Source organism: Cupressus sempervirens, chromosome 11, assembly GCF_028749045.1.
Source record: "Cupressus sempervirens isolate cs-2001-9-10 chromosome 11, ASM2874904v1, whole genome shotgun sequence".
Lineage (NCBI taxonomy): Eukaryota > Viridiplantae > Streptophyta > Pinopsida > Cupressales > Cupressaceae > Cupressus > Cupressus sempervirens.
The window spans coordinates 293,823,475-293,967,653 of record NC_143128.1 but is presented as its reverse complement, the minus strand read 5'-3'; the positions used below and the strand labels follow the sequence as shown (position 1 = coordinate 293,967,653).

The 144,179-nt window shown below is 34.7% G+C and overlaps 1 protein-coding gene across 3 annotated transcripts; it reads right to left on the bottom strand.

Annotated features, from left to right (window-relative positions):
• Positions 1-73,758: 73,758 nt before the first annotated feature.
• Positions 73,759-126,492, bottom strand: LOC149529273 (U-box domain-containing protein 4-like). Of its 3 annotated transcripts, XR_016358315.1 has the most exons (7): positions 125,756-126,318; positions 104,739-105,019; positions 77,501-77,617; positions 75,365-77,398; positions 75,027-75,239; positions 74,621-74,690; positions 73,759-74,120 (listed from the first exon to the last, which is right to left on the bottom strand). XR_016358315.1 is itself a non-coding variant. In XM_089807918.1 (5 exons), the coding sequence occupies exons 2-5, from the start codon at positions 105,006-105,008 to the stop codon at positions 75,141-75,143; spliced, it is 2,520 nt and encodes an 839-aa protein (XP_089664044.1). In that variant the 5' UTR covers positions 105,009-105,019; positions 125,756-126,429; the 3' UTR covers positions 74,684-75,140. The 3 variants fall into 3 exon arrangements, 1 of the variants encoding a protein (XP_089664044.1); XR_016358314.1 differs by lacking the exon at positions 73,759-74,120 and having other exon boundaries at positions 74,309-74,690; positions 125,756-126,492; XM_089807918.1 differs by lacking the exon at positions 73,759-74,120 and having other exon boundaries at positions 74,684-75,239; positions 125,756-126,429.
• Positions 126,493-144,179: the final 17,687 nt, after the last annotated feature.

Here is a 144,179-nt window from a genome sequence, read left to right as displayed (position 1 = left end):
CACATTGTTTCCAACTCTAACAATTCCTCCATCACAATTGTTGAACTCAAAAAATTTATTCATATCACTACTCATATGATGTGAAAAACCATAGTCTATGATCCAATCAAATTTATTCTTTTCAACTTGTGACACTAATTCCTTTTCTTCTCTAACTTCTTTATTTTTTGGGACTTTCTTCTTTAGTTACAATAGATCATATTTCATCACTATCGCTATCACTTTCACTCCAGCATCTTTCTACACAAGCTTCCAAATCTTCATCATTTGCATAAAGATATCCTCTAGATCTCCTAGGCTTGAATTCCTCTTATACTTGTTTACTCTCTTAGGACATTTAGAAAAATAATGACCAAATTTATTAAAATTTCAACATTTAAATATTTTCTTACCTTCAAGTTCTCTTTTCACAGGGTGATACAATACCTTCTTCAATATTTATCTCTTCTTCAATTTTTTCTTTGATGTTGCTAGCATAATCTCCACTAGTGCTTGCACTCTTTGTCAATGTAGGTCTAACACTCAATGCATTGAATATTTTCTCAATTCTAGCCAAGCCTTCACTCCATCTCATATGTATCTCTACTACTTCCAATCTTCCAAGAATATTCTCTTGTGAACTTACCTAAGTAGGGTATAACTTGTTCAATCCTCTGTGTTATTTGTTTATCTGTAGGTGTCAATGTTTTCAAGATCTTCCACACAATTTCATATGTATAAGTCTTCCCATCACATGCCTTAATTCATACAATAATCTCTGATATCCTACAAAAATAGCTTCTTAGAGATTCATATTCCATCATTTTAGCTTCTTGATAAAAACATATCCAATTTTGTAATTGAAGCTTCTTAGCACACTCGTCACCTTCATAAGTAGATTCCAAAGATTTCCAAAATTCATTTGATGATATAAAATATTTTACCTGACTATACTCAATTTCAAGAAGGGCTAACAAAAATTCTTCCATGGAAATTATATTACACATGAATTACCCTCTCTATCTTTTAGTACAATCTTTAAGATTTTCTTCATCAATCACTTATTTCTTTCCCTTGGCTATCAAGCAATAACCTAGACCCATGCATTAAAAAAAAATTCATCATCTTGTCCTTCCAACTTTGATAGTTGGTTCTATCAAACTTTAGACTATCCTTTATAAAATGGCTCGCCATAGATCTCCTTAAGTTGTTAAGTCTTTCCTTTAAGGAATTGATGCTCTGATACCAATTGTTAGAAAGTAAAGTCTACCAAGATATTGAGTGGAGGGTGAATTAGTTGTACAATCAAAACAACTATCCTTATTAAATCTAAAATATGTAATCAGCAAGTTCAATCACCACAAGAAGATAGCCAAACACAATAACACTACATTTGTTAACTAGGGAAACCCTTGATCAGAGAGAAAACCCTGGTGGGGATGGTACCCACAAAATGTTGCACTAATATACAAATTCCTTGTAAGAGGATATGAGAAAATCAAATACATTTAGTACATATTAGTTCATTTTTAGAGACTTTGAATCCCTATGAGGAGATTTCAACCCTTTTAGGAGTTGTGGAAGGTAGAACGACTCACTATCCTAACAACTTTAGGCGAAAGACCACCAAACTCACTGTCTAATTGGCCTTTGTATTATTTCTTTTAGAACAATACCAAATGGTCAATTTTTCAATAGCACTATCTTCCAAATTTAATCATCATGCTCATTCATGGTGCCTCTACTATGTTGAATACTTCTTCGATCTCAATACCAGATCTACAAACTCACATCACATTAATCCCTTAGATCGCTTGCTCACATGTAATTTGCAATTACAATTTTCTTTCTATTTTAAAAGCATTTCATACATTCTTATTAATCTAAAGAAAAATAAATTTCCTTTATTCCAAATCCTCAATTTGATTTATTAAGTTAGCCTTGATGTTTTCCCAATTTATAATTACAATAGGACCATATTAAGATAAAACAATACACGTTAATTTACATCTTTTCATTATTACATAACATTGTCAGCTCACAATCTTTACAAATATTTCACATGTGCAACATTAGACTTTGCACACTCACTAAAATCATCATCATCGTGTCTTTTATCTATGTACAATTGTGCATAACCAGATTCTATCCCTATTAGGAGATATAATCTGATTACTATAAACTACTTCTTAGGAATTCTATTTTTACATTGTCTTCTATAAATATTGAATAACTATTACCAGTCTTTGACTTTCTACATGTGCTCTTAACCATAGCATTAGGACAATATAGAAAAATTCCTCAACTATGATTGCCCTCATCTTTAATCCTCAAATCATGCGGTCTTGATATGTGTCTGATGCTCTTTTAGTCTTCATTATGTTGACATCAATGAAAATCATTACCATGAATGCAATAAATGATCACACTAACAATCTCTCAAATGCTTCCAATAATGCTAGGATACTTCCCCATAGGAATATCATTAACATTCATTCTAACATATGCATCTTAGAGTGCAAATCATAATGAGTTGTATGGATAGAGATATTGGCGATTTACCAGTTATAGTCATGTACAGGTAGGATAGAATAGATGAAAGTAAATTGTAAATTGTATTAAGGAACCAAAATAATTTCTTAGCTATTATAGGATGACATCCTAGATGTTAATGTTGGGTGATGTGACGCGCTCCCCTACCCACAGGTGGTTAATTATGTGGTGTTCCATGTTCGTTTATTTAATATGAAAATGGTAGAAGGTGGATCTGTTGCAGATCATTTAAATGAGTTTAATACTATTACTAGTCAATTATCTTCTGTGGGTATCAATTTTGATGAATAAATTAGGGCTCTCTTGATTTTGTGTTCTTTGCCTGAAAGTTGGAATGGCTTGGTAATGGCGGTGAGTAATTTTGTTCCTGGATCTAGTACCCTAAAATATGATGATGTGATCGGTGTTATTTTAAGTGAGGAAACTCGTAGAAAATCCTCAGGTGGATCTACATCAGGAAGTGCTTTAAATGCACAAAGTAGGGGCAGAATGACTGAAAGAGGAAGTAACTCTAAAAATCATGGGAAATCAAAAGGGAAGTCAAAGGGGAGGAGGTCTCAAACGAGAGGACCAAATGATTGCTGGTATTGTGGGAAACCAGGGCACAAAAAGAAAGATTGTTGGAATCGAAAGAAAAATGAAGGAGATAAATCAGATGGAGACAAGGAGGAAAATGTGGTAAGTAACAAATTCGAAGAGGATGCTTTGCTTCTATCTTTAGAGATTGTTGATGATTCATGGGTTTTAGATTCTGGTGCTTCATTTCATGCTAAACCTCATAGAGGTTATTTCATTGATTATGTCCAAGGGGATTTTGGGCTTGTTTATTTGGGGGATAATGAACCCTGTCAGATTGTTGGAAAGGGAAAAATTAAGATTAAGTTGCAGAATGGGAATCATTGGCTACTACATGAGGTAAGACATGTTCCAAAACTAAGTAGGAATTTAATTTCAGCAAGGCAACTCAGTGATGAGGGTTGTGTAGTTACTTTTAATGATAAAAATTAGAAGGTTTCAAAAGGTTCCCTTGTAGTAGCAAAAGGTGTGAAAGTAGGCACCTTATATCTTTGTATAGGTCATATTGTTCCTTTTACTTTGATTGTTTCCGAAAAAAATGAATGTTCAGGAACAATTGTTGCAGTTGAGCAGGGAGAACAAATAGCTACTGTAGATTCTGATACAGTGTTGTGGCACAATAGACTTGGGCACATGAGTGAGAAAGGTATGAAAGTACTTCATTCAAAGAAAGTTTTACCAGGTCTGAAATGTGTGAATATGGATTTTTGTGAAAGTTGTGTGTATGAAAAACAAAAGAGAGTGAGTTTTGTAAAGACTGGGAAGGAAAACAAAAAGGAGAAATTAGAGCTTGTGCATACAGATGTATGGGGACCAGCTCAAGTATCTTCCCTTGGTGGCTCTCATTATTATGTTACATTTATTGATGACACAACTAGAAAAGTATGGGTTTATTTCCTTAGATAGAAATCTAATGTATTTCAAACTTTTAAGAAATGGAAATGCTTGGTTGAAAATGAGACTGGTAAAAAATTAAAATGTCTTAGATCTGATAATGGTGGTGAGTATTGCAGTCATGAATTTGAAGATTATTGCTCCACTAATGGTATTCGTAGATAGAAAACTGTTCCAAGGACTCCACAGGAAAATGGAGTGGCTGAACGCATGAACAGGACTATAATGGAGCGTGCAAGGAGCATGAGGTTGCATGTTGGGTTGCCCTTACACATGTGGGTGGAGGCTATCAATACTGTAGTATATTTGATTAATAGAGGTCCCTCTACTCCTTTGGGTTGTGGTATTCCAGAGGAAGCATGGACTGGTAAGAAGGTGAGTTATTATTTTCTCAAGACCTTCGGTTGTGAAGCTTTTGCTCATATAGACTCTGAAAATAAAACCAAGCTAGAAGCTAAATCAAAGAAATGTGTCTTTGTTGGATATGGCATTAATGAATTTGGTTATAGGCTTTGGGATTTTGAAAATTTTAAAATTGTTATAAGTTGGGATGTCATATTCAATGAGAAAGTGTTGTACAAAGATCTGTTGCAACAACATGAGAAGAAAGAAGATGATTATGTAGTGTTGGATGATACTTCAAAAGCTGATGTTCCATCCATTCCTCATGATGTGCAACAACTGCAACAACAAATACCACACACACCGGTGAATGTTAGATGGTCAACAAGGCTAATTATACCTCCACAAAGGTTTTCTCCCTCTTTGTATTCTATTTTACTTACTGATGCTGGTGAACCTGAAAGTTATGATGAAGCTGTGTAGGTGGATACTAAGATTCAGTGGGAGTCTGCAATGAAAGATGAAATGGACTCTTTGCTGAAAAATAAGACATGGGATTTGTGCAAGTTGCCTGCAGGTAAAAAGGCTTTACAAAATAAGTGGGTTTACAGGTTGAAAGAAGAGGAAGGAGGTAATAAAATATTTAAGGCCAGGTTAGTTGTAAAAGGATTTGCACAGAAAAAGGGAATTGATTTTGATGAGATATTTTCTCCTATTGTTAAAATGACTTCTATTCGTACTATTTTAAGTCTTGTGGCTACTGAAGATTTGCATTTAGAGCAGATGGATGTTAAAATAGCCTTTCTTCATGGTGAGTTGGATGAAGAAATATATATGGCTCAGCCATAGGGTTTTGAGGTCAAAGGTAAGGAGAACTTAGTGTGCAAATTGAAGAAAAGTTTATATGGCTTGAAGCAAGCACCTCGGCAATGGTATCTGAAATTTGACAGTTTTATGCATGAGCATGGATATAACAGGTGTCATTTAGATTATTGTGTTTATTTTAAGAGGTTGGATGATGATAGCTACATTATTTTATGTTTATATGTTGATGATATGCTTGTAGCTGGGTCTAACATGGATCATATTAAGGGGCTGAAACGCCAATTAGCACATGCATTTTCCATGAAGGATTTGGGGGTAGTAAAACAAATCCTTGGTATGAAGATTTGCACAAATAGGAAGAACAGAACATTGATGCTATCTCAAACTGATTATGTTGAGAAGGTGTTGCAACGTTTCTCTATGGAGAATGCTAAAGTTGTCGACACACCTTTACCCAGTCATTTGAAATTGACTAAGGAAATGTGTCCCAAGACACAGGAAGAGGAGGATAAGATATCCAAGGTACCCTATGCTTCAACTGTAGGAAGCTTGATGTATGCTATGGTATGCACTAGGCCAGATATTGCACATGCAGTGGGAGTTGTTAGTAGGTATATGATTCATCTAGGATTTGAGCATTGGAATGATGTTAAGTGGATTCTCAGATATTTGAGAGGAACATCCAATAAGTGTTTACACTTTGGGGGCTCTACTACTGATTTACAAGGCTATGTTGACTCAGATTTGGCTGGGGATATTGATACCAGGTGGAGTACTACAGGTAATGTCTTTACTATTGGTGGGGTAGCCGTGAGCTGGGTTTCTAGGTTACAGAAGATTAATGCTCTCTCCACTACAGAGGCAGAGTATGTTGCTACTACAGAGGCAGCCAAGGAGATGATATGGCTTCAGTTCTTCTTGGAAGAATTGGGACATCCTCAGAAGGATAATTATTTTTTCACAGATAGTCAGAGTGCCATTCATCTTGCTAAGAATTCAACTCTGCATTCTAAGACCAAACACATACAGTTGCAGTACCATTTCATTCGATCAGTTTTGGAGGATGGATAGTTAAAGCTGGAGAAGATACATACCAATGACAATCCAACAGATATGTTGACAAAGGTTGTAACAAGGGAGAAGCTGAACTCCTCTTCAATTTCGGTTGGTCTTTTAGACTGAACATGAATAAAAGAACAGTAGAGTCCAGGGTGGTTTGATCTAGTGGGAGCCCCATGTGGTAGTGGTATTGCTACAGGATCAGTCTCCAAGTGGGAGATTGTTGTTTAGTGTGGAGCCTGATCAGTCCTCAAGTGGGAGATTTTTAGATTGTGGTGACTAATCAGGAAAGTACTGTACATACTTCATAAATAGTGGGGTTTGGGGCATCACCCCAAAAAAAAAAATTTGGGCCGTGGCCAACATGGTAGCCGATATATTATGGCTGACATATGGTCGACATGTTATAACCCTAAAGCGGTTTTATACTTGTATAAAAGGGCTTAGGGTTGGGTATTTTTCATTATGTTGTGATGCAAAATTGGTTCTTGCGGCAGTATTGAGTTGTAAGGGATTACGGATTGTAATCAGGGTGTAATCACTGGATTGTAATAAGATCGGACTTGCTGTTTGGTGGATGTAGCCCAGGGATTGGGTGAACCATGTTAAATCTTGGTGCCTTGTGTTCATTTTCTGTGTGATCTATTATTTTTCAGTTATTGGTTATATTTGCATGTCATTTTTTATTTATGTCTGTGGTTTATCCTAACAAGTGGTATCAGAGCCTGGCTTTGGCTTAGTCATGGGTTCAAATCTCCCCGGTGCCTTCTCGACCTGCGTAAGCACCTGGTATGCACGTCGAGGGGGAGATTGTTGGGTGATGCGACGTGCTCCCCTGCCCACAGGTGGTTAATTATGTGGTGTTCCATGTTCACTAACAGTCATGGCTTTTGGTGCAATGGCAAATGGGCCCTACAGTTAACCCTAAGTGGGAAAAAGTCAATTTTGTATTTTAAAATATGTATGAAGACTTGAAGGTCAACTTGATAGAACAAAAGGGTATAAAGGAAATATTTCTATGCGTGGAGTTATGAGATGTCCCTTTTTGAAATGCAATTTTTATATGATGCAAAATTTATGTTAGAGTAGATAAAGGGCTGTATATCCAAAGTTTTATGAAGAGAGCTACAAAGGACAAATCACATATTGAAGATATTGGCATTGTCAAGAGGTTTTTGTATGTATACCTTTTGTATACATAATATATTGTTGTATATGTATTTTTTAGAAGTGGGCTTATCTTGCTATTTTTTAACTATAATACCAACTCCTAATAGGGTTGAGGCTTCTAACAAGGACACAAACACTATATTGATGTACTAGACTCCTAACAAGGTCTATATCTTTTACAAGATACTTTTCATTAGTGGACCATTTTGTGGGTACCATCCCCACCAGGGTTTTCCTTTGGCCAAGGTTTCCCTGTTTAACAAATAATGGTGTTATAAGTAGCATTATATTACTGTTATGTTTACTTTTTAGTTTGATTACATATGCATATATAAATATTGTTAAAAAGATCCATATTTGGGAAAATAATTGTGAAATATTGATTCACCACCACCCCCCCTCTTAGTATTTCCTATTTCTAACATGATTATCTTCCATTTGTAATTTCTTAATTATAATGTTTTAACAATTTATATACATCATAAATTTCTTAATGATGAGATCATGATAATGGTTTATTAATGTTGATCATTCTTATATAGGAGAAGCACCCTAAACCAAATGATATGGACTACCAAAACCTTGAGAATATGGTAGTCCAAGTGGTGGAACATAAAGGTGTAAATATCGAAGATGAAGATAATGATCCTATGGAAGAAGATAATCATGCACCAAAAAATACAATTGAAGATGATGGTACAAATATATTTATCCATGCCACATTTAGTACTAGTGCAATTTATCATTATCATCAAGATTAATTTGATGTTTCTCATGATTTACCTCTACTTGAGAAGGCATAGAAGCCCCTTTATGAAGGCTCTTAAACAACTCTTCTCTCCATTATATTAATGTCAGTGAACTTGAAGGTTATGAATGGTTTATCTAGAATAATTATTTCACATATGTTAAGGTATATCATATATATGTCATATTATTTCATATATTTTTGTTGTTATTTAATCATATTAAATAAAGGGTAAAATACGTACCATTAATATTCTTTGTATTAATAAATTATATTTTTATTCTAAATTGATAGGTGAGTTTTTGTTACCACCATAAAATATGTTACCTTGCTCATACTAAGAATTATCTATCATTATGAAAGATATTAGAATGGAGTATCAAGCAATAAATTCATATCCCACTTATCATATTATATATGTTAAAAACATGAATTTTTAATAGAAATTATTGAATGTCATATAAATATATATCAATTAGATCAACTAACAAAAAGGTTCCTTGCAAGGTTGTTTTTTATATCATTATTTCACATTTGCAACAATTATTTAGGTGTAAAAGATTGGTGTAAATTATAAATTACCATACACATAATATAAGTAGTGATGATATTGTTTGAATTCCTATGGATGGTTTTGTGTTTATGGATGCTAAAAAAAAGTGGCCACACTTTAAAGAAAAGCATCGTAATCATAAGCTTCCATTAGTAGCAGATGGCATCAATTTGTTTAAAGAATCAAGATCTGTTTATTTGGTGTAGCCAATTTTTTTTATCAATAATAACATTCCCCTATGGATGTCAATAAAGAGGGAGCACATAATATTAGCAATGATTGTTCTAGATTTTTTTAATTGAATAGTCATCTACATTAATATTGCAATAAAATGGTTAACATAATTATGTAAATTTTTTTTTCATTCAATTAGCTAAGTACAAAGTTAAAGATATGAACATATATATTGAGCCTCTTATCGACATGTTGGAGTTACGGAATGACATCACTATGTATGATGTCTATACCATAGGATAAAGATGATTTTAGTTCCATGCAATGCTTGTATGGTCAATTCATGATATTCCAGGGCTAACACATTTTTGTCATATGTTATAATGTTTAACTTGCACATAATTATAATCATAAAAATTAGCATATTTAATCCAATTATACATGATCTTGTAGTTCTTCACACAAAGAGAAGATTTTCATATCCATTTTTTGGTCCAAAGATGAAATCTTATCATTCAAAAAGTTTTGGAAAATAGGTATTTGATGAGTATAGGAACTTCCTCCACAAAATCAAAATTATTGAAAACTAAAAAACATCCTTTCAATGCGAAAGAAGAGACTATAGAAGAATGACATCTAACCTATGGAAGTTTAAATATAATATAATTAATAGTCAAGGTACATCATTACATCTAATTGTTTGTGTTTGGAATTTATATTTTTATATTGTAATTTTTTTACTCATGAAGTAATTGGTGATGATTTTCATTGTTAACAAGTTAAACTTAGATACCTCTTGAAATTCATCCAGGCATTAATGATCACCTTCCAAAGGGATTAAAAAGTTATCCCAAACTATTTAGTAGGTTGTCCTACAATGAGAAGCTAGAAATTTTACATTTGTTTGATAATATGCATATTAGAAAGAATATAATGGAGACAATATGGAAAAAAAACTAATGGAATGCATGACAAAGGAAAAATTTCAAAATTTGTAGTGGCATTTAAGAATCCAACCATGAAATAAAAAAGTCATTCAATTAAATAATGGTGGAGACAAGATTAATATAAGTGTTCTTCTTTGATTATTAATGGAGCGTCAAAACAAAAGCTATAAAAAAAGTCATATGAGAAATTCAATTATCCATAACATTTATTGAGAATATTAACAATCTCATAACAAAGAAAAGAAAATTTGGACCACATATGAAAATAAATGATTGGTATACCTTCATTAAGGTAATTCATAGTCTTGTACATATTTACTATGTATTTGTATACTACGTGTACTTTTCATTGTATTATGCTTACTATAAAATAATAATCAAATAATTTTATAATTTTTACAATATGTTCTACCTTTGTCTCTCTTAGACCACTTTGACAATAATGTCAAGAAAGTTATATATGATCTTGAAAAATACATGAAGTAGTAATATTTGTTCAATTTTTTATATACATATCAAATTTGCAATTATTTTCCTATCATGTAATATATTACAAATTATTCTATTAAGTCTTGTTACTATATTTTCATCTTCAATCACTTATAGGTGGTTGTCATCCAAAGAAATCAAGAAATAATATAAAAAATATTGTAAGAGAAACAATTCTTATCTAATGTGTAAAATATAAAAGTGTCTACCTTCAACTTTTTTCAATGCACAAAAACACTACCTCATATGCCAATTTGAGGAGATTGAATTGTGTGGACATGTACACACAGGTGAATGTTGATGGTTGAGAAACACTTAAAATTTTTGAAGGCTTTGGTTTGACAAAGAGCACATTTTTAGGTTTTTATGGTGAAGGGATATATGGTATACCACATTATGATCTATATTTACTTTCCTAAGGTTTTTCCTCTATTCAAGGGTTTCCCTAGTTAACATATCTAGTATTATTATGTATGAGTATCTTCTTATGGTTATTGATTGCATTTATCACATGCTTAAGGATAAATAAGGTTGATAAATTTTTTAATAGTTGGATAATAGATTCACCCTCCCTTGCCCCCTCTCTTAGTTATCTTGGTGGACTTTACCTTCTAATAATTGGTATCAGAGCATTCAGTCCTTGAAGGAAAGGTTAAACAACTTTGGGAGATCAATGGCAAGTCATTTCAAAAAAGAAAGTCCTAAATTTTATGGAGTTAACTATAATATCTTGAAGGAGAATATGAAGACTCATTTACTATGTATGGGTCTAGGATATTGGTTGATGACAAATACTAAAAAGAAGATTGTGGAAGAAAGAAGACTTGAGGAATGTAGTGAAGCTGAAAGAGATCTATTCATGTGCAACATGCTTGCCAGAGAAGCATTATTGTCATCTCTTCTTGAGAATGAATATAGTCAAGTAAAATCCTTAGATACATCTCATGAGATTTGGGAAGCCTTATAATATATTTTTGAAGGTGATAAGCATGCTAAAAGAGTCAAACTACAAAATTGGATATGTTTGTTTCAAGATGCTAAAATGATGGAAGATGAATATGTAAGAAGCTATAATGGTAAAATATCTGAGATTGATAAAGGAATTAAGTATTGTGAAGGATCTAAAGATTAAGATGGGATTATCTGGAATATTTTAAAAACATTGGCAGCACCATTTAGACAAATAGCACAAATGATTGAGCAAGTGATACCTTACACTAAGAAGTTTATGAGAGAGACTTTACTTAGAAGGTTGGAAGTAGAAAAAGTGAGCATAACCTACTAAGTGTTGGAGAACTAGTTGATAAAGGATATTAGATGCAATTCACAAAGAAGACATGGATTATCAAAGACAAAGATGGTAAGTTGATTGAAACTGGCACTAGATCCATAGGTAATGTGTTTCAACTGAACCCTATAGAGATAATTTGTTTTTTTGCAAAGGTGAATACAGTTGGTTATGACATAGAAGGTTTTGTCACATAAACTTTGATAATATTGTGAAGGCTAGTAGTACATCTACAGTCATAGATTCACCTAGAATCATGAAGCCTACTAATGTTATTTGCAAAGAATGTATTTGTTGTGATGTGGAGCCTAGTCAGACTTGGAGATTTATTTGGCATGGTTTTCTCCCCATATTATTTCTATGAGGGTTTAGGGGCAGCACCCCCAAGAAAGGGTCAAGGGGCAGTGCCCCTGCAAGGTCCTGGGGCAGTGCCATAAGTGCACTCCCTATCAAAGTACAGGGTGGGATCAAGGGACAACACCCCCACGAGGTTTTGGGGGGATAGCACCCCCTAAGAAAAAAATGACCTTATATTGTAAAAGGCATCAACTACTATTTTTCTTATTGGACAACTTATTCTAGCCCTAATTTTGTAAGTAGAAATAACTTGTACAAAAAAGGCTTAGGGTTAGGGATTTCATAATGTAATGGTGATATTGTAGCTTCTTGTAGTGGTATTGAGTTGTAAGCGATTGTGGATTGTAATCATTGGATAATAATAATATTGGACTTGCTATTGGTGGATGTAGCCTAGGGATTGGGTGAACTATGTTAAATCTTGGTGTCTTGTGTTCTCTTTTGTGTGATCTATTATTTTTTGATATTGGTTATATTTGCATGTAATTGTTATTTCTATCTGAGGTTAAATCCTAACAAGTGGTATCAAAACCAAGTTAGTTGGAAAAGGATTTGCACAGAAAAAAGTCATTGATTTTGATGAGATATTCTATCTTGTTGTTAAAATGACTTCTATTCGCACTATTTTAAGTATTGTGGCTATTGAAGATTTACATTTGGAGTAGCTTGATATTAAAACAACCTTTCTTCATGGTGGTTTAGATGAAGTGATATATATGGCATAGCCATAGGGATTTGAGGTCAATGGTAAGGAGAACTTTATGTACAGATTGAAGAAAAGTTTATATGGCTTGAAGCAAGCACCTCAGCAATGGTATCTAAAATTTGACAAGTTTATGCATGAGCATGGATATAGTAGGTGTCACTCAGAAAATTGTGCTTATTTTAAGAGCTTGGATGATAACATGTACATTATTTTATGTTTATATGTTAATGATATGCTTGTAGTTAGGTCTAACAAGGATCGCATTAAAGGGTTAAAAGAGAAGTTAGCACATTCATTTGTTATGAAGGATTTGTTACAAGCTAGAGTTGTCATTGCACCAAAAGATCAACATGTTAATGCCCGATACAACCAATAGACTTATAGAAAATAGGAGGTGGTTAAGATATGTCATGAATCCTAAAGAGGAATGTTGGTAGTTAGTCCAACAATACCCCCTTAGTGTTACCCGAGGAGATTCAAACCTGTGACCAAGCTCTAATACCACTTGCTACAAGCTAGAGTTTTTGTTGGACCAAAAGATCGACCTATTAATTCTCAATACAATCACTAGACTTATAGAACATAGGAGGTGGTTAGGCCATGTCACAAATCCTAAAGGGAAACATTGGTGGTTAGTCCAACAAGATTTGGGGATAGAAAAAAAATCCTTGATATGAAGATTTGCAGAGATAGGAAGAATAGGAAATTCACATTATCTTAGGCTGATTATATTGAGAAGGTGTTGCAACATTTCTCTATGGAGAATGCTAAAGCTGTCAGCACACCTTCACCTAGTCATCTAAAGTTGACTAAGGAGATGTGTCGCAAGACACAAGAAGAGGAGGATAAGATGTCTAAGGTAGCTTATGCTTCAATTGTAGGAAGTTTGATGTATGTTATGGTATGTAATAGGCTCAATATTGCACATGCAGTGGGAGTCATGAGCAGGTATATGAGGGTGAACCCACAATAATGGATTCCACTATTGTGGGACAAAGAAAATCCAAAAAAATTACAAAATGCACTAATCACATTTATCATTTGTTTGCACGAACATATTAAGCATGTTCGTTGCAAACATATATTACAATAGTGTTCGCTGCGAACATATTTTACATTTATTAGGTATGTTCGTTGTGAACATACCTCATTAATATGTTCACAATGAACATATTTTAACAATCAATAATATGCGGCAAGATTCTCTATGTAACATGGGTGGGTGGGAACTATAGGTCGACATCTATCGGGTTGGGTGGCCCCCTGAACTTTCTATAGTCATGCAAAGGTATGCCCCTATTCTATTATTGACGATTGGCGACTGGGATATTTTTAAACGTCATTTTCTTAATTTCATTGTTCATTTTTACAGCGTTGATTTTGACTTATACGTTGGAGCAAACGTGCTTGACTAGTTAGCGTGCCCCATCATTCTCCTCCCAATTCTTGTCATTGCACTATTTTAGGTATGTCTTTATGTTATTATTTAAATTTTTTTATGTTTTCAAAGCATATTTTAATGTTAATTTAATATTTTTATTGTTTATTTATGTTACTTAATTCTATTAATTTAACATTTATAATTTTTTTAGTATATGTTCATTATATATTAGAAAAAGATTAATATAGCATTAAAAAATAAATTTAGAAAAAAATTAGTGTTAAATTAGATAAATATTAGAAAAATAATAGTTTAGAATATTAGAAAAACATTAGAAAATATTAAAAAAATATTAATTTCTAGAATATCAGAGCATTAGAAAAAACATTACATAAAAAAAATTAGAAAAAACATTACATTCAAATATTAGTTTTTATAGAAAAACATTAGAAAAAGATTACATTTAAATATAAGAAAAACATGTTAGAAAATATATTTATAAAACATTAGTTTGGAAAATATTAGAAAACTATGAGAAAATATTAGGAAAAACATTAGAAAATATAAGAAAATTATTAGAAAAAAAATTAGAAAATTATTTTTTAAACGTTAGTCTTGAAAATTATAAAATATTAAAATAAAAATAGTGTAGAATATTAGAAAATATAATTTAGAAAAGTATTAGTTTTATTAGAAAAACAAATTAGTTTAATTAGAAACAATTTTTTTAGAAAAATATTAGTTTTATTATAAAAACGTTAGAAAAAACAAATTTAGAAAAATATTAATTTTATTAGAAAAACATTAGGCAAAACATTACATTTTTAAATATTAGAAAAACGTTAGGAAATATATTTAAAAATATTAGTCTGAAAAATATTTTAAAACTATAACAAAATATTAGAAAAAACATTAGAAAATATTAGAAAAATATTAGGAAAAATTTAGAAAATCTTAGAAAATATTTTTTTAAATATTAGTCTTGAAAATTAGAAAATATTAGAAAAACATTATAAAAATATTTAAGAACAACATTGTAAAATTATTAGGAAAATATTACTAAGTTAAATATTAAAAAAAGTTAATTTCTTGTACAATATTAGAAAAATAAATTAGTATTATAACATTAGGAAATATTAGTATTTAACATTAAAGAAAATAAATTAGTATATATAACATTACAAAATATTAGAAAAAGTATTTTATATTAGAAAAACATTATAAAATATTTGAAAAAAAATTATAAAATATTAGAAAAAATATTAAACTTGAGTTATTAGAAAAACATTAGAAAAAATAGAAATAAAAAAATTAGCGTAGAAAATTTAAAAATATTAGAACAAGCTAGATTTGGACATAACCCTAAAACTAACTATAACCCTTAAAAAAAACACTAACCATAACCCTAACCCTAACTCTAACTCTAACCCTAATTTCTAACCCCAACTCAAACTCTAACCCTAATTTGAAAACTCTTTAACCCTAATCTTTAACCCTAGAGTTTTGTAACTGAAACGAGCTAATGTAACCCTAGGTTTAATTGTAACCCTAATCTAATCCGAACCAAATTTAACTAAAACCCTTAGATCTCTATCTCAAACCCTAATCTAAATCAAACCCTTAGATCTAATTTCCTAACTGAAAACTCAAACACTAATATTTACTCAAACCTTAGAATTTCTTTTTAAATCAAAGGCTAACCAAACCATAATCTTTAACTCAAACCCTAAATTATTAATCTAAATTGAAAGTTCCCTTTAAATCAAACCCTAACTCGAACCAAGTTTAAGTAAACAATGTACAGTTGTAACCCCAACCAAACCCTTTAAAATCTAGTTCACTCAAACCCTAATCTAGAAATCATTTGAACCCTTTAGATCAAACCCTAATCTTTAACTCAAATCCTAATCTTAATAGATAAGTAGATAACCCTAGAGCCTAACCCTAACCGTAATTGAAATCCTAATTTTTAAACCCTAACTCAAATTGAAATCCTAATCTAACTCAAGTTACCCTAGCTCAAACCCTAGAATGAAATCCTAATCAAATCTAAATCTAACACAAACCCTATTAATATAACCATAAGTTCCCTATAAATCAAACCAGGTAACCAAACCCTTAGATAGATCTCTATTTATCAAACCCTAGAATCACGGTAATCTTTAACTTTCAAAAAACCCTTTAATCTAAACCATTTGAACTATAATCAAACCCTTTATCTAAGTAATTTTACCACTAAGTATACTTGCTAAATCCTTTATAATGTTAACAAGTGAAGATTAGACCTCTTCATACAGTGGTTGTAAGAGAAGGTGACAAGCTATCTTTTCTACAACCCTAAGATTAACTGAAATTTCACTTTCAAGTGTACAAAAAAAAATTAATTTAAAATGTAAGATATAAATGAACAAAAAAAATATTCAAATAGATTCATGTTTCATGACATTCCAAAAATATATTTGTCATTAACCATGGTAATCTAATGGATTCCAAAATATTTTTCCTGCTCCCTCCAAACAATAGAATAGCTTTAAAAGACAAATAATGTAAGAAGGAAGAAGGAAAATATCTATCCTTAACACCTTTCAAGTCACTATGAGATCTTTCATAATATTGACTCCCCTAAATTTTTTCTCTATCAAGACAAATGTAGAAGTAGTTAACACTCAAAACTATTCACACTCAAAGGTCTTTGCAAGGATTTTGATGTCTTACAGAAATTTATTATTTATATGAAAGATATTATTTCTCATCATTTCACTTGGAAATATAAAAGAGAGCTCAAGGAGTAATATATATGTTTCCAAGTGATCACTCTTTTTATACCAATAAATTATCATCACCTATATAAAGATACTTAAATATTGATGTGAAACTCTTACACATACACAAGTTGCAATTCTTTCAATACTCTTGATGTGTCAAGTATAACTTTGATATCTTTTGATATCAAGTATTTTTTATCTTCGAGGACTTTCATTTTTTGTAGATTTTATAATTGTTTTGGTTATTACTTAGCTAATAAGATCTTATTTTCTATGTTTTTATATAGAACAAGTTTGACAATAGTATTTCTTTGTTTTGTTCTTAGCCTGGGATTCTTCAAAAGACATTGACCATCCTTCCTTAAATTTCACTTTCATTCCCCCTATATGTTGATGATGGAACTATAAGGAAAATTAGGATCTTACCTAGGCTAAGGCCTATAATTCTTCTAGCATTTTTCTAATATTGACCACTCTTCCTAAAAAATTAATCTCAGTTCAATAAGAACAATAAAAACTCTCTTATTAATTTAAATATTAATAGGATTACAATAAAAAAATTTATTAAGTTATCTATATATACATATATTTAAATTATGTTCATAATTTGTTCCCTGGCTTCCACTAGAAACTTGAGTGGTCTAGTATGAACTTATAAGACATGTATATGAGATACAAGTGTCAAATTATTCAAATGACTTATATTTAAGGACCTGTATTATAGACAACAACAAATTATAATTGTATATATATTTTTGATAACTTTACTTTATGTTAATTCTACACTTTTTTAGTTCTGAGTCTTAAATTGTATTTATAAATCATTGTCAAACCCTAATAAATATTATATCCTAACTTCAAACTCAAACCATAATCTAAGTTCTCAAACTAGATCTAATGTTACAGTCCTAACTAAAAACTCAAACTCTTATCTATCTTGAAATGCCACCCTTTAATCTAACTCTAACTCTAACATTAAGATTCTAGGTAATTAAGAACTCAAACAATAATTTCTTTGACTCAAACTCTAATGTAATCTAGAACTGAAAACTCAAACTCTTTTTAATCTAAATGAAATCCTAATCTAACTTATTGAACCCTTTAAGTCAAACCTAGGTACTAATCTTTAATTGGACTAAAGTTCTAAAAACTCAAGTTTCCTTTAACTCTAACTCTAACTCTCATATGTATGTGATCATATAAATTTTATTGATATGTACATGTTATAGATTATCTAGACATGTGATGTACATGATTACATATATCTTTTAATTTAAATAAAAAATTATTTGTGCTAGACTTAGAAAGACATTTGTACATGCTATAACGTATGTATTATATGTACAATTTACAAATTTTATATAAAGTAGCTCCATCAAATGTTGTATAGATATGACTTCACATGATCAGCTTGCTCATCATCTTGTTGCAGGTCCTATTGTGGATCATGTTGCAGCTCCTACTACAACTCCTATTGTGGTTCCTACTACAGCACCTAATTCAGTTCCTATTGTAGCACCTAATGCAGTTCCTGTTCTAGCTCCTCATGTAGTTCATCGTGTTTCTTGTGGTTGGGCTCATGATGTGGCTTGCGATGGGACTCCTATTATGCCTCATTGTAGGGCTCATGTTGCAACTCCTAGTGTGGCTCTAGGTGGTGTAGGTCCTAGCGTAGCTCTTGGTGTGGCTCCTATTGGAGTTCCTACACCTGCAGCTCCTACTAGAGGTCTTGTTGGAGGTCCTGCTACACCACCTCCATGCATTGATATCAATGCATTATTTGCATTTTCAAAGTAGGAGGTTGCTAGATTACAACAGTCTATATTGTCCTCCAATTATGGTTTATACAGAGACATATGTGCTACTATATGTAGGAGTTTACAGGATTTGACTCCTAGATTTAGAGGTCACCATTCATTTACCCCTGACATATTAGCTTCCATATCTAGGGAGCTTAGGGCTGAGATTTTAGGAGACGCATCTTTTGATGATGTCAAGAGGGTGGCCCCCAAAGACTTCATCAAACAAGATCTCTTTCCATCGTATGAGGGTGCACAGGGTAGGGTGAGAGGCTACCAAGTCACATGATGCAAAGATCCCATTATTGCTAGCATGATCTATCCTTGTTTTTTAGCTGGATATGGTTGTTATCCTAATAACGACTAAATACCTCTTTATTTTGTACAGCAGTTGTATGTTGAGTTCTACATAGGGCTCAACATCAACTACTTAGACATTCTAGATTATTGTAGATAGGGACATGGTCAAATTGCAGATCGTGACCAATATCGCAATGCACAGCGTCTGCCACCTCTAGATGTGAGATAATTCATTGGATAGAGACTACCTCCAGTGACTCTAGCACATGCACCTATTACAAATAGATTTTTCATTGCTTCCCAGAGGGGAGAAATTGACAGTATTGGACACATTGCATCTATAGCTACTAGTATCACATCTAATTATCTTGGTCGTTAGATTCACAATTGACAGAGTCATCCAGGTTGACCATCTTTAGAGGCATCTAGTAGCACTTCAAGCACCTCCTCTGATGATGCATATAGATCTGTTGGATTACTAGTACCAGGCGATGTTTGTGCTCTTTCATGATAACATACGCATATGGATTTAGCACTTTATTTTTTGGAGGATCTATTGCACACTATCAGTTATATTTTTGATACACAGGGGATGCCAGTTCACTTAGTGATGAATGCCATTAGACACCATCAAAGCCTCGTAGTTCCATAGGCACAGACCATACCAGTGACAGTTGATACACCTGTGCATAGCTCATAGCATTCTACACCAGGCTCATGACACTCTACAAATGGCTTGGGAATACGAGTTGGAGATGTTAGGATCACAACTAAGGGCCTTGATGATTTTGGTGAGTAGTTATGAGTGCTTTTTGAGATTGATACTAGTTCGAGCATGCGATTATCATCATACATGGACATGTTATTCGAACCCAACACTGATTCTACACCATTACCCAGCCAGTTACATAGTCTACTTCACTCATCACTACTAGCAGTTGGAGATTGTGGTGCTGAGGGTGGTTCAGTACATGTTGTAGTTTCAGGAGATGATGCTAGAGTATTAGGACACACTGATGTTTCAAGCAATAGAGGTGCATCGATAGATGATACGATGGAGTCTTCTTCAGATCATCCTCCACCTCTGAAGACCTAGGTACACACACAGATATATATATATATATATATATATAATTTATTTTTGAATTTAAATATATGAAATTAAAAAATTCAGCTCAGATAGATATTTAATTTAAGAACTATAATAAATCATGTAGGCACAGGTCACCAAGCACATGATTACATCTAGTGTTGGGTCAGGGCATGTACATCAAAGAAATGATTCCATCGAGGCACCCAGTAGTGCTTAGGTATAAGTTTTAAATAGTTTGTAAAGTTATTTATGTTCAAAACTAGATATATATGCACTTTTATTTAATTTGAACATGTACACACATGTGTATATATATGTTTCTAGATAGTTCTAATGTGTTTGTGTGTGTGTGTGTGTGTGTGTGTGTGTGTGTGTGTGTATTTGCAAGGCTCGATTGATGTGCCTCAGCCACAAGATGTACAGGAGACTCAATCAAAGGATCGTTCTATTCGTATGCATCTTGAGGGGTCCCTCTAGTAGTAATAGATTTATATATTAGATGCATGCATTTATATATTGGAGACTTTGTATAAATTTTAGAGACTTACATACACATGTATTTTAGTACCTCGATGGCATACATACATGTTTCACTATTTATTTGACTATTTAGTACCTTAGTAGTTGGATGGTCACATGTATATGACCTTTTATATTTTGTTACATGTATACATTTTTATTAAAGACTTATAGTTTGCATATGTATGCATTTTAGTATCTAGTCTATATTAGATGTAGATGTTTATTCTTGAGACGTACATGTATGTGTATTTTTTTAAAAAAATTAGCAGAACATTCTTCATCAATTAGATTATAGATTTTAAACTTTAGAATTTATTACATGATTATTATAAAACTTTATTGTGAAGATATTTAAACTTTAGATTTTAGATTTTATTATGATCATTATAAAATAATCAAATTTGTTAAATCAATTAGTATGAAGTTAGAAGGATACATATTTGTTAAATTAAATTATCAAATAGTAGGGCTGAAGATAAATATTAGGTTTATGTGGATAAAAATATGCTCTAGAATTAGGTAAGCCAATACATTATTTAAAAAAAATTTACAAAATATAATATTTAAAAACACATTAATAAACTAATTTAAACTAAGAGTATGACCCTATAGTAAACTAACATTAATATATAGTTTTTTAATAAAATAATGATAACTAAGAACTTATGATCATACAATTTTAAAAACACATTTAATTCAAGATGAAATTCAATAGTTTGAAAAGAAGTTGATAAAAGAATTTTAAAAAACATATTAAATTGTCTTTGATACATATCTATCTAATGATTGTGTAAGTTCTGGACAACTAACTTACATAGACCAAGCCTATTTAGATTAAGTTATTATTAAATTCATCCATGGTATGTAATTAATATTATTAATTTATATAGTTTTTTAATAAGCTAATAATAACTAAGAGTATGATCATACAATTAAAAACACATTTAATTCAAGATGAAATTCAACAGTTTGAAAAGAAGTTGATATTTAAGAATTCGAACATATTAAATTATCTTTGATACATATCTATCTAATGATTGTGTAAGTTCCAACTAACTTGTATTGTCTATTTATATTAAGTTGTTATTATTAAATTCATCCATGGTAATTAATATTATTAAAATGCATGTACATTTAAAAACACATTAATAAACTAATAAACTAAGAGTTATAACCATGTACAGTAGACTAACAACTTTAAATTAATTCAAATTATTATAAAATAAATCTCAAAGGTCAATTCAACTATGATGTACATTTATAAAATGTAATCTCTTCTCATGATCTTCACTATCTAGTCTCCACTTGCAACGTACACGCTTAAGTTTGACTAGATGTAGACAAAGCTCGGTAGCAACAACCAGGTGGTTGTATTGTAAAACCTTTCTATCAGGTTGTTAATCAACAAAGTGTATTCCATGTTGGACTATTTTGTCTTGCTTCAAATATGTTCTCTCTATCACAATAGAACCTGCACCACAAATTTAAATATTGTAAAATTTGATAGATATAAAGTTACCTAGATATATATATTTATTTATATATGTATGTGCACACATGTATGTATAATACCTATAGGGAACAACATTCCATCACTTTCTTCTGGATCGTATAACTTTGTCCTCTCTGCAGTACATCACAATAAATAATAACTGACACCTTCATGATTTCCAAGCTTAGCAATCACTGCAAAGACATCTCCTGCATAACAATTATACATACATGTGTATAGTATATAAAAGATAGTTCAAATTGATAATTAAATAACAAGTTGAAATTAATTGACAAGTTGAGATTAATTTTTATGATACTTACCCACTTTTACCAATTTAGAGATATGATTATAATCATCATAAATCAATGGAATATCATCAAATTTTCATCATCTTTATCAAATGTATCGGTAACATCAAGTGGTACCAAAATCCATGCACCTGTATATCCACGTGTTTGATTGATGCATTCTTGATAGTCTTCATTAATGCAACTGTCATAAAAAGATGAGTATTCTCTTGTCTTCAATGTCCAAATGCAATTATCTGTACTCATGATTGAATGTAAGGAATGGGTCTTTTCTATCCTCTTACAACCATGCATTTTTTTTCTATTAACACCTGAAAGTTCATTAAATTGAAAATATGGACAAATTAAATTTAAACTTCAACGAATTGAAAGATAAAACTTAACAATAAAATTTTATAACTTCATTTCATAAAATTTAAACAGATGTACACATCCATACCTATTATCTCCCAAAAAAATCTATATGGTACTTGTCGACTCGTTGTTGATGATGTCCCAACGTCGTCTAATGAAAAATGTGTCTTACACCATTCAACAACATCATGTGCATCATTTACACGAACTCCCTGATAATTCACTTGATACTTTAGCAGAGCACGTTTGATGCAAGCTCTAGCACCATCATGTTCACCTTTTCCATGGCCACTCTAGAAGAAATTCCATATTTGTTTTATATTCTCATTGTGATGATATCTACATAATGCATAAAATGATCTAGATGATTTGAACTATGCAGCACATCCATCAGACCAAACATAATGTTTATCAATGTTTATGTCTCTTTCTTTCAAATAAGAAAAGAGCATATTAAAGCAATGTTCTACATAGTGAATGTCATTTTCTTTATCATCACTTATATAAAAATGATATTCCTTTTTAATTACTCATGCTTGAATTGTACTCTAAACACCATCCAAATCTAACTAGGCATGTCTATAACAAACATGTACCATAATAGTTACCTGCTTAGAAAAGAAATAATCTGATTGAATTACTTTCTAATGAAAAAGGAATAGAACTCTGTAAAATCAACAACTGATTCAATCATTCCAAGTGAGAAATTATTTCTCAAAGGTTAAAACTATTGTGCTTGCCACTTTGCAAAAAATGTGTGATAAATATAAGGTTGAATCAAATTCTTAAAGCTGTCCATAAATGTTAGAATGGGTAACTCCTCTTCAACATATTCCAACCTTTTTGTCTCTTTCCCCAACTTTTTTTCATTCTTCACATACTTGTAACTTTTGCAATTCAATTTTTTTGTTACATCAATATTTTCAATTTTCAAAGGAAATAGAGCCAATTCACCACATGTTTCACATAGTCCTTTGATACAATTTATTTGACCAGCTGGATCATCTATTTTGTCACATAGAATGGATGATATAAACTCACTTCTCCTACTAGGAGGAGGAGCATGAAAACCATATGTGTCTTCTACAAACTTTCGAAATACCTGATAGTGGAGATCAAACTCAATATGATGATGATTACAACATGTTTCAAAACTTTGTTTGACCTCACAAAGTATGGCTTCAATTTTTCAAACAACATTTTCCCAACTTTTACATTAGGATTTTTACTACAAGATGATGCATATAACTCATGTTGTGTTGTGTCCAACCAATGTTTTGTATGATGTTCATATCGACCAGATGTAATCCTATGCCTGATAACATCTCTACTATTTGATGAAGGATGAGTATTATCAATCCAAAATGATATGACTAAATTTTTAATAACTCTTCAATCCTATCATAATGATGTGCTCTACACATGATTTCCTAATTGCCCTCCATAGTACTGTCATCCATAATTAATCTTCTCTTAACATATTCTCTTATTGTTTTCCTACTAAAACTCATTTCAGATGAAATTAAAGATATTTTTCTATTTTGGATCATATTCTTATTTACAATAGACATCAACATCACTTTGCTTGCCATGAACTTATCTTTAGTTCAAGAGTGTTTTCCTATGTTTCTCAAACCTTGTTTAACATTTTCAAACACATCAATTTGCATGTTAGAATTACACCTAACAATTCCAATGCCTCTTACAACTTCTTTTGTGTAAGAAAAAGTGAAAGCAACTAAGCTTCTTCAAGTGTTTTAGTGTTATCATATTTAGTCATAATTTCTCTTATCTTCTTATTCATTGACCTTTTCTTAGACAAATTTAAGGGTTGAACAATAACTGCAAGTCTTCTCAATTTATCTACATCCATTTTAAGTAAATGATCCAAATTTTCATGAGAAATACCATTCTTTATAGATTGGGCAATATTTAGGATTTTTTCGATACCAATTCCTACACCTAATCCTGACCCTTCTCTAACTTCTATTACTGGAATTTCTATAGGAAGGGATCTTGAGACTTCTCCAACATTCATTGTTTAAAATTTTGTAGGGAAAGATTCTACCATTCTCTAACTTCTGTTATTTGAACCTCTATAGGGAGTGATCTTGAACCTTCTTCAACATTCATTATTGTAGATACTGTAGGGAGTGTTCATGGCCTTTCTCCCATATACACTTCTTCTACTTCTATTGAGCCTTCTTCAACATTTCCTTCACCTTGTTGATTGTCTACAAAAAATTTATAAATAAATCAAATTAGATAAAAAAATAAGATTGAAACATAATTAAATTTAAGACCATACAAAAATTAATATACAAAATTACATACCTTTTTTAATTCGATGATAACATGCAACAATCTTCTAAATATTTCTTTGTTCTGCTTTGTTAGATCTCTTCCTTGCATTTTTTTTTGCCTCCCTTTCTTGTTTCCCATTATAAAATCATAAAAGAAAAAATTTACCCTTGCCTCAAGATAAATTTCATGCAATAACTATATAAAAATGTCACAGGTACGGCTTCACAATATGGCTTCATATTATTTTAAAAATGACCTGTCTACTAGTGACATCAACATTTTTTTGAATGTTCACGCAAACATCAACAATGTGACATGTTTAAGCAAAAATGTTAAATTGAATTTTTGACTGTTAGAGAACATAGGGGTGTATGTTCGTTGTGAACACATGTTCACAGCGAACCCATAAAATATGTTCTCTGTGAACACTATGTTCGTAGCGAACATGTCAAATTACAAATTTTTTACCCTCTTTTCTGGAAAAAAATAAAATTGGCTCTTTTGACACCCAAAATTGAAAATGATTGAAATCCTACTATAAAATTAAAAATGTCAATTTTTGCTTCTCGGAGCAAGCTTTCCAACGACTATAATTGTAATATATATTATATTCATTAAGACTTTCAAATATGAGTTTAACTCATTATAGGTTCATTACCGATTGAACATCAACTGACTTCGACACCTCATGAAAATTAGTAAATTAGGTCAAAAAAATTTGAAAAATATCTAGGAAATAGGTTATTGAGATAGCTTTATATTCAAAAAAAAAAAAAATTAGATTTACAATAAACTGAATTCAAGTTATCTGTGTCAAAATGAACGTATGTCTAAATTATGATTGGTGTCACTTCAAAACTTCATAAACTATACAATATTTAACCAAATTGAATCAAATCAAATGCAGCCTCTAGATATTGATGTTAAAAATCCAACGCCAAAAGAATTACCTCGTTATCTTCTAGAAAAAAATTTGTGTGTCAAACAGACTGTCACTCTTTAAAAATATTGAATTTTAACATGTACCACTTTTTGGAGGAGGAAAAATTGACATAAATAATTTTTTTTTAAATTATAAAATATGGTTACAAAGTAGGAATAGAGTACTACAAATCATTAGTTTATGTCATCTTGAAATTATTCATAGTTTTAGAGATATAGTCACTCAAACATGAGATTTGTTTCAAAAATATTGATTTCAGTGTCAAATTTGGTCAAAAAGTGGAACCCATTATTGTGGGATCACCCATGAGTCATCTAGGAATTGCACTTTGGAATAAAGTTAAATGGATTCTCAAATATTTCAAAGGAACATCCAGTAAGTGTTTACACTTTGGGGGCTCTACTACTGATTTATAGGGATATGTTAACTTGAATTTGGCAAGGGATATTGATACTAGGTAGAGTACTATAGGTTATGTATTTATTGTTGATGGGGCAATAGTGAGTTGGGTTTCTCGATTCTAGAAGGTTAATGCTTTATCCACTACTGAGGCAAAGTATGTTTCTACTACAGAGGCAACCAAGGAGATGATATGACTTTAGTTCTTCTTAGAAGAATTAGGAAAACCTCAGAAGGATAATTATTTGTTTATAGATAGTTAGAGTGTCATTCATCTTGTGAGGAATTCAGCTCTACATTCAAAGATAAAATACATACAGTTGCGGTACCATTTCATTCAATAAATTTTGGATGATGGACAGTTAAAGCTAGACAAGATAGATACAAATGACAATCCAGCAAATATGTTTAAAAAGGTAGTGACAAGGGAGAGATGAACTCCGCTTTAGCTCTGTTTGGTCTTTTAAACTGAACAGAATAAAAGAATAGTGGACTCTAGGGTGGTTTGATATTCCAGTGGGAGCTAGAGGTTTAGCAATGCTAAGATCAGTCTCCAAGTGGGAGGTTATTATTATGGAGCATGATCAATCTCCAAGTGGGAGATTGTTGTGATATGGAGCCTAATTAGACTTGGAGGTTTATTTGGTGTAGTTTTCTCCCCATATTATTTCTCCAAGGGTTTGGGGGCAATGCCCCCAAGATGGGGTCAAGGGGCAGTACCACTGCGGGGTCTTAGGACAGTGCCCCAAGTGTGCTCCTTGTCACAATACAAGGTGGGTTTGAGGGGCAACACCCTTGTAGAGGTTTTTGTGAGCAGTGGCCTCGAAGCCAAAAATGACTTTATAGTGTAAAAGGCATTAGCTACTATTTTTCTTATTAGACAGCTTATTCTAGCCCTAATTTTTTAAGTGGAAAAAGCTTCTATAAAAAATGCTTAAGGTTAGGGATTTCATAATGTGATGGTGATATTGTAGCTTCTTGTGGCAGTATTGAGTTATAAGGGATTGCAGATTGTAATCACTAGATAATAATATTAGACTTTTTGTTGGTGGATGTAGCCCAAGGATTGGGTGAACCATGTTAAATGTTGGTGTTTTGCATTCTCTTTTGTGTGATCTGTTATTTTTTGATATTGATTATAATTGCATATAATTGTTATTTCTATCTACAGTTAATCCTAACAGTATTATGGCTCAGCAAAAGAAGGTTTGTTTTCCCAGCAAGAAGTTCACTACCACAGAGAAATTGGAGATTATTCATATAAACTTGAGTGGTCCTACCAAAACAAGGGGATTCTATGGAGAAAGGTACTTTATGATTTTTATTGATGATTTCACTAGAATGATGTGGGTAGCATTTCTTAAAGAAAAGTATGAAGCATTTAAAAAGTGTAAGGTGTTTAAGAATAGAGTTGAGAGTGAATCTGGTGTAAAGAATAAATGTTTGAGATCAGATAGAGGTGGAGAATTTATTTCTAGAGATTTTAACATATTTTGTGAAGAAAATGGAATTAAGACACAGTTTTCATCACCCAAGACTCCTAAGAAAAAAGGGATTGCGTAAAGAAGGAATAGGATTGTATCAGATGCAATAAGAGTAATGATGCTTGAGAATGATGTCTACAAGACATTTTGGAGAGAAGCAGTAAACACAATAGTATATACCATGAATAAAGTACATATTAGAAAAGGTACAACAAGACTCCTTATAAACTATGGTTTGGACATGCACAATGATTAAAGTATTTTGAAATGTTTGGAAGTAAGTGTTACATAAAGAGAGATGGTGATATTGGTAAGTTTGATTCAAGAAGCAATGAAGGTATGTTCCTCAGTTATTCATTGAATAGAAAAGCTTATAGATATTTCAATCAAAGAACTAAAACATTTTTGAGTGTGCAAATGTGAAAGTAGATTAAAATTTTGGAGTTAAAGAAAGAATGTTGGATTACATTTCTAATGAAGAAGAAGAAAATCCTAAATCTATTAAAGAAAATATTGAAGTTTTGTTTGATATTAACAATGATTTTCAAAATGATGTTCAAATTGTTGAACAAAGATAAGAACAGATATCATAACTAAGAGAAGAAATAAGAATTGAAATAGAAACTCCTACACCAAATAGGAATTTGACAAAGAACCACCCTAATGATCAGATCATTGGAAGTAAAGACAACAGAGTGATGGCAAGAAACAAAGTATATGAGGAATTATGTTTGATTTCTCAAGTTGAACCAAAAAGCATAGATGAGGAATTCAAGGATGATCATTGGATTCAAGAAATTAAGGAAGAAATAGATTAGATTGTGAAGAATGAGACATGGAAATTGGTTCCTAGACCTAAAGACAAAAATGTTATAAGAACTAAATGGGTATTCAAAATTAAGATGAATGAACAAGGTGAAGTTGTGAGGTACAAGGAAAGATTAGTATGCAAAGGATATTCATAGCAAGAAGGTATAGATTATGAAGAGACATTTTTCCTTGTTTCCAAAATTGAAGTAGTAAGAATGTTCATGGATTATGCAGCAAGGAAGAAGTTTAAAGTTTATCAAATGGATATAAAGTTGATACTTCTGAATGGAGAACTTGAAGAAGAAGTTTACATTGAATAGCTTGAAGGATTTCCTTTGATAGAAGAAAAGGACATGGTATGTAGATTGAAGAAATGTTGTATAGTCTATAGAAAGCACCCAGAACTTGGTATGCAAGGTTGGACAAATATTTTGAAATTTTGGGATTTTCTAAAGGTGTGGAAAATAGTAACTTATATTTAAAGAAATTGAAAATGGATTACTAATCATTATAATATTTGTTGATGACATAATCTTTAGAGGCAATAATGAAGCAACTAATAAGTTTTTTGATGAAATGAAGAATGGGTTTGAGATGAGTATGATTGGTGAGATGAAGTTTTTCTTGGGTTTATAGATTACACAAAAAAGTGATAATATTTTCATATCATAAGATAAGTATTTAAATGACTCATTGAAAATATTTGGTTTGAAAAATTTTAAGTCTCTTGGTACACCTATGATAATTGGTCATAAGTTATCTAGCAAAGATGAGACACCTACATTTGAGCAGAAGAAGTATAGATCTATGATTGGAGGTTTTCAATATTTGACTCGCACTAGACCAAATATAGAAAATGCAATTGGAATAGTAGCAAGATTTAAAGATGATCCTAAGGAATCTCATTATGCACCAGTAAAGAGGATATTTAGATATCTAAAGGGTACACCTAATTTTGGACTATGGTATGATAGATCAAGTGATTTCACTTTGTGTGCTTGTATTGATGTAGATTGGGTAGGTAGTATGGATGATAGAAAGAGCACTAGTCATGCAGCATTTTTCCTTGGAGGAAGATTGGTCTCTTGGCTAAGAAAGAAACATGATTGTATTTCATAGAGCACAGTATAGGTAGAGTATGTAGCAGCAAAAAATAATTTTAATCAGATCATGTGGATGCTTTCTTTAGGTTCTAGGTCCTTTTTAACCTAGTTTATTTTATGTTTGGTTTAAACTTGTGATTTTAGGTCCTTGTAAAACCTAGTTTTTGTGTATTATTTACTTTAACTTTAGGTTTCAGGTCCTTGTAAAACTTGGTGGTGCTTAATTCTTACTTCTAGATTTTGTTAAAGGGTTTTGAGTCCCTTCAAAACCTATTTTTACCCTAATCTAAAAAATATTTTTAATCAAATCATGTGGTTGAAGTAAATGTTGAAGGACATTGGAATAGAATTTTTAGAACCTATTATCATACATTATGATAATAAAAGTACAAGGACTATGACTAAGAATCTTGTGTTGCATTCTAAGACAAAGCATATATCTATTAAGTATCATTTTTTAAGAGAGAAGGTTGGAGAGAAGAAATCAAATTAGAGCATGTACGTACAAAAGATCTGTTTATAGATATTTTTATAAAGCCCTTTAGAAAAGATACATTTGAGTACTTGTGAGGTATACTTGGGGTTACACCCCTACCTACTTTTGAGTAAATGATGTAGAGAGTGCATCAATCCAGTGGTATAGAGCACTATTATTTGTCTAGAGTAAATGTTAATGCTTCTTGTATGGGGGAGTATCTGAGATGAGCAGAGTCATCAAGGACTCTTGGTAGCTAGTGTCTTTAGACACTTGAGTTGGTTGAATACTTGGAGCAAATGATTGACATAATGAATATTTTTATTGATGTCAATGGCCGAGAAGTACACATCAAAAAATCTCCTATGCATGGGGAATAAGTGTTATAATGGATGAGTGTGATTAATGTCAATGGCAAGAAACATTGAATGGGGGATAACTTGCGAACAATCAATTTTCGTCCATGTAAGACTGCAAAAAAAAAGATGAAGTTGTGAAAATTGATGACCATCCATGGAAGAATGAGAGTTATTCCTAAGAGTCAAAGTGTGAACAACTGATTTCAATCCTAAGAATGATTAAGCACAAATAGAATAGTATTCTTGTGATTTTTAGATATGATTGATGAAGACAATTTGAAAAGAAGAGAACAGCAATAGTAGCAGTAGAGTTTAATTTGGTATTTTTGGAACTTAGATATTTTTCATCTATGTTACAATCAATGCCAAAAGGGGAGATTCCTAGCATGAATATTTATGGTATTCCTTTGGAGATTTAAGGCCCACACTATCATCCTATTCTAGATCTTGATGAAAGAAATATGATTAGGAGTTAATTAGGTCATGATGGAAATTTTTGTTACTAATAATGAGGTATGGGACCCTATTAGAGGTTAATGTAGATTTTCTTTAATATAAGATTGATATCCTATCCAATAACATGAGGACAATAAGATAACACCACATGAAAATGAAACTCAAAACGCTCAAGCTAAGAACCTGGTCACAAGATACAAGGGCAACCCACCAGGTGAATAGGAAAGATAAATAGCATTCATTCTACTAAGAACAACTATGAGCATAGATTAAGATGACATTAAGACATATGGATATGTTTGGAAACTTTGTTTTAAAATATTATGACATAATTAGTGAAACATGCTAATAGTTTGAGAAATTAACCCTAGGGGCACACAGCTCATAATGGGATAAAAGAACCTTGTTAGAATTACTACTTTAGTCGGTTGATTTGTAAGGATGCTAGTAAAAAATTTGCAAATAACGATGTTCACTTAAGACATATATAGTAAGAATTCATTTTACATGTTATAGTGATTTAATGGATATGACTTGATGTTTCATTATTAAGATGGACAAGGATTGTGATGAAATTTAGGACGGTAATTTGTTATGATTAGAAAGATTAATGTGATGCATACCTTGATGTTTCAATGTTTTGAATATTTCAAGGAAATAATTAGATGGAAGCTAATTGTATATGTTAATGCAAATTATGTGATAGAGGATCATTCTACATTTATCTGTACATATTTTTATATTATTTCACTGAGCTACTGATGTTTAAGTTGAGTGTGCACGAAAGTTGAACCATGGAGATTAATGGGGAAACAAGGTTCAATCTTATGTGAACACAATAAAGCCAAGGTGAATCTTTGGAAGATTCTAAACCTCATTGTATTGTGTTTCTTTCGTAATGTGATTGTGCATGAGTGTTATAGTCAAAGAGCATGATTAATTAGAGACATGTCATCATGATGTGTAAAGTGTTTTAACATGTGCATGTGTGTGTGTGTGTGTGTGTGTGTCATTTGACACTTGTATTGTTTATGTGTAAATGACATGTCAAATAGGATTCTTTGGAATGAAGTCACTTAACCTAAGCCTAATCCTCATTATGAAACCAATTAACCCACCTTGGAGAGTGTTAGGAAAAGTCACCGTCTTAATGGAATTCAAGTTATATTTTGATAGGAACCTTAGAGAGCCTAAAGTGATTTCCAAGTGTTAATTTTGTGAAAATAAGTTACCCACATGGTAATAGTATGGGTTAGGGGTTTAAAAATAATCATAAGTGGATCTAGGGGACCTAGGGGACCCTCAAAAATAGTCATTTCCAAGCCAATTCGAAAATCATATTGTCACATGACTTCTTCCCTCATTACACCCCTTGGTTAAGTTCTCATTGGTGGAAAGATAAAAAGGTAAGAGGGGTAGGTGAGGATGAAAGTGAAGGTCTTTATAAGGAGCTTGGTCCAACCTTGGTGATCATTTACCCACTCTCTAATTTTGGAGATAGATAGAGATTGGAAAGGAGAAGTTTGGAAACCAAGCACGAAGAGGTCTTCATTCCATTGCCATAGCTTGTAAGCAGGTTAGTCCTTCATGCCATGCTTTCTTTATATCTTATAGCTGAAATGGAAAATTGTAAGAGTGCCTTTTGTAGGATTGTTCTTGGGATTCTTGTGTTGTGTTGTATTCTGAAGGTGTGTTTTATTCATGAAATCTCTTGGGGTTCCTTTAAAATTGTCTTGTGTTGTTTGATTGTTGAAATTTGTTCATGGGTGTGAAGGCTTCACTCACCATTGTGAGGGAAGAGAAAGTCTTGGGTGAAGGGGTTAGTTGGGCTTGAGATATAGTTGAGAACCTTGGAGTGATGGTGTAGTATGCCATATGTTTTCATAATTGTTATGGACAGTAAGGAGAGTGATGGTGTAGTAAGAAGGTTGATGAAGTACGGAAATTTAAGAATGCTTTGGTTGATGGTAGTATGATTGGAGGATGGTTATGAAAGCCCCGAAAGGGCATGAAAACTTGTTTGTGAAAGCCTCGAAAGGGCATGAAAACTTGTTACTTTGTGAAAGCCTTGAAAGGGCATGAAAATTGTTGTTATAGCTTTGGTATGTTATGGCAAGTCTCCTAATCGAAAGCCCACCTTCACCCAATGTTATGATTCCATTTGTGGATCATTGTGCAAACCTTGGTTGGGGTTGTAAATGTGTTATGTAATGTTGTGATCTTGTAAACTCTTGTTGATGTGATGTTGTTTGAATGCATCCCGGTTGAGCCTTGTTCCCCTAGTGCGGGGTTGGTCTCCTAGAGGCCTAGGTTGGGTGGTGAGCCTCCATGGTTCTTCATGTTGTCTCTTATTATAGGTACTTGTTTGGAGTCTTGGACAGTTGGAAGATGTGGAGACATGCCTTTGCATAGTAGAGAGAATACTATTGTGTAGTATTGAAATGGTGGTTAACTTTATCTTATTATGTGAATTCCATTTAGTTGGGGAAGTGATATTATCACTCTCATGCATATTCCAATATGAGAGAGACTATTAAGCATCAAGTCTATAAAGGTCTTACATTATGTATCCTGTTAAGATGATATCACCACCCTAGTTGATGTTAGTGTTTGTGTTGAGTGTGTGATTGAGAGGAACATTCAAAAAAAAATGTATTGCTTAAATGTTACCAAACCACATGGTTAAACTTATTGAAGGAATAGAAAATTTGTATAAGAATATACATTGCATGAAGAATAGGAGGTCTCATTTGTTATATTTACATTTCCACAAGTTCTTATGAATGATTCAAATACATTTGAGTTCATCTTGAAATTATATCAAGTGTAGTGTATGTTGAAAAGATAATGATTTAGTGATCCTCATTGAAATATCAACAATAAATTAGAGTATTTGAGGCTTCTAGATTTGCATGCAAAAGTTGTATTGCCTTACAAATAAAAGCATTGTATTATAAGTGTAAGAGTAATTAGGATAGTTGTTATTTCCAATGATAAATTCCAATATGGAATAATCCATGAGATTTATGAAGTAATGGTCAATCATGTTAGTCTTCAAATAAGCATATAGATAGAAAATGAAATTGAAAAAAAAACAAACAAAAAAAAATTTAAGAATCTCAAACATAAGAGAAAATCCTGTAGGTGCACATTTTATTGTCTGGAAAATGTATGGAAGGGTAAAATGAATCTCCTTTCTTGATACAGACATTAAAATAATCAAAAGTATTCATTAGGATCCTAGAACCCTATAATCTATGAAACATTTTTTAACATGAAAAATTCATTATCATATTTAAAGCATTAGAGGGGGCCTCATAGGGAATACGTAACCCAAGTCAATATCCCATCAGATCAAAAAAAGCTTGTGTAAATATATACACACTTGTCTAAGCTAGACCATCCTACAACTAGCATCAAGTCATAAATAAGGGTTAGCATCACAAAACTAATTATTACCTAAACCCACGAGGCGACCACCCATGATGACTCAGCACATTAAAGTTTATCATGCAAAGAGGGAGAAAAGTGGATGGAGGACCCCACTAGGCAAGTTGACCAAGGTATTTAATTTCTCTAACATGACCAAGACTTATTTCATCCACCTATTCCCTAGGCACTTTGTGCCTTAGAATTTATATTGAAATATCTCGCAAGTTTATGACATAGTTCTGACAAGAAGGGATGACTTCCATTTTGTCCTTGATGCCTTGATTGCCTTGGAAGAAGTTATGGAATTTTATATGTCTTTCTTCACCCACCTAATTAAGACTAGGATAAACTCCATGCTGCCAACAATATGGGACCAAGGAGCAAGTCAATTTAACATGGGAATTCGAAATGCATATCTTCTAGCTCAAAATTAATAGGATTTGACTCATGGAAAAGGCGCCTATGCTTGTCTTGGTCAAAACATTGTTAAGTGATTTCACCATGGAGAGCAACCCAAGGAATTCGCATGGTCTATGGGTAAGTGAAGAAGATTATGGGGTAGTGACATGTGGGTAGTAGGGTGATTTGGAATTTTGCTAGAGAAAAAGTAATTTCATCTTCTTAAAAAAAAATGTGAGTGGGGTCAAGTTAGTGGACTATGACTAATAGGGTATTTTAGACAGATGGATAATTAATATGTTAATATGCATTCATTTTGTTACCTTATTATTAGTAAGGATTTTTATTGATAACTAATTCTTTGTGATTAGCAAATTGTGAAGAGGGTGATACTAATAATAATAAAATAATAGGATAAAATAAATTAAAGGTTATGAAACAATTATGTTGGAGTAAATACTCAAGAGATAGTCTATGTAATGTTAATACTACGTTCACAAAACTAATACATGGTAGAAGTAAATTAAAAGATATTCTTATATTCCAACAGTTTCTCGAGTTGGATACTTGGGTTCAGAGATCTTTAAGAAAGTGATGTGATTATGATATTTTAGTCAAAAGGACTCATAAAAAAATTCAATAGATTGCATGAAAATATATATTAGGATTTTTATGCTATTTAGCAAATATATATTAGGTTTTTTATGCTATATTGAGAGAAGATAATAAAGGGGTGGATAAATAATATATAATAGATTTGAATAAATATACGTGCATAGGAACCGTTATAATGACTACAATCACATCGGATATATATCAAGATACTAAAATTGACATATCTACAATATAAATGAGATACTCCACTTAGAAATTTGTAGGTAGGTACTACCTCGTCCCTTAATGAAGCTAAGTCTTGGTGAGTGACTTCATACATGAACCTTCCACTGATAAGGTCGCACCCTTCAACTAACTACTCCGACTAATTAGGGAGTATCCATGAAATCCTAACTCAGCTCATGAACATCTAGTTCTATGTTATACTTAACAATGCTACCTAGAGCTTAGTTGATTTAGTGGATGATAGTGTGACAACAAACTAGACTAGGTGTGTTTGAACTTATTTAGTGCAACTTGTCTATATTCAATGTAATCTCTTTTCACTAATGATTTGTCATATCAATGTTGTGTTAACTAGGTTATTTTTCCAAAAAAAAAAATTGAGGTGTTTTTTATTGCCTTGTAATAAACATCAGGGCATGATAGGAGAAGTATCCTAAGAATTACTAGAGCACTTGGGGATATTTTTAGCATGATTGACATGTTACATTCATGATTGTTTTTGTCCTTAATGTCAACATAGCATTTTTTGTGAAGAATGAAAGAGTCACATATAGAGAATGAGGTCATATGGGCTGAGCATTGATGATTAGGTAAAGTTCATTTAAGGATGTGTTCTACATTATTTCCTAATGAAGTGGTTAAGCCTACATATAGGGAGTCAATGACATGTAGAAGATATGCTTAATTTATAGAAGATAGTATACAAACAAAGTACCTAAGAAGCAGTGTCTAATTTTTAGGTCGTATATCTTAACAAAGATAGAATATTGATATGTGAAGTCAAACAATGATAGTAGATAGCCCGATGATGTCATTGGTGAGTGTACAAGGTTAGAGATCAAATGTGTGAGAAATTATAAAGACTATGAGCCAACAGTGTTGTGTAATTGTAAAATAAGTGATTATCTTAAAGAGGTCCTATTATAATTATTTGGGAAAGACCCAATGCTGACTCAAGGAAATATTTTGAGGATATGGTATAACGGAAGGATATTTTACTTGTTGTGAGAAAGGAAATCAAGTGTATGATATGTGAAATATTTCATAAATGTGAGTAAGTGATCCAAGGGATTATTGGATGCAAAATTTGTGATCTAGAATCAAAATCAAAAGAGGATTGATCCAGTCAAAGGATAGAGAAGGAGCTATACATTTATATTATTCTATAAGGAATAATATGAAGACTGGTTGGATGGTGAGTTCATTGGCCTTGATCCTAAAGTTGTTCAAGTATAGTGGGTCCATCTGCCTTCTATAACTCCTAACAGGGTTTAAATAACTTATTAATAAGGTTGGAATATCCTAACAGGGACTCAAAGTCTCCTTAGAGACTGATACGTACTTAATGTATTTTATTGGCTCCTAATAGAATCCATCCTCTAACAAGAAACTTTTGTATTTGTACATCATTTTGTGGGTACCATCCCCACCAAGGTTTTCCCTCTATTCAAGGGTTTCCCTAGTTAACATATCTAGTGTTTTGTGTATGAGTATCTTCTTATGGTTATTGATTATATTGAGAACATTCTTAAAGATAAATAAGTTTGATAAAAAAAATTAATAGTTAGATAATTGATTACCCCTCCCAGCACCCCCCCCCCCCTTTGCCTCTCAGTTATCTTTGTGGACTTTACTTTCTAACACAATGTGAAGTTTATTGCCACCCATGGTTTCTAGTTTGAAATGCTTAGAGTGCACAGGAGTACTAGATGATTAGGTAATGGGACTATTTGTACATGTGAAAAGTCATGGATTCACATAAATAGTTAGCCCCAACTTTCCTTTGTAATTAAAACTATTTAAGGTGGCATTAGAAATATAAATTCCCAAATATTTTTGTAATGATGTGAAATCATTAAAATTTTGTGCCTAAGCTTCTTTGAATCAACCCAAAAATTGTCTTTCCAAATCATAATTAATATGTGCCGAGTGTCATTTTAGAGAAAAGAAATCCTTAAAATAAGGAAAAGGTAACCCTTAGTACCCTTAAACAATTGCCATGTATCCAACCAAATGGTGTTAATCATGGTTACCTAATCCCAAATGCTCCTCCCTCTTGATGAGGTTCCTTTATCTTGTGGAAGAAGATTCACCTCCCTCCAGCATCTTGACCCTTATATTTGTAGCTCTGACATAGCCATGGAGTCTTCATCAACATTTCCCTCCCTGTATATATGCCTAAACTCATTTAATTGGAATCTAAGCACCTGGGTAGTTGCATCATCGATAATGGTACTAACTCTCCACCCTGCAATGACCTTAATTTGGATGGCCTATATAATAAATTTAGAGTCACCCTCAACTTCAATGTTAGTTTTTGATTAAGTAAAACATGTTTTTTACAAGGGTTTCTAGAACCCACCAATTAATAACAACATAAAAAAATTAACAATTCAAGTCTAGCTACTAAGCAACAGAAAAAAAGTAGGCCAAACCCAGCCAACAAACGAAAGAAAATTCCTAAAGGCCAAAAGCTAGGGAACAAGCAAAAACTAGGAACTACTATTAGTGAATGGGATATTTAGCTAGCTCTTGTTTCTTTAACTCCACCTCTTCTTTGGCCTCTGCCTCATTGGTCTTTGAGTGACTATCATCCTAAGAGGCCAACTCATCCCTCTTCCTCTTTTTCACCTTGCTCTTTCTGCTCAGGCTCTCCTTTTGCTCGGCCACTTCAATGTTAGTTATCCTCAAGGCCAAGGCAATATTAAGACCATAGAGGAGCACCATGGCCTTAGCCTAATTAATTATATGATCTTTTAGTGGTCTCATATAGGCAACCATATATTTACCTTCATAGTCCCTTATTATGCCTCCATCTATCTATTTTTCTCCTCTAACGATCACCCCATCAAACTTAAGTTTACATCCTCCTGTTGAAAGGGGGAGCCCGTTTGGTATTATCTCTAGCCACTTTTTTTGTACTATCAATTATGTTAAACCCTTGGAAAAGGTTCCATTCCATAGCAATTTTAATATCCATAGGGGAGGAGGGTGAGTCTGGACTTTTCTAACTACTATTATTCACATTCTCTAACAACATTCAAAGACCCAAAAGTCAAGTAACCTATGTTAGATTGTGGTGACTGATTAGGGAAGTACTATAAATACTCCATAATTCCTCGGTAGGGTTCGGGGCCAGGTCAAGCCCTGAGAAGGGATTTGGGGGTGGCATTTTATGGCCAAGATGTTGTAACTAATTTTAACCCTGAAGTGTTAAAAATACTTGTATAAAAGGGCTTAGGGTTAGGGATTGTTTCATAAGGTGTGATTTGAAAGTTTCTTCTTGCAAAAATATTAAGTTGTAAGGGATTGTGGATTGTAATTAGGTTGTAATCATTGGATCATAATAATATTGGACTTATTGTTTGGTTGACATAGCCCAGGGATTGGGTGAACCACGTTAAATCTTGGTGTCTTGTGTTCTCTTCTATGTGATTTAATATTTTCTAATATTCTTAATGTTTTCATATAATTGCTATTTATGTATGGGGTTAATCCTAACAAGTGGTATCAAAGCGAGGTTTTTTTTCAATTATCCTCTATAGGAAAGTCTCACAATTGAGTGGGAGTGATGTCAAATGAGGGTAAGCTGAGGGTTGACAAGTTTAATGAGAAAAACTTTTAGTTATGGAAGATGCAAATGCAGGACTATCTTTATTAGAAGGATTTATGAAAGCCATTGGAAGGATAAACTAAGAACTAGGGAACTATGACAAATGAGGACTGGGAGATTTTAAATAGAAAGGCACTTGGAAGCATTCGGTTATGCATGGCATCATCGGTGACATTCAACATTACAAAAGAAGAGATGATGGAAGATTTGATGGAAACCCTAGAAAAAATATATAAAAATCCCTCTACTTCAAATAAGGTATTTCTCATGAAGCATTTATTTAATATGAAAATAGTAGAAGGTGGATCTATTGTGGATCATTAAATGAGTTTAATATTATTGCTAGTCAGTTATCTTCTGTGGGTATTAATTTTGATGAAGAAATTAGGGCTCTCTTGATTTTGTGTTTTTTATCGAAAAGTTAGAATGGCTTGGTAATGGTTGTGAGTAATTCCATTTCTGGATCTAATACGCTAAAATGTGATGATGTTATCAGTACTATTTTGAATGAGGAAACTCGTAGAAAACCTCAAGTGGATCTACATTAGTAATTTCTTTGAATGCACAAAATAGAGGCAGAATGACTGAGAGAAGAAATAATTCCAGAAATCATGAGAAATCAAGAGGAAAGTCAAAGGGGAAAAGGTCTCAATTGAGAGGACCAAACGACTATTGGTACTATGGGAACCAGGGCATAAGAAGAAATAAATTGGACTCCAAAGAAAAATGAAGGAGATAAATAAGAAGGGAACAAGGAGGCAAATGTGGTAACAAATCTGAAGAGGATGTTTTTCTTCTTTCTTTAGAAAGTGTTGATGATTTATGGGTTTTAGCTTCTGGTGCTTCATTTCATGCTACACCTCATAAAGGTTATTTCATTGATTATGTCTAAGAGGATTGTGGGGTTGTTTCTTTGGGGGATAATGAACCCTGTTAGATTGTCGAAAAGGGAAAATTTAAGATTAAGTTGTTGAATGGGAATCATTGGCTACTACATGAGGTAAGACATGTTCCAAGGCTGAGTAGGAATTTAATTTCAGCAAGGCAACTCGGTGATGAGGGTTGTGTAAATATTTTTAATGATAAAACTTGGAAGGTTTCAAAAGGTTCCCTTGTAGTAGAAAAAGGTGTGAAAGTAGGCACCTTATATCTTTGTACAAGTCATATTGTTCCTTCTACTTTGATCGTTCTAGAGAAAAATGAATGTTCAGGAGTAGCTGTTGCAGTTGAGCAGGGAGAACAAATCACTCCTATAGATTCTAATATAGCTATGTGGTAGAATAGACTTGGGCACATGAGTGAGAAAGGTATGAAAGTACTTCATTCAAAGAAAGTTTTACCAAGTTTGAAATGTTTTAATATGAATTTTTGTAAAAGTTGTGTATATGGAAAACAAAAGAGAGTGAGTTTTGTGAAGACTAGGAAAGAAAATAAAAGTGAGAAATTAGAGCTTGTGCATGCAGATGTATGGGGACTAGCTTAAGTATCTTCCCTTGGTGGTTCTCATTATTATATTACATTTATTGATGATGCAACTAGAAAAGTATGGATTTATTTTCTTAGATAGAAATCTGATGTATTTCAAAATTTTAAGAAATGGAAATGCTTTGTTGAAAATGAGACTAGTAAGAAATTAAAACGTCTCAGATATAATAATGGTGGTGAGTATTGTAGGCATAAATTTGAAGATTATTGCTCCACTAATGGTATTTGTAGACAAAAAAATTGTTCCAAGGACTCCATAGGAAAATGGAGTGGTTGAAAGCATGAACATGATTATAATGGACCTTGTAAGAAGCATGAGGTTGCATGTTGGGTTTCCCTTAAACATGTGGGTGGAGGCTATCAATACTATTGTATATTTGATTAATAAGGGTCCATCTACTCATTTGGGTTGTGGTATTCTAGAGGAAGCATGGACTGGTAAGTAGGTGAGTTACTCTTTTCTCAAAACCTTCGATTGTGAAGCATTTGATCATATAGATTATGAAAATAGAACCAAGTTGGAAGCTAAGTCAAATAAATGTGTTATTTTTGGATATGGCATTAATGAATTTGGTTATAGGCTTTAGGATTTTGAAAATCATAAAATTGTAAGAAGCAGGGATGTCATATTCAATGAGAAAGTGTTGGACAAAGATTTGTTACAACAACATGAGAAGAAAGAATATGATTACATATTATTAGATGATACTCCAAAATATGATGTTCCAGCAATTCCTCATGTTGTGTAACAACCGCAACAACAAATACCACACATACCAATGAATGTTAGACTGTCAACAAGGCTAAGTAGACCTCCAGAAAGATTTTCTCCTTCTTTGTAATCTATTTTAATAATAGATGTTGGTGAACCTAAATGTTATGATGAATTTGTGAAGGTGGATACTAAGATTCAATGGGAGTCTGCTATGAAAGACAAAATGGACTATTTGCTAAAAAATAAGACATGGGATTTATGCAAGTTACCTGTGGGTAAAAGGGCTTTACAGAATAAATGGGTTTACAAGTTGAAAGAAGAGGATGGAGGTAAGAAAATATTTAAAGCTAGGTTACTGGTAAAAGGATTTACATAGAAAAAGGCATTGATTTTGATGAGATATTCTCTCATGTTGTTAAAATAACTTCTATTTGCACTATTTTAAGTATTGTATTTACTGAAGATTTGCATTAAGAGTAGCTTGATGTTAAAATGAAATTTCTTCATGGTGATTTGGATGAAGAGATATATATGGCATAGCCACGGGGATTTGAGGTCAAATGTAAGGAGAACTTAGTGTGTAGATTAAAGAAAAGTTTATATGGCTTGAAGCAAGCACATTGGCAATGGTATCTAAAATTTGACAGTTTTATGCATAAGCATGGATATAGTAGGTGTCATTCAAATCATTGTGTTTACTTTAAGAGGTTGGATGATGACAGCTACATTATTTTATGTGTTATGTTGATGATATTCTTGTAGCTAGGTCCAACATGGATCATATTAAGGGGTTGAAATGCCAGTTAGCACATGCATTTGCTATGAAGGATTTGGGGCTAGAAAAAAAAATCCTTGGTATGAAGATTTGCAAAGATAGGAAGAACAGGAAATTGACATTATCTCAAGTTGATTATATTGTGAAGGTGTTGTAATGTTTCTCTATGGAGACTGTTAAAGTTGTTAGCACACCTTTACTTGGTCATTTGAAGTTGACTAAGGAGATATTTCCCAAGACACAAGAAGAGGAGGATAAGATGTCTAAGGTACCTTATGCTTCAATTGTAGGAAGCTTGATGTATGTTATTGTATGTACAAGGCCAAATATTGCACCTTCAGTGGGAGTTATTAGTAGGTATATGAGTCATCTAGGAATTGAGCATTGAAATGCGGTCAAATGGATTCTCAAATATTTGAGAGGAACATCCAGTAAGTATTTACACTTTGGGGGCTCTACTATTGATTTATAGGGATATGTTGACTCAAATTTGGCAGGGGATATTGATACCAGGTGGAGTACTACATGTTATGTATTTACTATTGGTGGGGTAGCCATGAGCTAGGCTTCTCAATTACAAAAGGTTAATGATTTATCCACTATAGAGGTAGAGTATGTTGTTGCTACAGAGGCAGCCAAGAAGATGATATGGCTTCAGTTCTTCTTGAAAGAATCAGGATACCCTTAGAGGGATAATTATTTGTTTACAGATAGCCAAAGCATCATTCATCTTGAGAAGAATTCTTCTCTAGATTCAAAGACAAAACACATATAGTTGCGGTACCATTTCACTCGAACAATTTTGGATGATGGACAGTTAAATCTGGACAAGATACATATAGATGACAATCTAGCATATATGTTTACAAAGGTAGTAATAAGGGAGAAGTTGAACTTCTCTTCAGCTTTGATTGGTCTTCTAGACTAAATAAGAATAAAAGAATAGCAGAGTCTAGGGTGGTTTGATCCAATGGAGCCTCATGGAGTGGTGGCATACATACGAGATCAGTCTCCAAATGGGAAATTATTGTTTAGTGTGGAGCCTAATCAATCCCCAACTGGGAGATTGTTAGATTGTGATGATTGATCAAGGATGTATTATACATACTCCATAACTCCTCAGTAGGGTTTGAGTTTGGGCTAGGCCCTAAGTAGGGGTTTGGTGGTGGCAGCCCCCAATATAGTTGGGGTCATTAGGCCACAATTGTTAAGGGTTCAAGGACAGAGCCCCTGAGAAAAAAAATTGGGGCTATTTTATCAGCATTTTATGGGCAACATGTTGTAACTAATTTTAACTCTAAAATGGTAAAAATACTTTTATAAAAGGGCTTAGGATTAGGGATTATTTCATAAGCTATGCTGCAAAAATTGCTTCTTGCGATGGTGTTGAGCTGTAAGGGATTACAAATTGTAATCAGGATGTAATCACAGGATCGTAATAATATTGGACTTGTTGTTTGGTGGATGTAGCCTAGGGATTGGTGAACCACATTAAATCTTGGTGTCTTGTATACTCTTTTGTGCGATCTATTATTTTCTATTATTGGTTATATTTGCATGTAATTATTATTATTTTTATGATTTTATCCTAACAACCTGAGAGTATTTCTCTCTTTCTAGAATATCATGTTATCTATCTCCTTCCAAATACACCAATAGATGTGTGGGGGGATTAGTTTTCATAACATACACATGAGTGAGAAATTAGAGAGGCTAACCTAGTGAAAAAATTGTTTTAGCTCCACATCCATACTCCAATGGAGCCTTATTTTATTGAGAATTTTGATGCCATGTGAAAGTAGCAATTGCAAAATGAAAAAAGAGGTGATTAATGGTCTCCTATTCATTTTTTCACATGACACATCTATTAGCTAAGATAAACCCCCTTTTAACAAGGTTATCCTAATTGAGATCCTTCCCATATAGAAGATTCCACCAAAAAAAAATTATTTTGGGGATGAGGTGCTTATCCCAAACTTTGTCGCATTCAAGACTACCACAAGGTAAAACTAGAGTAAGATGATAGGTTGAATTTGTGGAAAAGCCTGCTAAGGCCATAGGGGCCTAGATAATTATGTCTTCAATGTTAGTCTAAGGGATTCTCATGTGCTTTAGATTGTCAGACAACTCCTAAGCAATGACCTACAACCTCTAGTTGTTAGTCAAAATTTGACTCAAGTTAATCCACCTTCCATTACTAATGTACCTCCCCCCCCCCCAATTTTTTTCCCATTCTATGTGTTTTCAGGGTACTCAAATTAAGATTCTTAGTAGTGTTCAATTAGGTAGTAGTATCCATTTGTCCTTCCAAGAGTTAATTTTCTAGCCATTTCCAAGTTTCCATTTTAGACCTTTCTAGAGAAGAGCTTTATATTTAGTAATATTGTCCCATATTTTGCAGCCTTATGGAAAATTCTCATCTTTGACTTTATCCTTAAAATTTCCCTCTTGCATATACTTGGCTCTCATAATGTTGCACCAATCCTCTTCTTCTATCATTAGTTTCCAGGCCGTTTTACAATTGAGAGCTTTATTAATATTCCTAACTTTTCTTAAACCTAGGCCTCCAAAATTTTTAGGAGCACAAATTGTGTCCTTGCTAAATAGTGAATCTTTTTTTCTCCTTTGTTCCATACCATAGAAAATTGCAATGTATTCTTTCTAGTTTTTCATCCATCACACCTAAGATCTTGAAGATGGTAAGGAGTTTTCTTTTATGTCCCAAAAACATTTTTTGATTTCTCTCCAAGATGGATTCCCAAAACTAGAACTTGACTTCCTTGATTGTGAGAGGGAGGCCAAGATAAGTAGAGGGAAGGACACCAGGTTGGCAACCAAGAATTTTGATGATATTGTATTGAATATCTCGGTTCATATTAAAGAAGAAGATTCTTCTCTTTTGAAGGTTAATTTTCTAACCAAAAGCAATAGCATATTGATCCAATTGGCCTTTTGATTATTTGTCTTCCACCACTAAGGACATACCAAAGAAAAGGGTGGCATCAATAAACTATTGTAAATAGAAGGGGGGTTTGAGGTTGGTTTAGTCTCTTTCACTTTTTGTTCAACCACCAGTCTTTGCATATACCTTCCTAAGACCTCAACAACCATAATAAAGAGGTGGGGTGATAGGGGGTCTCCCTATTTGAGGCCTTTACTAGGACCAAAAAATACCCCTAGAGTGTCATTAACAATAACATAGTAGTTAAACGTTTCCACACATTCTTTGATTAAAGTGAAATTTTTGTTATTGAAACCAAAGCAAGAAAGAATTTTGTAAAGAAAGGACCAGTTAACATTATCATAAGCCTAGGAAATATCAAGTTTAAGAGCCATACCTACATGCTTACTTTTTTCCATAAAGTGGATGATTTCATGTGTAGAGATGGTAGCATCTAGTATTTGTCTTCCAGGGATAAACCCATGTTGATTGACACTAATAAGTTTATTCAATATAGTCTTAATTTTGTTAATCATGATTTTGGAAAGAATTTTGTAAAATTTGGTGCAAAGGATTATAGTTTAGTCATTAATGTCAACAAGAGTACTATGTTTAGGAATCAACACAAATTTGGTTTTATTGTGTTGTATTAACATTTTACCAGTCCTGAAGATGTGGCTAGTAACTCTGGACACATCCAATCTGACAATATCCCAAAACTCCTAGTAGAAGGCTGGTGGGAAGCCATCTGAGAGAGGGGCCTTGAAAGAATTCATAGAAAACACATATTTTTAAGATTAACAAGATAGAAATAACAATTACATGCAAATGTAATCAATATCATAAAATAATAATTCACATAGAAGAGAACACAAGACACAAAGATTTAATGTGGTTCACCTAATCCTTGTCTACATCCACCAATAGTGAGTCTATTATTTTTATTATCCAGTAATTACAACCTAATTACAATATGTAATCCCTTACAAGTCAATATCATTGTAGGAAGCTATTATTGCATCGCACATTATGAAATCTCTAACCCTAAGCTATTTTATATAAGATTTTTACTGCTTTAGGTTTATAATTAGTTACAACATGTTGGCCCAAATATTATCGATAAAATAGCCCCAAAAAATTCCCTCACTTGGGGCTTGAACCCCACTAAGGAATTGTGGAGAGTGTATAGTACTTTCCTAATCAGTCATCATAAACAAACAATCTCCCACTTGGGGATTGATTAGGCTCCACCCTAGACAACAATCTCCCACTTAGAGACTGGTCCTATAGCAATATTGCTACTTCATGAGGCTCCTACTAGATCGAACCACCCAGAACTCAATTGTTTGTTTAATTTGTTTAGTCTAGAAGACCAACTGAAGCTGAAGAGGATTTTAGCTTTTCCCTTGTTACTATCTTTGTAAACATATATGTTAGATTATCATCTATATATATCTTGTCCAACTTTAACTGTCCATCATCCAAAATAGACCAAATGAAATGTTACTGCAATTGTATGTGTTTTGTCTTTGAATGCAGAGAAAATTTCTTAGCAAGATAAATGGCACTTTGACTATCTATATACATATAATTATCCCTCTATGGGTGTCCCAATTCTTCCAATAAGAAATAAATCCATGGCATCTCCTAGTTGCCTCTATAGTACCAACATACTCTACCTCTATAATGGATAAATCATTCACCTTCTATAACCAAGAAACCCAGCTCATTGTTGCCCCACCAATAATAAATACATAACCTCTAGTACTATGTTTGGTATCAAGATCCCCTACCAAATCTAATTCAACTTAGCCTTGTAAATCAAAAGTAGAGCCCCAAAAATATAAACACTTACTAGATGTTCCTCTCAAATACCTAAGAATCCATTCCAATGCTCAATCCTAGGATGACTCACATAGGTCTGCTAACAACTCCCAATGCATGTGCACTATCTGGCCTAGTACATACCATGACATACATTAAGTTCCCTAAAACTGAAGCATAAGGTACCTTGGACATGTTATCCTCCTATTCTAGTGGTTTTGGACACATCTCCTTAGTCAATTTCAAATGATGATGCAAAGGTGTGATAACAGCTTTGGCATTCTCCATAGAGAAACATTGTAACACCTTCTCAATATAATCAATTTGAGATAATATCATTTTTGTGTTCTTCCTATCTCTATAAATTTTCATACTAGGGATTTTTTTTGTTGCCCCCAAATCTATTGTAGCAAAAAAAAGTGCTAATTGTTATTTTATCCCCTTAATGTGATATGTGTTAGACCCACTTACAAGCATATCATCAACATATAAACATAAAATATTGTAGCTATTATCATTAAACCTCTTAAAATAAACACAATGGCTTGAATGACATCGAGTATGACCATACTCATTCATAAAACTATTAAGTTTAAGATGCCATTGTTAAGGTGCTTGCTTCAAGCCATATAAACTTTTCTTCAATCTACACACTAAATTCTCCTTACCTTTGACCTCAAATCCATGTGGTTGTGACATACATATCTCTTCATCCATATCATCATAAAGAAAGGTGGTTTTAACATCAAATTGCTCCAAATAAAAATCTTTAGTTGCCACAATACTTAGAACAATGTGAATAGAAGTTGTTTTAACAATAGGAGAAAACATATCATCAAAATCAATACCCGTTTCCTATACAAATCCTTTTACAACTAACCTGGCTTTAAATTTTTTCTTACCTTCATCCTCTTCTTTCAACGTGTAAACCCATTTATTATGTAAAGCCCTTTTACTTGTAGGCAATGTACATAATTTTCAAGTCTAATTTTTTAGCAAGGAGTCTATTTCTTTTGTCATTGCTGACTCCTCTTGAATCTTTGTATTCACTTACACAGCTTCATCATAAAATTTAGGTTCACTAGCATCTGTTAATAAAATAGAATACAAAGATGGAAAAAATCTTTCTACAGGTCTACTTAGCCTTGTTGATCATCTAACATTCACTAGGATATATGGTATTAGTTGTTGCAATTATTGTGGATCATAATGAACTATTGGAACATCATCCTTTTGAGTATCATCTAGCACTACATAATCATTTTCTTTCTTCTCATGCAACTACAACAGATCTTTGTACAACACTTTCTCATTGAATATGACATTCATTCTTCTTACAACTTTATGATTTTCAAAATCCCAAACCCTATAACCAAATTCATCAATGTAATATCCAAAAAATACACATTTCTTTGACTTAGCTTTGAGCTTGGTTCTATCTTCAAAAAATATATGTGCAAATGCTTCACAAACAAAGGTTTTGAGAAAAAAATAACTCACCTTCTTACTGGTCCATGCTTCCTCTATAATACCACAACACAAAGGATTAGAGGGACCTCTATTAATCAAATACACAATAATATTGATAGCCTCTTCCCACATATTTAAGGGTAGCCCAGCATGCAACCTCATACTCCTTGCACGCTCCATTATTGTCATGTTCATGCATTCAACCACTCCATTTTCTTGTGGAGTCCTTATAATAGTTGTTTGTCTTTGAATACCATTAGTGGAATAATAATCTTCAAATTCCTTGATGCAATACTTACCACCATTATCAAGTCTAAGACATTGTAATCTTTTACTAGTCTCATTTTCAACCAAGCATTTCCATTTCTTAAAAGTTACAAATACATTAGATTTTTATCTAAGGAAATAAACCCATACTTTTCTAATTACATCATCAATAAATATAACATAATAATGAGAGCCACCAAAGGAAGATATTAGAGTTTTTCCCCATACATCTGTATGCACAAGCTCTAATTTCTCATTTTATTTTCCTTCTCACTCTTCACAAAACTAACTCTCTTTTGTTTTTCATACACACAACTTTCATAGAAATCCATTTTCACACAATTTAGACCTAGTAAAACTTTATTTCAATGAATTAATTTCATACCTTTCTCACTCATGCGCCCAAGTCTTTTGTGTCATACTGTTGTATCAAAATCTATAGCAAAATTTTTTTCTCCCTACTCAGTTGTAACAATTGTTCTTAAACATTCATTTTACTCTGAAACAATTAAAGTAGAAGGAACAATATGACTTGTACAAAGATATAATTTTCCTACTTTCACGCCTTTTTCTACTACAAGGAAACCTTTTGAAACCTTCCAACTTTTATCATTAAAAGTAATTGTGCAACCCTCATCACCCAGATGCCCTATTGAAATTAAATTCCTCCTCAGGCTTGGAACATGTCTTACCTCTTGTAGTAGCCAGTAATTCCTGTTCTATAACTTAAGATTAATTTTTCTCTTTCCAATAATCTAACAAGGTTCATTATCCCACAAATAAACAAGCCCAAAATCTCCTTAGATATAATCAAGAAAATAACCTCTATGTGGAGTAGCATGAAATGAAGCCCTTGAATCTAAAACCCATGAATCATCAACACTCTCTAAGAAAAGAAGCAAAGCGTCATCTTTGGATTTATCACTTACCACACTTACCTCATTGTTTTCATCTTATTTTTATCCTTAATTGTTCTTTTGAGTCTAGCAATATTTCTTCTTGTGCCCTAGTTTTCCACAATATAGCAATCTCTTGGTCCTCTTGATTGAGACCTGTTAGTATAAATAATTAATTATTATTAAACTTTAATTAAATTTACTTAGGTCAAATGCATTATCGTATAGACACCTAGGAGTATGCATAGTTACATGAGTTGTCTTGTTGTCAATACAGGAGTTTGCATATTCATCTAAGTTGTCATGTAGACAACATAGTTGTTTTTACTCCAATTGAACACATGGTGTCTACAACATCTCTTTACAAGATAAACTTATGTAATTTTATCCTCTCATCATCACACAAACTCCTATGCTCAATGGAGGGTAATCCACTCTTGGTGGACATGTGCTTAGTTGTGAGGCTTGTCACTTTGCTAACTCCTAGTCATTCTAGATGCCTTTATATACAAGCACTTCTAGTGTGTATTTACATGATATTCATTCTCATTATTGTTATTATTATCATACATTATTGGTCCATATTGTGCTAGTGCTTGAGCTTCTTGATCTTGGTGTCATTTTTCCCTAAGGAAACTTCTTACATGGTATTAGAGCTATACCAAATTCTTACAAGACCTCTTCCCCTTTGATTTTCCTATTGATTTCCCATGATTTCCAAAATTATTTCCTCTCTTAGTCAACCTACCTCTGCTTTGTGAGTTCAAAACACTTCCTGATGTAGATCTAGCTAAAAAAATTCTACAAGTTTCCTCACATAGAATAACACCAATTGCATCACCAAATTTTAGGGTATTAGATCCAGATACAAAATTACTCACTACCATTACCAAGTCATTCTAGCTTTCAGACAAAGAACACAAAATCAATAGAGCTTTAATTTTTTCATTAAAATGAACACTTACAGAAGATAACTTACTAGTAATCGTATTAAACTCATTTAAATGATCTACAACATATCAACATTTTGCTATCTCATATTAAAAAAATGCTTCATGCAAAATACCTTGCTTGAAGTGGGGGGCTTTTCATACAACCTTGCTAGGGTTTGCATCAACTCTTATGTCATCTTTTCTTTTGTATTATTAAATACTATTGATTATGCCAAGCATAAAAAAATACGTCCAAGTGTCTTTATGTCCAAAATATTTCAGTCCTCATCTATCATAGTGGTTGGTTTCTTGGATTTTTCTCTCATTGGCCACCATAAATCCTTATGATAAAGACATCCTCCCTTTTCATTTTCCATAGCTAAAAATTAATCCCCTTAAACTTCTCAACCTTCAACTTACCCCCACCTGCCATTTCTTCCACTCAATAGTGAGACTTCCCTATAGAGAATAACTGAAAAAACTAGGCTTTGATACCACTTGTTAAGATTTACAAGACAGAAATAACAATTACATGCAGTTATAACCAATATTGGAAAATAATAATGCACACAAAAGAGAACATAAGACACATATTTAACGTGATTCACCCAATCCCTAGGCTATGTCTACCAACATCAAGTCCAATATTTTTATTACCTAGTGATTACAACCTGATTACGATATGTAATCCCTTACAGTTCAATACCACTACAAGAAGCTATTATTACATCACACATTATGAAATCACTAACCCTAAGCCATTTTATACAAAAAAAATTCTCACTTTAGGGTTGTAATTAGTTACAGCATGTCGGCCCAAAAATTGTTGATAAAATAGCACCAAAAATATTCTCAGGAGTTGTCACCCCCAAACCCCCACTCAGGGCCCAGCATGGCCCCAAACCTTGTTGAGGAATTGTGGAGAATATACAATACTTCTCTAGATAGTCACCACAAACTAACACTAATGTCTTCATCTGAAACCCTATCAAGAAGATGCTCATTGTCCTTTGCAATAACCACATTTGGGATGTTTAGAAGGAGATGTTAATTTTCAACATAAAGTGACTATATTTATTTTGAATAATCAAGCAATGATAACAATGCACATGGCATTAGAATGCAACCTACTAAGGGTTGAACACAACATGTGCATGATGAAGATTGTGATGTAACATTTTTTTATGTAAATATTAATATGATTAAACATCTTTAGTTGAAATTGGTATAGTAATTAATGTAACTTTTTTTTCAATTCTAAAGCATGTAGAATGGAGTGATCAAGTTAAGCATGATTTGCATAGACAACATCAAGAATGTGATGTGCCCCCATTAGGTAAAGATGACCACTATCATTTCCTTAAATGAATTTAATTTCAATTGGTGTATTGATTAATATAACCTCTCATATTTAAACTTTAGATGATGTACTAGAGGGTGTTCAACATGATGAGATTGAGGCTAGATAAAATTATCAGGAAGATGATGTGGCCCCATTAAATAAAGAGCACCCTTTTAATGCTCTTTTATATAATGAGAATAATCATAACAATAATAAAAAATATTATGAATGTAACCCATTTATTTGTTATTGCAATGATCCCCCTTTGCATAGGCATCCTCATCCTAAGTACAAGACTAAGTATACATTAAGATCGTGAGTAGAGGGCACAAGAACTAAAGAGGGGGTAAGTGATGAAGAAAACAATGATCCGCTTAATCTTTACCTAGCTTCAAAAAAAGTGATTGTAATTTAATTATTTGATAATGAATGGATTTTATGTGTTAATAAATGTGAGTGAGTTATATAAGTTAATGAATATTGATCGATTTTACGTGTTAATGAATGCTAATGAATGATGTGTTAATGAATATTGATGAAGGTTACATGTTAATGAATGAATGTAATTTTTTATTAATAATTGAAATAATAAATAAATTTTAGATGTTAATGGAGAATTTAGAATGATACTAGGGGGAGAGGCAAATAGGCTTCCACATTCATGTGGTTGGCCTTATTAAGTAGAGAATATTATACTATTCTTGAGTCAAAGAGAAGCTCAACATAGTAACGCACTTTTAAATATTTCATTATACTCCATTATTAATATTATTGGATAATGTGTATTGAATCTTAATTGTTGTGTCCAACAGATTGCTAATTCGTGAGGTATATCATGCAAGTTAGTCTTGTGTCCATCAAGAATTGATTTATTTAATTTAAAGTTAAATATTTTGATTTCTTCTTTTTTTCGTATGCACATATTCATTTCATTTTAAATCGGACAAATAGAATTTAACAACATATTTACAATCTCTTATCATCAAAAGAATCTACCATGATTTGTGTAGCTGAAGGTATTGGACAAGTACGCAATATTTTATGTTGAAGGGTTAATTTTGTTCAATACAATAATTATTGTATGACTATTTTTAGTTATGTCATTATATTATAAATGTTTAGTTTAGCAACTTGTGTAAGTAGTCTAATATTACCTTGTGTTATAACAAGTTCAACATCTTATTTTAATATTTCTTATTTAATAAAAAATATCATTGGGTCTAGATAACTAGAATGCTTATCCAAGATCAAATTTGTGAATTCCTTCATTATGATTTGAATGCAAGAAAATAGATTCTTCCAAAAGACATTAAGTTCAACATCCAATCTAATATAATCAACTCTTAACTTCTAACAACCTAATGATATCAATCTTGTGAAACATGAAACTAATTAACCTATTATATCCAAGATGGTCTAAGATAATCCCTTCACATTCCAATATCTTGACCTCCAAAAAATAGAAGCTCAACTAACATTCTAGATTAAAATTCAATTGGAAGAGAGATTCTAAGAATGCCATACCTAACAAAAAGGTAAATTCTCAATAATTTTCATGGAAAAGCCATGTTTTTATTAAAAATATAGATTTAGATAGAATGTTATATAATCACATGGAAATTTTGGCTCTATAAGATCACTAGGAAATATAGCATTGATAAATCTATGGCTTGATACATATGTGGAAGAGGACATAAAGTTGGTTATAAATGCTAGAAAAGACAAACAAACTTACTACAATGAGTGAATAGACTATTCTCTTCTAGAGCCTATTTAAATAGCACCTTATTCTTCCATCATTGAATCAATGGAAACAAGGTTGGGGAGGAACTCATCCTTATTGAAAGAATTTATTATTAAATATTAAATGAACACTTTATTTTATATGAAATAACATTAAAAAATCATTTAAATTAGGCTATGAATATTTATTGGATGACAATGCAAGAACACCAAAATCCCTTGAAATCCATTGAAGAACAATTTGGTCAAACAATGTAATAAGCCCATTTGGAGGCTATATCTTTTATTTCCAATTTAAACCTTGTTATTGCATGCATTACATAGTACTTAGAAGGCCATTTGAGCCATTTTTATAAACCTAGATGCAATTTGGACCTAGTAGGTCAATCATGGTAAAAGTGATCAACTATGGTAGAGTAGCATGTGAATGGTGTTTCGAGTAATTTAAGCCATTTTGGGTACAATAATGAAGTAGTAAGGTGCATTAAAAGGTCAAAATGCTAAAAGTTTCAATAATGTTGCAAAATTTGGTTAATAAATTGTGTAAACAAAATGTTTATTAGTTCTAACCAATTAATTAATTAGCTAGTCGATCAAAAGATAATTGCAAATGGTTAAGAATACTATAAATACTCTGTGTAAGTGAAAGATAAAGTATTGGAGAAGGTAGAATAAAGAATTTTATGATGTGATATATCTATGGTTTGTTGGTATTTCTTTTATAGTGTGTTATGAAATTTATGACTTCACATATTACTCCTTGTTATAATGTTTGATGCTTGTACCAAAAATTTAAATATTTTATTGTGTTGTACAATAAATTTATAAATTGGATGTGTGTGTGTTGTTTCAAACATTGAATTTTTTTTGGCTTTTGTATGCAATTAAAGGTTGTTGTTAAAGATTGTTTGAGTGGGGATATTAGATCAAGAAAAAAAAGTGAATTGAGTTCATTAAGTTCATCCACAGAACTGGCCTCTAGCAACTTTGATGATCTTGTCCTGAGAAGAAAAGATATGTGGCTTATTGAATTTTATGCCTCTTGGTAAAAAAAAAAAATCTCCTTATGATATATGAGCATTAGGTTTAGTTAATTCTTATTTATAGTGGTATTGTTCATTTACTGTTTTCATAGGAAGCTATTGAGAGTGGAGCTTTGTCTTGATGCGCACATGTATAAGATACCAAACATGAAAGTTTATCTCTCCTTGAATAGTTGAGTGCAATTTATTTCATGCTAATACTAAGGTTTTATCAAAAAGGATGTTTCTTGTTGTTTGTATAGATAGCATTAACATGTACATTGGACAAATTTATTTTTTCTTTGAAAATTGTTTGCAAACATCACATTCCACTATCATGGTTGATAAACTACTTTTGGCTTTGAGATTTTAGATTTATGCTTGTCTCTAATTTTTTTTATCTTTTTAGTTTTTTAGATCTTCATCGCAACTTTTTATTTCAATTATAACGTCCAACGAAATATAGTTAAATAATATTTAAATTGAAACGTTATCTTAGGTGTGGTCACTACAAAACAATTCCCTAGAAGGGAAGAAAGTTCCAAACAACTTGAAAGGTGGTGAATTTTGGTCACATGAAATGTGATTCTAAAAAGTTGTGAGTTATATTCCCACTATTCATGAGAATCATCACTAAATCACCTACATGAATCTCTAAATTAGTCATGATTAGTGGGTGATTAAGCATGGACGGTATTTTGCATACTCTTTTCTAAACTTTTTCATTAATTGCATACCTTTAAATCATGAGTAATTCTTGATTAATTTGAAAAGGAAACAAGATGATGGGATCTAATATCTTTTTTATTGAAAAAGAATCACATGTTCTACAGGGTAAATGACAATTTCATGTTTCTAGAACCATTTTTACTTCCACTCATGAATGATTCTTTATTAACTTAAAAAGGAAACAAGACAATGGGATCTGATCTTTTTAATTGAAAATGAAGCACATGTTTTATAGGGTAAATGACAATTACATGTTACTAGAATCATTTTTTCTTCCACTCATATATATATGAAATAGGACCATGCAAATACAGTATCTTTCCTTGTTCGTGAAATATTGAGCTCATTTGATTTCAAGAAATTGTCACATTCTTTTGATATTAATGCTTCATAGTATCTGCCTTTTATTTGCAATAATAGATTTGGAAATCTTATTCTTTCATGGAAAGTTAATTGTTATGTATTTGATAGGTTTATTAGTATAGACCTATTGATTGTACAATTGGGAATCAATTAATTAAATCCTACTTGAAAATTGAATGATTGTTCATATTTGATGACTTTTGTTGACCTGTGATTTTAATCCAGCCATCATTAATTTTTCTTCTTCAGCATGTAATTGGTGATATAATTGGGTTTGAATCAAGTCCACCTTCCTTCCATTCTATTTTTGGACCTTTTTATTGCCATTGGGCCCTAATTTCCATGTGTCACCATCTCACATTGCCTCCTTTGAGTTGTTGGGCTCCACATGTGATGTATTCAGTAATTCACCCTCCAAATGACCTTGAAGGCCTAATCTGATTGCATTCAGTAATCATATATACTCCCAAAAGAATTCAGATCTTGTTAGAATTTCGTTGAACCCTCTCAAAGCATCGACTACACTGTTGTACCTATGAGGCTTTGTTTTGTCCAAGGAACAACACTCTCATTGGTGCTTGTGTTGGGTGAATACATCTAAGTTTTGAAAAGCACTCTCAAAGCACTAATGACAGTTTTGTACCTATAATATTTTTTCATCGTGGGCACAACATTTCTGTCAGTCGTTAGTGCGTGTACTAGTTGATTTTGTCACAAAAATGACAAACACCAGTAAGATTTTGCCACTCTTCAAATGATCTGAAGGCCCCATTACAAAACTCATATCGGATAAAGCAATCATCGAAATTATGACAATTATGTGTTTGTCAAAAATTCTAACAAAAATTTAAGGACAAATAACTTAATTGACATTTGTTAGAGTTCTGAGATTTTCTCATTGCAATTTTGACAAGCGATCGTTGCAAATCTACTTAGAAATGTGTTAATGAGTTTAAGGAGTTTTTTTTAATTTGATTAGGTTGAAGGTTATAATTCAATTTAGTTTGTTCAATCAATTTTAGGTTTAGAGATATAGCTCAATTTAATTTATTATTTAATTAAATTCTAAAAAATATTTATTTATTTCTAATTATTTTTTAATTCTAATTAATTAATATAATACATTAACTATTATAATATAAAATCTAAATTTTAATTTTAAAATTTCTAAATAAAATAAATCTTCACTATTATATGGAAATTAGGGATATATTTGAAATTTTCATCACCTTGTTGATTTCCTCGTTATTTTTCTTGTCCTTGGCTATATGGGAGAGGTACAATTGACTATCTATCTTTTTCTATTTCTTCAAGGGGGCACTAAAATTTGAAATTACACTCTCACATTGGAGCATCTTAGACAATGAACTATAACATTCTCATAAACAAGCATTTGGGTTCTATTACCCAAATTGTAATATAATAAAATATGGGAGATTTGTGTTTATGGCTATGTTTATACAAAATACTAATTTGAACTTCTTTTTTTGTCACTTCATCTGTAGACATGTAGTGTCTAAACTCTCTACTGATCCATTTGAAAGAAAATTCATCTTGCAACTCAAGTGGTAGTCCAAATGACCTGATGCACATAGGTGTAGTCTTATTAAGATTAGCATCAATGTAGAGCCTTGGTTTCCACCTACATAAGGATAAATGATTTTTTCCATATGTCCAAGAACCAACAAAATTTGAAGCTAAGTCCACCTTAGTAGTGTACTTGAACCAGAAAAGGCCTCTAGGAATAGAACTCAAAGTCACACTCTCCTTTAGTTTCCATATTTTCTATACTTGTCTTCTAACTATATTAATCATTGACCTCAATGAGGAAAATTTCCCAACTAATAGATTGTTCATTATAGGAGTCAATACAGTCAACTACTAAGTCTGGGAGTCTAATCTCAATTCTCTCATGGTGTAATATTTTGGACCATTGGTTCTTGATTCTTATTAACTGGTGCATTCTTCCATCTATTTAGGCTTGGTATTTTTTATTGGAAAAACTCCTTGTATATTTTCTCTTTAACACTATCAGCATTGATAGGGAATGAATCCACTACCTCTATCTAAACACCTAGTAACTCCATAATAGAGTCCCCCAAAATGCTACCATTCTTATAAGAGTGGTTTTGTAGGTGGAGGGGCATGGTGTAGTGCCTCCCACGGTTGCATTTTGTTCCATGTTATTTAGATCTCAAATGGACTCTTTTTATTATGTTGTAATTATCTTCATGATGAGATGCATTCGATAATAGTACATTATTTTGGTTTCCAATATAGTTGTTGAATTAGAGGATTAGATTGTGTATTTCTTTGTCATTTTGATCATATTTCAATGATGATGTCTAATGTCCAGCATGATGTGTTGATGATGTTGGGTGTGTTTTACATTTGATAAGTTTGGATTTATATATTGTGATGATTACATATATTATTGATTATATCAATATCTTATATGTCATTGGATATTTCATTGCTAACTTTCACTTATATGTGCACATATTGTCATAAATCAATATTTTATTGCTTTATATTTAGATGAAATGGTTAATTTATATGCACTATCTGTGATGTATATTGAGGATTAGATTATGGAATGACTAGTGTTATGACATTCTATATTGTACCTAATTGTGTCACTAGAAAGTTAGTGTCCCATTAGGCATATTATTATTACATGTGCTTCAACTATTTATGTTGTGAGCAGTTCCATAGTTCCATCTGATGTTTGTGTGTTTCATTAAACTTGTACCAAACATCATTATACCTATGTTGCAGGAATTGAGTGTCTTTATCCATGGTAGTGGCATAGAATATGGTTTCACATGTCATTCATTATTTGCAAGAATTGAGTGTCTTTATCCATGGTAGTGACATAGAATATGGTTTCACATGTCATTCATTATTAAGTTAATTCAACTTTATAGGGGCAATGTGTCTATGATTATTGTCCCTCTAGTACGTGATGGTAAATCCATATTTTATATGCATTTGTGGTGGACCAGTTATGTGTTCATGTATTTAGAGTTCCCATAGTTAATTGTCAAAGTTGAGGTAGAATTAAATGACTTTTTAATTATTTGGGGATTTAATTTTATCACCGACTAATTTGTCATAGTGAACTCGGTTTAATTGGAATCAATTTAATTTAATTTGGAAAGTCTTTAATATTTTAGTTATTTAAAGTCCTTTGAAATTTTGATTTTATATTGAAGGGAAAAAGGAATTTGTTCCTCATTCTTTCTTTGTAGAGTTTTGGGGCTTTTCTATGAAATTATGTGGGGAAAATTAGTCTCTTTCTTGTTAGGTGTCATCCCCTTGTTGGATTTTTGTGGGCAGTAGCTCGTTGGTTTCATGTTGCCATTTCTTAGCTTCTTATAGTCATTTGCATTCTCATGGAAAATTTATTTTCTTCTCTTCATTTTTGTATTTTTCATATTGTAAAAAGTAATGCATCTCGTGGCTTTTGAGTTACTTTTTAAATTCGTTTGAAATAAGTTGCACTAGATTTGTGGATCGAGAATTAACATTCTTACATATTTTTATGGTTATGCATTTCTTGTTCGAGATTTTATATATACTTATTTGTAAATTTGAAACTTAAGGTTTTAGTGAGATACACTTGAATGACTTGGATAACATTGCTATAAATTGTAGTTCTCTTGATAGGATAAGTTTGTGGGACAATAAGAGTTATCATACAATAAAGACAAAGTTTAGAGACAATGAATAAATCAAACAAAAGATTTTAATGCTCTAGTTGCTATTGTTGAGAAGAATATTGTTTGTCATAGCTCTTTAGATAATGTTTAGAGGTCGAATGAAAATATATGTACTAGGCTAAATCTTGTTGGAGATATGTTTCATTATCTAATCAAAATTCCTTCACGTTTCTTCACTAAGTGGTGTTGTTGTCCCTCTTTCGTCTTCGTGCATCAAGTTGGTGGATATTTTCAAGGGGGGGTTCTATCTTATTTTCATTTTGGATTGATGTTGGTTTTCCAAGGGGAGCTTCTATCTTATTTTTATTTTGGATTGATGTTGGTTCTTGATTATCAAAATTGTGCAATCGTAAAAATATTCCTAACCTTTTTTCCTTGATGGCAAAGGTCGGGGGGTTGTGTGGGGTGGTCTATAACTTAATGCATCAAGTTGGTGGATATGTCCAAGAGGAGTGTCTATCTTGTTTTTATTTTTGCTTGATGTTGGTTCTTGATTATCAAAATTTTGCAGTCGTAAAAATGTTCATGGTCTTTTTCCTTGATGGCAAAGGGTGGGAGAGGGTGGCTAGCATTGTGAAGAGAAGGAAAATGGAGAGTTCAGATTGATTATCATTGGTGGTTGTTTCCCATCAATGAAAAAGGTGTGTGTGTGTGTGTGTGTGTGTGTGTGTGTGTGTGTGTGTGTGTGTGTGTGTGTGTGTGTGTGTGTGTGTGTGTGTGTGTGTGTGTGTGTGTGTGTGTGTGTGTGTAGTTGTCCGTTGTCATTGATGTTAGACATTGTGTTCAGTAGGTCTTTGTGGTCGTTCAAATATTGTGGTCAATAAGTTTTTTATTCTTGTATTCCATGTTATTATTATTACATGTGCTTCAACTATTTATGCTATGAGCAGTTCCATCTTATGTTTTTGTGTTTCATTAAACTTGTACCAAACATCATTATACCTATGTTGCAAGAATTGAGTGTCTTTATCCATGGTAGTGGCATAGAAGGTGATTTCACATGTCATTCATTAGTAAGTTCATTCATCTTTGTAGGGGCAATGTGTCTGTGATTATTGTCCCTCTAGTATGTGATGGTAAATCCAAATTTTATATGCAGTTGTGGACCATTTATGTGCTTATGTATTTAGAGTTCCCATAGTTAATTGTTAGAGTTGAGGTAGAATTAAATGACTTTTTAATTATTTGGGGATTTAATTTTATCACCAAGTTGTCATAGTGAACTTCATTTAATTGGAATTGATTTAATTTAATTTGGAAAGTCTTTAATATCTAGTTATTAAAACTCCTTCTAAAATTTTGATTTTTTATTGGAGAGAAAAAGGAGTTTGTTCCTCATTCTTTTTTTGGTGAATTTTGGGGATTTTCTATGAAATTATGTGGGGAAAATTAGTCTCTTGTTTGTTATGTGTCATCATCTTATTGGACTTTTGTGGGCAGTAGTCGCTACTTTCATGTTGTCATTTCTTAGCTTCTTATAGAATTATTTTCATTCTAATTGCAATTTTATTTTCTTCTCTTCATTTCCGTATTTTCCATATTGTAAAAGGTAAGGCATCTCATGACTTTTGAGTTACTTTTCAAATTTGTTTGAAATAAGTTGCACTAGATCTATGGAATCGGGAATTAACATTCCTACATATTTTTATGGTTATACATTTCTTGTTTGGGTTTTATATGTACTTGTTTGTAAATTTGAAACTTAAGGTTTTAGTGAGATACACTTGAATGACTTGGATAACAGTGCTATAAATTGTAGTTCTATTGATAGGATAAGTTTGTGGGACAATAAGAGTTGACATACAATAAAGATAAATTTTAGAGACAATGAATAAATTAAACAAAATATGTTAATGCTCTAGTTGCTATTGTTGAGACGAATTACTTTTTCATAGCTCTTTAGATAATGTTTACAGGTCAAATGAAAATATATCTACTAGGCTAAAGCTTGTTGGAGATATGTTTCATTATCTAATCAAAATTCCTTCAAGTTTCTTCACTAAGCAGTTGGTGTTGTTGTCCCTCTTTTGTCTTATCTAGTGCATCAAGTTGGTGGATATTTCCATGGGGAGCTTCTATCTTATTTTTATTTTGGATTGATGTTGGTTCTTGATTATCAAAATTGTGTAGTCGTAAGAATATTCCTGACATTTTTCCTTGATGGCAAAGGCCGAGGGGGGGGTGGGGGGGGGGGGGGGGGGGGGGGTCTAACTTAGTGCATCAGGTTGGTGGATATGCCTAAGGGAAGCGTCTATCTTGTTTTTATTTTTGCTTGATGTTGGTTCTTGATTATTAAAATTGTGCAGTCAAAAATTTTCTTGACCTTTTTCCTTGAGGGCAAAGGGCAAGAGAGGGTGGGGGGAATTGTGAAGAGAAGGAAAATGGAGAGTTGAGATTCATTGTCATTGGTGGTTGTTTCTCATCAATGAAAAAGGAAAATATTATTGGAAATATATATATGGTTTTGTCTATTGTCATTGATGTTAGACATTGTGTTCAGTAGGTCTTTGTGGTCATTCAAATATTGTGGTCAATAAGTTTTTTATTCTTGTAATCCATGTTATTCTTAGAGTACCAAGTTTTTGTGATGAACCTTTCAAACAATGGAAGACACATTGTATGTATTCAATGCTACAATATATTATATATTCGAAATAGTGCTACAATATGGTTGGAGACAATCAGAACAATGGAAGATGGTTATGTATTAGGCTTTCTTGTGTGTAATGCTTTGGTGTTTTACTCTTATATATGAAAGCCTATATGGTCCAATTATTTGTGGTTTAGTAAGCATAGAAATACAATTTTTTAGTTGCAATTAACAATGCTTCATTGCATACTTTCTAGAAGGTTTTTGGTTTGGAAATTAGGCTTGAAGGTGTGTTGATACTTATGAAGATGGATTCAATTTTTGGTCTTTGTTGTGGCATTTTTTTGTGCTCTAGAATTTTTTTTGGGTGTGGTAGAAATTGTATTATCCAATGTTGCAATTCTATTCAATAATGGTTATGATTTGAAGATATGTTGTGATAACTTTTGACGTGGATTGTTGGCATGTGCTACAGTCTAACATGGTGTATAGATCTAATTGTGATGCATAGAGGTTTGGATTTAATTTCCAAGTCAAGTGGTTCTTTGGCCAATGTGTCTCTATGCATTTAATATTACTCTCTCTCTCTCTCTCTCTCTCTCTCTCTCTCTCTCTCTCTCTCTCTCTCTCTCTCTCTCTCTCTCTCTCACACACACACACACACACACACACACTCAATGGATCATGCTTCTTGATTTAGTTTTGGAGTATTGCATTTAATGGTTCTCTCTTATCCATATGAGTTCATGTTATGTGTGATATGTGTACTTAATGTGTATTTCTTATCTATTTGGGTCCACTCTATGTTTTAGTTTGGATGCTTATGAGATAAAACCTTATTTCATTTTTGCATTGCCTTGATCGGCTTGTAATTTGTAATGTCCCTTTAGCATGGCTAACCTTATTGTAATCTCCAATGAACTATCTTGTATAAAAGTATAGTTTGTGCTTTGGCAAAATGTAAAAAGTAAAGTTAGTGAATATAATGTAAACTAGTAAAGATTGGCAATAGTAGAATAGAGTTCAGTGATACTAACAATGCAGAAAAGGCAGTAACCATGTGTTGCTAAGTTTAACCTTGTGAAGAGTTTTATGTTCCTAAGATAATCTCGAGTTAAGTGTTTTTTTTATCTTGTTAGTTTTGCAGTGAACCTTCATTTACAAGTCGAAAGTAGCGAGATCCTATTTGATTTCATTGTGGTATTAGTAGTTAGCATTTCATTACTAATTCCAAATACTTAAGTCCTACCATATATTATAATCTGGTATATACGTCAATGAATTATCCTCTTTATCATTTTTTTTATCAATTTTAATTCTCCACATGTAAAATTTGTTCATTACTTATTTTATTTTATGTGGTTATTATTAAATTGTGGAAGTTTGTTTTGGTTGATGATAATTGACCTACCCTCACTCCTCCCCACCACACCAGCCCACTCCCCCCACCCCCCCTCTGTACGTCCAAGTATGTTCAACAATAGTGGAGGAGACATTTGTATCTTCAAAGGCTTTGTGGACTTTTCTAAAGAAAAGCATAAGTCTGCTGGTTATAATTCGACCAACCGTACACGATCACTAATGGTGAGTTGTATAAGTACTACCTCCAATGGCCCAGCTTGCTAAAATCTCTCAAGATATAAATGGAGCATTTGGAGGTGAGTATATCATAAAATTTGGAATGATATGATGTCATGAAAGATTTGAATGCTGCTGAAAGAGTGAACATAGAAAATATGCTTCACCAATGCCAACAGCGCTAGGATCAACTAGAGAAAGCAAAGAAGAAATCTTGTAGCTAAGGGAATTTGTTAGTCTATGATTGGGCCACATAACCGAAACGATAAATAATTCACAGACCTTCGTCTGGAATATGCGAAATACTGGATTACTTACAAGTGCAAAGAATCAACTATCAAACATACACGTCCTCATCTACCAGTTGAAGAAAACCAAGAAATTAATGATCTGTTTTAGACCGTGTAGGTAATCTAAAAGGACATTTTAACATAAAATAGTTGACTTGAGGACAAGTCAAATATTAATTGAAGGGATGATGTTGATCGAAAAACAGGATACAGACATTGGTCTGAAGATACAAGGGTGTAATCCGGAAACAAAGTACCAGAATAAATAAATACGAAGAAAGGATGTTAGCTAGGGATATTTGAAGGTTGCACCCTTATCCAAAGATATGAAGTATAGGAATCAAATCCATTGAGATAGAAAATGTGAAGAAAGGAATAGATAGAAGACGAGATAATAAGGAACCTGGAAAAAATTAAAGATATAAGGAATGTTCTTTGATATATTGATATGGAATATAAATATATTTGATTGTGGGTCTTATGTGCTTGTACAGTTGTACAATTTCTTTTGAATTAATTATTAAAATATTATCTTGACTATTTTGGTTATCACTCCCATAGGACTAAGTCTGGGGTCCTCTGACTTCAACAATAAAAATTCTTTGGGAACATATTCCCTGTTTCCTTCAAATTTCTTGGTAACAATATCATTTTCATTGGAAAAAAAGTGATGTTAAACAATTGTCTTTTGAAAGAACTATGTTTTTATCAAATGTTTAAGAGAACTTAAACTTTATCAAATGTTTGAGAGTACAGGAAAATGAAGGGCCAATAATATAGTAGAGGCCTCCAACTATAAAAGGTCTAGAATTGCTAATAAAATAATAGGGACCTCCACGAATTATATTAAGTTGGGGGCATAGGGGAGGGAGGTAGTAATGCAGAGGTGGTAGATCTCTACTATTCTAAAAGGTGGGGGACATAGTATGGCAGCCTTACCATTCTATAGGTAGTCGGTAAATAGTTGGAGGTGTCCTGATGCAGGGTGGTCCTATTCTACAATGGGCATTCTAGAAAGAAGAGAAAAACCTCTTATATAACAATTAAGGTTGGCCATGACCAACTTGACATTCTTTATGACTTGGATCAGATAATTACCACGATTTTATTTACATGTATAATTAACAAGTTTTTACTAATTAAAACTGAATGTCCAACAAAATATTTATGAATAATAATTTTAAAGAATCGGTGTAAATGTTAAAGTTGAATATCTTACTCAAAAGGTCAACCATATGAATCAAAAGTATCAGCAAATAGAAATTATCTATCTCACATTATTTTGTCTACATCTACTGAATATGTGAATGATATCTCATTTTATTTTGTCTACCTATACACAAGATGGGAATGTGTACATATTTATGGATATATACAAGACTACTATTAGTGTATCAGACTGTATGTGTAATACTATTCTGATTTGTTCTTCAAGATAAGAATCTGATCATATGACTGTATGATGATCAGAGAATGCAAAAATATGTTTAAGTTATCAATGTTGATATGCACTGGAAGACTGAATAATATATGTGTTCATTGTGTCTAATAATCAGCAGAGATAGTGTATTAATAGATGGGAGGGTTGACCATGAGTCATGACTGATAGGCGTGACTCATACTTGAGTCACGTTTATCAGGCGTGACTCAATAGTCACCCTTGATAACCTTTCCAATATCAACGGGAGGAATATGAACATAGTTTAATAAGATGGTTAATATCATAGGAAAGAACTTCATTAATTTATTCATATACATTTTGTAATGTGTGTGTGTGTGTGTGTGTGTGTGTGTGTGTGTGTGTGTGTGTGTGTGTGTGTGTGTGTGTGTGTGTAAATATCCTAAACATATAAGAATAACATAAATATGAACACAAAAGTTATTATTAAATCTTCATAATTTATGTTCAACTAATCTAAACATTAACATTCTCTCTTAGATTAGTAGTATAAACACGCAGAGGAAGTCTTTGATCAGAAGACTTCTTTATACAATGTCAAATAAGTGTTGATTCATCAATGATAGGATATTCATCAACTTATATTTGACATTATGTAAAATGAGTGTTGGCCTATTAGACTATCAATCACATGATATTCACCAAGCACTCTGGAGTAATGACCTATCAAAACATCAATTGAATGATGTTTACCAAGTACTCAGTGTCGTATTAGCCTATCAAAATATTAGTGCAAGATATTCACCAAGTACTGAAAATATATCTAAACAAGCAACTTGTAGATAATTAATTTTAATGATATCTAACACCTAGTTGTTGATTTATAAAATAAAGCTTTTACATGAAACAATTACACAAAATGAAATGAGCTACAAGATATTGTAAGGATGTCACTTTACAACAACTTCTCCCAATACAAGTGAAATCATTTTGAAGTCATCACTTCTTAATGATTAACACAGGTTTCGTAAATTTATATAATATATGTAATGTACAATAATCAATTTTTCTGAGACATTTTCTCAGATTTTACAATCATACCAAGTTCTTTACAAAAATGTTCCACCTTTGTCTTAGCAAGTGGTTTGGTAAGAGTGTCTGCAATTTGATCCTCTGTACTAATGTATTTCAACTTGATTATATCCTTCTCAACCACATCTCAAACATAGTGGTATGGTATCTTAATGTGTTTTGATTTGTTATGAAACACTGGATTAAGAGATAGTTTAATGCAACTCGGGTTATCACAATAAATAGTAGTAAGTGGAAGCAACTTTCCAAATAATCCAAATAGAAGCTTTCTCAACCATACAGCTTCTCTTGCTCCCATAGATGCAGCTATGTACTTAGCTTCTGTAGAACTTTGCGCTACTAAAGACTGCTTCCAACTAAACCAAGATTCCATTGTTGAACCCAAGGAAAAACAACATCTTGAAGTGCTTTACAATTCTCTGAATTTCTTACCTAGTCAAAATATGTATATCCGCTTAGATTTAGTTCAGTTTTAGTGTACTTGAGACCATATCCAATTGTACCACTGAGATACCTAAGAATGTGTTTCACTATTACTAAATGAGCTTGTTTAGGTTCATACATGAACTGACAAAGAACATTTACAACATAATAGATGTCAGGTCTTCTGTTTACCAAATACATTAAAGAACCAATTATCTGTCGATATAAAGTAGGATCAACATTCTCAGAATCTTTTGTTGCTTCTTTTAGTTTCTTGAAATTTGTTTCCATGGAAGTCTTCATTGCCTTGTTGTCCAACATGCCAAATCTTTTGAGTAGGTGTAGGGTATACTTCCCTTGATTTAAGAAGATTCCATTTGAATGATGTCATACTTCTAGTCCCAAGAAATAGTGCAATTTTCCTAAGTCCTTCATTTCAAATTCAGATATAAGATCTTATTTACATTTGTCAATAAGAGGATCTTCTCTTATAATCAAAAGATCATCAACATATAAAACCATAATTAACATATCCCCCTATATTACCTTGTAATATAAATTAGGATCTGCAATGTTTTTAGAGAAACCAAGTTTAGTTAGGTGATGATCTATCTGTTCATACCAAGATCAAGGAACTTGTCTCAATCCATATAAAAACTTTTTTAATTTGCATACATGAGATTGTTTATTGTCTACTTCAGGTCCTTCAGGTTGTTCAAGATAAACTTCCTCTTCTATAATGTCATTCAAAATTGCAGTCTTTACATCCATTTGATGAATTTTCCATCACTTGGATGTAGTAATGGCTAAAATAATTTTGATGGAGGTATATCTGGCTACTAGAGCAAAAGTTTCCTCATAGTGTATTTCTTCTTTTTCAAAAAATCCTCTTGCTACAAACCTTGTTTTGTACTTGTCGATACTTCCATCAGCAGCATGTTTAATTTTAAATAGCCATGTTGAGAAGACAATTTATTTTTGGGTATAGGAACAATTTCCCAAACATCATTTTTAAGTATGAAATTATATTCTATCGTCATGGCATCTTTCCAATTTTGATCTTTAATTGCTTCTTTTACATCTAATGGTTCAGATTTGGAGATTTCACTCATTAATACAATGTAACTAGAGTATATGTTAGGACGTCTTCTTTCCCTCATGAAATTTGAGGGAATGAAATTGTTCTCTTCAATTAGCTTTTTGGCCCATAGTGGTCTTTTCTTTTCCTCAGAAGTGTGAGTAATGTCCATAAGTTCAATAGAGTTATCTTCATTAGAAACTCCCTCTCATTATCAGAGTTCTGTTCTTCTAGTGTTTCCTCTTAATTTGATTTAGTTTCATTCTGAGATATTTTCAAAGCCAAATCTTCATCAAATATTATGTCTCGACTTAGTTCAATATTTCTTTGTCCAGGGATATAGATACGATAAGCTTTGGAAGTTTCACTGTATCCTACAAAGATTCCCTTCTTTCCTGAGGAATCTAGTTTTGTTCTCTTCTCCTTAGGAATGTGCACATATACAGGGCAACCAAAAATACTTAGGTATTTAAGATCAAGTTTCTTCTCAAAAAATGCCTCTTCAGGGGTCTTGTATTCAAGATGAGACTGTGGACATCTATTTTGAAGGAAAACGGTAGTATTTGAGGCTTCCCCCCAAAGAAAAGTTTCAAGATTTTGATCATGAAGCATTGCTTTAGCAGCTTCAACTATAGTTCTATTCTTTCTCTCAACTATTATGTTTTGTTGAGGATTATAGGGAACAGAACACTCCCTCTTGATCCCAACAGTTTTAACTCCCTCTTGATCCCAACAGTTTTACAATAATTTATAAAGATCTCAGATATGTACTCTTTACCATTGTTTGTTCTCAAAACTTTTATTTTCTTTCCAAATAGATTTTCTACAAAGGCTTTATACTCCTTAAATTTTGTCAAGATTTCTTCACTCTTTACTTTTAAGAAAATAGATCCAAGTCTTCATAGAGAAATCATCCACAAATATGATATAGTATAGGAAACCCCCTAGTGAAGGAACCAGCATAGGACCACATAAATCTGAGTGAATAAGTTCTAGAACTTCTCTAAATTTGCTTTGGCTATTTAGAAATGTAGTTTTAATATTCTTCCCCAGAGCACAACCTTTACAGGTTCCTTCACTATACGAATGAAGTTTAGGTAGACCCATTACCATTTTCCCTAGAGAAGGTAATCCTCAAAAATGAAGATGACCTAGTCTCCTGTGCCAGATTTCATTTTCATTGACAGAATCATGAAGTAGAGTTGAATGAGTGTGAGTTTATTTGATAAAGACATCCATGTCTAGAGCTAATTTTGTATGCATTTTTTATGTTAGAATTCTTAGGCCAAGCTAAGACCTTTCCTTCCATAAATGTAACTATAAATCTTTCATCTTCAAGAGTAGAGATGGAAAGCGAGTTTTCTTTAATACCAGGTACATATAATACCTTAGTAAGTTCAATTGTTTTCTCTGATTTCAGATGAATAGTGCATGTCCCTATTCCCATTATGAGATAGCTTGTATCATCTCCAATAGTTAATTCATCAACATTGTATTCCTTGATAGAGTCCAACTGTTCTTTAAAACTTGTAATATGTCGAGAGGCTCCACTATCAATTACCCAAGTACTTGCTCTGGTTGATGCTTCACTGGAGAGAGCTGAATAGAAAGCATTACGTTCAAAATTTCCATTTGAGTTTTGAATGGTTGCAAATGAAGTTTTTGCTTAATTCTATCAAGACATCTAAATGTTGGACACCCAATTTTATCACATGTAAAACATTGCATTTTGGAGAAGTCGGGTTGCTTTCTCTTCCCTTTGAATTTTTTTTTTTCTATTTACTTGAGTAGAGAGAACTTGTAAATCTTCTTTTGAGGAGACATTTTGGCCTCAAGCTACTTGCAAACACTCTTCTTGTATGCAGTCAACTTTAAGCCTTTCAAATTTAGGAAGTTTAGAACGAGAGCATACCCCTTGTCTGAATGTATCCCATGATGATGGAAGGCCTTTTAGAACCATTATTGTTAACTCCTTTCCATCACAAATGTGTCCTATTGAAGAGAGTTGATTTCGAAGTTCAATTATTCTTATAAATATGAAAAAATTCTCTCCCTTATTCATTTTAATATTTGACACTTTGTCCCTTAATGTGATAGTCCGAACAACATTATTTATCTCAAACATATTTCCAAGAGCACTGTACATCTCATGTGCAATGTCTATTTCTGAGATTACAAGAAGTAGATGAGTTTTCACACCATCCACAATGAGCTTCATGGCTTTATTGTTGTCATTCTCTAATTTTTTCAGTTCATCATTTCCTTTGGTTGGTGGGTCAAAATTTTCAATTAACTTATTTAGGCCATGTTCTTTTAGTATGAGTTTTAGTCATAGTTTCCAACCTGCAAAATCTTAATCACCTTCTAATCTATCTTCTAGCCTCATGTCGTTCACCATTTTAGAATAATATTTGAATAAAGTTTGGTTTTAGATCGCTTCTTTAAACCTGCTCGGATACCATGCTAGTGTATCAGACTATGTGTAATACTATTCCGATTTGCTCTCCAAGATAAGAATCTGATTATATGAATATATGATGATCAGAGAATGTAGAAATATGTTTAAGTTATCAATGTTGATATGCATTTGAAGACACAATAACATGTGTTTGTTGTGTCTAATAATCAGTAGAGAGTGTATTAATAGATGGGAGGGTTGACCATGAGTCACGACCGATAGGCGTGACTCATACTTGAGTCACGACCATTGGGTGCGACTCAATAGTCACCCTCGATAACCTTTCCAATATTGACGGGAGGAATATGAATACGGTTTAATAAGACAATGAATAACATAGGAAAGAACTTCATTAATTTATTCATATACATATATATATATATATATATATATATATATATATATATATATATATATATATCCTTAACATAAAAGAATGACATAAATATCAACACAAGAATTATTAATAAATCTTCATAATTTATGTTCAACTAATCTATACATTAACAACTACGAAGCTTTATTGATAGATTTATTTAATCAGTATTAAAGAGTTTAATGTGAACGAATTGTAAAATAAAGGAAACCAACTATTACATCCAAAAGTTTCTCTAGAAAATAAGGAAGATAAAAAACAGTATTAAAAGAATTTGTAGAATACGTGACTCAAGAAATACAAGATTACTGAGTCATTGTTTCCACTGATAAAAGATATATATTGTTGAAATTTCCATGCATAGTTTTCATCTTCCCCACCATGAGCGGACAAAACCCATAGCTAAGGGGCATATTAACTCAATCATTTATATTGAGATCTTCAAAGATCATTGAGCATCTGAGCAAAGATGTATTTGATCAATCTATAAAGACAGGCATCCATACACTCGAGCGCAGCACTTATTTCGGGATGTCTCCACAACCCAAGTGTAGCACATGCCAAGGAAACAAAGCCAATTAAATGGTACAGAAACATTTTATATTGATTCATCAACAATATGTAGTCAATGAGACATTCTCGTCTTGCCAAAATATGTTGCACAGCATAGACCAAGGTAACAACCAAGTAAATGGTACACAAATAATTTAATATCGATTCATCAATATAATGTAGTCAATGAAACATTCATGTCTTCCAACTATAGGTTAAGTTTCATGTGCATGCAACTATACGTTATGTTTCATGTGCATGCAACAAGAGCTTGAAAAAGAGAAACGCATAACATAGTTTTTGTATGCATCACCAAGAAAACTATTCAACCACCAAAGAAAAATTGGAAGAATCATACAATGCTTAGAGTAATGTCCAAACCGAAATTTGCAATATTATATATAAGATGATATTGTTCTATATATTTCCACATTGTCTGCAACATATATTTTAATAACATAGAATATGGCACCTCTTAATCATTTTGTCATAGTTATTCATGTAGTTCCCACGTGTTATCAATCTCATTGTTTCTCAAATTATTAAATAACAGCAGCATAATTCTACCCGTGTAATCTTTTTATAGCTTCTAATTCCAAAAACAATATCTAAATTGCTTTAAAGTAAAACCATTGCATTATGTTCATCAACTTGGATCAGCTCGAGTAGCAAATCATCAAGGCTATCATAGTGGAGTCAAGTTCAAATTCAATGAGACACGTTCAAGCTTGAATGCACAAACGTTTGAATCAAATAAGCACCACATTCAATCTGAGTGTGAAATATCCCAAAAATTGAAGCCACATACAAGCCCTAGGTATTGAGAAAGACCATAGCATCTAATGTCAAAGACATCCCACAAGCAGAAGATGCCAATCGCACAGAAAAGCATTGCGTTATGCTCCCAAAATGTACCATATGTCACCACAAAATCTGAAAATGAACATAAGATTTAGCACTATTCTATCCCCAACGTTGTGCAACAATTTCGTATTGTCATCATTCTTCCAATGGAACTATATAATACGTACAGTCCAAAACCAGGTAAACTAACAACAAATTTTCATTTTAGACAGAATCAAGTGTGTTACGCAAATGTTACAATATGGTAAAACTACCAATAAAATAACAAACTAAAGTTGTGTCTGAGTCCCCATCGTGGAACATACAAGGCAATGTCAACCCTTCAGTTTTGTACCACAACTGTACTTTCCACCACATGAATTTGTTACAATGGTTTAGCAATGCACTGTCATGAAAAGGATTAATCTGCTATGTATATTCATGCCTAGATTTCTGGGTCAAGCTACTCTTGATATTTTGATTGCTTGTCATTCATAACAATTTTTCTTTTGAACTTACCATACATTCTCCTTTCCACCAAAGATTGAACTCCTGCATATAGCTTTTGAAAGACTAATTAAGGCATTTGTGTCAAACAGAAAGACATATACCACGGTATATAAAAGTTCTGAAACTCAAAAGCCGAACCCATGCATGTGCTTGATATTCATTTCTAAATTGACTATAGAAAGACTAGACTTTGCATGTTCAAAAAAGACATTTTTACCTTCTGTGGAACAATGAAAGTGCATAAGACCTATCAGACAACAAAGCTATTTACGTTTGAATGCTATTTTCATTTACAGGGATACTGTAAAATTGAATCACCAAACTCAAGTGCACATAGTAAAATTTAATCATCTTCATTTCGCTTGCTAAAACAAACAATTCTAGCATGATCTCTAAAGATGTAATTTAAACTGCACATAAAGGGGCTCTGCACTGTAATTATTAATAAATTCTTCCCAACATGCTACACATCTTAAATGAAACAAGCTTTTACAATAAATTAACGTGATTGAAATAAGATCATCCAGACGTCTAGCCTATTATCTCCAGAGATTAAGGTTTCCTAGCTATTTCATTGAATTGATACCTGTAGCTCAAGCATGATATTATGACTTCCACATTAACTTTACTGATCCCTCTTTTAAAAATGGCAAGAAGCTTTAAGACTTGTTCCTCTGTAGTCACATGAAAGGAAATCACAAAACTTCTAATTTGATCTGTGGATTTTTATTCCAGGCATCAGGTGTTGGGTAAATGGTTTTTCGAAGAATCAGACAATATTCTGTGATGTTAGCCAGATAACACAAACCAAAATTACAACAAATTTAATATGAAAGAATTGAAAGAACTATTGCAGATAAACAGATCTCCAACGACATATTCTTTTGGAGATAAACTCCTGTAATCTAAGAACATTAACCAAAAAAAATGACTTTTCAAGATTTGTATGGCCTGTATCAATATCCTGAAATCCATGCTCATCTATATGAAAAAAGCCTACAAATATGTGGATAATTGACACATCAAATCATTGCAAACTACCAACAGAATTTCCAGAAAAAATGTTTTTCTGAGCAATAGAAAAAAATTCTGTTTTGCAGCAAGTATATGAAAGTCTAAACATGAGTACAAATTTACCACTTATCAGTCATGTAGACAAGGTAAATACCTTAAGTGCTAAAAATTAAGTGCCTTTACATCCTATATATGCACTTCCAAAATATCATTATCATTTCTTTTCAAAGCAGCACACAGTTCTCATTATCAGGTGCAAGGAACCCCCAGTATGTATTTAAAATTGTTGCTAGTATCTAAAGCAAGGTATTACGAGTGCACAATAGCACTGGGAGCTCTTTCAAAACTCGCCCGGTAGCTTTACTTCAATCTCACATCGTCTCCAGTTGTGTTAAAGCTTGAATAAAGTCATTAAAAGAAATTGAATTAGTTATTGCTAGCCTCATATTCCATGCTTCCAGAGTACAATAAATAATTTTCCAAATCATTAGCTAATATCCTATGTTGTGTTTGCCATATACCACAGCCAAAACAACCTGAATTCCCAATTACTAATAAAGAGGTATATTGCAGGTAAACAAACTCTTGATAAAATTATTCACATTATATTATTTATTTTCAAAATCTTTGGAGTTTTTATTAACGAGTACAAATAATTGAATGCGAAGTTCAACAATTCTTGTGCCAGCTTATTCAAGTTTATCATTTTTATCGATGACAAGATTCCAGAGCCACTTCAGAATCTTGACACAATATTTAACCAAATGAACTGACTTTGCAATAATCCTAAGTTAGAAAAATCTTAGCTGTGACTAAAGCATTCACCAAATATATGAGATTGTGAATAACATTAATATCAAACATTTTAACATTAGCAGATACAAGCTGGCAGCTTACAGTGCATTCCCAAGAAAAGATGAGGCCCTCACAGAGTGGCATCTGAGTAACCCTACATGAAGATTTGAAACTACAAATAAAAATATCAATATCAGATCTTGATAAACACTGTATATTTACAAACACTCGTTCTTACAATAATAACATCTCTACTCAGAATCTCACATGGCATCATGTTAGATGGTAGCAATGAAACGACAGCATCAAAGATGCCACAACTAGACGTCAATGCAATTAACTACAACTCTAACAATCTTAAAATACATGGAACTGATTCCTAGAAATATTTTTGTTTGTTTTGCTGAAATAAAAAAAATTTACAATTGATTACAGATGCATCTATGAGGAATCCACAAATAATTGAACTAAATGAAACAAAAATAGGATCAAGGAACATTGGAATGACCTATCAAGCAGGGGAAATTTGCCACATCTCAGAAATGTTTTGTTCGAATGGTTCCATCAAAAGGCAAGACGAGCTGCAATCACAATTTAAAAGCTTCAAACATGAATAGAAGCTTTATGAATGATCAAAATGTCGATCCACCTGTCTCTCAGGACCACCCCTCCCTATAACAGGATGCCTCTGATCCCTAAAATGGCGAAGTAGTGCTTGGGCCTATAAAAAAAGTCAAACCACATAACAGATTAGACAACTTTTGAGGGTTTTAACTTTTTCTTTAATCAATTCACCTATACATGACAAGGACAGTCTACAATAGCTTCCAATAGGTAGTGACTTGCCTTCTCTTTCGCACGTGGGGTGCCCGATTGTGCCAAAGAAACCAAAGGTGGAATAGCACCTTCTTGCAAAACCAAAGCTCGAAACCTATTGCTATTTGTACAAAGTTGCAGAAGTGCCGCTGCAGCATTTTCTCTTCCTCTCTGAGAGCCTAGCTCCACTACCTCCACCAGAGCCGGAATGCCTCCCTGCTCACCAATAGCAAAACGACCTTCAGGAATGGTTGAAAGATTAGCCAAGACAGCAACAGCCTTATCTACCATTCCAGCAGCAGGGTCCATCAATTCAACAAGAGATTGTATTGCCCCAGCCCGTACTATGCGAGCCTTGTTCTCATGATATATAGACAAATTAAATAAAGCAGTGGCAGCATCCTTCTTCCCCCGAGGTGTACCATCCCTAAGCAGATCCACCAAAGGTGGGATGGCTCCTGATTGACCAATAATTATTTTGTTTTCTTCCATAACTGAAAGACTAAATAATGTTGCAGCAGCATTCTCTCTTGCCTCAGGGCTTCCTGTTTTAAGTACATATATTAGAGGATCAATAGCACCAGCAGCAACAATCTCAATCTTATTGTTGTCGTTAATGGATAAATTTAGTAATGCAGTAACAGCATTGTCTTGGGTCTCCATATCAGAACAACGTAATAGTGCAACCAAAGGCCGAGTAGCTCTGCAATTTGCAATTATGATCCTGTTTTCCATGTTGTACTTAGCAAGGAGACGTAATTCTGCTGCTGCTGCTCTTTGTACTTCAATTATATCTGACTCTAAATCATCCACCAATTTTTCAATTTTCAATACAATGTTTGGACTGTCAGCCCTTGTATCTGACATAGAAGAAATTATCGTAGGCGTGGAGCTCCGATCTTCAATTCGCCGCCTCCATAAAGTCAAGCCACCCAATCCAGGTCTCTCAGATACTCTGTTTGAAGCTTCTGTATCTCTATTTTCTTTATGTTGAGGACCTTTCACTGATGTTTCTAATTTCAGCTCTTCTGAAATATCACTGCTAAATTGGGAACCATCACTTGGAGCTTTTAGACCCTCCAAAGCATTAGTACCTCCAACTGCCAGCTCCTGCCTATCATCCAGACTTGAACTAACACTCAAAATGGACACCTTTCGGCTTTGCTCAGGACATTGTTCACAGCCTTGGTTGCTACTGAGAGTCCCTTTCATCGACGATGATTCTTGTTCAGTGTCACTCAGTGGTCCACTTTTTGTGCTGAAGCCTTCTTGGTTTTCATTGCTTGAAATAAACCCCATGTTTTCTTTTTGAGAGACATGGTCTTCTATAGTAGATGGAAAACCCATCAATGTAGGCTGTGAATTTGAGATTCCCAAGTTTCCATCTGCATTTTCATCTCTAGTTGAAGAAAAGTGCTTATCATCCAATTCCTTCTTTTTAGTAGCCATTTGGAAGGTTTGGCTTTGAAGCATACTGCATGCTGGAAGCTTTGCTGGTTCAGGTAAGACAACATTATTTGATTCACACCAATTTGCAATCAGCGCCTTTACAGTGTAGTTGGGAATAAGATTAGTATGACTAAGGGTCTGACGTGTTTTAGGGCATGTTGTCATGCCCTGATCAAGCCATTGCTGAATATAAGCTCGCTCATATGTTTGCCCAGACGCTACAATTACTGGATCTGACATCAGTTCTAGCGAAAGAGGGCACCGAAAATCAGCAGGAATTGGCACTACTCCACCTGTTTGGCATTGCTTGACATCAACTAGGTAATCACATATTTGTGTGATAACACCAATAACATCGTTAATGTATTCTTCTTCTTGCTTGTCATTTTCAAGGCGAACATACTCCTTTTCTTTCTCCAAAGCAGATGCTTCCTTCAATACTTCCTGATTTGATATCAAATTGAATCTATCTGCAATCCATTGTAGTTTCTCACAACTTATCTTAAGACCCTCTCTGTGATCTCTCAGAACAGACTCGACCTCTTCCAAAGTTTGCTCATCTAAAGATTCACATGTATATCTTAGCCTGCACAATTCCTCAGCACAACTTTCAACCTGCAATTTAATGGATGTGTAAGTCATCCTCTGGGCACTCGAACAACATAGATAGTAAATATAGAATTATAAAATAAAAGTAAGAATGCGATAATTAAATACCTGAAGCTGTATCTGGTCTGGAATACGTAGAGAAGAGAGGGGCAATGAATTCAGGACATGATAGATATCCAAAGAGACGTTTCGAAATTTAGTGATATACTGCTGGCTGCGAAGTACCTGAGATACCAAAAATTATAAACAGTAAAAACTACTTGCAAAAGCACTTCTGAAGGAAAAATCAAGAATCAAATTTATAAGTAAGCATCATCAGAAGATCTCATTCCTCATATCTCAACTGTAAATAGTAGGAAAAACTAAAAATACTGTATTTTGGAGAGAAACATAAGAAGCTTGGCTCCATTGGCATTGCAGGTCTCCCTCAAGAAACATCATCGGGATAACTATGTGAAAGAGCCATTTTCTGACTTCTAGCATTGACAATAACTCTCCATAAAATCTATGTTTGAAAACAATAATTCCAAGGCCCGGCCGGTATCCCACTTTAAATATGCAGCATTTTTTTTAATTAAATTTAAAAAGGATTTGTGATTTTTATAGGTATTAGATCAGATCATATCATAGAGAAATTGTATTAACTTGAAAAATAATGAATTCTCAAGCTTCAACAAGCTACATTCATTTCTTTGTATTGGCATGTCTCCCTCTCCACAACTCTAGAAATAAAAACGAAGTTGGAATTTATTAACAATCACTATAGCTATGTGTAGATATTTAGATTTGAAAATAGGATTGTGTGAACCAAATAGTTATGGACTGTGAAAACCATTTGTCTACAAGCAAAATAATTGTGGACTGTGAAAACCATATGTGCGCAAGCAAAATAATTTGTCCAAATCTAAGATTTGTGAGAGCGTATGATCATAAGATCTGATGCCAAAAGCTACAATAACTAAACTTCAAGAAGATAAGATAAGATAAGATAATAATATTAATGTCCAACAAAAAACTAGAAAGGTGTATGGGACTGAGCATACAAACAGAAGAGCCGACCACACCAGAAACACCAAAACAGTGTCAAAAAAGAAACAAAACCAAACAGAGGACCAAGAAACACAAGGTAAGGACTATGAATCCTTCCTTGGTACAAAAGAATCAGAAACAGAAGGATATAACTGTGGACGATTCAAAATCCTAGATCTTCCCTAAGACCCACTGGAGGAGTGTCACTGCCTGAAAAGACCGGTACAATGCCTAACTAATCTAGGAGTAGTACTGGAAGATAAAAATCTCAACAAAGAAATGGTGTTAATAAATCAAATTATTGATTTGCTAATGTCGGGTCCTCTGTGCCGACCTCTCTTGCCTAGGTTAAATAAATATTAATAAACTCGGGTTCTTATCTTGGACCAACTTAACTACTCGTATAATCTTGGACCAACTTAAATGCTCATATACCTACTGGCCTATTTATGGAAAGTTAACCAATGGTAGTTTCCATGTTTGGATGTGAGAATGAATTGCCTTGACACGAAGGTCTCCTAGACAACAATCCCAAATTATTGCAGCGTAGGATGCAACCCTTGCATCATTAATATCTAAGCAAGCACAATTCACAATTATTTATCTCTTGTTTATTTAAACACAGCAGTCCCAGACCTAATCATCAGAAACTACAATCATTTTCACAGGCGATCTCAATTTGAGGATGAATAAAGCCCAATGTTGCAAGGATTTAGGCAATTGTTGTCGGTAAATTCTATATTGTTATTTACACCTATTTACACCTATTTACATATATACACCAATACTTGTTATTATACTACCTCTCGGTTGTAGGTCCCCGGGGGCACATTATTTCTTTCATGATAGATTTTCAACTTTGACCCATTCACTGCATCAGGCACTTCCTTCTCGTCTAGTGTCCATAATTTAATCGCCCCATTATCACCGACTTCGTGGATTTTGTACGATCCTACCCACTTCACTTTAAACTTTCCTAGTTTGATCTCGTTCCACCCATTGTACTTTAGAACTAGCTGTTCTGGTTGAAATTTATTCAGTTTCAAATGCTTGTCATGCCATATCTTATGCCTATTTTGTGTGACCTCTGTGGCCCATTGTGCTTGCAGTCGTCGCTCATCCAATTTATTCAAGTTATACAATCTCTCCCTTAGGCTTTCCATGTCGCCCAATTTGTTCTCGATTGCTATTCTCAAACTCGGTACCATGAACTCTGTCGATACCACTGCCTCCTATCCATACATCAGCTAGAACGGAGTGTCCGGTAGTTACTTTATATGAAGTATGGTACGCCCATAATGCCGATGGTAGCTTTTCTTCCCAACCTTCTCCCTCAATTGCACAAGATTTATAAATCACCCCGACCAAGATCTTATTTGTGGCTTCTACTTGTCCGTTGGCTCTCAAGTAGCATGGGCTCGATAGTGAATGATAAATTTTGAATTCGGTAGTGAGCAATCGAATGACATGATTAACAAAGTGTCCTTCCTGGTCGCTTGTCAACTGCAGTGGAATCCCGTACCTGGTGATGATTTGCTCATAGAGAAATCTTGTTGTGCTCATCGCAAAGTTGTTCGGTAGTGCGCATGCCTCCATCCACTTGGTCAGGTATTTTGTCACCACCACAATGTACCTGCACCTTCTAGTTTTGCTTACCTTCAAGGGTCCGACAAAGTCCAATCCCCATCTTTCAAATAGCTCCTATGCATGCGAATGATTCAAAGGCATGAAGTCCCTCTTTAATGGTTTTCCAGCTCGCTGACATGTGTCGCATGAAACAACCCACTCTCTGGCATCGTTGTGTATGGTTGGCCACCATAACCCTGCCAAAAGTATCTTCCGCGCAGTTGTGTTTGGCCCCACGTGTCCTCCTACTGGTCCCTAATGTGCTTCCTTCAATAGCTTCGGAATTTCCTCATCTAGAACGCATCGCCTTAGAATCTGATCGAGTTCCATTTTGTACAATAGCCCGTTGATCAACTGAAATGTTCGACTCCTAAGCACCAGTTTCCTTCTCTCATTCGGCGACATCTCGCTAGGAAATTGTCCTGTCGATAGATACTCCCCAATACATGCGTACCAGGATGGTAGTACTACAACATGAAATAGCTGCACGTCTAGAAAATATCATTGACTCCCTTCGGTGGCTCTCCAGATTTTATCCTAACAAGTGGTTTGAGCTTACATGACTTTTCCCTGGCTGCACCACAATCTTGAATGTGAACTCCTGCAATAATAATAACCATCAACTTATTCTTCCCTGAATAATCAGCTTATTTACCAGATATAGCAGTGCCTGATGATCTACATAGAATACAATTGGTGTCGCCAACAAATAATGTCTAAATTTTTGTATTGCGTACACCATCCCTAGTGCCTCTCGCTCTATCATACTATAGTTTTTCTCCGCCTTAGATAATAATCTACTTGCAAAATACACTAGATGTTCCAATCTGTCGTCACTTGTCTGCGCCAGTGTTGCTCCAATGGCATAATTCAATGCATCTACATGAACATGAAATTCCTTATCCCAGTTCGGATAGGCTAGAATTGGTGTCATGGCCAACCTTGTTTTCAATCCCTCAAAAGCTTCATTCTGCTCTACTTCCTATTTGTAAGGTTCGCCCTTGCAAGTGAGTTTGTCTAGCGGGTAGGAAATCCTTGCAAAGTTCTTGATAAATCTCCAGTAATATCCAATGTGTCTGAGAAATGACTTTACTTCAAATACATCCGTCAATGGTGGCATCTCCAAAATTACGCGAACCTTCTCTAGATCCGTCTTCAACCCTGCTTTGCAGACTATGTCTCCTAGCAGCTTCCCTTGTGGTTACCATGAACCTGCACTTCTTTGGATTCAATGCCAACCTCACTTGTCTGCACCTCTCCATGCATTCTCCAAGTGTTGTTATATGTTTATCCTTTGCGCTAAAAATTGACCAATCATCCAAAAATGCTTTAAAGTTTCCGATAGACATTTTATCAAATGTGTAGGATAATTCTCTAGAACGTTGCTGGGGCATTGCACAGTCTGAACGGCATCTTGTTGTAGGCCTATACTCCATCTTCCACGATGAATGTTGTTTTTAATTTGTCTTCTTTGGCGATGGATATCTGGTTGTACCTTGAGAACCCATCCATGAATGAATAAATCTCATGCCCCACAACTTCTTCCAGGATGCTATCAGTGAATGGTATTGGAAACAAATCTTTGATCGTCACGGCATTTAGGCATTGAAAGTCTACGCATATTCTTATCTGTGTGGTGTCCTTTTTCAGAGATATCATAATCAGTGATACCCACTCATTCGTCTACACTCTAAAAATAATTCCTGCTTCCAACATCTAATCGATCTCCTTCGTGACTTGTGCGGCATAATTTGTTTATCCGATACAGCCGCTTCCGTACGAGTACTGCACCTTCTATCAACGGTACCCGGTGGACACATAACTTTGATGGCACTCCTTTTAAATCTTTATACATCCAGGCGAAGACATCCTTGTACTCCGTAAATATTTTGAATGTCGTTGCCTTCAAAACTAGATTCCAATCATCTCCCACAAGAATATTTTTCGAATTAGCCTCATCTCCCAAGTTCATTGTTTTCACAGTAGTCTCTTCATACTTTATAGGTTTGTCCTTACTAAACGTATGGGCCGGCGTCTCATCCACATACCCTTCTCCCTCTTTTATTTCGCTATACTCCTTTGGAAACTTGTTCCCTTCTTTTTCCTCCTCGACACCCAACATGTTACATCTCGAAAAAAACTCATAATCCTCCATCTGCCAGTGGAGTGGGTCATTCACCAAGTCTAAGTCGTCCTCATTTGACCCTCCTAATCTCAACACTCCTCCATCCGATTCCATTCTCTTCTTTCCTTCATCGTCATCTTCACCTTCACCTTCGAAATTTGACAACGCTGCCTCCTCACCTACCATCTGCGTGTGTAGGTCAATTACAAATCTTCGGCCTCCGCATTCCATGGATAGGGTATTTCGTTTTCAATCATGTTTCACTTTTGCTTGCACCAACCAACCCTGTCCAAGGATAGCGTCATACCCTTTCCTTTTTAGTGGAATGACCACAAAATCTAATAAAAATGGTTGCATTCCAATAGTTACCGATTGGGCCATCAAGGTTCCCAACGGTTTGATTCCATGCTGATCCATCATGAGTAACTGAAATGTAGGTGGCCACAATGTAGGTTGGCCAAACTTTTTCCATATATCTTCTATTAACACATTCACGCCTAACACTCTGTCCACGATTGTGTCTAAGTACTATTCCCAAGATACCCATCTCAACTATTGTCGGATGCCTTCCTGTCGTGAGTGCCAGTAGCATTAGGCCTGTTGCTATCGTACCACTACTGTCCTTTCCTGTTTCCTCCATTGCTTTCAGAAATGGTGTCATGTTCAGTACCGCTGTCCACAACTGAGGCATTGTAAAAAGGAGGTCATTTAATTTTATAGGGACTTGTATTTGCATTACCTGCCTTATCATATTTTATTCAGCCAGGTTCCTCTTCGAGGTATCGACAGTGTCTTTTACTTGCAACTTTCCTATTTTCCTCTATCTTTCCAACTTTGTTCATGCTTGCTGCAACCTCTCCTTTTCTTCCTTTGCATCAAGGTACTTTGCCTTCTTAGCTTGGTTGCGTGTAATGGCTAGCATCTTCTCGTCACATGCTTTGATGCTTAACAAATTTACCCTTTGCTTCAGGCATTTTGAGTCTTCGTGGTCTCCTGGCCCACACCATCTGCATAACAACTACGACATCTCCTTCGTGGTACAATCTCTAGCGAAGTGCCCCTAGAGGTTGCACGCACGGCACTGTATCATTGGCCGTCCATTCGCATCGTATTATATCCGACTTTGGCCTCCATTGTTATTATTGTTATTATTGTTATTATTATTACCACACCTTCCGCACCAGTTATTGTTGCAATATCCTCCTGAGGTTGCATCATTGTTCGTGTTTGTTCCAGCAGACACTTCTTGCGTTAGTAACACTTGTTGATGTCCTCTTAACTTCATATTAAATGGGCATTCCTTTATGGAATGTCCCGCAACCTGGCAGATATCACAAAATTATTTTTTCGGGCAAGAGCCCTTTATGTGGACTTCCTCCTTATAGTTCGTACACCACAATTCCCCCTTCATCGAGTCGGGATTATTTTCCTAATTTTTAAATTCTTTCATCATCCATTGCATATCCTTCTGCAACACTCAAACTTTCTTGCTTAATTCTTCGTCGTTGCTACTACTTTCGGACGATGAATCCTCTAAGTCCGACGATTTGTGCTTCTTCTTCTTGCTTGTTTTTTGCTCTCTCCAGGTCCATCGCTTGATTATATGCATCTACGTACGATGTTGGAGGTACAATCTTCATTTTTTTCTTCAGAGCCAGTCGTAGCCCCTCAACAAACCATCGTTTTTTTTAATCTGTTAGCCGATTGGCTCTCCATCTTTCCCCACCAACTCTTTCAGCCATCTTGCATAGGCACAGATTGTTTCATTCTTTCCCTACTTTGTACTATATATTTCTGCTACAATTTTGTTATCGTCCCTTAGCAATCGGAACTCTACTATGAACTCCTTCCTGATGTCTGCCAATGTAGTCAATTTCTGAGGGTCCGCATCCACAAACCAATCAATTGCTACACCCCACAAGGTCGCTGGAAACTGCCGAACCCAATCATCCTTGTCCGTTACACCATTTGTCATCCTTATTGTTTCACACGTCTTGCAGTGTCTGATCGGATCTACCGTCCTGTCACCATTAAACTTCGGCAACTTCTCCTTTGGTCTTGCCATTGTTACTTTCTTCAAGGGTAACATGACTCGCGGCAAGTCACGCGAGTCAGCGAGCTACGCTGACCTCGCCGAGTCACAATGACTCATGACCCACGAGTGGAGAGTCACGAGGAGTGACTCGCGTGACCCGGGCCATCTTGACCCAGCCGCAACAGGCTCTAAATCCAGCTATTAAAATATAAATTTTTACAAATTTTTTTAATGTTTTTTTTACATTTCTCACTCATATAACCCTAAAAAGGCTCCCATAACACTCTATAGTGAAAAGAAGAAAAAGAGAGAGAGGTAGAAGAGAAATAGAGTTTTCTTGTTTTGCAACCAGCTGAAAGGAGGAGGAGAAAAGCTTGCATTTGTGACATTGGAGCTTGCATTTAGATCATCAAGGAGTTTATAGGAGCTCTTCTCAACACTTCCCAAAGCATTTGAAAGAGGTAAGACTTGATTGTTTAGATTTTGATGATTTTTTTGTCTATGCTTATGGGTTTTTTGCATGAATTTTTTTTGTTTGTTTATGAGTTTTTTTATAACTTTAGATCTTAATAAAATGCAATGCTGAAATGGTAATATTTGGTCTAAAATGTCTTATTGCAGCAACCTTTACATTTTTCCTTAATTAAGTCATAATGGCTTCTGGAGGTAAAAAACACATGCTCTGTAAAGGCAACAAAAAAGATGAGTGTTGGAAGTTCACCATAGAATTTCCGAGTAGAAAGAGAACTCAAACAAAATGTCTATTTTGCAAAACCATTAATAGTGGGGGGATAAATAGATTAAAATACCATATTGCTGCATACGTGGTCATGATACTGAGCCTTGTGGAGCTGCAACTATTGAAGCTCAACATTTTTGTTATGTAGCCTTGGAAAAATATGAACAAGATAAAGAATTAAAAAGAAAACAATTAGAAGAGTTAGCTCAGATTGGTTCTAGTTCCCTTCCACGCTCATCTGCAAATGTTTATGAGTCAGTAGGCTGTGTTGGAGAAGGTTCTTCCCGTCCCCCCTATCGTCCTAGTGCTTCTATTGCTCATGCTTCTTCTACATCTATTCCTTGCACTTCTAGTGATGCTACTATTGCTGCCCCTTCTAGTAGTGTTGGCTTTACCTTTCATCCTAGAGTCAAAAAATCTAGTAAGTTGGACAACTTTTTTGTACCGCGTACCACTCCTGGTGCACAACCCTCACTTGAGAGCATGGGTTGGAATAGGGAGATACATGAAGCTGGAGTAAGAGCAATTTGCAAGTTTTGATTTTTTTGCAACATTCCATTTATAGCAGCCAAGTACTTCAAGTTTTCAACTTCATTTATATTTGATTGTTTTACGTTTTAAGTTTTAAAATTTATATTCAATTTTATACTTTTAACTTGATGTTGAAAATTTGAAATATGCTAATTAAAATGTTTTTATAAATGTAATAGGACTCCTTATTGGCAGGGGATGATTGATGCAGTTTCCATCTGTGGTGCGGGGTTCAAAGCCCCCACTGAAGATGAGTTGAGTGGCCCCCTCTTGCTAGATATGGTTGAGGAGATGAAACTTGAGTTGGAGGACCACAAAAAGATTTGGGGCCAAAAGGAGTGTACCATCATGACAGATGGATGGACAAATAGGAGGTCCAGAACCCTCCTAAATTTTCTTGTTTCTAGCGGAGGTAATTCATCATGCTCTACTTCTTGAAGTCTAAAATTTAATGTATACAGTATACTATTATTGAATAATGAAAATTTTGTTATATTGAGTATTGATTCTTGAATGATAGTTATTTTGTTTAAATTTCACTTTCAGGATCCACCATGTTTTTGAGGTCCATAGATGCTTCCTCATATGTAAAAAATGCAAAATTCTTATGTGAGACTATTGAGGAGGTCATAAGGGAGGTGGGGGAAGACAATGTTGTCCAAGTGGTGACAGATAATGCAGCTAATTATGTTGCTGCAAGTAAAATTTTAACTTCTAACTTTCTAAGTTCTTACTTCTAAAAAATTTGTTTTAGTTTTTCATTAAATTTTGAAAATTAAAAGTTTTTTAATACATCAAAAATTTTCATTATTTTCTAACTAATTCAAAATTGCTGCAGGAAAACTATTGATGGAGAGACACCCAAAAATCTTTTGGACTCCATGTGCGGCCCATTGCATTGACCTCATGTTAGAGGATATTGGCAAGCTTGTATGGGTGAAATCATGTGTTACCAAGGCCAAAAATCTTTGTAAGTCCATCTATAATCATGCCTTGGTCCTCAGCACTATGAGGAAATACACGAAGGGAAAGAAGTTGGCTCGTCCTAGTATCACAAGATTTGCCTCTAACTTTATCACACTAAAATCCTTGCTTAGTTCAAGGTTAGAGTTGAAGTGCATGTTTGTTGGTCCAGACTGGAGTTCCTCCTCCTTTGCCAACAGCCCTGTACGGATAGATGCAACAAAATGCATTTATGATGATGACGATTTTTGGGAGCCATGTTCGAAGATTGTGGAGGTAATTTTAAATTTTAAAAGCTTAAGTCTTAAAATTTTATAAATTAATTTATCTCATACATATTTTTGTTTTATTTTCATTGTGCAACTTTGCAAAGTTTCATCAGTCACTAAATTGTTTTTTTGTTTAATTGTTTTGTAGATCACCGAGCCCTTTGTAGCCCTCCTACGAGTTGCTGATGGCGAGAAGCTCTCTATGGGCTACATTTATGAAGGCATGGATAGGGTCAAGGAGACTATTGAGGCCAAATATGTAGGAGTTGAGGAAAACTATGGCCCTATTTGGGACATAATTGATAGGAGACTGTAATGGACACCCCTGGATGTCCCAAAAAACTAAACCAATTTGCTGAAAGGAATTTTGTCAAACAGTTTGCATGCAACCTCTTATTTCTCCGTTTAATGTTTTAAACCCCTTATAACTCCTAAAATCAAACGTTTATTTGTTTGTTGTGTTTTGTGCATGGAATTGGTATCATACAACATAAACAAGAAAGAAACTACAATAATATGCAAAGTGGAAATGAACTGCTGCTAATAAAATGTTATTTTCAGAATTCATAAAACCAAATACATGGCAGATTTAACAACTCACTAATTACTTCAGCAGTATTGACATAATACTCCAGCCCATGCTTTTGAACTTGCTGCTACAATACTTTGTCCTTCAATCAGTCCACTACCTTCGTAATACCATTCCCTCAAAGTGGCATAAGCGTCGGACAAGTAGTGAAGAAGATATGAGCAAAATACCAAATCTGCCTGTAGCCGGAAATGCAACTAAACTACCTGATAATGAAGCCAATAACAAAGAATTCCAAAGGCCAAACCCCAAAGGAATGACGTCTAGAATGTTACACGAGAGGATAGACGTCCTCAAATGCCAAGAACGGAGCTGCAACTCACACACCAATTTTTTTCTCATATTCAACCTGTCTAATGAAGCCACAGATGCTTCCTTTTATTCTATTCCCACGGGTCCGCTCAACTCATATGGGCAATGTGGGATAAAAGATGTGTAATATAAAACATATATTAAAATACCCCGTATGTCTCCCTTGGGTACACATCACCATAAAATAAATATTAAAGTAACACTTTAATATTTTACAATTAAATTAGACGTTACTTTAATAAAACTTCAGGCATTAAAATGTATTAGCAATCGGACTCCGAATAATGCGAGTGATAGCTCATCGGAAAGCTCTCACCGAGGAGTATCGAATCCAATCACCAAAATTGACCTGCACTGTGTCCTGCCGACTTACTAAAAATAGTAAGTATGCTTGAAACTGAGTAAATCAACTTCGTTTTGGCCCAAACTGGAAATGACTAGGCCAAAACACTCCAAGATCCCATTAAACCCTTCGTTAGCCCTCGGGACCATGTAGAACAAGGCTAACGCACACACACTTGGTCAACTGCTAAAATGGGGACATTACAGAGACGGCAAAATCAGCTTCATAAGCCCATCCACGCAGCAACCTATTACCTCAATCCGGCATACCGTTTCCGTGATGATTTCAAGGCAGATGAGGAGGTTCTTAGTGGCCTATACACAGTGATATCGAAGATGTCCCCTAATCCCACAAATATATTGCTTGAGATGGATGCCTATAATAATGCTTCAGGGCCCATTTTTTCAAGTAAAACTTGCAAAGAAGGTCGTACAAAATTGCAGCCAGATAAAGATTGCAACTTAAGCCTTATACAATCTAGTTTCTGAATTTCTAACTTTAAACTTAAAGTTCAAATTTTGAAATGAGACTAATATTTTTTTGTTTTCCTTTTTTCAAAATTCAGATAGATGGTGGCAAATGTTTGGGCCTTCAACCAAAAACCTTCAGCAAATCGCCATCCGCATTTTGAGCCAGCCAAGTAGCGCTTCTGGATGTGAGCGCAACTGAAGCATGTTCGAGCACATCCACTCGAAGAGGCGTAACAGGTTGTCTGTGCAGAAAATGAATAGTCTAGTCTTTGTGCACTACAACCTGTGCATTAGGATCCAGGGAGATTTTGGATAGTGACAACTCTCCGATTACTCTAGAGGAGGTTGATCTAGAGTCTGATTGGATCACGGAGGCTACTGATTCTGTCTTTGATGATGAGGACCTACAGTGGCTTGACCAGGCAGATAGAGAGGGCCAGGCTGAGGCTGTGGCTATGGCAGCAGAGGACCAGAGAGCTCCAGTTGTTCCTAGTGGCACCTCACAGACATTGGCAGAGCCAAAGGTAGAGAGTACAATCGATCCTAGAGGCACCTCACAGGCTGATGCTATGGCTACTGAGACATCCAGGACCTACCTTAGACGCCTTACTAAGAGGCATTTTATAGATTATACTAAGCCTAAGGTTGAGGCTGAGGTTGGGGATGAGGATGAGGATGAGGATGACGATGACGATGAGCTTGATGATGAGGATGATGATGAGGACTCCGACTAGGAGCCATAGCTGTAGACTTATAGTCTTGTTTTAACTTTTTGTTTAACAGTTTAACTTAATATATGATCAGCATTTGGAACATTTGAATTTGATGATGACTATTGAATCTTAATGTGTTGGATTTCATAATGCATAAATGATAATACATATACATTTTGATGGTTTGCATGGATTTATCTTAGTTTGACTTTAATTACTAGTAATATAGTATTTACTTTTAGCAATTTACCTTTGTAAGTTTGTAGTATTGTACTTATGTAATCGATGTTTGACTTTTAAGTTTTAACTTTAAGTATGTGCATTATGATCAAATTATCTTCTATTTAGTGATGTTATTGTGTCTTTACGCTTTATTCAATAATGGGTGCATGGAATGTTCTTTAAATCCTAAAAAATCTCAAAATTTTGAAGTTTTTTCACTTTGCCGAGCCAGGTCACGAGTCAAGTTACCCTTGCCGAGTCCGAGTCTCGTTACACTGCTTTCTTCTGATTCTGTGGTACCTGTTGTGTATCCACACTGTTCTGAGTACTCGCATTGTTCTGAGCACCCGCTTTGTTCTACACAACCACACTGCTTCAGACAACCATCCTACTTCCAACAATCGCATTACTCAGTGAAAGATCTTCCTCAAGTGAAGTTGTTCGATTCTCTGCTTGTATTCGTTGGTTGGGTGTATCAGGTAGGAAGAGTTCACTCCATGCTCGTGCTCCTTCGGCACTTCGAGCCGTGCGAGTTGCTTCCCTTCCGTTCGAATGATCTACCCCTGGCGTATACAAGTTAAGGAACTCCTCCCTTGTCTCTTCCACCAAATTCAATCACTGTCAAGTCTCTTCTAGCAATTCCTCGGCACTCTTTGATCTACTAGGTGAATGCACTCCCTCTATCTATGCTCCTTCACCCCCTCAATGCCCATCGGCAATCTGCTAAAGCTTCTATCTATGCTCTGCTGCTTGTGCTAAAATTAAAACTTCTTGTGTTGTGCGTATTTCATCCTTATCTTTTATCTTATTCCTATCTTTGTTAAGCAAATTCGGCATTAATCTTCATAACATTTCCTTCGTTCCAGATTCGACTGGAAACGGCGCAAAATATAGCAATGGGCAGTGCAGTTGGAAACTTGTTTCCATCATTGACTCAAACCAGTCAGCTCAGAGCAGTGAGGAGAAAACACTAAACAGTGAGCCTAGCATACTATCAACCTTGTGGTGGTTTTAACAAAAATGCCCAGTGCAGGACAGAAAATCAGGTTCCAGATTTCAAATATTATTTTTGCTTCAGACTGCAATTATTTTTGCATGTCTACCATATGAATTATGAATGTATTTGAAGGCTACTGTTAATGACAGTAATGACAGTGGGAGTAAGCACTAAAATTATATTTAAAGAATTTTGGAAATTCTATAGCTGATCTCTGTCAATTCTAAGAAAATGAAAAATGTACTTGCACAGAGATAATACTAATTCTTAAGTTTTTTATGTAAAGTGTGTTGAACTGTCAAGCAAGCTTACTTTAGTAGCGTCAGAGCTTAAGTCCTACCAGCCTGTAGGGTCAATTGATGAGCAAAAGAGAACTAAGGTACCAACAGAGAGGAGAAAGGTACCAGTACTGGTGACAAAGAGAGAAAACACTTCTAAAGCCTTCTTTAAGAGATCCAAGCAGTTCCATATGAGCATATCTAAGACAATAACGGAACTGGTCCAATTGCTGAGAGCTGTCAATCAGCAACTGACTTCTGATAAGTCTTCATATTACAGGGGTGAAAATAGCAACACTGATAGGGAGAAATCTACTGCACAAGATGAAAAGTCATCAGCAAATACCAAGTAATTTAAAGCCAAGTTCTTGTCACGAAAAGATGCCCTGATCAAACAAATGGAATGTACCAACTTCACACTGAATACAATGCCTCGAGTCAAGCAGTCAAAAATAATATGACCTTCACTAAATATTGCAGACTGAAAACAAAAGGAGAGTACATGAGGAAAGGGTACGACGAGAGGAAGTATATCCAGCATCAGTTAGTGAGATCACAATCACCAATTTTGATGATACAAGCAGAACATCAGCAAGATTGTGGTTACAAAAAATTGATACATGTTTCTCTGGAATCCAATGCTCGAAAAAACTATTATATTAGCCAATTTGCATTTGTAGTGAGTAGCTCATAAATGGTGTTAACATGGTATGGTAACACAAGGATACAACTCTCTTACAACTATAGAAAATTTCACTCAACAGGTAATCAAAAGATTCAGAACGACAGACACAATAATCCATTTCAGGGATCTAACACAGTTGAAACAAGAGGGTAAGGTGGACACTTATGTAGACGAGTTTCAAAAACTCACTGCAATGGTGCCGTGTGACAGAAAAGAGACTAAAAATGCTCTTTATTGAGGGTTTAGCTGAACCTCCGAAAGGGTTACATAAGGTTTTCAATCCAATCAAACTACAAGGGGCCATTACAAGAACTCTCAATTTAGAAGACTCAATGGTTGGAGAAATCTTAAGTAGCAAGAGGACAGCACCTCCAATGCTGCCCAAGAGGCCCTTCCAAAAAAAAATTGTTCAACAAGACGCCACCGGCCAAGCCCAAGCGAGCTAATGTGTCTAAGAATAAATTGCAAAGAAGTTATGCTTCTCATGCCAGGAACATTGGCATCTAGGACATAGATGTTTGAGTGAAGAGCAAATACAATACACTGAGGAGATTTCCAATAAAGAGGCACAAAGTAATGAATCTGAACCTGTAGATGAAACAGAAAATGAGGAGCTTACACACCAAGGAGACAAACCTTCAGGAGGTACTCTTACAGCACTGTCAGGAGCACCACAGTACAATGTGTTTTGCCTTAGACAAGTCTTGAAAGGGCAGAAAGTAAGAATCCTAATTAACAATAACGCCACTTACAACTGTGTTGATGAAGAAGTGGTGAGAAGAATTGGATTGAATATAAAGGGAATTGAAGGGATTGTGTAAAAGTTGCAAGTGGGACAATCCTTCCAAGCACTAGAAAGGTGCCCCAAATAGAATTGAGATGGGGGAATACAAAATAAAGGATGACTTCTATGTAATCAACAAGGATATGGAAGTAATTTTGGAGGTTTAATGGCTGTATGCAATTGATGAATATGAAACAAACCATCATACTATGGAGTTCTCCTTCCAACACAATGGGAAGAAGAAAGTCCTTCATGGATCATCCAGCAAGGGGAATTTTCATCCCTTCCTTGAGGAGTTTCAAATAACTGCAATAATTGTTTCATTTCAAGTATGAAGTTAGTTAATTGTGTGGACTTTTAATTAACGAATTACCATATTTAATTATGAAGACTATGATTAATGAGATTATGTTGTTTCATTATGAGGATTATTGAATAAAAAATTTTCTTATGGAAACTAATATTAAGAGATAAAGAATGTCATATGGTCTAGCTGATTTATTTTCTTAAAAATGTTATTAAAGTGAATATGGCTAAGCCTTTCCTTGTCAAAGGGTGTAAGAGAAGATCACCCTCGCAAACAAGTGGAAAGTGTCATTAGAGAGAGAAGGTGCTAGCACAAGGTGAAAGGTTAGAAATCCCGCTCGAGCAGGAACTCATATCTAAGTATCTTGGTCATTGGGTCACCGGGTTAGGATTGTTAACCTTGGTCTCCTTTGGTCATGTTGGCTTTGGTTGTCATCCTTGTTATAATTGAAAGAATTAACAATTCTTGTTTAATGAATGCTCATCGAGATCTTCCTCTATCAATTTAATGGAACAACCTTCTCAATCTCTTCACCTAACAATTATTCATGAATATGTTAATATTGTATGTATATAACATATCCGTATACGTATATAAATATAAAAATAGACAAATGCGTACGTTGTCTACTAATTGTCATAAAATGCATATATGCAATTGACCAAACCCATATATAAACACATACATATAGCCGTGAAATAATAAGCAATTATGTGTGTGCATTTATCATGGATGAACAATTGAATGTGTGAAATGTAAATTGGCACTAAGTATTTGAGCGCTTACACATTTCAATGTATATACATATATGCAAATGCAATATATAAATATGGACATTCATGAACAATATATTAAGATGGTTAAGAATTAACCTTTTAAGGATTTCACAATTAATAAATGCTATATCTTCTAGTCAGCAATCTTTTATCGCTCTGGGTGGCAATGAATTAAGCTCCTCTCACCTGCATGTTAACATGATTATTTGTTTTGGAGGCTGTGATCAGTTAATCTCACAGGCTGACAATTCTGGGAATTCAGAGCAAGTCTTCTATATCATCGAAGAACCACAGTCAGTGATAGCTTTTTCTCTGAGCACGGCTGCTAGGATTGCAATTGTATTGAGCAGAGTACAACCATCGATTTTCTGGTAATCAGCTCAAAATGTATCATCATTAATCACAGATTTTAATCAGGTGTGTTTTCTTTTCATTATAAATACATTCATAAAGGAATCCCATTATCATGTATGATGGTCATAGCATTCAGTTCATCCTTGGACCATAAGGATTGATCTTTCCACAGTGCATCCAATCTTTTTGATCCTTAGCTGTAAGAATATATTGTTGTGCGTTCGAAAGCAAATTATCAGTTAGGAACATATACTTTGCTGTACATTCAACAAGAATGCATGTTTATCTGTGCATTTGATAAGTATACATGTGCATTCAAAACGAAATGATTTACTATGCATACACATTCAGTTTTAGATCTCATGACTTCCAGCACCAAGCATTTAGGACTTCCACCAGATCAAAGGTTATTCCAAAATGCTTCAAGTAATTAGGACTTTCACCTAGATTCCTGTAGTAGGAACTCATGTGCCCAAGCTGTGGGTGTGGCCGTGGTTGCCAAAAAATGGGCCCTAATGCCTTAAAATTAGTTTGTATGCTAAAAAATCCATTTGCAGATACATTTTATGATTTTTGCAAACTAGAATTTTACTTCAAATTTTATTGGCAATTATGGATTTATAGGTTCGCTGGCCCCATGCCTCGACCAGTCCAATTTGAACTGGGGATCAGGCCAGGTCCGGTTCGACATTAGGTCCAAGCCAAGGTTCACACTTGGGCAAGCTGGTTCATCGGGATGAACCTAGGACAAATGCGGGAAGATCCAGGACAAACCAGGGCAGATAGGCATGGAAAACAAGTTTTGTTTTGCAAATTTAACTTTTGGTGGAAATCATGAGCCCTCTTTGCTTTTCATGAATACTGTTTTGGTAGAATTCATTAACACAGACCATTTGAATTAGTTGTTAAATATAAGTAGTTGTCAGCAAAACTAGATCTACTTAAGCATTTAGCAGAAAACTCCAATGCTTTAACCAGGAGCTTTATATTGTCATTATTTTCAGCGAACAATGAATTCTGTAGGAGATCACAACTCATCCACCTTGCATAGTCACAACAGTTCATCACAGCAGTCCCTTTCCTCCTATGCCCTCCTTTTGCTTTTAGACCACAATATTCAGTAAAGGTTGTACCATTCTTAACTGCTTCAAGACAGTCCATTTCATTGCCAGACTTGGTTGATCCTCAATAGCTTCTTTATTTGTCAAAAACTTAGCCTTGAATGTCTTGGTTGAGATTTTGTCTCCCCTAGAATTTGTTAACTGCTAGGGTTGTCGTTGCACCAAAAGATTGACCTGTCAATGCCCGATACAACCACTAGACTTGTAGAAGACACAAGAGGCTGTTAAACCATGTCATGAATCCAGTGAGGGATGCTGGTCCACTGCCAACAATCCCCCTCCCGATGGTACTCGTTGCAGCCTGCAAGGATTCAAACCTATGACCAAGCTTTGACACCACTTATTAAGTGCTAGCATTGCCGTTGCACCAAAATATCGACATATCAATGGAGAACATCAAAGCTACGGACCTCGATTAAGATTTCTAATTTTGTTTTGGTTTTTTGTTTGTGTATCAGCTTCTTGTTTATCAAGCTTAATGCAATATGTAATCAGTTTGAAACTTTGATACAATACTGATTAAAATTATACTTTATCACTGTTCAAGTCAGAAGTTTATCATTTGCAATATGTCATTGTTATATGATTTATGATCTTCTTGTTCATGTTTAAGGTCTGCCTTCTCTGTTATGCATCTAAACATTTATCATATATTATATTACAAACATATTGCAAATCTGCAACCGAAAACAATACATTACATTTGCAAACTTTATCACCATTCTTGGTTTAAAAAACCATTGTCATGACTCATAATTTCAGATTTCTATAAATATTAAATTATATTAAAAAAAAGTTTGACATGCCCAAGTCCCCCGTCTCCAATTTTGAGAAATAGTTGTACCTATACAAATACCGGTACCCTAAGTGCCCAATTACCCACAACCCCGTACAACATTGATAATTACTAATAATATTTGTTGACAACACTTTCAAGTTATCTTAAATATGATAAATTCTACAAAGAATAGAGTTCTAAAGGACCCAATTATTTTCTAGGGTCTTTTTTTAAACTGACCTAGTAGAAGGGGTCATCATAGGAAGAAAATGAAAGTGGTACCTCACTCTTCCTACATGAATGTCCATAACCGCGCAATGGATATCGAGAGTGAGAACAAGACATCCCAAGGGAAGATAAAGCCAATGATGATGAGAGTACAAAAGACAACACTGACAAAGAATCCAAGACCGTATGAGTTCTCAGAAGGTATATGACGCAAATTATGGAGGAGGTGAGAGCTAAGAAAGAAGCTACGAGGATGGAAACGAATTGTGGTGCATTGATTGTGGGCCACATAAAGGTTAACTGCCCAAAGAAGTCCTTTTGCAACATTTGCCAAGTACTAGGACACTCCATTAAGGAGTGCCCGTACAACATATAAGCTAGAAGCAAACAAGTGCTCTTCACCCAAGGAGAACAAGCAACTCCTCAATCCAAGAATCAATTTCTAAAGGACCCACTTGTTTTCTAGAATCTTTTTTTAAACTAACCTAGTAGAAGAGGTATAATTGACAAGAAGAAAATGAAAGTGGTACCTCCCTCTTCCTACGCGAATGCCCATAACCGTGCAATGGATATCGAGAGTGAGAACAAGATGTCCCAAGGGAAGTTAAAGGTAATGATGATGAGAGTACAGAATACAACACTAACAGAGAATCCAAGATTGTACATGAGAGTACAGAAGAAAACACTGACAAAGAATCCAAGACCATACAAGTTCTCAGAAGGTATATGATGGAGATGAGAGCTAAGAAAGAAGCTACGAGGGATGGAAAAAAATTGTGGTGCATTGACTGTAAGGTCGGGCCACATAAAGGTGAACTGCCCAAAGAAGTCCTTTTGCAACATCTGCCAAGTACTAGGACACTCCATTAAGGAGTGCCCATACAACATAAAAGCTAGAATGATGCAAGAGTATCCTAGGTTGCCTTGCTTTCTTGCTCATCTTTGTTCAATTTGCCTATCAGTGTCGAGTTCCAGTGGTTGTCGAGCTATAGTTGTTGTTGAGTTGTTCAATGTTGACCAAGTTGTTCAATATAGTCATTCTGTGTTGACCAAGTGCTTTGGTGGTCGAGGGTTCCTTCATGCACCAAGTGAACCAAATGTTTGTTGATGCTCGTTTCTTTCTTTGACCCAGTTTGTCTATGACAAGTTCTTAGTTTGAGCCGACTTGTGCATTTAATTTGGATCATGAATTTAATGTATGGATCTTGTCTTGGGATGTGTGCACACCATTTTAAGGTCTGCCTTCTATTATGTAATGATCTAGAATCTTCTGTAAATCGTTTTGGCAAGTATAAATAGAGGTGTGTAGGCTTAGGTTAGGGGGACTTATAGAAAGTTTGCAGCAGAGGACCCTGGAAGAGCGAGTTTAGAGTTAGGTCTCACACTTAGCCATGTATGCTTAAAATCTGATGAATTAATACATTATTTGTTGTTCCTTCTCTCCTTGGTGTTGTTCTATGTGTTGCTTGCTTCCATTGTGTTTACTCAGCAAGGTATTTGCATACTTAGGTGTGCCTTTGGCCCTAGTTATTCAGATCCCTCCTTCCGTCAGGTGTATTAGAACTTGAGGTTCGCCCTTGAGGATATTGAATCGTGTAGAACCCTAAGTTGGATTTGGTTCTAGGGTGGCAGATCTACGAATTTGACCTATAACTTGCAGAGGGTTACGATCTTGCAGGAACCCGTTGTCAAAATGGTTCGAGGTAGAGGAAACGTTGACACTGCTATTATGGACATGTTGAGACAAATTGCAGCCAGATTAGATGTTGTGGAGACAGCCTAGAGGAGAGCAGCGCAGCTTGATGATGTGAGTGATGACGAAGCAATGGCACCAAACCCTAATCCTAGACTTAAAGAAGGTCAAGATGAGCAAAGATTATTGAGAATGTTGTCTAGGGCACATTCAAAGCCTACTGTAGAAGTTGTTCCTTATAATGGAAAGTTGGACACAAATGTTATGTTGGATTGGATCTCTGATATAGAGAAGTTCTTGGAGTTTGAAGGCACTCCTGATAATAGAAGGTGAAGATTGCAATCACTAGATTAGGTCATGCCTCACCATGGTGGGAGCGTCTGCAAACTGGTAGACAAAGAAGAGGAAAAGAAAATATCAAAACCTAGTTGAAAATAGTGAACAAAGTGAAATAGAAGTTCCTTCCTGTTGATTACCAAGTTAACTTATTGAGAAACATGCAAAATTTGAGACATAAGGACATGACTATGAAGGAGTACACTAAAAAATTCTATAGATTGGACATTAGATCTGGACATTCGGATGATGAGGTTGAAAAAGTTGTAAGGTATCTAAATGAGTTGAGATCTGGTATTCAAGATGAAATAAGTTTTGTGAAATTGGAAAGTATGGAAGAAGCATATCACTATGCCTTGAAAGCTAAGGAGATCTTGAAAAAGAAGCATGAGCAAAGGCAAAGAGGTAGAGGTGATAGATTCCAAAGAGGCAGAGGTGGACCTTATGGAGGTGGTGGCAGATCCGACAATTCTGCGCAAGATAAGGGCAAATCTAAATGGAAAACTGACGAGAAGGGCAAGACTAAGTGGAAAGGTGGTAGCTCTAAACGAGGAGGTACTAATTCTTACCGAGGAATAGGTAATTCTTATTCTAGAGGTGGCTTTCGTGGTAATTGTTTCGGATGTGGTAAAGGACATAGATCCTTTGAGTTTAGATACTCTAGTGAGAATGAACAAGGTAATAGAAATGTTGTGATTCAAGGAGACCTTGAGGGTTCACCAAGTGGACCTAAGGTTGGAGAAAACCTGATGGTAAGGAGAAAACATGTTGGTAAGGAGAACTTTGTACAATAAAACAGTTGATGAGGAACCTATCCTAAGGAGAAGTCTTTTCAAGACCAGATGTAAGATGGTAGGAAAATGTTGCAAAGTGATTGTTAACAGTGGCAATTCAGCAAATTTGCCATCAGAGGAGTTGATTACAAAGTTGCAGTTGCAGAGGTTGAAAGACCCTAAACCCTATCATGTTTCATGGGTCAAGGATGAGCATAAATTGTTGGTAAGTGAGCAATGTGTTGTGAAATTCAAGATTGCAAATTACTTTGATGAAGTTCTATGTGATATTATGCCAATGGATTGTTGTCATATTCTATTGAGTTGACCTTGGTAGTATGATAGACATGCTATACATGATGGTAGATTGAATTGATATACTCTCTGGGTGAATGGAGAAAAGAAAATACTGTTGCCTTCGATTGAAGTTCTTGATGAAGTAAATTGTACTACTATGAGAATTTGCATGGTTAGTGGAAAGCAATTTGAAAAGGAAATGAAAAAAAAAAAAGTTTTGCTATAATTCCTAGAAGGCCAAGTTGTGGTAGTAATGGTCGAGCGATAGAATATAGTAATGATTGAGTGACAGATAGAGGACGAGTAACAGAAGATGGTAAAGGCCGAGTGACAGTAGAAAAATACAGTAAAAGTCAAGTGCTAGCAGAAATGGAAAGTTTGCTTGATGAATATAAAGAGATTGTGGTTGAAGCCATACCTATTGGTTTATCGCCAGTAAGAAGTACAAGTCATTGTATGGATCTGATTCCTGGAACTAATTTGTTGAATAAAGCACCATATAGATTGACACCTACAGAGAATGAAGAACTTAACATACAAGTGTAAGAGTTGTTGCAGAAAGGTTTGATTAGAGAAAGCTTGAGTCCATGTGTTGTACCTGTTGTATTGGCACTCGAGAAGAATGAAGCATGGAGCATGGAGAATGTGTACTAATTCCAGAACTATTAACAAGATAACAATGAAATATAGGTTTCCTATGCCGAGGATGGATGACATAATAGATTGTTTGAGTGGAGCAAAGTATTTACCAAGAATGATTTGAAGAGTGGTTATCATCATATCATAATCAGAGAAGGTGATGAATTGAAGACTACTTTCAAGACAAAAGATGGTTTGTATGAATGGTTGGTGATGCCATTTGGTTTGACTAATGCACCTAGTACTTTCATGAGGTTGATGAATGAAGTTCTAAAGAGATTCTTGGGTAAGTTTGTGATTGTTTATTTGGATGATGTTCTAACATTCAGTAAGACTAAGGAAGAACATCTTGAGCATATTAGGCAAGTATTGTAGAGATTGAAAGAGGAGAAGCTGATTAATCTGAATAAGTGTTCCTTTATGCAATGGGAGATTGTGTATTTGGGATTTGTAATTTCAGCTAATGGTTTGAGAATGGATCCTAAGAAGGTTAAAGCAATTTTGGAGTCACCTACACCTAAGAATGTGGTTGAGGTAAGATCATTTTATGGTTTGGCTAGTTTATAAAGAATTTCAATCATGTTTGTAATGATATGACTAAGACGAGGAGATAAAAAGGATTTCAAATGGACACAGGAGCTGACAAGAGTTTTGAGACTTTGAAACAAAAGGTTGTTGAGTTACCTGTATTGGCTTTGCCTAATTTCAATAAGGTATTTCAAGTTAAGTGTGATGCAAATGGTAGTGTAATAGGAGCTTTGTTGAGTCAAGAAGGTAAACCCATTGCTTTCTTTAATGGGAAGTTGAATGATGCTAAGGAAGTATTATGTGTATGATCAAGAGTTTTATGATATTGTTCAAGCCTCAAAGAAGTAGAGACATTATTTGATTCCTAAGGAGTTTGTGTAGTACACTGATCATAAAGCTTTACAGTATTTGGGAAGTCAACATAAAGCTTTACTGATCATTAAGGAGTGCCCGTACAACATAAAAGCTAAAATAACACAAGTGCTCTTCATTCAAGGAGAACAAGCAACTCCTCTAACCAAGAATCGAGTTCTAAAGGACCCAATTGTTTTCTAGGACCTTTTTTTTAACTGACACAGTAGAAGAGGTCATTCACAAGAAGAAAATGAAAGTGGCACCTCCCTCTTCCTACGCGAATGCCCATAACCATGCAATGGATATCGAGAGTGAGAACAAGATGTCCCAAGGGAAGATAAAGCCAATGATGATGACAGTAAAGAAGACCGCACTAACAGAGAATCCAAGGCTGCATAGGTTCTCTGAAGGTATATGGTGCAAATTATGAAGGAGATGAGAGCTAAGAAAGAAACTATGAGGGATGGAAAAGAATTAAGGTGCATTGACTGTAAGGTCGAGCCACATAAAGGTGAACTGCCCAAAGAAGTCCTTTTGTAACATTTGCCAAGTACTAGGACACTCCATTAAGGAGTGCCTGTACAACATAAAAGCTAGAAGTACACAAGTGTTCTTCACTCAAGGAGAACAAGCAACTCCTCGAACCACACCACCCAAGCCACCCACAAACACTAATACCTCACTGAGAGAATATCACAACAACCAGCAAGAGAACAACATCAATAACAAAAATAACACATTGTGAAGCCGAATCCATTACAATGCAAATGGGTGACCATGATACAATTTTGGAGCTCCAACGAGGCACAACTTCACACAAGACTATCAAAGTTGGCAAGGAGGTGGACGTTGGTTGTGCAAATGGTGTAGTCCAAGTAATTAGAAGGACACCAATTGTCCCAAGCAAAAAGGGGTGAATCTAAACCACAGGAGGAGGTGTTGGCAATTAACAGGTTGCAAACCAAGAAGGTAACATACCTTGATTCTTGTACACGAAAGGAAAGGTTGAAAAAAGAAAAGGACAATATCCAAAGACCAATGGAAGAATGAAGAACATCACATGATACTGACAGTAGACCCCAACAGTCAAAATCAGTAAGGAACATTATGCAACAAATGTTGCAAGCTACGGTACCTATGGAAGTGTTAGAGCTTCTAGAGTTTGTGCCACAATTGACGATGGCCATTACCAACATAGCTGGTAATAAAACAAGCGACCAGGACACTGACAAGCCGACGGAGCAATGAGAAGACAGTTTCACCATAGGTCCCATGCGACCAGTGACTAGTGACTTGTAGAGGGAGGACACTAGTCGTCGTAGAAATGGAAATAATGGGATGGAGACTAAAGAACATTATTGTGGACATAGGATCCGGCATAAATGTATTGTTGAAAGAGACATGGAAAGCACTCGACAAGTCAATACTCTGGTCACCAACCTTCCATTTAGCGGGTGCCAACCAACATGGCATCAAACCAATAGGAACAATCATGGCTCAAAAGGTAATTATTGTTACCCAACAATTCTTCTTGGACTTCATAGTCATATCATTGGAGAAGAAGGCATATGAGCCCTCCTTGGAAGGGAGCAATAGATCACAATGAAGGTAAACCACAACTCAAAGAACACGTGCTCTATCAAGACGGATAGAAGGAAGTCTAATTGACTTGTAGAACCACGCAGTCGGTCAGGAACTGGCCTCAAACTCAGAGTCCGAACACAAGGGAATTTGACATGGAAGGAAGGGGGATGGAACTCAATGATGAAGGGATACTAGATTGTTCAAAAGATGAAACTAGTTCCCGCAACTGGTTGTTTTATTGGCAAATGGAGGACTGTGAGGTCTTCCACCCAAGCTGTAATATGTTGGAAATTGAAGTAGGGTTGTAAAGTGACACTACTCCTCTGGAGTATAGCCAATACAAGGAAGGTGTGGCTAGGGTGGATGACATACCGGCTCATAAGTTCAAGAGGGGCAAAGCAGTTAAGTGCAAAGAACTAGGGAGGAAGCAAAAAGTTGAAGCAACTGAGAAAAGAAAGAAGACGGCTATAAAAACTAAGAAAAAGCACCCATGGCAAAATCAAATATTCAAAGGAAAGTAAGAAAAACTAAAGGGTGCGCTATCTTGTAATAAATGAAGAACTTTGAAAAATTAAAAGTCAAAAAGATCAAGTAAAGAAATGAAAAAATAAAAAGAGAAAAAAGAATGGTCAAAAAGCTAACGTCGGAAAAAATTATAAACAAGGGGAATAAAAGTAAAGGGAGATAGGAAAATTAAAGAAGATGCCTCATAAAAAATTGAAGAATTGGTTTTTCTTATAAAGAAAAAGTGTTTTATCAAATACCTAACCCTTGCAGTATTCATAAATTGCCTCGAAACCAAGTAATTTTGCAAAAGCAAAAAAGAAGAGAAGTGAGCAAACCGAAGAGAGGGAAACATAAGTTCACAAGAGACCGATTATGACATAAGAGTTTTGGTACGGAGTTCCTTGGCTATACGCACTAGCAAATCGCAGATAAGGGCAACGGCTATGCAGCCACGAAAATAGCAAGCCATACAAAGGAAAAAGACCTCTTTTTTCAAAAGCTATAATACATTGTATAGGAAAAACCAAATTCGAGGTTGGATAGCCACTACCACAAATAAGTGATTAGACATTCCCATCCTATGGTTGCGGTTTTAGAAAACATTGTACGATCATCATACAAGCACACCACAGAGGTCATACTAGAGAGGGTCGTACCAGTACTAGACAGGTTTGTACTAGTGCTAATTGTACCAATACCAAAGAGGACCGTACCAATACTAGACAGGTTTGTACCTAAGGGGATTGTAGCAATAATAGAGAGGACCATGCCAAAGAGGACTGTGCCAACCACATAGGTTCATACTAGTGTGGGTCATACCAATACCAAAGGGGATCGTACTGATACAAAATACATTTGTATTAGTGGTGGCTAACTAGTGGTGGCTAACTAGGGCACTAAATAGTCTAGCATAAGTCCCACCCATGGCACATTTGGTCCCAACAGAGAGGGCATGTCAAGCAAATCACATGCACAACATGGTCGACTTGAGGGCACATAGAATGGGGCGCACTACCCTTCATGTTGTGACCTCACAAGGCATTGTGTAGGCCACTTCGGTAGCATAGATCCTCTTTGTTGTCGACTCCATCATGGGTCTATTTATCTTGGCCTTCTTCTCAAGATGTGTGACTTTTGCGAGTGGCTGCCCCTTGATGAGGAGTAGTGTCTGCTTATCACATTAGTCTCTTAAAATCACACCCTTTTCTATTTCAAACATGGTCTTAAGGATCATTGTTTCTAAATTTAATATCTTTAGTTCCTTCCTTACTTCTGTTATTAGACCTTCATTAAAACCTCTTCCATTAATATCAATCGCTGTTTGCATATTTTAACAAATAATTTGTTGTTTTCTTCTTTTTATAATTGCTGCTTATTATTTTTGTTTATTTTTTCCTGCACTTAAAGGATGGCACCTTACCCCTTAAATATTTGCCTTTTGTCTTTGTCTGAATGAGGTAGGCCCTAGTTTTTAAGTGGACTTCCTTTATTATTTTTACTTAAGTCCAAGGTCAGCTCTTTTTAAATGTGCAGCCCTACTTTCTATATAAGTGAGACAGAGCCATAATATTAACAATTACCAAAATATGTATAGTTAAAGCCAAACAATGAAATTACCTAGGGCCATGGCTTTTGAAATTTTAATATATCAGATTACATTATATTTATGCCAAGTCAAGAAGATCAAGAATCTGGCTAGCAAATTGTATGTATAGTTTAATATTTATCAACAGAAATCTCCGTCTCTTCCTACCTTCATTCATTCTGTGTGGAATCCTCCCTTCTATTATGAAGGAATGGCAATAGCATGGAAGTCTCACTACCAACATTTTTTGCTGTTAATAGATTAACTTCTCTATTACAAAGTGAAACCTAATTAAGAATTAGAATTGAATAAATTTATAAAACAGGAGTTACTATTAAACAGCCCATTTTTATTCTCAGTTATCAGAAAAGCCCTTCTTACCTATTTTCTGCTATTGATATCTAACATTGAAATTATAATGAACTAGGCAAGTTAAAAATATGTTTTTTTTCCCTTTTTAAGACTGGTTATTGATTGATATTCTTTTACACTGACGGTTCAAAATAACTTGGCATTTACACTCCAGAATTCAAAGAGACTGACATTTTCTCATCCACAACCCTGAAACGTCTTGAAAGCATCTGCCATGTCTCCGCAATCAAGATCCACTGATTATCAAATCTGGCTTCAATGTATTTTTAAGCTTTAGGTAATATCAAATGGAAAATGCCCTAAAATACTTTCAACAATATGTAAATAAGAATGCAGCTGGAATACTATTATCCTACTGCCATAGGACATCGCCACCAAAATTAGGCTGCTTCACATAAACTTACCCTATAAACTTTACTCCCTTTTGTACTACATCTCTCTATAAGTTCCCAAGCCTTCTTCAAAGAAACACATAGTTCTTCAAATACCCTGACAACTGATCCCGTCAAAGCTGTCTTTGAGTCCTTAACATCATCCAGCAGAGGTTTCAAAAGCTTCAATTGTTCAACCAGACATTGGCAATTTGAATGATCTGCCCCAATCTTTCCATTCAGTGTCACAATTTCATGAATTGATTGATCAATGTCAGCAAACAAAACATGTAGAGGATCCATAGGCCTTACACCTGTTCCAAAGAAAAAAGATAAGTAAAATATCAATAGAACTATAAAAAATTATTACAATTTGTCCACCACTGCATTCTTCACTTGCTCCACTGTCCACATAACCCAATGTAATCTACTTATGATCTTTAGCAATCGACTAAATATTTGGTAAATATGCAACAAAACTTAAAAACTAAAATATAAAAAATTGCAATTTAAAAACTAGCTAAATTAGAAGGTATGTGTCAAACATGAGACAGGACAAGAGCCACAGTATTCAACACTACACCAGTAAAACCAGATTTCACAAATGTTAACTATAATACTTCTTTGAGGGATGATACAATTAGCATCCACTATTTACAGTTCATGTATTGTTCAGAAAACATTTATGTGTTCATCTGTTCAAGAAAATGAAACTTGGAAGAAACATTCTATTAGTAAGAAGGCAAGATCAAAATCCATCTATCCTCTAGGAAACAATGAAGTGTAAACCACCTTTCGGACAAACACAGGGACATACATATTTACAGTAACCATTTCTGATCCAACAGAAATTGTTCAAGAAAACTCATTCATGCAGGAAAGAAGACATGGCATCAACTGCAGGTCAAGGAAAACATATCATTACATAAAAAGAAGGGCTTTTGAATTTTAATTTGAACCTAATAGTAATGCATTTTGTATTTTGACAATAAATGAATTAATTGCTCAGTGTCAAAATTTCCAGATCAGATGCAATAATGTTAAAATGTTTCACAAAAGCAGTTGAAAGAATATTGCTTAACAGAAGGAAGATGACATCCAATGAATGTATCTTTAAAATCATCTCAGTTGGAATCTAGAATCTAATGGACAATTTTTTCCTCACTAAACTACTCAATGCCAAGTAAACCTTAAACCCCCATAATCTCAATACGGGTAAAAACAGATTACAGATTTGGGGAAGTGAATAAAAAGGCACTATAATCTAATGCAATAATGTGCATGTCTTCCATTGGAGCTTTTAAATTTATTCCCCCACAAACCAAATAACATGAAATGAGAAGTCATTGCACACCAATATCTGAGAACAGCTGTTCTCATCAGAGGAACATTACCATCAATTCGATAGTATCATAGTTGAAAGACTAGGACTTGACTTGGCAGCCCAAAATTTTGACTCGAACTTGAGACTCAGCATGAGCTCAGAGAAAAAAAACCACAACATTACAGATTAAAAAGGAAATTTAAGAATTTAGAAAACACAGAAGTATAATTTGACAATCAATTTCTCATAATTGAAACATTATACACCATACGCTCCTCAAACTCTCAAAATTTAAAATTTTCAAAGTCAACAATACAATGTATTTCAATAAAATTTAAAGTAATAAATTTATGATAGCATTACACTTGTTTACTTATGAGGCTCTTGCAACCATTAACTCATCCCAAATCAGAAATAAGAAGAAAGTATATTGATGGATTTCATCACAGATTTGCCAGAAGTCCAATGTAAGGATTGTCTATATGTGGTGGTAGATAGGGTTACAAAGTATGCTCACTTTCATGCTAAATCTTCAGAATTTAAAGCACCAAAGGTAGCACAATTGTTTTTAAAGAGATTTTCAGACTTCATGGCTTTCCAAAGATGATTGTGAGCAACAGAGATAATAAATTTCTTAGTTTGTTTTGGCGAGGACTCTTTTGTTTGACAGGAACAGAGTTAACACCAAGCACTAGCTACCATCCACGAATGGATAGGCTAACTGAAATAGAAAATAAGTCAATTAACGGCTATTTGAGTAATAATGTTACAGGGCAGCAAACAGTGTGGATTAAGTGGTTACATCTAGGGAAGTATTGTTGTAACATCACTCAACACATATCAATTAGTATGTCTCCCTTCAAAGCACTCTATGGTTACAATGCTACACCTTTTGTGGATTTGATCTTTTCAGATAGTAGAGTTCCAAGTACTAAACATGTGGTCCAGCAAAGCAAGGACATTTTGGCAGCTCTCAAAGAGAACTTGCAGCATGCTCAAAATCAACAAAAGTTATATGCTGACCAGCACCAGAAAGAATGTCTGAGGTGGGTGGCATGGTATTTCTAAGGTTGCAGTCCTATAGACAGTCATCCATTAAGGGCAGTGGGGCAGAAAAGATAAAACCACAATTCTATGGTCCTTATCCAGTGGTAAGTAAAGTGGGACAGGTTGCATATGAACTGGAATTACCAAGCAGGGTGGATTAAGTGGTTACATCTAAGGGAGTACTGTTGTAGCGCCGCTCACCACATATCAATTAGTATGTCTCCATTCAAGACATTCTATGGTTATGATGCTACATCTTTTGTAGATTTGATCTTTTCAGATAGTAGAGTTCCCAGTGCTAAAGACGTGGTCCAGCAAAGCAAGGACATTTTGGTAGCTCTCAAGGAGAACTCTCAGCATGCTCAGAATCAACAAAAGTTATATGCTGACTCTCACCGGACAGAAAGAACATTTGAGGTGGGTGACATGGTATTTCTGAGGTTACAGTCCTATAGACAATCATCTATTAAGGGCAGTGGAGCAGAAAATTTAAAACCACAATTCTGCGGTCCTTCTCCAATGGTAAGAAAAGAGGGACAAGTTGCTTATGAATTGGAATCACCACTCGATGGTAGAATTAACAATACTTTCCATATCTCATGTCCTAAGAAGGATCTTGAACAGCAGATTGAACCTTCCACGGAATTGCCACCACTCGACTATGAATGCAAACTAAATTCGGAACCTGAAGCAGTGTTGGATGTAAGAGAAAGAAGGTTAAGGAACAAGCTGATTCCAAAATACTTAGTGAAATGGAGGCGACTTCCACAAGAAGATGCCACTTGGGAAGGGATCAAGATCTTTGAGCATCCCAATTTGAAATTGCTTGAGGTCGACCAATTAGAGGGTGGAAGGAATGTGATGAACCCAAATTAGAAGGGGCTGGTGAGCCAGCCAGATGGTGCTCATTAGCGCCTCTTCATCTTCTCTATAATTAGAATTTAAATAAATAAAATATTTACATAAATAAGAATAAGTTAAGGTAGGCCGGCCCAAGCCAACTTGGGGTTATCTGTTCTATAATTAGCATTTAAATAAATAAAATGCTACATTAAAAAATAAGTTAAGCTAGGCCGGCCCTAGTGGACTTGGGTTTTGTTATAAGTGTTTTTTTTTCTAATAAAAAGTTTTTATTTCCCTTTTGGGTCAACTTTGGCCAAAGTCTTACACACTACCTCTTTAAGAGGAGGCTCCAGCATCATTTAGGCATGCTCCTGAACAATTTAATTTGCCATTGAGCACGCAGGGAGTTGACGTGTGTAATGTCCCCTTCTCCGTGCTAGGCCTTACTGGCGCCTTGTTGGTCTATCTCCCCGTCCAGATAGGCTAACGGCATTGATCATGAGGATGCCAAACAGTCACAGGGGTTTATTTGGTTTCGTTGGGGAAATGTTTTAGAGGATGAGCTTTGCTATAATTAAGTCACTTTATTTTATAAAGTGGATTTATAAAGTTACTTTATGACTCAAAATCATTTTATTACAAAAGTAACTTAAGTGACTACAAGACGAAAAATGGCTTTTTATCCCACATTGCCTAGTTGTTTGTACTTCCCCTCATATCGAGGTTATAAAAGCTATGAGCTCCTTGGGATTGTCACCATGAAATGTGATATTATTCAAAATACAAGAAGGTTTCTTAAATGTCACTGGTTGCTTAAGGACAAAATCCCTTAAGGCAGCAGAGGAATTGGATGTAGCCCCAGCTACTCTTAGAGATTTCTTTCAGTTTGACGCAGGTATTGGAGGAGTGATACTCTAGTCGTATCAGACCTGCCTGAGAATCAGACTTAACATACATATATATATGTAGAGGTGGGAGTCCATAGTGATAACCAGAGTTGGGAAGGATTAATCTGCTTAAGGTGGACGAACATCATAGTAGCAGAGCAGGGATGCATTCTATCTGGTGTAGCAAGATATCAACAATGCGGAAGCAAGACTTGTCGGTTAACATATGCTCTCCGCTCTTAGGATGGACATAGTATTTGGAGTTGCGGGTGAACTCAGAGTCACTGCAGGCAGTTTGTTGAGAGTTGAGTGTGGGTGACAGGTTGGTAGTAACCGCAGGAGCATTGCCACAATCAACACGGGTTATATCATTCCCTTCTGTATGTGGAGCATGTCAGTCATAGGAGCTTAGGCCATCATCTTTCACGATAACTCCAGCAATTGGGAGGGGCTTCAATCAGCATTGTGGGTAGTATCATTGAGTTGCAGTTTATGTGATTCCAGTAGTAATTGGAGGTACTGGGATTCGATCACAAGCAGCTAGGAGTCCGAACTTAGTACTAGGCAAGCAGAACTTTATTCAAGCTGCGTAAACAGGTAAGCCATTCTCGGCAACACCAAATGCCATTGTTACTCATTTTGTGTCTATCTATGTAAAGCATCCAGTCAAATAGTTCGGAGCAGTCTAGATGCTTGAGCTTTTTGCCGCTACATGTCCAGTATGGATTGTAACTTAAGTAACTGAATATCCAGTGGAATGTTTTTTTTTGGTAGCATACTGCAATGTTCTGAGTCTTCTTTGATCTTTCAAGTTATTGCATGGAGATTCTACAATATTACGAAGAGTTAAGAAACGTTGTGATAAATCTATTGGTCCATTCCTAACCATAAAGTGAGCTCGCCCAAATTTTATTGTTGCTAAACGGATTGGATTTCTTACAGTGGTATCAAAGCCACAAGACTGCCAACTTGTGGGAAAATTATTGAAGTCGCAGGTTGGTTAAAACTGAGATAGTAAACAAATGGGTGGAGGGTTATCTCTGGAAGTATGTAGGGGGGCAACAGAGAGCTTGGGTTAAATGGTTATATTAGGGGAATACTGCTACAACTCCTACCACATGTCCATCCGGATGACACCATTTCAGGCTCTCTATGGCAACAAACCTCTATCATTCATAGTTCTGGCCTTATAGGACAGCAGAGCACCATTAGCTGGAGCTTGGATATAGGATCAGCAGGACAACAAGACTTCACATCTTACAAGGATAGATATATAAAAGCAATTATGAAAGGCACATCAGAATATCGGGCCTCTTGTTGCCAACTCAGTAAATGATATTATAGATTTATAGATAGCCAATCTTCTTCCAGCACATGTTAAGTTTCAATTCAGTGATTGCAGACTCGTCCGTATAGCTGAATCATGCCTTAAAATAACAACAATATGAACTACAATCTCATACACCATACACTAGTGCAGCAAAGGAAATTTATTCCTTAGTGTTAAGAGGCACTGAGTATAAATCTCATGGCCACAATGATATATCTATTCAACCCTTGCAAATTATTCTCCCAGTGTTTAGCACATGGTGACTGATGCCACTTGCATCCCAGCCTCAATACTCCGACCCTATGCAGTCTTAGCATTTAGTCTTCCGTAGAGAGGATGAACTCTTAAGGGCCTGTATTGTACGATGCCTGGATAGCTACTAGGTTGTTGCTTTGTTGCGATGAACACAAATTACTGTTGTCGGTAAATTCTATATTGTAGTCAACGGGTAGAATTGTATCTGAAAGGGCGCATGACGATTGAGTCACCCCTTCGGGAAAGTATATGTACACCGTCCGGAAGGGACTTTGGGAAATCATCATAATCATATTGTAAGCATGGAGTTCATATTGCGTATATGAATAAAGTATCTGTTTTGTGTTATATCTTACTATACTACATGTGATAAGTATCCTTTTACCCTGTACAATAAACATTTGGCGTCGTTACCAGTCGAACTTGGAACAAAAGAAGTGTTATGAAGATTAATGCCTAATCTGCTTAATAAAAATAGGAATTAGATAAAAGATAAGGATGAGATACGCACAGTACAGGAAGTATTAATTTTAGCACAACAGGCGGAGCATAGACAGAAGCTTCAGCAGACTACTGATAGACACCGAGGGGGTGAAGGAGCACAGACGAAGGGAGTGCATTCACCTAGTAGACCGAGGAGTGCCGAGGAATTGCTAGAAGAGACTTGACAGTGATTGAATTTGGTGGAAGAGACAAAGGAGTTCCTTAATTTGTATACGCCAAGGGTAGAGAATTCGAACAGAAGGGAAGTAACTCGCACGGCTCGAAGTGTCAAAAAAGCACGACCGTGGAGTGAACTCTTCGTTCCCAATACACCCAACGAACAGATACAAGCAAAGAATTGAAAGGTTCGCTTGAGGAAGATCTTTTCTCACCGGGTAACACAGTTGTCCAAATTAGGGTCATTCTCTGAAGCAACATGGTTGTGCAGAACAGCGCAGGTGCTAAGAACAACGCAAGTACTCATAACAGCGCGGGTGCTAAGAACAACACGAGTACCCAGAACAGCGCAGGTGCTCAGAACAGCACGGGTACACAGCAAGTACCACATAATCAGAAGAAAGTAGCAATGGTAGGACCAAAAGAAAAAATGTCGAAGTTCAGTGGTGATGGGACGGCAAATCCGATCAAACACTCCAAAACATGCGAAACAATATAGACAGCAAATAGAGTAAAGGACTAGGATGACTAAGTCCGACAGTTCCTGGCCACCCTATGGGGTGTTGCGATTGATTGGTTTTCGGATGCTAATCTACAGAAATTAACTACATGGACAAAAGTCAGAAAGGAATTCATAGCACAGTTCTGACTACTAAGGGACGATAATGAAATTGTGGCAAAAATATACAGTACAAAGCAAGGAAAGAATGAAACGATTCATGTGTATGCAAGAAGGCTGAAAGAGTTGGTGGGAAAGATGGAGAGCCAACCAGCGGACGGATTAAAGAAATGATGATTTGTTGAAGGGCTACGACCGGCACTAAAGAAGAAAATGAAGATTGTACTTCCAACATCGTACATGTTGCTTGGTAGTATAAAAACACCAATAGTGCATAAATGTGTATAATCGAGCGATGGATCTGAAAAGTGAGTAGAAAACAAGCAAAAACAAGAAGCACAAATCGTTAGACTCAAACGATTCATCTTTCGAAAGTAGCAGCAGCGACGAAGAATCAAGTAAGAAAGTTCGAGCGTTGTAGAAAGATATGTTACGGATGATGAAGGAATTTAAAAATCTGAAAAAAAATCCTGACTCAATGAAAGGGGAATTGTGGTGTACAGACTGTAAGGAGGGCCACACAAAGGGCTTCGACCCGAAAAAAACAATTTTGTGATATTTGCCAGATTGCAAGACATTCCACCAAGGAATGCCTGTTCAATATGAAGTCAAAGGGGCACCAACAAGTGTTACTGACGCAGGAAGTGTCCACCACAGGAGCAAGAACAAACACGAACAATGACACAACCTTAGGAGGGTACCGTAACGATAACTGGCGCGGACGAGGTAGTAACAATAACGATAATAACAATAATGGGGGCCGAAGTCAGATATAGTACAACTCGAGCTGACGGCCAACAATACAATGTCGTGTGTACAACCTCTGGAGGCACTTCGCCAGAGACTATACCACAAAGGAAACGCCATAGTTGTTATGCAAATGGTGCAATCCAGGAGACCACGAGGACAAGGGGTGAACTTGTTAAGCATCGAAGCATGTAATGAGAAGATACTAGCCATCACTTGTGAACAAGCAAAGAATGCAATGTACCCAGATGCAGAGGAAATAAAGAAGAGGTTGCAGCAAGCACGAACTAAGTTGGAAAAACAAATAGAAACAGAGAAATTACAAACAAGAGACACTGCCCTCACCTCGAAGAGGAACCTGGCCAAACAAAATATTATAAAGTAGGTAATGCAAATGGAAGTTCCTATGAAATTAAATGACCTTACAATGCCTCAGTTGCGAACGGCAATACTGAACATGACACCACTCTCGAAAACAATGGAGGAGACAGAAAACAATGGAGCAAAGCAACTGCAATAGACCCAATGCTATTTGCACTCACAACGGGAAGGCATCCTACAGTAGTAGAGATGGGTATCCTGGGAACCGTACTCACGGACACAATCGTAGACAGAGGGTTAAGAGTAAACGTACTACCAGAGGATATATGGAAAAAGTTGGGACAACCTACGTTGTGGCCACCTACATTTCAATTACTCACTGCCGATCAACACAGGATTAAACCTTTAGGAACCCTAATGGCACAGCCTATAACTATCGGCACACAACCATTCTTGTTGGATTTTGTGGTCATACCGTTAAAAAGAAAAGGGTATGATGCCATCCTCGGACGAGGCTAGTTGGTACAAGCGAAGGTGAAACATGATTGGAAACGGAATACTCTGTCCATGGAAGGCGAAGGCCAAAGATTTGTAATCGACCTTCACACATAGATGGTAGGTGAGGAGGCAGCATTGTCAAATTCCGAAGGCAAAGGCAAAGGGGAAGACAAGGGGTAGAAAAGAAAGGAATCTAATCAAGAGGGGATATTGAGATTGAAAGGAGGGTCTAACGATGATGACTTGGACTTGGTGAACGACCTACTCCATTGGCAGATGGAGGACTACGAACTTTTTTCAAGCTATAACATGTTAGGAGTCGAAGATGGAAAAGAGGAAAATGAATGTCCGAAGGAATACAGCGAAGTAAAAGGAGAAGCGGTTACACCTAAAGCTGAAGGAAAGACGGTCATGGCTGAAGCTGAAGGAAAGAGCATACCGTATGGCCAGTACAAGAGATAGAAATACCGTACAAACCCAACAAAAGGAAAGATTTCACCGTACAGTACATAGTGAACGAACCACACAGAAAGAAAAGGTTGCACCACATGACGGATTTAGTAGAAAGGTGTCAGCAACAAGGAAAACACATTGTACAGCCAGCACAAGGGGTCAAAAAGAACTACGTAGCAACTAGAAATGCACACCGTACGGCCACTAGGCAATACCATACGGATCTCACACACAGACACAAAACATGCACCATATGGCAAGGGGAAGACACTAGTGTACACCATACCGACAAAAAATCATGGAGACAACACTGTATGGAAGCATCAAAAAGTATCACCACACAACAACAGGAGGAAACCATACAAACAAAAAGAAGCAAACGACTATACAGAAGGGAAAAAGCCACAAGAAAGGGCCACCATACGATTGTGTATGGTTTGAGCAAAGAAAAGATGCCAAACATCATACGATCCAAAGGAAAATATAAAAGCATTGTGTTGACGTACAGAGGGGGAAAAGGAAGCGAGTGGGCGAACAGTAAGGACAACACAAGCGAACAACAGCAAAATTGACCATACGGTCAACATAGTAAACAGGCATAGCACCGTACGGTCTGGGCATCACTGTGCGGCCTGGAGGAAGAGGGTTGTGTTGTGCGACGTAGGTAAAATTTGGTAATGTATATATGTAAATATGTAAATATAAATAATTAGAATAAATAAGAAATCAACAAGAAAATTGTAATAGATGAGAAACGACAAGATGCAAAATAATAGTAAGCTAAAGGCTATAAAGTCATCGTACAGCCATCAAGTGGGAAAAAGAGCACCGTACAGCCTTCATTAAGAGCACCGTATGGCCTTTATATAAACACGTCGTACGAAAAGGCAAATTGAGAACAAATATAGAGTAAGGAACATTAGGAAGTGAGACAATACAACATGGTGGCCAAGCAAAACAAGAAGAGATGTACCATATGGTCATAAGAAGCGACTAAAGGAGGTCGTCGTATGGTCGTACGATAGAAGAGATACAAAGCAGCACAGAAAATGGCAGAGAGCATTACCATACAATAACCCTATAACGTAAGTCAAAGAAAAGAAACCTACCGTACAATGGCATAGACAACATTGTACGGCCATACGGTCAACATAGGAAAGGTTGCGAGGACATACCATACAGTCCTAAATAATTAGAATAAATAAGAAATCAACAAGAAAATTGTAATAGATGAGCAACGACAAGATGCAAAATAATAGTAAGTTGAAGGCTATAAAGTCATTGTGCGGCCATCAAGTGGGAAAAAGAGCACCGTACAACCTTCATTAAGAGCACCATATGGCCTTTATATACGCACGTCGTACAAAAAGGTAAATTGAGAACAAATATAGAGTAAGGAACATTTTACAAGAACATTAGGAAGTGAGACAATACCGTATGGTGGCCAAGCAAAACAGGGAGAGATGTACCGTACGGTCATAAGAAGCGACTAAAGGAGGTTGTCGTATGGTCATACGATAGAAGAGGTACAAAGCAGCACAGAAAATGGCAGAGAGCATTACCATACAATAACCCCAAAACATAAGTCAGAGAAAAGAAACCCACCGTACGATGGCATAGACAACATTGTAAGGCCATATGGTCAACATAAGAAAGGTTGCAAGGACATATCGCACAGTCCTAAAGGTGAAGACTTTAGAAGTGAAGGGAATTGAAACAATACCGTACAGACTCTTAGAAGAAAGAATGTGGTGTATGACCCTTTGGAAGTATACTGTACGGTTCGTTTGAGACAGGAAACACCATCGTATAGCCAAGCAGTTAAAAGGAATTAGACAGTACGGCCATTGTTTTCAGGGAAACATAAGGAGTTTTTATCTTTTCTAAAAAGAAAGGAGGACACGACAAATCAAAATAGTTTACAATGGATAACGTATGGTACCGAAGGGAAAGACATAAACAAGTAGTGAAGAAAACATAAGCGGTTCGCAGAAAGAGTATGGGATCAGAAGAAAATCACAAAAAATGGTGTGTTCAGTTGATGAGACCTGGAGCTATTATAGGCATGGAGTGTCTGTATGCCAGAGGTGGAGAGGGCATTGGATTAAGCCTTTTGAGAGAGGTGCTACACTTTGAGACACTCGGAGTAGATGTTGGACGTGAGGTTGTCTTGGTGGATGCATAGAGAGCTCGGAAAGAGTTGACCATCCAATTGGAGGTAGTCGAGTGACACTTGGCTCAGCGTACCCAGGAGTTGAAAGTAGAGAAGGTGGCACGGGTGGCTATTAAGGTCACATTGGCTAAGGAGATAGTATTGTGTTAGCAGAGGCTACAGATGCAACGTGTTTTGGATACCAGTTTGGTGTAGGCATGCGAAGAATGTCAATGTGATGTGAAAGAAAAGATTTATCTTGTTATAGTTAGTCATAGTTAATGTATTCCATTTTATTAATCTGTCTCAGTAATTTTGTAATTGTTGTATGGAGATGACTTTACTTTTTGGGGGGGATGATGTTGTCTGTAAATTCTATATTACAGCCCATGGGTAGAATTGTATCTAAAAGGGCGCGTGATGGTTGAGTCACCCCTTCAGGAAAGTATATGTACACCATCTCAAAGGGACTTTGGGACATCATCATAATCATACTATAAACATTGGAGTGCATATTGCGTATATGAATAAAGTATCTGTTTTGCGTTATATCTTATTGTACTACATGTGATAAGTATCCTTTTACCCTATATGGTAAACAATTACCTTGCCACAAGTTTAACTAGTATTACAACACCCACTGCCCTGCAATAAAAATCATCACCAAATGGATCATGTATCAATTACCAATTCGGTGATTATCATTGAGACTGTTGGACTTCGACCAGTGATGGAAGGAAAGGATTTTGTCTCCTTATATGGAGACTTCACAAAATTGGAGCTATTGGACAGACTATTGTGGACCCAAGGTCACCGAAATTGCCTATACTTACCGACGCTGGTTGTAGGACCAGTGAAGAATAAATACCAAAATCAACCATGCCTTCTCCAAGACTGACGAACCCAAAATCAACCATGCCTTCTCCAAGACTAACGAACACATATATAGCTTTGTCTGAAAGTCTCCCACGAGAATTCAAATGTGAGTCAACCCAAACAAAGAGGGAAGACCTAATTCAAAGTGGCCACTAATTATTTTTCACTAAGTTTTTGAGCTCTTTAACAAAAGGTTGGTTCCCTTAATAATTAAAAGAGACATTACAAAGAGAATAGAATTATTCTCTTATTTTGGATCTCTTTTGTACTTTCACTAATGCTCCATAATCTTCAATAGCCATCTGCATAGTCAAATATTACATGATAAACCCCTATTTTACTCCCACTCTCTCACAACTAGGAAATTAGAGAATGTGTTTCCCTACGATTAGACCTATTGATATTTGATAACAAATCTGCCATTCAATAAAATCATTAGGTTCATGAAAAAGGAGTAGATGAGCCACTTCAAAAGTGTTTATTACCATATCTGATAGATTAAAATACATGAATTAATAATAGAGATGACAATGCATACTAGTTACAGGAGTAAAATATACCTTTATTTGCAAACGAAATTATTACAGAAGAAGACCAAAGATGATCAGCTACGGATTGGAGAAAGTCCAACTAGATCATACTTTTACTTTACAATACACAACATATTTAAAGCATAGTTGGAACAATCGCCACACTCGCCAAGTTTTTGAGCTCGGTGAGTTTTTCATGAAAAAACTCACAAAAACCATTAACTCAGTAGGGAGAAAAAACTCGTGGATGCAACAATTAACTACCGACAGGGCACTAACCCAACAATATAGGGGAGAAAAAAAAATTTGCAACAACAGTTGCATTTGTGTGTTCTAGAGGCTTGAGGTGTGGAGACAAGAAGGCTCGGTGGCATCCTTAGGTGATTGCAAGTGATTCAAGGCGGATTTGAGTGGATTTGTAGAGGATTCTAACCGGTTTTAGAAGACAGATCTCTTTCTAGGTAGGTTTGCTGAGATTGTTTTTATCATAGCTGGGAAAAATTGTATAGTTTTAAAAAATGTTCTATTGTTTTGTTATTGCTAGTAAATGAATTCAAATCATTTAAAAGCATTTTAACCCTATGTTTGAATCATTTGAAAGCCATTCAGCTCTATGATTGACAAAAAAAATTGAAGAATATGTAAGATTTTCTAAAAACAAACCCTAGTTGTTCGTTAAGTTTGTTTAAATAATACTCATAGATCTAACTTCTAAGTTCTAAGTTCTAACTTTGTTTATTCATTTTTCTATAAATTTATGTCTAAGGCAGCAGTTAAGCATAAAAAAAGCATGACAAATCCACAAGAAGAGTAGCCACACAAACCATGCCCATCTGGATATATAGGCACTCGGCCTAGAAATGCAAGAGATAAGACATGGCAGTTTGCCTATGAAGCTCCGAATGATGTTGGGAAGGTTATATGCATTCCATGTGAAAAACTTATTTCTAAAGGCATAAACCACTTCAAATACCACCTTGCAAGCATAAAGAAACATGATTCAAATCCTTGTCTCAAGGTAACTGAAGAAGAAAAAAATTCATCAATACCCTACTTGCAGCTGCTGAAGAGAAAAAATTGAATAGGGAGAGAGCGAAATTAGCTAGGAGGGTTGCTATAGTTGAATCTCAAGGAGCTCCTTTTGATATGCAAGAAGAAGAAGAAGCACTTGAGAACATGCCAAAATCTCTTCATGGCCCATGGATCCACAAACAAAGTGTCTCTTTTGTCGGTTCCACTTCTTCTACATTTACTAGTTCTTCATCACCATCCACATCAGGGATAGGGAGTTATTTTGTGTCCAGGAACACAGTTGGATCATAGGCATCATTAGAGGGCACTGAAAGCAACAAGGAAGTGCATGAGCAAACTGATATTGCAATAGTTGATTTTTGGTTTTTCAACAATCTCTTAATGAATGTAGTTGATAGTCCTTACTGGTTGAATTTGGTGAACGCAATTTTAATATCGGGCAAAGGGTACAAGCCACCTTCTCGCAAGGATTTGGGTGGAAGGTTAGTATTTTACCATTTAGTAATTGTAAATAATTGTGATTCACTTTAGTTCATTGTTATATTTTAAATCTTAATTGTTATTTCCTATTTTTTACTAACACTTTATTGCACCTAGATTTCGTAGGTTGCTTGACAATGCAGTTGATAGGGCAAGAGTATTGATAGAAGACCAAAAGAAAGAGAGGAAGAAATATGGCTACACCATTTTATCTTATGGGTGGACAGATGGAAGAAGCAAAACCATTATTAATTTCTTGGTTGCTTACAAAAATGGTGTGTTGTTTTGGAAATTTGTTGATACCTCCAACAAAGTGAAAAATGCACACACATTGGCTTTAATGTTGGCAAATGTTGTCGTGGAGGTGGGAGTAGAGAATGTGGTGCAAATCATCACAGATAATGCAGTAGCATATGTGGTAGTAGGTGAATTTAATTTTTTATGTTCAATATGAATCATCAATGTAATGCTATGGTATTATTCAATTTAGATTTGATGTAAATATGGAAAGTTTGTAACTAATTACTGATATTTTACTAATCTTTTAGGTAGAATCCTCCAAGACAGGCATCCCACACTTTTTAGGTCACCTTGTGCAGCACATGTCCTTGACCTTCTTTTGGAGGACATAGGAATACTTGATTGGGTGAGTCCAGTTGTGGAAGATGCTAGTCGAGTCACCAAATCTATCTATAATCACCCATGGGTTCTCAGTTTGATGAGAAAGACCACTGAAGGCAAAGATTTTGTAAGACCCGCTATGACAAGGTTTGCAACAGTGTTCTTGCCATTGCAAAATATTCTCGACTAAATATTGGCTCTAAAACAAATGTTTGTGTGTGTTGATTGGGGTTGCTTCACCTTACTCAAAGAAGCCTGAAGGAGAGGCTATGGCACGGATACTCTTTAATGATAGTTTTTGCAAAGGCTAAGGAGATTGTGGAGGTAACTTCAAGAATCAAACATTATTTTTTTAGTTGATTCAAGATTCATTATTAATTCGTAACTTACTATGTTATTAACTAATTTGTATTTTTCAAATTTCAAATGTAGAAGTCTATGCCCCTGGTTAGAGTCTTGAGCATATGTGATGGGCAACAATCCCCAATGGGAGGTCTTTATGAGACCATGGATAAGGCCAAAGAGGTTGTTAGAAATTACTACCATACGGACAGACTCAAATTTGACCCCATTTGGGAAATAATTGATAGGAGGTGAAACAATATGCTCCACCAACCCATTTATGCAGCAGGCTACTTCCTCAATCCCAAATTCAGCTACTATGATTCTCTTTGAGATTTAACTAAAACTTCAATTTACTTTACTTTTTAAGGTTGTGTAGTAAGACTTGATACCATTTTCTATTTGTTTTACGGCTGATGAATCCTGCTCAGATCCTAACGGAGAGGTCATGGAAGATTTCTCTAAATGCATTGAGAGAATGATATCCAATGAAGCAAAGAGGGACCTCCTTGTGATTGAACAACAAGTCTCTGTGGAATCAAGGGGTGATTTGTTCTCTTCTATGCTAGCAAAGAGAGCAAGAGCTACTCAAGCCCCAGGTAAAGCATCAAACTTTAAAACTTTTGCAAATTGATAAGTTGTGTTTTCTTATTATCTTTTTTCATTGTTTTATAACTTATTATATTTTGTTTTCCAGATGGTTGGTAGGCAAGTTGGTTGGCAATATCCTGAATTTAAAGAATTTTGCTGCTAGAGTCCTATGCCAACCTTGTAGCGCATCTCATTGTGAGCACAATTGGAGCTTATTTGAGTCCATCCACACAAAGAAACGGCCTAATGACCTTGTTTATGTGCACTATAATCTTAACTTGCACATAAAAAGGGCACAAAGTTCAGCACTACCTAGTCCACTTGATCTGGAAGAGTAGATCCTTATTCTGATTGAACGGCACAAGAGCCAGGTTCATTGTTTTTAGCGGATGAGATCGCTGATTTGGAAAGGCAAGCCATGGAGGGGGGTGTTGGAACAGATTTTCATTTCACAATGGATGACATTAAGGACAAGGACGATGATGATTCAAGCTCAAAGGAGGAGACATTACCAATGCCACATATAGGAGGAGATACATCCACTTCCAGGAGGCACAGCCACAAACTTCACAATCACGTAGCTCACACCTAATCGCAATGCGGGGCGCCTCTTTGAGGACTAGACCCCCTCACTTTCCTACTAGTACAACTGGAAAGAGGAAGATGTGATTGTATTGATGTATTTAGTATTTACTTCTAGTTTGACATATTGAAACTATTTACTATTTTGCTTCCCGCCATTAGCATTCCGCATGAGAATGTAATTTTGTATCCACTATGCATTTATATATATCTAAACTATGCTTGTTTCTTTTGTGTTCTCTTTAATTAACTTATTAGATGCTCATGGAGGGGGGTGTTGGAACAGATTTTCATTTCACAATTGATGACATTAAGGACAAGGACGATGATGATTCAAGCTCAAAGGAGGAGACATTACCAATGCCACATATAGGAGGAGATACATCCACTTCCAGGAGGCACAGCCACAAACTTCACAATCACGTAGCTCACACCTAATCGCAGTGCGGGGCGCCTCTTTGAGGACTAGACCCCCTCACTTTCCTACTAGTACAACTGGAAAGAGGAACATGTGATTGTATTGATGTATTTAGTATTTACTTCTAGTTTGACATATTGAAACTATTTACTATTTTGCTTCCCGCCATTAGCATTCCGCATGAGAACGTAATTTTGTATCCACTATGCATTTATATATATCTAAACTATGCTTGTTTCTTTTGTGTTCTCTTTAATTAACTTATTAGATGCATCTTCTCATTAAATTTTGCAACAACAAAAATAATGTATTTTTAATTAAATTTCAGCGTTTTTTAGGTTCCCTTGTTTTTTTTTTAAATGGTCGATTTTTTCCCAATTAAAATTTTGGGGGGCTTGGCGAGTTGTTGTCGAGTCCGAGTTTTCCAACTATGATTTAAACGATCCAACGGTTGTCAAGACGAACACAAACATTAACCAAATGACGTTTATAACTACTCGGCACTTATAACTACCCGAGGCTAACAAACACTAAATACAAACAATTAATTCATAGTTTGATAACCAATATTATTGAAAAAAATAATAGACATTATACGCTGACTACATCTCCCCAAAAAGAAAAAGTTGTCTTCCAAACAATATTTAAACAGCAAATAATACTCCGACAACGATATTCTAGATGAAAAATTGTACATGAACTTGGAAGTGTACTTTGCAAACTCAGAGTACTTGTAGTATACTTGGCATATCAAATGAGTGCAATAGGGCTCAACGGGAAACACCCACAGCAGGGTGAAGGGTCAACATATCCTTTTCACAACCAAACAAATTTCATTTTCATGATTTTTTAAGAGGCCAAAAGATATAAAAACAAAGCCAAGAAAATAGAAAGTTTTGAGCGTCTAGCCAATGTATGGTGCCACAAAGCCATATCATGCAAGTAATATGTCTTATGAAGAGTCGCACAATGCTAAAACGAAATGCAATTTGTCGAGTTAGAAATTATCTAATGATGTCGCCAAACTGCCTTAATCCACAAGTGGAATCATGGCTAAATGGTTGGACAATGTCAACGTAATGTTGCATGAGTGGTTACTGGAAGCCATGGAAGAAATGAGACTATACAATTGGAATGTGTACTCATCATACATTGCCAGAGATTGAATGTTTTACATTGTAGACATTGCTGCAAAGAGGAAGTTGCATTGTCAAACTCCAATGCCATATGTTGTTCATAAATTGATGTCGTACAATCAAACTTCCATATTGTATATGTTCATCAATTGATGTTCTACAGTCATAATGTCATGTTGTATAGTGTTTGACTAATGTCATACAAGGGACAAACATATAATGTGAGGGCACGAGTATGTCATACAATGCAAGTTGATTGAGATTGTCATACAATATGAGGCTTCCATGCAAGTGAGATAGCCCATATATGACAAAGAACTAATTGTCATACAAGATAATGAAATCAACTACATGTGAAGATCAAGGTGTTTGGTCATAAAATGTAACTACATCATACAACATCAACTAAAAGTCTCTTCATTGAAAGAATGACTATACTCACCAAATGGGTGAAGATGCCCACCAAATGATAACTAGAATGATGAAGGCCTTAGAGTAATAGTACTAAACAATATGACAAAATATCAACAACTTGGTATAACTTATCCCTTTGGCTAGGTGATGTTTTTTTTATTATGTTTTCATACCACTTGATAATAAAGTGGCTAAGTTGTATAATTGGCCATCTTGATTTTCTTGCCATTTGATATTTCAAAATTACTTCCCATCTTTTTCCTCATAACTCCATAATCAATTTCTGAAATTTTATTTTTCTTTCTCTGTTGATTTCCCTTGACAAATAAACGTACACTTCACATTAGATGCTTTGCTCCTTAGAATCTTTTGTAATTTTGCATGCTTTCATCAGTTGCCCTTCAATAACAGTTCTAGCTTTGAGAAAAATACAAGTGGGTGGAAATACTTTCAATCCTTAGTTTGCCAATGAAATAGGATATGGAGAGAATTGCTTTCATCCTCTGAGCATTACTAGAACTCCTAAATTCCTATGTCATTTGGTTACATTGGACCTTAACTTTATCCATTCTTCTTTGGAACCTGGATTTGACGAATTCGAGGAAGTTGGTTCCTCATTGATAGCTTGGTTCTTTAAATCAATCACCTACTTCTAACCTTTTTTCAATGGAGAATGTATTTGTATTCCAATTGTAGACCACCTTGGTTGCAATCAGCCATCCTCTTCCAAGCAACACATCCTACTCTTTCTTTTGCAACAAAATGACCACACAAGTACTATCGAGACCTAATTGTTAGCTTTTGGGCCATCAATGTCCCCGACTGCTTGATTACATGCTAATTGGCCCCTACTAATTGAAATGTCAGTGCCAAATAGTTAGTTTTTTAAAGCATTTCCATGTATTATTTATAAGGCATTTCCATGTATCCTCTAATAATGCATTGGCTCTCAATCCTCATCAAATTCTTCCCCATGATTTGCATTTGTACGACAATCAATTTCTTCCTTTGTGTTCACCAATAGCAACATTGAGTCAATGGCTTTTCCTCCCTAGGATGGTAATTCTCCTATCATGACTACACTTCAACTTTCATAACTTCAGATTTGATCATCACCAACTACATTACCACAAGGAGCTATATCCAACTTCATTAAAAATTCTTTGTTCATTTGCAATCACTTGTTACAACTTTGCATTGGCTACTATTCCTTCGTTGTACAACTGGGCATACGGCTTTTCGTTTTTACTAGAACTATCTCATCTTGTTCATCAACATCCAGCATATTAATACCCTTTTGCTTCAGGTAGTTGTCATCTTCATGGTCACCCAATCCACACCATTCGCACAAAAAACATAATTTGTCTTACTTGTTTCGGTAGTCTTTCACAAGTGTCCCCGTTTGCTAAATAGTTAAAGTGTGTCTAGATAAGAAGCTAACCTACACTGGAGAGCTTCAAGGCTAGTTTTGCTTGAGCTTCCCAATTGTATATTGAACTAGTGGGCGCATACATAAGTTCAACTCAACTAATCAACAGCCATGATCCCTGAAAAACCCTTCTACATTTCTAAATTTGACACTTCTCCATTAAATAGTTTAAAATAGAGGAAAATCCAAATATATCTAGCACTTCCTATAATTGTCTCGCTTTCTATTGAAAAAGTGGATAAAAAATATTAAAATATTAGCATAAGATTGACACTCCTCTCAAATGGGGAGACGAACACCATTTAGAATACATGTTCCAATTTTTATTTGGCATATGTTGGGCATAGAGTCGGCCTAATTAAAGATTGAAAGGTGACAAAATTTAGGAGCAACAGGTAGCATGGCTCTTAACCTTCCCATTATCCCCTCGCCAACTGGCTGTGCTTTTGTCGTTTCTTGATGTGGTGATATAATTCTATGCTTACCTTGTTTCATTTGTATGGCATGATGACCTGTAAAAAGTCCGTAAAGTTTCCAGTTAAGTACTTATCTATATCCAAGATAGTATTTCTCTGTTATTCTCATTAGGTTTACCTGGAAGTCGAGTGGCAATATTTGGTATTTTAACATTACTTCTAACTATTGGTAAGATTGAAGTAGAATGATATTTTGCTCGATAATTTGCAATACTCATGCCCAATGCATCATCAAGCTTAGATCACTGTTCGGCTTAGAAGCAGCATCCTGAGAAATTGCTATTTTATCAAATTCGTCATTCACCGGCGTCACCCAGGCATTGACTAAATTAAAACAATTACTTAACATTGAGATCATGCATAGCGTGCACAGTGGCAGAAACATTAACACTGCGAATCTCTCACAAACAATGGTTCTTTTTCCTAAGCAAAAACACACTAATTCAATAGAAAACGCCCATATCAACATCCAAAAACAGGCAAGCAAGTACGACAAGGTATTAATATCATAAGTTGCCATCCCTCTTGTTCCGTTATACATGTAGCGAGGTCGTGTTGAAACTGTTATGGAGTGTCTCGTCCATGATTACAGATCTAAACAATGTGGTGTAAGCCGACGCAACAGGGCATTACACGCATCTTATCATCTCAAAGCTATAAATTTGAGCTAAAGTAAACTATAAGTACACAGAGTGAAACAAAAGCAACTACTTCCAATTGGTTAAGCTGCATCTTCCTTGTGGATGGTGAATCTTCTGTTGACAAATCACAAATTAGTGTCCCAGATTTAAAGATGCCCAGCTGATTTTTCCCCAAAGATATTTATGAAGATCGCACTATGCCCCGAGAACTTTAATGACGAAAGGCCAATGTTCCAAGCACATTTAAAGTTTCTTGAAGGGGAATAATCCATGGAAATCACCAGAATTGCTCAAATAGATAATGATCACTGAAAATCATAAAAAATTCACATAGCAAAGAGCTTACCTCTGTGTTTCTCATTTGAAAGGAGACTTTAGCAGCAAATAATTGATCATAATTTATCCAAGCCAACCCTAAACTGGACAATATTCCTTAAACAAACCCAATACATAGTCCACCTAAATCACTCAGCAGTGCTCCTCTTTGTCTCAAAGACCGTGTTCCTCGTTTCACCTTAACCCCACGCGATAAACCAACGTTAAACCCATTAACCCTGTTCTCAGCTCATGTCCAATGGCACAAAACCCTAAAACAAGTCGCCTGTTCAATTCCCCGGCAGGCCCAGTTCACGGACGAGTACGGTTTTCTTTCATTAGCATTTTTTTAGGAAGAGCATAGTAAGCACATGAGCGAACATTGACATTTGAAGTCCAATCGGTACCCATCAGTGCTCCGAGCATGAACAGACCCTTCTGACAAATCATGTAGTGCTCTTCAGCAAAACGTTCTCTGTAAGAAATACCAATAAACCAGTACAAGAACTTTTGTATTTGAGAAAATATATTTAAATGTAAGCAGGTGGGAGTGTTGAATGTTTTCCTCGCGGGGTGCATTATCATCTTAAATCGCAAAGAATCTTTGGGATTTACGAAGAATATAGCTGTTTAAGTCAATAATAACAACAAGAAAGCGTGATCTGGGTATATCTCTGTGGGGAAGAAAACATGTGTATTTTTTATATATAAAACCGATCTTTATGATAAAATAAAGGCGTTTTCATGATTGTTTTCTTGGAATGCAATGATAGGAGGAATTTGTTAAATTTGTCTAAAATTCTATGCTTGTGATGGAAGCCATGAGGTGGAGCCACTTGGGACCTTGAGATGAAAGTAAAGAAAATGATATTATCCGTAGCAATGAGAAATAGCATCTTAGACATTTTAGTTTTGTATTCTTTAGTATTTTTAATTTTTTAATCAAATAACATATAGACAAAATAATGATGGCTCTATTTTAATTAGAGAGAATAACATCCTAGACAAAATTTTGTTGCCTAATGTTTATATGGTGGGAATGTAGCAACAACAAGGACATAGCTTTTTTTTTTCTTTTTTTTTTGGTATGCTCCCTTTTAACCTTCTAATTAGGACGTTTGGTCTCTCATGGTTTTTTCCCCTTCATATAAAAATGAATAAATCTGCATTACGTTCATTTTTAATAATACTATAGTTTGTTATATTATTTAAAAATCTTACTAAATTATTTTTTAATTAATTTAATAAGTAATATAAATTTAAAAAGGTTCAATGTAGATATATTTTAAATTCATTGAACTTAGAATTCAATAAGAATAAATTGATTTTAACATGTATATTTTAGATGTAGAGAAGGAGAATAATATGATCGTGATAGGTATATGATATTCTAAACTTAAAATTAAATTCACAAACATTCTTTGTGATAAATTATTTGTATCATGTATGAAATTGTATAAAGACTCGTATCAAGGTCATAAGGCTAGTCATGAAGGATATAAGAGTGACACTAACCTTTTATGTGTAGTTTTGACCTTTTTTTGGTTTTGCTAACCTCAAAGGCCCTTAAGTCTTTAATATTATATAAATATGTTTTCATGTGTTTTTTACTTGCAAATACAAGATTAGGTGGTCCTAGCAAGCATTTGTTGGATTTTTTATCAAATGGGAGAATATGTGACAAGTCTTTATAGTAATCTCGAGTCCAATTTACTGCTTCAGTGATGTTCAAAACAAGATAAAATATTGTTAGAAAGTGAAGTCCACTGAGATAACTGAGAGGGGGGGAGGGAGGTGAATCAATTATCAATCATTTAAACATTTATCAACCTTATTAATCCTCAACCATGTGAACAATATAACCAACAACCATAAGAAAATACACATACACAACAACACTATATATTTTAACTAGGGAAACACTTGATCAATGGGAAAATCCCGGTGGGGATGGAACCCACAAAATGATGTACTAATATAAAAGTTTCTTGTAAAAGGATAGACTTTGTTAGGAGCCAGTGAAGTACATTCAGTACATATCAGTTCCTGTTAGGAGACTTTGAATTCCTGTTAGGAGTTGTAGAAGGAAAAAGTACCCATTGTCCAAATAGCTTCAGAGGCAAGACCATTGAACTCACTGTCCAACTAATCTTTGTATTATTCCTTGCAGAATAATAGAAATGAATGATCTCGAACTCCTTTGTCCTCTTGGCCAAACCAATCCTCTTCTGATCTTAATACTAGATCACCAACTCCACATCCAATAATCCCTTAGATCGCTTACTCGCATTTACCAATTACTTTGCATCCAATAATCCCTTAGATCACTTACTCTCATTTACCAATTACTTTGCATGTCACACTTGAATCAACTTCTCGAATTGCTTATTATCACAAAGAAAATAACCTTCCTTTATACCATATCCTCAAAATAATTCCTTGAGTGAATCTTGAGGCTTTCTCAATTAATTATAATAAGACCTCATTAAGATATTACAATTATTTTACAATTACACAACACTGTCGACTCACAATCTTTACAACTTCTCACACGTACAACAACCTATGACCTTGCACAATCGTTGGCATCATCATCAAGTTGTCTACTATCACTGTCTAACTACACTCATCATGGTTTTATCTCTGTTAAGAGATACAACCCAAACATTAGAAACCACTTATCAAGTACTTTGTCTGCACGCTGTCCTTTGTAATTCTTAAATGACTTTTGCATGTCTTCAACTCTCTGTGCGCAAACTTGTCCACTTCATCAGGACATGATATATAATATGTTCTCAACTGCGCATGACTTGATCATCAATATGCAATCTGTACGACCTTGTTCTTTGTTTGTTACTTTGTCAGTCTTCACAGAAATAATATTATGTTGACATCAATGGAAAACACAGTCATGAATGCAACATGCCAATCTTGATATCCATCTATACAATGCTTAGCATACTCCCCCAAAGGAATACCATCAATATTCATTCTAACAATCTCCCCATTTGGCATTGATGGCAACATAGATGAAAAACATCTAAGTTCCAAAAATACCAAATCCAACTCTAATACTATTGTTGCTTTCTTCTTTTCAAATCCTCTTCATCAATCAAATTTGAAACTCATAGGAACATTGTTTTGTCTGTGTTTTCTCACTCTTAAGATTGACATCAACTGTTCAAATTGTAACTCACAGGAACAACTCTCCATTCTTATCTAATTTACATGGATGGAAATCAATTGTTCACAACTTCTTTGTTATTGATATCAATCAATCTATCCAGGAACAATATTCCCCCATACATACATGTTTCATGTACACAATCTCTCTGTCATTATGTTAGAGAGCTTATTCTCCATCTACAACACTTCTACCCCATATATAGGAGATGTTTTTCATGCAATCTCCCCCTCATTGACATCAATGAAAAAGACTTCATTATGTCAATCATATGCTCCAAGTCTTCAACCAACTCAAGTGTCCAAAGACATTATCCTATACCAACTACCAAGAGTCCTTGATGACTATGCTCATTGCAAATACTCCCCCATATTGGAAGCAACATTCAATCCAGATAAAAAATAGTGCTCTATAGCACTGGACTGGTGAAATTTCTAAATCATCTACTCAAAAGTGGGTAGGGGCATAACCCTAAGCATACCTCACAAATACTCAAATGTATCTTTAGGTAAAGGCTTTGTAAAGATGTCTATAATCTACTCTTTTGTACTCACATACTCTGATATGGTTTCTTTCTCAAAAATGGTACTTAATAGATATATGTTTAGTCTTAAAATGCAACAAATGATTCTTGGACATACTTATTGTACTTATGTTATCACAATATATGATAACAGGTTTTCAAAACTCTATCCCAATGTCCTTCGGCATCTGCTTCATCCACATAATTTGATTAAAATTATTTGTTGTTGCTACATACTCTACTTTTGTTGTATTATGTGAGATACAATCTTATTTCTTTCTTAGCCAAGAAACCAATCTTCCTCCATGGAAAAATGCTCCACCACTAGTGCTCTTTTTGTCATCCATACTGCTTGCCCAATTCGCATCAATATATGCACATAAAGTAAAATCATTTGATTTGTCATACGACAAACCAAAATCAAGTGTACCCTTCAAATATCTAAATATTCTCTTTACTATTGCATAATGTGCTTCTTTAGGATATGCTTAAAATCTTTCTACTATACCAAGTACATTTTCTATATATGGTCTAGTGTGAGTCGGATATTACAAACTTCAAATCTTAGATTTGTACTTCTTCTACTTAGGTGTCTCGTCTTTGCTAGATAACTTGTGACCAGTTATCATAGGTGTAGCAATAGGATTACAAATTTCCAACTCAAATCTTTTTAAAAAGTTCTTCAAATACTTAACTTGTAATAAGAAGATACAATCATTGTTCTACACAATCTGTAGACCTAAGAAATATTTCATCTCTCCAATCATATTCATCTCAAATTCATTCTTCATTTCATAAACAAATTTGTCACTTGCTTCATCATTTCCTCCAAAGATTATGTCATCCAAAAATATCACAATAATCAACAATCCATTCTCAATTTCTTTCAAATAGAAATTGATATATGTTGTACCTTTAGCAGGTCCCAACTTTGCCAAATATGTGTCCGATTGTGCATACCAAGTTCTAGGTGCTTGATTTAGACCATACAATGCTTTCTTTGATCTACATACCATGTCCTTTTCTTCTGTCAAATGAAATCATTCAAGCTACTCAATGTAGACTTCTTCTTCAAGTTCTCCATTCAAAAATGTTGACTTTACATCCATACACTTTGAACTTCTTACTTGCTGCATAAGCCAAGAATATCCTTATTGCTTTAATTCTAGCAACAAGAGAAAATGTCTCTTCATAGTCCATGCCTTCTTGCTATGAATATCCTTTGCATACCAATCTTTCTTTATTCCTCACAACCTTGCCTTATTCAGTCATTGTGTTTCTGAAAACCCATCTAGTTCCTATAACATTATTGTCTTTTGGTCTAGGAACCAATTCCCATGTTTCATTCTTCACAATCTGATCTAGTTTTATGTAATTGCTTGAATACAATGATCATCCTTGCATGCCTCATCTACACTCACTGGTTCAACTTGTGAGATTGAACACAGTTCTTCATGTACTATGTTTCTCACCATAACTCCTTTTTCTTTGCTTCCAATAATCTAATTAGCAGACTAATTCTTTGTCAAATTTTTGTTAGGTGTAGGCATTGTTGTTTCAACTCTTACTTCTTCTCTAGGTTCAGATCTTGGTTCTTCTCTATGTTCAACAACTTTAACATCATTCTTCATTCCTTATTGCATCAAACTTACCAATATCATCATCTCTCTTTATGTAACACTTACTTCCAAAAATTCTAAAACATTTCACTCAAGGTGCATGCCCAAATCATAATTCATAAGGAGACTTGTTTGTACCTTTTTCAATTTGCACTCTATTCATTGTGTATACTGTTGTATTAACTACTTCTCTCTAGAATGTCTTGGATACATCATGGTTCTTGTTGCTTTTGTTACAAACCTATTTCTTCTTTCAATAGTCCCATCTTGCTCAGGGGTCTTAGGTGTTGATAGTTGTCTCTTAATGCCATTTACTTCACAAAAGGTGTTAAACTCTCTTGAGGTAAATTATCCACCTCTATTTGATCTTAAACATTTTATCTTTACTTGCGACTCATTCTCAACTCTATTCTTAAACAACTAAACTTTTCAAATGCCTCAGACTTTTCTTTAAGAAATACTACCCACATCACTCTAGTGAAATCATCAACAAAAATCATAAAGTACCTTTCACCATATAATCCTCTTGTTCTAGTAAGATCACTCAAATCTATATGAACAATCTCCAATTTCATTGTGGTAGTGAACCTCTTGCTAAGAAAGGAAAGTTTCTCTTGCTTAGCCATAACATATTATTTGCACATGAAATTAGTAGGCTTCACAATTATTGGTAGATCTCTAACAACAAATGTACTACTAGCCTTCACAATATTATCAAAGTTTATATTACAAAATATTCTATGTCATAACCAATTTTTATCCATCTTTGCAACTAAACATGTCATCTTTGTAGGGTTTAATAGAAAAACATTACCTCTAGACGTTGTACCAGTGTCAATCAACTTACCATCTTTGTCCTTGATGATGCATGTCTTCTCTAGGAATTGCAATTGATAACCTTTGTCAACCAACTATCCAGCACTCAATAGGTTATGCTTTAATCCATTAACAAAATATGCATCATTAGTGTTAGTGTTTCCATCAAGAGTAATTGATCTCATCCCCTTGATATAACAAGTTGCATTATTACCAACTCTAAGAATTCCTCCATTATGATTACTAAACTAAACAAATTTATTCATGTCTCCAGTTATATGATGTGAACATCCACTATCTATAATCCAATCGATTCTCTTTTCAACTTGTCAAAACTAGGGCTTTCTCTTCTCTGACTTCTTTTTTAGGATTTTCTTCTTTTATAGCTATGAATCCTAACTCATCATTACTTTGACTTTGAATTCTTTCTTTAGACTCATCATCTTCATTGCATACAAACAATCTTTAGGCTTTCTAGACTTGAAGTTCGTCTTATATTGTTTCTCTCTTTTAGGACATTTAGAAGCATAATGACCAAATTCATTGCAAGTCCAACATTAAAGATTCTCGTACTATTTGGTTCTCTCCTTACAAGCAAGGAAATTCCTTCTTCAATTCTTCTATCCTCCTCAAATCTAGATTTTCTACTGCTAGCATAGTCTCCACCAATACTTGTACTTCTTGACGAAGAAGGGTTAACACTTAATGCACCAAAGGTTGTTTCCACTTGGGCCAAATCTCCAAATAGTTTAAGGTTGACTTATGATGCTTTCAATCTTTCAATTAGTGTCTCTCTGGTAAACTTCTTAGTGCAGGATATCACTAGCTCAATCATTTGTGATGTTTGCTTGAATGATGGTGTCAAAGTTTTAAAGATCTTTCAAATAACCTCATCTTCAATTTTTGATCCATTGCAAGACTTAATTCCTGCAACAATTTTTGATATTCTACCAATATAGCTTCTTACATATCCATCTTCCATCATCTTAGCATCTTGAAATAAACATATCCAATTCTGTAATCTAATTCTATTAGCATGTACATCACCTTCAAATGTAGTTTCTAAAGCTTTCCAAATTTTATAAGATGTCTCTAAAGATTTTACCTGACTGTATTTGTTCTCAACAAGAGCTAACAATAACACTTCTTTGGCAAGTATATTGCACATAAACAAATCTCTTTCGACTTCACTACATTCCTCAAGTTTACTTTCTTCCACAATCTTCTTTTCATTTTTTGTCATCAACCAATACCCTAGACCCATACATAGCAAATGAGTCTTCATCTTCTCTTTCCAATTTTCATAGTTAACTCCATCAAATTTAACATTTTATTTTCTAAAGTGACTTGCCATTGATCTCCTTAAGTTGTTAAGATTTTCTTTCAAGGATGTGGTGCTCTGATACTAATTGTTAGAAAGTAAAGTCCACCAAGATAACTGAGAGGGGGGGGGGGGGGGATTGAATCAATTATACAATCATTTAAATATGTATCAACCGTATTAATCCTTAAACATGTGAATAATATAACCAGTAACCATAAGAAAATACACATACACAACAACACCAAATATGTCAACTATGGAAACCCTTGATCAAAGGGAAAACCCCAGTGAAGATGGAACCCACAAAATGATGTACTAATATAAAAGTTCCTTATAAGAGGATAGACTCTTTTGGGAGCCAATGAAATACATTCAGTACATATCAGTCCCTATTAGGAGACTTTTATTCCCTGTTAGGATATTCTAACCTTGTTAAGAGTTGTAGAAGGTAGAAGGACCCACTGTCCAAACAACTTCAAGGGCAAGATCATTGAACTCACTGTCCAACTGATCTCTATATTATTCCTTGAAGAATAATAGAAATGAATGATCTCAAACTCTTATTTTCTCTTGACTATACCAATCATTTTCTGATCTCAATACCAAACCACCAACTTTGCATCCAATAATCTGTTGGACCACTTACTGGCATTTACCAATTACTTTGCATGTCACACTTGAATCAACTTCTCATATTGCTTATTGTCACAATGAAATTACCTTCCTTTACCATATCCTAAAAATAATTCCTTGAGTCAGCCTTGAGGCTTTCTCAATTAATTATAATAGGACCTCATTAAGATGTTACAATTATTTTACAATTACATGACACTATCAACAAACAGTCTTTACAACTTCTCACACGTGCAACCTATGACCTTGCATACTCACTAATTTCATCATCAGGTTGTCTACTATCACTATCTAACTATGCTCACCATGATTATATCCATGTTAAGAGATACAATCTAAACATTAGAAACCACTTGTCAGGTACTTTGTCTACACACTGTCCTCTAAAATTCTTGAATAACTTATGCATGTCTTCGACTCTCTGTACGCGTACTTGTCCACTTCATCATGACACAATGTACCATATGTTCTCAACTTCCCATGACCTTGTTAGCATGAATTTTGATGGTATTCCTTTGGGGGAGTATCCTAAGCATTGGAGAGACTGTTTATGATTGATATGTTGTATTCATGATTGTATTTGTCATTGATGTTGACACAATATTATTTCTATAAAGATTGGCATAATAGAAGATAGAGAAAAAGGTCATATAGACTATGTATTGATGATTAGGTCAAGTGCAGTGGAAGATATGTTCTACATTGTATCCTAATGGAGTGGTTAAGTGTGCATACAGAAAGTTGAAGACATGCAAAAGATATTCTTAATTTATAGAAGATAGTAAGCAGATAAAGTATTTGATAAGTGGTTTCTGATGATTTATGTCTATCTCTTAATTGGGATATAATCATGATTAGCTCAGTTAGACAATGAAAGTAAACAGCCTGATAATGAAGTTAGTGAGTGGGCTAGGTAAAAGGTCATGCGTGTGAGAAGTGGTAAAGAATGTGATCCAACAATGATTTGTCATTGTGAAAATATGTGATGTTTTGTAATATCTTAATGAGGTCTTATTATAATTAATTGGGAAAGCCTCAAGACCAACTCAAGGAATTATTTCGAGGATATGGTATAAAGGAAGGTTATTTTCCTTGTGGAGAAACATGTGATTTGATGTGTGAAGTTGGTAAATGTGTGTAAGTGATCCAAGGGATTATTTAGATGTGAGATTAGTAATTTGGTATTGAGATCAGAAGAGGATAAGTCTAGTCAAGAGGATAGAGGAGTTGAAGTTATTCCATGTCTATTATTTTGTAAGGAATAATACAAAGACCAGTTGGACAGTGAGTTCAGTGGTCTTGCCCCTGAAGTTATTTAGACAGTGGATCCTTCTACCTTCTACAACTTCTAATATGGTTGGCACTACTCCTAGTAGGAATTCAAAGTCTCCTAATGAGGACATATATGTACTAAATATATTTCATTGGCTCCTAATAGAGTACATCCTCTTACAAGGAATATTTATATTAGTACATCATTTTGTGGGTACCATCCCCACCTGGGTTTTCCCTCTGATCAAGGATTTCTCTAGTTAATATATATGGTATCATTGTGTATGTATATCTTCTTATGATTGTTGATTTGTATTGGTCACATGCTTAAGGATTAATAAGGTTGATAAGTGTTTTAATAGTTAGATAATTGATTTATCAGAGCATCAAGTCCTTAAAGAAAACCCTTAATAGCTTTGGGAGATCAATGGCATGTCACTTCAGAAAAGAATGTCCTAAATTGGATAAAGTTAACTATGACAGCTGGAAAGAAAAGATGAAGACTCATTTCCTATGTATGGATCTAGGATATTAGCTAATAACAAAGAATGGAAAGAAGATTGTGGAAGAAAGCAAACTTGAGGATTGCAGTGAAGCTGAAAGATATATGTTTATGTGCAATATGCTTGCCAAAAAAGCATTTATGTCAACTCTTCTTGAGAATGAATATAGTCATGTAAAATACTTAGAAACATACTATGCAATTTGGAAAACTTAAGAAAGTACATTTGAAGGTGGCGTACATGCTAAAAGAATCAGATTACGAAATTGGATATGTTTGTTTCAAGATGCTAGAATGATGAAAGATGAATCTATAAGAAGATATATTGGTAGACTATCATATGTCATAGATATGAAGTCTTGTGATGGATCCAAAACAAAAGATGAGGTTATCTGGAAGCTCTTGAAAACTTTGATATCACCATTCACACAAACATCATAGATTATTGAGTTAATGATACCCTCCATTGAGAAGTTTACCAGAGAGACATTACTTGGAAGATTGGAAGCAGCACAAGCAAGCTTAAAGTAATATGGAAATTTTCCTACAATGGAGACAATCTTTAGTGCATTAAGTGTTAACCCTTCTTTATCTAGAAGTGCAAGCACTAGTGGAGACTATGCTAGTAACAACATATCCAGATCTAAGGAGGTTAGAAGAATTGAAGAAGGATTTTTTCTACTTATAAGAAGAGAATTTTTTAATGTTGGACTTGAAATGAATTTGGTCATTATGCTTCTAAATGTCCCAAAAGAGAGAGAAAGTATAAGAATAATTTCAAATCCAGAAGACCTAGAGATTGTTTGTATGCAAAAGAAGATGATGAGTCTAAAGAAAGAGTTTAGAGTGAGAGAGATGATAAATTAGGATTCATGGCTATAAAAGAGGAAAATCTAGAAAAAGAAATTAGAGAAGAAAAGGCCCTAGTTTCACAAGTTGAAAAGAAATCTGATTGGATTAAAAATAGCGAGTGTTCACATCATATTATTAGAGACATGAATAAGTTTGTTAACATTATAAATCATGATGGATGAATTGTTAGATTTGGTAACAATGTAGCCTATCATATTAAGGGAATAGGATCTATCACTCTTGATGGAAAGACTAACATTGATGATTTATATTTTGTTGATGGATTAAAGCATAACCTATTAAGTGTTGGATAGTTGGTTGATAAAGGTTATCAGTTGCAATTCATAGAGAAGACATGCAATATCAAGGATAAATATGGTAAGTTGATTGGAATTGGTACAAGATCCAGAGGTAATGTTTTCCAATTGAACTCTACAGAGATGACTTAGTTGGTTGCAAAGGTGGATAACATTTTCTTATGGCACAAAATATTTTATCATATAAACTTTGATAACATTGTGAAGGCTAGTAGTATGTTTGTTGTTAGAGATCTACCTAGAATCATGAAACCTACTGATGTTGTTTGCTAAGAATATGTTCTTTTCCCAGCAAGAAGTTCACAACCACAATGAAATTGGAGATTGTTCATACAGATTTGAGTGTCCTGCTAGAACAAGAGGATTCTATGGTGAAAGGCACTTCATGATTTTTGTTGATGATTTCACTTGAATTATGTGGGTAGCATTTCTTAAAGAAAGGTATGAGGCATTAATGTTTAAGTTGTTCAAGAATAGAGTTGAGAATGAATCTATTGTAAAGATAAAATATTTGAGATCAAATAGAGGTGGAGATTTTACTTCTAGAGAGTTTAACATCTTTTGTGAAGAGAATGGTTTTAAGAGACAACTATAAGCACCTAAGACTCCTAACAAAAATGGGATTGCTAAAAGAAGAAATATATTTGTAACAAAAGAAATAAGAGCAATGATATTTGAGATTGATGTATCCAAGAAATTTTGGAGAGAAGTGGTCAATGCAACAATATACACTATGAACAGAGTGCAAATTAGAAAAGGTACTAACAAGACTCTCTATGAATTATGGTTTGGACATGCACCTTCAGTAAAATATTTAAGAGTTTTTGACAGTAACTGTTACATAAAGAGAGATGATGATATTGGTAAGTTTGATGTAAGAATACATGAAGGTATGTTCCTTGGTTATTCATTGGAAAAAAAGCTTATAGATGTTTTAATCAAAGAACTAAGATAATTGTTGAGTGTGAAAATGTGAAAGTGGATGAAATGTTTGGAGTTAAAGAGATAATGTTGGATTATATTTCTAATGAAGAAGAGATAATCCTAAACTTGTTAGAGAATATATTGAAGTTTTGTTTGAGACTAACAATGATTTGTAGAATGATGTTCCAATTGTTGAACAAAGAGAATAAGAAAAACCTAAACCAAGAAAAGAAGTAGGAATTGAAACAACAACACCTACACCAATCATGACTTTGACAAAGAATCATCATGAGAATTAGATTATTGGAAGTAGAGACAAAGGAGTTATGACAAGAAACATAATACATGAGGAATTGCATTTGATTTCCCAAGTTGAACCAAAGAGTGCAAATGAGGCACGCAATGATAATCATTGGATTCAAGCAATGAAGGAAGAACTAGATTAGATTGTGAAGAATGAAACATGGGAATTGGTTCCTAGACCTAAAGACAAGAATGTTATAGGAACTAAATGGGTATTTAGTAATAAGATGAATGAACAAGGTGAAGTTGAAAGGAATAAATAAATATTGGTATGCAAATGATATTCACAACAAGAAGGCATAGACTATGAGGAAACATTTTCCTCGGTTGCCATACTTGAAGTAGTAAGAATGCTCTTAGCTTTTTGGAGCAAGTAAGAAGTTTAAAGTGTATTAGATGGATGTAAAGTCAACATTTCTAAATAGAGAGCTTGAAGAAGAAGTCTGCTTTGAGTAACCTAGAAGATTTTATTTGATAGAAGAAAAGGATAGGATATGCAGATTGAAGAAAGCATTATATAGTCTAAAGCAAGCACCTAGAACCTAGTATGCAAGATTGGACAGATATTTGGAAAAATTGGGATTTGCTAAAGGTACAACAAATAGTAACTTAACTTTGAAAGAAATTGAGAATGAATTTTTTTATCATTGTAATATGTCTTGATGACATAATCTTTCAAGGTAATGATGAAGCAAGTGATAAATTTGCTGATGAAATGAAGAATGAATATGAGTGGAGTACAATTGGTGAGATGAAATTCTTCTTAGATCTACAGATTGTACATAATAACGATGGTATTTTCTTATCACAAGCTAAGTACTTAAAAGACTTGTTGAAAATATTTGACTTGGAAAGTTGTAAGCATGTTGGTACACCTATGATAATTGGTCACAAGTTATCTAGCAAAGATGAGACACCTATAGTTGAGCAAATGAACTATAAATCTATGATTAGAGGTTTGTAATATTTGACTCACACCAGATTAGATATAGAAAATGTAGTTGGGATAGTAGCAAGATTTCAAGATGATCCTAAGGAATCACATTATGCAATAGTAAAGAGAATATTCATATATTTGAAGGGTACACCTAATTTTGGTTTGTGGTATGTCAGATCAAGTGATTATACTTTGTGTAGATATACTAATGCAGATTGGATAGGCAGTATGGATGACAAAAAAAGCACTAGTGGTGGAGCATTTTTCCTTGGAGGAAGATTAGTTTCTTGCATAATCAAGAAATAGGATTGCATCTCACAAAGTACAATAGAAGTAGATTATGTAGCAGCAACAAACAATTGTAATCAGATCGTGTGGATGAAGAAGAGGCTAAAGGACATTGGGATAGAATTCTCAGAACCTGTTATCATACATTGTGATAACACAAGTACAATGAGTATGTTTAAGAATGTTGTGTTGCATTTAGACTAAGCATATATCTATTAAGTATGAAATAGATTGTAGGTATCTTTATGAAGTCATTGCCTAAATATACATTTAACTATTTGTGAGGTATGTTTGGGGTTATGGCCCTGCCTTCTTTTGAGCAAATGATATAGAGAGTGCATCAATCCAGTAGTAACAAACCTCTATTGTTTGTTTAGATTGAATGATGATGCTTCCTAAATGGGGGAGTATTTGTGATGAGCAAAGTCATCAAGGACTCTTGGTAATTGTTATAGAATAGTGTCTTTGGACACTTGAGATGGTTATAGACTTTGAGCAAATGATTGACATGATGAGTCCTTTTGGCATTGATGTCAATGGGGGATAGTATTCATGAAAAATATACTCTAGCATAATGGTGGAAAGAGAGTACATGATAACATATTATGGTAGTAGGTGGAAGATTTATGTATGAGGGAGAATTATTCATATATTTATTGATGTCAATTGAGAGAAATATTGAGTTATATCAATAAGGGAGAAGTTGTGAATAATTGATTTCCATCCATGCAAGAATAAGGAAGTAGACAAAGTAATGTTCTTGCGAATTTCAAATTTGATTGATGAAGAGTATTTGAAAAGAAGAAAACAACAATAGCAACAAAGTTTGATTTGGTATTCTTGGAACTTAGATGTTTTTCATCTATGTTTCCATCAATGCCAAAGGGGGGGATTGTTAGCATGAATGTTGATGGTATTCCTTGGGGGGAGTATCCTAAGCATTAGAGAGACTATTTATGATTGACATGTTGCATTCATGACTGTGTTTGTCATTGATGTCAACATAGTATTGTTTATGTAAAGACTGGCAGAGTAGCACATAGAGAATGAGACCATATAGACTATGTATTGATGATCAGGTCAGGCATAGTGGAAGATGTATTCTATACTGTATTATGATGAAGTGGTTAAGTGCACATACAAAAAGTTAGAGACATGTGGAAGATTTTCTTGATTTATAGAAGACAGTAAGCAGACATAGTATATGATAAGTGGTTCCTGATGATTGATTTGTATCTCTTAGTTGGGATATAATCATGATGAGCATAGTTAGATAGTGAAAGCAGATAGCCTGATGATGACATCAACGAGTGTGCAAGGTTAGAGATCACACATTTGAGAAGTGGTAAAGACTGTGAGCTGACAATGATTTGTAATTACGAAAAGATGTAATGTTTTGTAATATCTTAATGAGGTCCTATTATAATTAATTGGGAAAGCCTCAAGAATGATTCAAGGAAATTTTGAGGATATGGTACAAAGGAAGGTTATTTTCCTTGTGGAGAAACATGTGATTTGATTTGAGAAGTCCAAATTGTGCAAGTCACATGTGAAGTTGGTAAATGCGTGTAAGCAATCCAAGGGATTATTTGGATGCGATATTGGGGATCTAATATTGAGATCATAAGAGTATATGTCCAATCAAGAGGATAGAGGAGATGAAGTTATTCGATTTCTATTATTTTGTAAGGAATAATGCAGAGGCCAGTTGGATAGTGAGTTTGGTGGTCTTGCCCCTGAAGCTATCTACCTTCTACAACTCCTAATAGGGTTGGAATCTCCTAATAGGGATTCAAATTCTCCTAGCAAGGACTAATTTGTACTCTTACAAGGAATATTTATATTAGTTCATCATTTTGTGGATACGATCCCCACTGTGGTTTTCTCTCTAATTAAGGGTTTCCCTAGTTAACATAAATAGTGTCATTGTTTATGTACATCTTCTTATGGTTCCTGATTATATTGTTCACATTGTTAAGGATTAATAAGGTTGTTAAGTGTTCTAATAGTTGGATAACTAATTCATCCCTCCCCCCCCCCATCCCCCCCTCAGTTATCTTGGTGGACTTTACTTTCTAATGTATTTGATCATTAATATGCAATCCCTACATCCTTGTTCTATGTTTGCTACTTTGCTAATCTTCACAGAAACAATATTATGTTGACATCAATGACAAACCCAGTCATGAATACAACATGTAAATCATGTTATCCATCTATCCAATGCTTAGGATACTCCCCCAAAGGAATACCATCGATATTCATGCTAACAAATACATGTCAAGAAGAGCATAATGATTATGTATTTGTAGTGATTCTCTTATATCACTTCTTATTTTGATCCAAGTTACACTTTGTATATGATTTATCCTTTGACTATCTATATACTTTTGTTTTGTTTTGGCATTGTTGTGGGACACCCAATGATTAATATACTCTTTTGAGCATGTGATATCATGACAAATGTGAATAGGAAGTTATTCTTATAATTTCAATGATTATCATATATGCACGACAAGTCTATGATGTTGTGACATAATGTTATATGATGTTTGTATATACATATAGATAATATTTTAGTTAGACTGAGTTTTATGTGACTTTATGATGATACATCAATGTCATGCATGTGATTTGATGAGATGTTATATTCTTGATAATGGATTATTAATCATCTAGCTTAGGAATATGTTATGTGCTCACTATTATTATTGAACCATATTTAATCTATTTAATTTAAGGTAAGATTATTATTATTATGCTTAGATGATGATTAAATGTGAAAAGAGATGATATTGTAATATTCAAATACATAAGAATGATTGTGATGCTGAAAATAAATATTAAATAAACTAAGAAATAAGACTGACTGAATTTACTGGCGTGACTAGTTATGATCTAGTTGTCATTGGTGTCAAAGTCCATGAAAAATTATCAACTAGTGCAAGATTGTGACCGATGAGGTAGTGTGAGCACATGAGTGTATCTCTCATCCACACGTGTGAGCAGAGGCATGGTAGCAATAGGAAAAGTGAAAGAAGTCATGAGTACAATCACACTTAGACAAATTGGGGTAAGTACACAAGCACATAGAGGAAGAAATCAAGGAAGCATGAGGATGGAGTGACTAATGGTCATGAAGACAGGTTGGATCTAGGTCATTTGGATGGAGTACACAGGTAAGATGCATGTGACTAATATGTCATGAAGAAAGTGGATAATAGCTAACATTTTAATTAATGAAGCAAAAAATGTCACATCAAGAGGAGACAAAAGAATTTGAATTGAAATTCTTTTCAAATGAAGAAGCTATTAAAGTCATAGAATATATATGACTTATGTTCGTACAAGGTATCACTAACATGAATGAGGCATGAAAATGATAAGAGTAAAAGCTAAACATAGGTAGGAGAATTTAAATTTTAAATTCTTATATTAGGGTTTGAAGTTGAGTTATTGAGGATCATATGAAAGACTTTCATTTTAAGAAATAATTTTTAGAATATAGATTAGGAAGAAAAATTGCCAAAGAGTTGAAATAACTGTAATCTCTAGAAGGGAAAGGTGAAGTAGAAGGAACAAACAAAGTGTAAACAAAATGGTGTGTTGCAAAGAGCCAATGAACTGATCAATGTGGTGGTAGAGTGTGCTGAAGCTAGCAAAGCCAAGAACTGAAGAGACTGTGTCTGAATTGCAGAGTTAAGGGAGAGTAGAGCATGTTATAGACAAGGCCAAGAGCTTGAAAGTTATCTAAATTAAGGTAAGTGAAGTGGCTATTTTATAAAGGTCAATCTTACTATTGTTCTCTAATCACTACAACAACAAATCCCATCGAGGGTGAAAATTTTCCCTACTAGGAGAATGTTATACTATGTTCCAAGTCCTTTAACTAGGCTTCTATTAACTAGAAAAAGAATCTCATTGGTCTATTTAAAACCCTTCATTGGGTGGCACTTGATAGTATTGTTATAATCTTTTGACAGAGATAAGCTCTTGATTGGGTGCAATTTAGAAGAGTACAAGCTTTTTGAGGATTGTATCACACACTGTGGTTTTCACAAGATAAATCCATGTGTTATGTGATGCTACCTGTATCTTGATTGTTTATGCTTAATTCTAACTGGTTATGTTGTAGTTATGATTGATTTCAGTAGATAGGTGGTGAGCTAAGATTTGTGTAGATTTGTAGTTATTCCCAATATATTGATTTACCCCCCCTCAGTATATTCATCATTGTGTGAACCAAAAATTGGTAGTAGAGCCTGATCCTCTAAAAGGAGTTTAATAACTTGAGGAAAATATCAAAACGATGAATGAATGCCATGGAGGCCTAAGATCTAGAAAACCTTCAAGCCTAGGTTATTAGGAAACAAAGTCCAGAAGGCATCAAGATGCCTTGTTAAGGGATTTTTGGAGTTGTTGCAAGTTCCTTGTTTTTGGGAGGTCTAATAGGGGTTCTTAGGGCTACAAGGGTAAACATGGAAATTTGGAGTTGTGGGTATGGTAGACCTACCCAAAAGATGTAGAATGGAGTGAAAAGCATAAAGAACCATAGAAAGATGACATACAATTTATTTTGGCCCTTTGAATGTGTTAGTATGCATATGGACCTTGATTTTTAAGCTTTTAGTTTCAAGTTTTGAACTTCTCTGAAGTACTTCGAACTTGGTTCAAAGCAGTTCAAAGTGGTTCAATAGTTCGAAGTGGTTCAAAAATGCAGATTTGTTAGTTCAACAAAGTTCAAAATTTTTTCTCAATTCATATTTCAGGTCCAGATTTTGTCAGTTCAATGATTTCAAGAAAGTGCAGAAGTGAAAATTAAGATGAAGATTAGGTCAAGTGGTTCAGAGTGGTTCAACTTGTTTGAAATAGGGTATGCGGATATGGGAGCTCTGGAATATATAGAGATCAATTTTTATTATGAATATAAACATGCAATGCAAGAAGGTACCCGTTGACTT

Excerpts from the sequence above, each read along its gene's own strand:
- LOC149529273 (XM_089807918.1), bottom strand. The coding sequence starts at position 105,008 with ATGGATCCTCTACATGTTTTGTTTGCTGACATTGATCAATCAATTCAT. Across the intron at positions 77,399-77,500 it reads CAGACCAGATACAGCTTCAG|GTTGAAAGTTGTGCTGAGGA; the intron begins GTATTTAATTAT and ends ATTAAATTGCAG. Across the intron at positions 75,240-75,364 it reads CCCCACGTGCGAAAGAGAAG|GCCCAAGCACTACTTCGCCA; the intron begins GCAAGTCACTAC and ends CTTTTTTTATAG.